The 144,179-nt window shown below is 36.9% G+C and overlaps 4 protein-coding genes and 1 long non-coding RNA gene across 16 annotated transcripts; 2 read left to right on the top strand and 3 right to left on the bottom strand.

Annotated features, from left to right (window-relative positions):
* The first annotated feature begins 416 nt into the window (after positions 1–416).
* LOC5574646 (zinc finger protein ubi-d4) lies at positions 417–4,493 on the top strand. Its single transcript, XM_001661515.2, has 2 exons — positions 417–1,782; positions 4,247–4,493. Exon 1 carries the CDS (start codon positions 468–470, stop codon positions 1,767–1,769), a length of 1,302 nt encoding a protein of 433 aa, XP_001661565.1. The 5' UTR covers positions 417–467; the 3' UTR covers positions 1,770–1,782; positions 4,247–4,493.
* A 5,108-nt stretch (positions 4,494–9,601) lies between these two features.
* LOC110675550 lies at positions 9,602–10,426 on the bottom strand. Its single transcript, XR_002499589.1, has 2 exons — positions 9,975–10,426; positions 9,602–9,916 (listed from the first exon to the last, which is right to left on the bottom strand). It is a non-coding gene; the product is annotated as an uncharacterized LOC110675550 (long non-coding RNA).
* Positions 10,427–29,678: 19,252 nt separating this feature from the next.
* On the bottom strand, positions 29,679–43,848 carry LOC5574645 (apolipoprotein D). Of its 3 annotated transcripts, none has more exons than XM_021844217.1 (6): positions 43,611–43,848; positions 43,261–43,419; positions 31,486–31,634; positions 31,348–31,420; positions 31,156–31,285; positions 29,679–29,885 (listed from the first exon to the last, which is right to left on the bottom strand). In XM_021844217.1, the coding sequence occupies exons 2-6, from the start codon at positions 43,387–43,389 to the stop codon at positions 29,746–29,748; spliced, it is 621 nt and encodes a 206-aa protein (XP_021699909.1). In that variant the 5' UTR covers positions 43,390–43,419; positions 43,611–43,848; the 3' UTR covers positions 29,679–29,745. The 3 variants fall into 3 exon arrangements, with proteins under 3 accessions (XP_021699909.1, XP_021699910.1, XP_001661562.2); XM_021844218.1 differs by having other exon boundaries at positions 29,702–29,885; positions 43,523–43,848; XM_001661512.2 differs by lacking the exon at positions 43,611–43,848 and having other exon boundaries at positions 29,702–29,885; positions 43,261–43,604.
* A 12,785-nt stretch (positions 43,849–56,633) lies between these two features.
* On the bottom strand, positions 56,634–131,565 carry LOC5574644 (cytochrome b561). Of its 10 annotated transcripts, none has more exons than XR_002500358.1 (7): positions 131,260–131,565; positions 124,951–125,206; positions 73,871–74,091; positions 73,582–73,804; positions 73,373–73,522; positions 67,236–67,754; positions 56,634–57,226 (listed from the first exon to the last, which is right to left on the bottom strand). XR_002500358.1 is itself a non-coding variant. In XM_021844209.1 (6 exons), exons 2-6 carry the CDS (start codon positions 125,064–125,066, stop codon positions 67,607–67,609), a joined length of 858 nt encoding a protein of 285 aa, XP_021699901.1. In that variant the 5' UTR covers positions 125,067–125,206; positions 131,260–131,565; the 3' UTR covers positions 66,647–67,606. The 10 variants fall into 10 exon arrangements, 8 of the variants coding, with proteins under 8 accessions (XP_021699901.1, XP_021699902.1, XP_021699904.1 ...); XR_002500357.1 differs by lacking the exon at positions 56,634–57,226 and adding an exon at positions 60,624–61,844; XM_021844209.1 differs by lacking the exon at positions 56,634–57,226 and having other exon boundaries at positions 66,647–67,754.
* Positions 131,566–132,762: 1,197 nt separating this feature from the next.
* LOC110676413 lies at positions 132,763–138,653 on the top strand. The gene is made up of 2 exons (XM_021844208.1): positions 132,763–133,158; positions 137,584–138,653. Exons 1-2 carry the CDS (start codon positions 133,139–133,141, stop codon positions 138,515–138,517), a joined length of 954 nt encoding a protein of 317 aa, XP_021699900.1. The 5' UTR covers positions 132,763–133,138; the 3' UTR covers positions 138,518–138,653.
* Positions 138,654–144,179: the final 5,526 nt, after the last annotated feature.

Below are 144,179 nucleotides of genomic sequence, written 5' to 3'. Positions count from 1 at the left end.
TACATAAAATGACATCCGGACCAACATCCAGTGAATGAATGTTCACCGGATGAACATTGAGTGGATGAATGTGCAGCGATATTGTTCATTTTTTATAAACACGGCCCGCAGTAAAGATTTTCTTCCCGCTGGAAGTTGCGGCGTGACGTCATCGTAAATTAGTTCATTGAGCTCTCGCCGAGTGGTGTCACGAACTCAAGCGCAAATTTGCTGGTTGAAAATACTGCCGTTTGATTTTACTGGGAACAGCTGATCTTTGTTTATATTTTCCACCAGCACTCTTTAAGTAGTGTTGGTGATATGTAACGTGTATGTACACGAGCGCAGAAACCACTATATGCTCATTTTTCTCCGTGTTACGCACACTATCGAAAGATGATGACGAATGGAGTACCTTAATGACCTGACCTTGGTTTGATGCGTTTAAATTTTAAAGTCTGGAAAAGTGCACACAAACGCGAAACGCGATGGCGTCCGTCAACTCGATAAATATTCACGAATTAAACATCCCAAACCTGGAAAAAATCGAAAACTTTTTCAATGACTCCGCGTACAAGGAAGCGATCGAAAACAGTGAAACATTCAACACCCGTTTGTGCATCGAAAGACGACTCCGGATGCCATTTCTGGATCCGCAAACCGGAGTTGCTCAATATCATAGCAGCTTGTTCTTTAGGGCCAGGCAAAGGATTCCAGGGTTGAAGGAAGGACAAATCTACAGTTACCCTTCGGCACGATGGCGAAAGTCTCGGCGGCAGTACTTAATGCAGAAACCTCAGCCACCATTTCCGACCTACACGCACAGACCGTTTGGACATTTGCAAAGTGCGTACGATTCGGAAAACTCCAATCTAGACTCAGCTGCCGTAGCCAGTGTTGAACCGGAAACGAAAGACCACAAAGATGACCCTGGCAAGGATTGGTATTACGACGAGATGGATATGCATGAATTGGAATCTTACGACGATCACGATTTGCCGGATTCGGACTGTGATTTCGAGGAGAGCTACAGCAGCCGAAAGAAGAAAGGAAAAAGCTCCAAGGGCGGGTCCAGTTCTTCAAAAAGCAAAACTAGCAGTATTAATGATCCGAACGCTCAGAAAAAGGGGCGAAATCCGGGAGGAAGAGGTCGTGGTAGAAAATCACAGGGCGTTGGCGATAGTCCGACAACACCCAAGGAAGCAGGCGAAAATTCCAAGAAGAATCGATCTCAGACACTTCCCCATTTGACTCCCCAGACGAGTTCTTCGCCTTTAACCGTACCTCCTGTTGAGGAACCGCCAATGCCGGTTTTGGTGCCCGAAACAAAGGTCCCCGAGGAACCAGAAGAGATTATTCCGATTAAACCGGGAATATCTGTCGGTGGAAGCAATGCATCTTCCAATGCGCCATCGCCTGTTCCCCCAATCGAAAAAGGCCGAGCGATTCCGTCTCCATACTGTGACTTCTGTCTGGGTGATGCTCGGGAAAACAAAAAGACACTCGAACCGGAAGAACTCGTTTCCTGTTCGGATTGTGGCCGCTCGGGGCATCCGACGTGTTTGCAGTTCACTGCCAATATGATAATTTCGGTCCGGAAGTATCGCTGGCAGTGCATAGAATGTAAATATTGTACGATTTGCGGAACTTCGGATAACGACGACCAGCTGCTGTTCTGTGACGATTGCGACCGTGGCTATCATATGTATTGCCTGTCGCCTCCTCTTTTGACCCCACCGGAAGGATCATGGAGCTGTAAACTATGCACAGAAGAGTTCCACAAAAAATAGGCTTTATTCAAGGGTGAGTGTTTTATTTATTTATTATAGCCCTTTAGGGAGGAGTCCTCTAAGCCCGAAATCTTTTTGTTTTATGGTGATATTTCAAAATCTACATTAGTTTTACTGTTTATTTTTGTACAGTCTAAAAATTTTTCAATATTTTAGGTAAAAATAACATGAGAAAATAGAAAAAAAAACATTTACAATTCATTTTTTATGGTGGGTTACATTATGATCATACATAGGTCAGTTCCATAAACTCCCTAATGATCAGCGCCATAGATAGATTCTCCATATCAGTCGTATGTTGCACTAGCGGTTACTCGTATTCAGGTGAAAATGTCTTCGGGAATTCAACGCGTTTTTGTAGTTCTTGACCATTTCTTTGTCAGCTCGAAGGTTTTTTATGTAGTCTTGAAGTGTGCTCTTAGGTACAGTCAACTCTCTCTTACTCGACCTCCGTATCTCAATATCTAGTTAGAGGATCATAGTAAAATTTGGTGTTCATGGCTACCTCGATGGTCCCTTGAATCGCATTTGCACTGAATTAGTGTTCTGTAACTCGATGGTCTCTTCATTATCGAGTTATGGAGAGAGGACTGTACATGATATCTTGTGTCTGCTTCTCGTGCGCTCATTGGCTCAAAAGCACTTACAGCACTTTATAAGGTCTCCAAAGACTAAAAGTTTAGTTATTTATGTTCTATAAAATCGATTATTAGCTTGCAGTAATAGTAAATCGTCACTCAACGAGCAAGAAATAACATTGATACTGAGAAATAGAAATTGAAAATGTGGTGAATAATATTCAAATCTAATTTTCTCAGAGTCAACGATCTGAGAAATGGTTCTTTTGAATTGTTACGCGAGAATTGGGATTTTAGCGAAGGAAGACGCGACCCATATTTGTGACTAATAAAAATTATTTTTATCCACACGAGTTGTACACATTCAAACATGTCGGAGAGTGTTTCTATTCGCCCCATTTTACGGTATAAGGTTAACATTTTCACTGTCTGGTCATAGAGGACAAGAAGTGTCCGGTCATAGAGGACTTGCAATGGTTTCACAGAAAGGTTGCTTTTATTTTGAATTCTACAGTTTCTAATAAATTTTGCATTGTGATTGATGCAAAACTTACTGAAGTCAACGTACGGAGACAATTTAGCTTAAATTATTAGAAACATTTGTGGCTACACTTGTATGAAATTTTCTCGTTTTACATTTTTTCAATAGATCGAATTAGGGTGATACTTTTGACAGTTTCGCTCAAGAAGGCTTTCTTCAAAAAAATGTGAGGTGTCAGATCATCTTCTTGGCACTTTTGATTCACTTCGGCAGGAGGTTTTTTTGTCAATCCGATGATGGCAATCCATAACATGCGGGACATCAATGTTTCAAATTGAGTACTTTCTTGCAAAATGGAGTCAACTACAAGTGCTTCCGAAATGTTCTGGAGACGATTCCGGGACCCTGCTTAGGATTATACTCCCGGCGAAAAACATTGAAGATTGAAATGCTGCATGAAATGGTTCGCAATCATCGGATTAATGTGACACTTGGAGATTGATGTGCCGCTTGATATGAATTGCAATCATCGGATTAATGTCCTCCAGGGTCCGGAATCGGCTCGAGAACATCCCGGAAATACTTGTAATAACCCTATGTTGCAATAAATTACTCAATTTGCATAATATAACATTCCTGGTTAAAAATCTTGAAGATTGATGTGTCACATGATATGGTTTGCAATCATCGGATTGATATCCTTTTCCAGAGTCCCGGAATCGGCTCTGGGATATTCCGGAAGTACTTTTAGATGGGAAGTACAGAAGTACTTCTGTTGTATAATCTTGAAGATCGATGTGTCGCATGATATGGTTTGTGTTGATCAAATTGTGGTACCCAACTGATGCCCCAGGAACCGGAACTGGTCAGAATGGTTCCAAATGAGTTGGAATATACTAATGGTGTAAGATTTAGTAACAAACACTGTAGTTTTGTTTGATCCGTGCAAAATAATTATGGGAATGTCTCAAATGTCCTTCGGACATACGCCACGGAACATTCGTATAAATCTAAAACCAACAGCCCGACAGGAGATCCCAGTACAGATCACGCAACTTGTGTCGAAATTTTTGCGGAATTGGCTGAACATTATGGAAATTATAACCAAAAAATCACAAAAATTTGATTGTATAAATAGGTCAGGGACCTTCATAAGTCGATGTTCCATGACTCGATATCAACTTATGGAACCATATTAGAAAACAAATTTAATGGTTACTATGATGGTCCTTTTAAAAAGCTTTCCAAAGGATTACTGTTCCATGACTCGATATTTCTATGAGTCGATGGTCCCTTCAAAATCGACTCATGGAGGTTTCACTGTAGAACTATTTCAATATTCTCCTATAATCATGTAAAGGTTTGACTGCTTTCAACATTTCGTACTAATATTCTTGCATTTTATTTTCAATTCACAGAACTTCGGCAGCATGACATGTTTAGAATCTAGGAATGAAATAATTTCTTCTCCTGCAATGGACGAAAATATTCGATAATTGTGAAGGTATTAGTACTCAGTAAGTAAGATATGCTATTAATCTTATAAAGACTAAAGACCAGTATATGGCAGATAGTAATTGCTTCATATTGTGTGATGCTATTATAGTTCGATGTAAAATTTATAAACCTAAACATTCAGAATAAACCATGAAAAATCTATAATAACTTTTTCCGTTTATATCACAGCATGATTTTTTGACTTCTTAGACTAGCTTTATTACGTGATATAATGAGATTGTTAAACAGATCGTTCCGAGTATAAATTACACAAAAAAATGGTTGTTTTTAAATGTCAATAGGGCGGAAAGGCACAAACGGAACACATTCGTATCATTAGAAAGATAATCTTTTTTCTGTTTATGGTGAAAAAAAACTGTGACGATATTTTATTTTTGAAGAAATTGAAAATATTTTGAAAAACAACAGGAACGCGTGCATTGCTAGGCAACAGTCGTGATATAGTACCGCGCCCAAAGATTTATTTATTACTTAGTGTATTTTTCAACAATAAATTGCGAAATTAAGTGTCGTAAGTGTGACGTGTTCAAGTTTACGGAGCGTAATGAAAAATCGATTTCACAAGTGATCTAGCCATGAGAAAAGTGAATAAGAAATGTCTCGTGTGAATTTGAAAGCATTCGACCATATTTGTTGGTTCCAATTTTGCTGAGCAGTGTGTTTTGTGTGTATGAGTGAAGCTGCAGAAAAGTCGACGATGGCCTTCTAGTGAGGAAAAAGTGCGATTGTATGCACGTTCCGGATCGTTCGGTTGTTTAAACGAAAATTCTAAACATAACCTCGAAATTCGACGCGACATCACCCGGGTTCGGTTCGGCGTGATTGTTTCAATAATGTCCGCCTTGGTTGTTACACTGATAAAAATCCACACGCTCGATCTGTGTGTTTAAAATTATGGATCGATTCATGAACGTCCATATCGATTTGCTATGATTTTCTTGCAAACTTCGTGTGTGTTACACATTAAATTCCTTTGTTTTGCTTCATGGATTGATTCATCAACCGACAACAGGGATTCCATATATTTTCCACATAAGTTCCCGAAGCTTTCTCTTCAGATTCGTATGTGTCAACCTATGGACGCATAGATCATCACTCCAACACGGATTCAGTGTGTTTTGCTTATGGTTATCTTGTGTCATACTCATCATGTTCAAGTTGGTCGATTCATTGATATGCGCAATGAGATTGTTATGATGAAATCCATGAGCTATGCTATCGATTTCCATGTTCAAAGCTTCTAAATTGTTTGTGATCAACCCATGGGATGCATAGTGAACTGAATTGCGGTTGGACCTCGTGTCGAACGACAGTCATCATCATGCTTCCAAAGAGAAGAAGCAAATTTTGAAGCTGAAAGTGTTAGATGAAAATTTGTGGATTCGATTTTTCTTTCATTAGTGAAGTTGACCGATATACGAGAATTCTAACTTTCTATAAGAAAACATTGATTATTATGTATAGTTTAGTAGAAAAATCGAATTCCACTAACAGATTTTCCTGGCTTTCAGTTTCGAAAAAAAAAAATGAAATATGCTTATCCCTGGCTTCCCAAATTATGGATTTGCGGCGCCCCGCTTATTGCTGGCTCACGGGTTTGAAAAAAAATCAAGAGAGCTTGCGACAAGTAGAGGAGCCTCGGATCCATATTTTGGGGAGCAAAAGTTCTTCTACCAAATTTCTTCTTTCAGTCCCATGACATTTATGTTCTATCACACATGACTATCTAAAGCTACTACATTTCGAATTCAATAAGCAAATCAGTTGGTTTTCATGATTTAATATTTGGAAATTCATGTTTGTTTCACATGACAACCTAATGTTGATACACATGTTATTATACCGTGAAATCAATGATGAAATCCATATGGCTACCACACTCAAATCATGTGGTTTTCCTCATTGCGCAAATCTATAAGTAAAACACACGACCTTGACGTGTAGATTTTTCTCAGTGTACACTGAGAAAAATCTACACGTCAAGGTCGTGTGTTTTACTTATAGATTTGCGCAATGAGGAAAACCACATGATTTGAGTGTGGTAGCCATATGGATTTCATCATTGATTTCACGGTATAATAACATGTGTATCAACATTAGGTTGTCATGTGAAACAAACATGAATTTCCAAATATTAAATCATGAAAACCAACTGATTTGCTTATTGAATTCGAAATGTAGTAGCTTTAGATAGTCATGTGTGATAGAACATAAATGTCATGGGACTGAAAGAAGAAATTTGGTAGAAGAACTTTTGCTCCCCAAAATATGGATCCGAGGCTCCTCTACTTGTCGCAAGCTCTCTTGATTTTTTTTCAAACCCGTGAGCCAGCAATAAGCGGGGCGCCGCAAATCCATAATTTGGGAAGCCAGGGATAAGCATATTTCATTTTTTTTTTCGAAACTGAAAGCCAGGAAAATCTGTTAGTGGAATTCGATTTTTCTACTAAACTATACATAATAATCAATGTTTTCTTATAGAAAGTTAGAATTCTCGTATATCGGTCAACTTCACTAATGAAAGAAAAATCGAATCCACAAATTTTCATCTAACACTTTCAGCTTCAAAATTTGCTTCTTCTCTTTGGAAGCATGATGATGACTGTCGTTCGACACGAGGTCCAACCGCAATTCAGTTCACTATGCATCCCATGGGTTGATCACAAACAATTTAGAAGCTTTGAACATGGAAATCGATAGCATAGCTCATGGATTTCATCATAACAATCTCATTGCGCATATCAATGAATCGACCAACTTGAACATGATGAGTATGACACAAGATAACCATAAGCAAAACACACTGAATCCGTGTTGGAGTGATGATCTATGCGTCCATAGGTTGACACATACGAATCTGAAGAGAAAGCTTCGGGAACTTATGTGGAAAATATATGGAATCCCTGTTGTCGGTTGATGAATCAATCCATGAAGCAAAACAAAGGAATTTAATGTGTAACACACACGAAGTTTGCAAGAAAATCATAGCAAATCGATATGGACGTTCATGAATCGATCCATAATTTTAAACACACAGATCGAGCGTGTGGATTTTTATCAGTGTAGTAGAATACGAGAGGGATTCGCGATAAGGGCATGTCTGAAAAATCAATAACAATGAGATAATAATACTTTCCACTATAATTCACATTTCATAAACCTAGTTTTAAAACATCATGAATACCACACATATCTTGTACAATTTATCTTGCTTTTTCGTCCTCCATGTTATATGGTTTCGCGAATCTTTCTAGAGTTTATAAACAAAAGGTCAAGAAGTTGTGGTTCTTGTTTTTGTCCTCGAAAATTATTCGACAATAATAATATTAAATGTTAGTATTTTGAATAGGTAGACAGTTTGATTCATTTTGTAGATTGAGTTTCTTTCATATGAAAAATGAAACTTACTGTTTAGAAATCAATTAAATAAATATCAAGAAAAGTTTAAAATGTTGATGGTTTTACATTATAGTTGTTGATTTTTAACAATGTGGCATGATAGTCGATTCTGGGACGGTGGAGTATGAGGTTTACCAAGTCCGAACAGTGTTTTATGTGTTATTGTGGAGCTCTGTTGTTATGTTATGTTCTATTAACCCTTCAGTCGTCGCACGGTTTGCCATTGTCAGATCCACCATGCTGGTGCTGTGTACTATAAGCGAGGTTTTTTTTTCACCACTGTTGTACATAATGCAACAGTGCGACAACTGAAGTATTAAATTCGATTATATTATATTGTATTGTTTTATATTATATTCTATTATATTATATTTTGCCATATTATATTGTATTATATTATATTATGTAATATAATATAATATTATGTTATATTATATTATATTATATTACATTGTATTATATTATATTATATTATATTATATTATATTATATTATATTGTATACACAATATAATAGTGTTGTATTATGATATGTTATGTAGTATTATATTATTTTATGTTACATTAAATTACATTATATTACCGATTCAGTTATAGAAATGTTTGGTGTACTGATTTTAAACATGAAATTGTGCATGTATTCAATAATGAAACATCGACTGCTGAAGGTTTTACTGTGTATTATACTTCATGATACAGCACCCGATTGATTTTGGTACGGTTTGTTACTGCCACTGTTTAATTTTGGAAACATGAAACCAATTGATTCTAGCAACACACCTAAAATCTAGTTTGGCGCCATTCTTAAATCAAATAATCCAACTGTTTCTACAACTGAGTTGAAGTTAATATTGTAGAATTACTTCTTTACACAATTTAGTGAAGTTTGTAATATTTTGGGCAAAAAAAATGTCGATATGGATTGTTTTTGAAAATATAAAATTTTTGGTTGCGGTAACAAAATTGAACGAAACCTGTCTTCATTTCATATAACTTTATATTATTTTAGTAAATTCAACTTAGTCATCATGCCTACAGTGCTTCAAGTCGGAAAAATCGCTTTAAATTGTCTGTGATCGCATAGGCATAATCATTTCAATACAAATAGTATACAATATTCCTTTTTTATATAGGTATTACTAGTATCCAAGCATGCTATCATTTGTCTGTATTTATAATCATAAAATAAATGTTAAGATAAACAAGTATGTATAATTTTAGCCGCGATTAACTGATGGAGATACTGGTAAGAATACATATTCGTCTTTTTTAGAGCAATGAACAGTAAATTATACATCTATTGCAGTTTAACCTGATGGAACTACAGAGTATACTGACCTTTACATAACATAACATTCTATTGGCACTAGTATGTGGAATTCCAAATTCCAATAAATTAAATTTCAATTTTTTTAAATTTATAGAGAACAAAGTAGGAACAATCGGTGGATCGATGTTGGAGCTGCAAACAGACTAAAGCTACATATTGCACACGGCCCTCGATTAAGTTATATATCATAACTTCTTCTCTCTATATATAAAAAAATGTAGGGGCGGCAGCAGGAAGGTGTGAGCATTTAAATAGTGTTAAAATTGAAGCTGCGTTTTTCTCTTAGGTACGACAAGAGTTAAAAAACAAAACGTACACGGTTAAATATAAAAATACTAAAACGCTTATAAACCATACTAAAACCACATTCGATCTATTCACCCTTTACAAGGCATATCCCTGCATTATTGCGTCAAATAATAAACGGCTTTTAATCGTTGCAATGCTTAAAACGATCAAATTCCCGTAGTGGCTTTCAAGCTTTTATTTACTTTCCTCCGGGTATTATAATAACAGAAAAAATCAAATAAAAATGAAACTAATCAATGGATTATTTTTATTTTGCTAATTCTTTAAATAATTGTACATCACAAACTGAATTGAACAGAGATTAGTGCAGATAATCATTTCGGTCGGTACCAGATCAAGATCCTACTGCAGTTTGGTTCGCGTATGCCGGTAGTTGTTTGGCCGACGAGTTTTGTGTCGGTTTTTATTGCACCCGCTTCCATTGCTGCTCCGTCTTCCAAGTTAAGATTCACTCCAGAGAATTATCAGATTTCGTATGCCAGGTCCGGGTTCCTGGGCACTCCTGAGCTTCCTTGCGACCAACGATGAAACCCCTGCGATATTCCGTGATTAGTGAACAACACAGAGAAAGACAAATATCATGTAACTTACCATCACGTCCCCTTCATGCCTTCTCAGGAACATTCTTGTTGAAACAGCTTCTGCAGTCAGCTTCTTTTATGTCCATAGTCTCCATGCGGCATACGCCCTGCGTTTTTTCGAGGCTTTTGTACGTATCAAAGTGATTGAAACACCGACTCTTTGTTAATCAGGACTGACTTCAATACTTCGAACTTTCTGTTGATAAATTAAACTGAAACCCGCACTAGATCGCGTTTTTTCGTGTTTGTTTAAACCGCATTGCAGTAATTTATGTCGGTTCGGGAGCCGGAAAATATCACTAAGTGCCAAGTATAGCGTTAAGTGTCTCATATGCACGAGGAAAAATAAATCTCAAAAATACATTACAATGATTAAAATATATTAAGCTTGTGCATATTTTATATGATTTGTAAAATATAAAGATGATAAAATTCAATATGTATTAAACAATAATCTAAATAGAGTTTTCGTTTTTCTCCGTGTAGGATGTACAGAGTATCATGATTATATTGTAGTTCATTGTACGAGATCTTTAGAACAATAATTCACCAAATTGGGAAATTCGGATATGAAGTGATGTTGCACGAAAGTAACATCAGTAACAACAGTGTTGTCGTTTCATACAAGGGACTAGTTTGTAATATTATTTTATTTAATATTGTGTAGCGTTGTACAATATTTACTGTTCATAGGTAATAAATAGGTTTACAAATATTTTCTTTGGCTCATAAAATAACAGATAATTTTAATTCCTTATAGCTACTAGTCCAGTGGAGGTGCACGAACTACTTATTTAAAATTGGTTTGTTATACTAATTCATTGTCATAATTTCCAGAAGCATCATGCAGTCATCGGAGATACTAAAATAATCACTGCTATTAATATTTCAGCATGTCGTTCTATTCCGGAAATTGTAATTCGTCCTTATTTTGGAGACTACCTAATAAGGTTATATTTATCACATTTAAAGAATGGAAATTCTGAAACATCTGTATTCATATCATATACAATTATAAATTCCATTTTATATATTTTATTATAATTATTTCATTTATTATATGCTGGGTTTTGAGAGGGTGCATTAGGACATCAGAGAAGTCACATATGGACGATGTAGTAGGGTGTCAGCCGGAGTCTAGGGGAATGTGCCGTAACATCCTTGCACTACATGCTGCTACTTAAAAATGACTTTAATGTAATTGTCCTTGTTTACTACAGTAGGCTACAGCGAATGAAACGAAGCGTTGGATGTAATATTATTTTGTTTGTCCTCCCTAAACATATGGAAGCTGGAATTTTGCTTTTGATGAAACTGGAAACTTTATTAACGAATCGCTGATTTTTTATTTTTATTCAAATTATTAGTTTATTTTTATCATTCTTCCCTCAACCAGCATAATATCATCAGTAGGACAAATATTCAAAAGAAAATTATATGTCGGCCGATATAATACTGCATGCATTCAGATGCTGTTTCACTGCGTCATATTTTATTGCTACTACCAGTTTATTTTCATTTTATTCTATATATTATAATCTGCTCTACTATATAACATATCACTATAATTGAATTTATCATGTTTTGGGGAGGGAGGGAGCATCAGGGCATCATTGAATTTACAACTGGACAATGAAGTGGAGTGCCAATCGGAGTCAGGAGGAAAAGTGTTAGTCGTTCGCGTCTAGTACTTTTCTCTCCAACAGTTGTAAAAGATTTGACGCGCCCTTCTTATAACAAACCTTTCCGTGGAAAGCTTGACAAGTATTGCAAATTCTAATACTCAATCTGTTGGATCATATGGCTGGAAGGAGATTCTCTATTTCCCGCGGGTTTCGCGTAAGTGTTTCTACTTACGGGTCCGCCACCCCCCTTTTGGCCCTTCATACAGCGATATGTTGAATGCAGATTGGTAATAAAATTTGACCTTACTGTTGAGTGGAGCCAAAGACAAATTAAAGACCTCCATGTCCCTTGCAGTTGCCCAAAATTTTATGGCTCAAAAGGTAATCTAGAATGCCGTGAAAAGTGTACTGCGATCTGTCAAACTTGGGTACCTTTTGCACTACCGAGGGACCGAATGCAGTACTAGAAGTGGTACCCAATCTGAGCCCGAGTGCGACGGACCTGGTGGAGCCGCATGCAGAGCAAGACTCAAGCAAGGATTGGTGGCTACCTACATACATACATACATAATTGAAAATATTTTGAAAATTATATGTTTTTAAACGAAAATCGCCAATAACTTGAAAAATAATCGCGATAGCTCTTTGGTACCCTCAGCAAAAATGTGCAACATTGAAAGTTCTAAAAGTGTTTCATACAAAGTACAGTCGACTCTCCACATCTCGATGTTCTACATCTCGATATCTCTTCCTATGTCGATGATTGCTTCGGTCCCTTCATTCTGCATACGATTTTGCTCTCCATATCTCGATATCCTCCCTATCTCGATATCTCGATGTATTCCTGTTGATTTTTCGTTCCCAATTTTCTCTCCATATGTCGATATGAACATTATCAAAGGTTACTAGACCAGTTTAAAATGATTCAGAACAATTTGGAAACTCGAAATGAATTTTGTTTGTTTATTATTTTCCTAGTAACGGAGTGATTTTCAATCTAGTGTTCATTGAATGTATGTTCCTTGTCTCCATCTCTCCCTATCTCGATGGTCCCTTCGATATCGAGATGTGGAGAGGCGACTGTATTCAAAAAAAAAATCAACGCTTAAAAATATATTTACCATAAACCGAAATTTTTATGGTAAAGACAGCGAAACAACATATATTTGCTAGAACAGCAGAAATAACTGTTTGTAAAGTCATTTAAAATTGAATACACATGTATTGATATTGGATCGAACATAGTAAGCGGAATCTAAGGAGTTGAAAGAATTAAAATTATTTACATAAACAGTTTTTAAGTGTTGAAAGCCCACCTTCTGGTTCGTTACCTTAGACAGACATTTGGGTCTTATATCTGGCTCTTGTTCAAGATTCATGCATGAATAATTCGTTGTGGCAGATTAAATGGATTCAATTGAATTGGATGGGATAAGTTGGATGCCCAGATAGAATAATTGCAGATACAGTAATGACTCGATTTATTACGTTTACTACCTCCGATTTAAGCACCCTTTTTGACCCGATTTTGTCTACCCCCGATTTTAGCATCCTTTGTCCCCGATTTTGTCAGCCTAAAATTTATACTTTTTTTTAATTAGACCAAACACTTCTATACCGGCAATATGACCTAGGCCACGTCTATACAATCATCTAAAGATCGAATTTTTAAAATTTGAAATTTTTAATAATTATCCAAGAAACTTATCATCACTTAACATAGAAAATGGAAGTAAAAAAAACATGTTTATATTTGCAAAATCATAAAACTAAGTCCTTAAGTTAAAATTAAACTTGAAACCAGTCGAAAAATTTTATCCCGATTTTAGTTTTTTTCCAATTTTGTCAACCCTAAATGCGACATGGGGCTGACAAAATCTGAACATTTCTGTACTTATATATTTCTATGAGAGGATATCACGGGGAGTAAAATTTGGCTAATTTGAAGGAATTCGTCAAAGTATACGTTTTGTTATCATTTAGGGTTGATAATATAAGAAACGGGACCGGTATTGTACGCATGACCTTCTGCTTAGTAAGCCGAAGCGGTAGCAATTTTTAACCGACCACGTCGTACTGGACAAACTTTATTTTGCGTGAAGTAGCAAGACTTCGTTTATGTATTAATGTTCCATGGATCACTGTTAGCACTGCTTCAGCAAATAATTTTCCTATCCCTAACTTCTTAGATTCCGCTTACTGCGATCGATCTAATATCAATATATGTATATTCAATTTTAAATGACTTTACATACAGTTATTTCGGTTGGTGTTTCGCTTTCTTTAGCATATAAATTTCGGTTTATGGTGAAAATATCTTGAAGCGTTGATTTTTTATGAAGACTTTATTTGAAACACTTTCAGAACTTTCAATTTTGCACATTTTTGCTGAAGGCGCCAAATAGCTAGCTCGAATATTTTTAAGTTATAGACGATTTTCGTTTAAAAACATATTTTCAAAATTTTGTTGATCTTTTCAAGCAAAAACTGTCCTCACAGTTTTTCAACATAAACAGAGAAATGGATAATCTTGCTTATGGCGACAAAAGATTGAGAATCCGTTTGCACCTTTCAGAGATACCGTGATTTGAAAACATTAGCAAAAAGTTGCGCAATCAAAAGTTGTAAAAGTGCTCGTAACAAAGTTTTTGTGAGAAATTATCGTATAATAAGTTATCAATAAAAAACAATTTTTTCAGTACCACCCTAACTTATTTGTTTCAAAAAATCATAACTCGTAAACCGTAAGAGATAGAAATTTGCGTTCTTCGGCAAAGTTGCTCCATATTGATTGTTCTAAAACATTGCAGAACACTGGATAGGCCTACACTGCCATATTTGTAACATTCGACATTTTTGACATTTTCGAGTTAATACCGGGGATAGTCATCAAATGATGAATACTTTCGATCAACTCACTGAAATCTGTGAGTTTGTTCTAGAAAATCCGAAAAAAAAATACCAAGTTGTTTTGTCACATTGGTAATTGTAACCGCATAACAGTCACATTGAGATTATACATGAGTCCCGTAATGAAGTAGCGATGAAATATCTACCAGAATTATTTTCTGACTATTCATCCAGTATGTGATATGAGTTGTACAAAATTTCAGCCTCAAATAAGCACTTTTGAGTTCTTAGTAATTTTTAGAAATTTTAATTTCATCCCATACTGCCATAAAATTTACACTTCGTATTCCATTTACTCAATGCCTACTTTTGTCGAATATTACAAATATGCAGATATGGACAGTATACTGCCCCTCTTTGCACAACAGACCCATGTTGAAAAACGACAAACTAAGAAAAAGACGATTGAAATGTGCAAACAATTTCGCTCCATTTTGAGTCTATGAGCTTGAGCTTGAGCTTGATTGGCCGCCCGTGGATGCTACTCCAGTATCGCCAGATCAGCTGCACTTACACAAGGAACCAACCGAATGACTGCTTGGGACTAACAGGCATCCTCAGTGTATAAGTGCTGGTGATTCTCTATTTTTAGCGACAATGGTGCCTGCCACGTCAGAATGCAGACCAATGAGGGGAAGGGGGAGGAATTGATGATGCATTGAACTGGCTCCCACGTAGACCGTATATTCCACTGCATCCACGCCAGTTCATGCGGGAGTGTATGGATTGGGGGAAAGGCATGGCAGAGAGGTTTGCTTTTGTGGTTAAGCAGACTGCCTATGTATCAGGCGTAAGAAAGGCGTGCGTGTGGAAGTAGGAAGCGTTAGGGAAACGGTTTCTTGTCCGTCTCTGGTTCTAGCGTTTGCTATGAACGAATAGTTTGAGTGTGATATATTTAGAATGGAAGATAGAAGCAAGTGAGAGATATACAACTACAAAGTACGAGGAAAGGGACGGGCCTGGGATTGAACCCATGACCTTCTGCATATGAAGCAGAAGCGGTAGCAATCAGACCACCAACCCCGTCTCATTTCGCTCCATTTTTAGTCTATGTGGCCTAAACTGTGTTATATATCTACATATCACTATTTGTTGAGTACACGGACAAACCTAATAAATTTCTTTTAAATTCAAGTTGAAAATTTGCCTAAAAATGCACAAAAATTGTAGCGAGACTGTTATGCGGATATATACAACATAATATACCAATATATTTGCATGTCAGTCCCATTATGTTCGTCGGCTCGTTCGACAGCTAATAAAACACTGGTTGTTCCATATCCTATTTATGTTCTTTGGCCGTAAAAAATAGTTATTATAGTACAGTCAACTCTCCGTAACTTGATATTAAGACTATCGACTTAGAGAAAAAGCGTGTTAATGAACACAAAATCAGGGCAACTTTGGGACCATCGAAGTATCCATGAAAACCCACATTTACTACACATAACTCTATAACTGGGCCTTCCTTAGCCGTGTGGTTAGAGTCCGCGGCTACAAAGCAAAGCCATGCTGAAGGTGTCTGGGTTCAATTCCCGGTCGGTCCAGGATCTTTTCGTAATGGAAATTTCCTTGACTGCCCTGGGTATAGTGTATCATCGTACCTGCCACACGATATACGAATGCGAAAATGGCAACATTGGCAAAGAACGCTCTCAGTTAATAACTGTGGAAGTGCTCATTAGAACACTAAGCTGAGTAGCCGGCTCTGTCCCAGTGGTGACGTTAATGCCAAGAAGAAGAAGAACTCTATAACTGTACAACTCGATATCAAGATACGGATAGTTTACTGTATGTCCATGTATGAATCACCATAGATAAAAAAAAATCTTCGGGTTTAATGATTTCTCAAAACACACGTCATGATGTGGAATGCACTTACAGTCATGAGTCGCAGTCATGAGAGACCTAGAAGATCATCTTTTGGATAATGCGGAAATGGAATCCGATGGAAATGATTCAATGTTTCAGAACAACTGATTCAGGACGAAACATCCTAATCTGTGATATGGGAGATCCACAATGACGAAACATTTTTTTCAGGCAGCTTCTGTAAGCCTCGGCCGTAGATCTAAAATACAGTGGCTCGTGGGATGATGCCGAGCCAAAGTCTTTCTGTATTTTACCAATAAGCAGATGAAGAAGACGATAACCGTAGATGGTTTTTATATGGAAATCTTGCTTTCGCTTTGAAAAGTTTGTATTTTCCACACTCCCAAGTACCCCGTGAGGCAATTTTACCATTTACCGAAAAACGCAAAATAAGTTTTAGTTCAATATTCCTGAGCCCATGCAAGTAGGTAGGTATACGAAATTTGAATACAAATTTGTAGAATTTTATTTATTTTTTTAATTTTTTTTTGTTCCTTATTTATTTCCCCCCCTAGTTCCACCCAAATGGTTACGGATATAACAGAAGGCATAGACCATCGACTCATGGAGGTTTCACTGTATATTTGATTTCTCTTTACTACGCTTCACGTCAGTGAATAACTATTAGTACCGAGAGATTGAATGTAGTACTAGAAGTGGTTCCCATTCTGAGCCCGACCAACTAAGTCTTTTTACGGACTTAGATGTGACTGTTATGCGATTATTTTCAGGATGAGACAACACAAGTGGGGTTGGTTTTGTACAAGTTAAGAACAAAGGCTACTTTTTTAGCAGTTTTTATCGAGCTTCTAACCATGTTGAGTTGATTTATGCAAAAAACGCAAATCGGTCAAAAGTCGACATGGGACTGTTATGCAATTATGGGCAGTATATGCGTCAGCGAAAAAGTTTATATTTTTATGATTTTTGATATGATAAAATAATTCGATTCAATCTCCTGTAATCCCATTCTGTAGGCAGGCCGACCATAAAAAGTTCAAAAAGGAATTTCGATTTCTAGATGCTAAACGTCATGTTTTGGTTGATTGCAGTTGTCTTTAACTATTTCGTGTATAAACAAGCCAATACGTCGATTGGCAGTGTCGGTTCTGCGGCTTATTCAATGAAATTAGTATAAATGGCACTACACAACTATAGGAGCACCCACAACTAATGTAACATTAGAGGGGCTGGGGGCAAGAAGGACACCTTAAGATCATGGTTGATTAGCACAATTTTTGAAGATTATTCCAGTGTAGGGTTAAGCTCACCTCTTGTTCTAAATGATGTTATCGATAGATTTCAAAAATATAAGAAACACATGATGATTTTAGATTTTTGAAAATGTCCCTTCTTATGAGGTTTTTAAACGAGGCACGGGGCAAGAGTGCCACTCGTATGGGGCAAGAAGACCACCAGAGCAAAATTCCACAAATTTTGGGTATTATTATTTCCCCGCCTAAACGATAAATTCTAGTTAAAGATAAAAACTGAGGGATAAAAGTTGACTTATAGTTAAAAAGTAATTTTACGAAATTAATGTAGTTCTAATCTTATTTGACTAACAATAATAGTAAAAAATTTCAGAAACAATTTTGAATGTCCAAAATGGTTTATTTTGATTTTACTTAGTAGGAAACATTGATTTTATGCAATATTAAATAAGAAAAATAAAAGTTCATTTGATTTTATATGAGAAAATTGCGGTGTCCCTCTTACTCCATAAGACATACTGTTTTTATATATGTTAAACTTAATATCAAAAGGACTTTTTCGAAAACAAAATCCTCACAGCTATATTAAACAATTGAAAATCATCAATACTGTGCGAAAAAATATGTTTTGTATTTATTGGGAGTCAAACCTTGTTTTCCAGCCTTACATTCTTATAATATTTCGCATTTTCGCGTTGGTGAGTTAAAGACATTTTTCTAATTTTTTGTACTAAACATTTTTAACTGTAATATTTACACAACCCTCAATTAGTACTCAATTTATTCTTATCCTGAGTTTAACATAAAACAATTGATTTGAACTACGTGAAATTAGCGGGTGTCGCTCTTGCCCCATGCCCCCCTACAGGAAAATTAAACGCAGACAAAATAAGCAAGTTCATCAAAGCATCAACTTTAACTGCTTGTTGTTGTAGTTCTCATATATCCTGATTTCAACATAACTGATAACATCAGATTCTAACGTCGATTGATTGTATGTAATAACAGCGAGCCGATTATATAAGATTCATGTATGAATATCGAAAGGCACACGATGACATAAGGTTTTTCATCAACTGCAAACGTCATGCCATTGTAAAAAAAAGGTTTGATCAACACAGTCGTTTTAATGAAGTTTTGTTTCGATTGAAATTGATGCAATAATTGTACGATGAAGGAACACATTCATATTATATTACGGTTATTGATGTCATTTTAAATCTTTATTTTCGTGTATTCAAACTCATCCCACTAGTTCTTCGCTCATTGATGACAAAATGTTTAATATGCTTACTGCTTATCTGAAAGTTTAAAAGAAATTTATTCAATTTCAATATACAGTTTTCCACACATCTCATTATACCTTCAGGTATCAGAAGGTCGGCTCCAGAGCCAGATATAGATTTGACCCCACTCTACCTTACTTCTACAGTTCAGTACCCAACTAACATTCACTTGTTTAACAAACATCATTATGGCAGTTTTAATCAGCATCATGTTTGATAACATTTTAATTATTTTCATGACCAACCTTTGTTCAGGCGTTCGTTATTCACACAAATATATAGAAACTTTGAAGCATGTCATTGCCTTGTCATCTGCGCCATCCTAGAATTGATAAATAAACCGTCCAGTGCCAAATATACTACACTAATAAAAATCCATACGTTTGATCTGTGTGTTTAAAATAATGGATCGATCCATAAACGTTCATATCAATTTGCTGTGATTTTCTTGCAAGCTTCTTGAATGTTACACATTCAATTCTTTAATTTTACTTTATGGATTGATTCAACAACCAACCACAAAGATTCCATAATGTTTCCATATAAGTTTCAGAAGCTATCCCGTTCAGATTTGTGAGTGCATAGATCATCACCCAACAGGGATTCAGAGTGTTTTACTTATGGTTATCTTGTGTCATGATCATCATGTTCAAGTTGGTTGATTCATTGATTTGCGCAAATAGTTTGTTATGATGATGTTGGCATGTCATGTTTAGATTTTGTAACATTTTACCAATAGCTGCGAGCTATCCATTAGATCAGCGAACATCAAATTTTGCTATGGCTCAGAAGTCCCAGGAACAAAATTTTGATATTGCCTTCAGATCTTTTATCTCTTATGTCAATAAAGTCTATATCACGTTTTGTATGTCTCATTTTCTGAACAGCTATTTAAAAAGTTTTGAGAAAGCATCAGTCATGATTCTATCTGATAACTTTTTTATACTAGTAATTTGAACTTTGAAATGCATTCGGAACTCACCACGAATTTCGAAAATTTTGTCCATTTTCCGAAAATTTAGCTATAGTGTGACCTCTTTTGCAAGGATAATTTATTGCTGAACAATGTGTTTATTAATCGTGGTTATTCAACTTTTGTTCATTCCAATGCATAACGCTGAACATTGACTTAAGTTTGTTTTTTTTTTTTTTTTTTTTTTTTTTTTTTTTTTTTTTTTTTTTATTAGTATCCTTCCAAACATTACAATCATTTCTTATATCTAGGTGTTCTGTGTTATTTGACAACACTATCATCCTAATTTGGTAAAACAAATTTAAGATTTAATTAACATTTTGTTAACAGCATATTACATTTCATTTGCCGCAGCAGTTCAGTTTTTTACAGGTGAGTTGATTTCACCTGCTTATAAGAGAAAAAAAACGTTTTTAATATACTTAACCTAACTTAACCTAAACATATAACGCATTAATCGTGGCAATAGAAGATTGTAACGATTTTTGCCTGAAATTATTAATGATTGTATTTGACATTTGTTCCAATGGTTCAACATTGGATATTCTATGTAACTCATTGGTACTTACCAGGGAGGAAGCCTCAGAATCATTTTCAAAATTTTATTTTGAATTCTCTGCAGAGCTTTCTTCCTGGTATTACAACAGCTAGTCCATATTGGTACAGCATACAACATGGCTGGCCTGAAAATTTGTTTGAATATCAACAGCTTGTTCTTAAGACAAAGTTTTGATTTTCTATTAATAAGGGGATAGAGACATTTTACATATTTATTACATTTGGCTTGAATGCCCTCAATGTGATTTTTGAAAGTTAAATTCTTATCTAGCATGAGCCCTAGATACTTAACTTCATCTGACCAATTTATTGGAACCCCTCTCATCGTGACAACATGTCTACTTGAAGGTTTCAAATAAAGAGCTTTTGGTTTATGTGGGAATATTATTAGTTGAGTTTTGGAAGCATTAGGAGAAATCTTCCATTTTTGTAAGTATGAAGAAAATATATCCAAACTTTTTTGCAATCGACTACAGATGACACGCAGGCTTCGTCCTTTGGCGGAGAGGCCTGTGTCATCGGCAAATAAAGATTTTTGACATCCCTGAGGTAACTCAGGTAAGTCAGATGTGAAAATATTGTATAATATTGGTCCCAAAATGCTGCCTTGAGGAACACCAGCTCTTACAGGAAGTCTTTCAGATCTGGAGTTTTGATAATTAACCTGAAGTGTACGATTTGACAGATAACTTTGAATTATTCTAACAATGTATGTTGGAAAATTAAAGTTTTTTAATTTTACAATCAAACCTTCATGCCAAACACTGTCGAATGCTTTTTCTATGTCTAGAAGAGCAAGACCAGTAGAATAGCCTTCAGATTTGTTGGAACGGATCAAATTTGTTACACGTAAAAGTTGATGAGTGGTCGAATGTCCATGGCGGAATCCGAACTGTTCATTGGCAAAAATTGAATTTTCGTTGATGTGGGCCATCATTCTGTTCAAAATAACCTTTTCAAAAAGTTTACTGATGGAGGAAAGCAAACTGATTGGACGATAGCTAGAAGCTTCTGCAGGATTTTTGTCTGGTTTTAAAATTGGAACAACCTTAGCATTTTTCCATTTGTCAGGAAAATATGCTAATTGAAAACATTTGTTAAATATATCAACTAAAAATGATAAGCTACTTTCTGGAAGTTTCTTGATGAGGATGTAGAAAATTCCATCATCTCCAGGAGCTTTCATGTTTTTGAATTTTTTAATAATAGTTCTCACTTCTTCCAAATCAGTCTCCCAGGCATTTTCGAAAACGTTCTCTTGATTGAGAATATTTTCGAACTCCTGAGTAACTTCATTTTCAATTGGACTAGTAAGTCCTAAATTAAAATTGTGCGCACTTTCAAACTGCATAGCAAGTTTTTGAGCTTTTTCACAATTTGTTAGTAATAATTTGTTTTCCTCCTTCAATGCCGGTATTGGCTTCTGAGGTTTTTTCAAGATTTTAGATAATTTCCAAAAGGGCTTAGAGCCAGGGTCCAATTGAGAAATTTTATTTTCAAAATTTCTGTTTCTTAATTGAGCAAAACGTTTCTTGATTTCTTTCTGCAAATCCTGCCATATAATTTTCATAACAGGATCGCGAGTGCGTTGAAATTGCCTTCTCCTCACGTTTTTAAGACGGATCAAGAGTTTAAGATCATCGTCTATAATCACGGATTCAAATTTTACTTCACATTTTGGAATTGCAATGCTCCGGGCTTCAACAATGGAATTTGTTAAAGTTTCAAGAGCATTGTCAATATCAAGTTTAGTTTCTAAAGAAATGTTAACATCAAGATTGGAGTCAACATACGTTTTATATATATTCCAGTCGGCTCGTAAATAATTGAAAGTGGAGCTGATAGGATTGAGAATCGCTTCTTGGGATATTTGAAATGTAACAGGGACATGATCAGAATCAAAATCAGCATGAGTAATCATTTGGCTACAAAGATGACTAGAGTCGGTTAAGACCAAATCAATCGTAGATGGATTTCTAGAAGAGGAAAAACATGTAGGGCTATCAGGGTATTGAATTGAGAAATATCCTGAAGAGCACTCATCAAATAAAATTCTGCCGTTGGAATTACTATGAGAATTATTCCATGACCGATGTTTGGCATTAAAGTCACCAATGACAAAAAAATTTGACTTATTGCGAGTCAATTTTCGCAAGTCAGTTTGGAGCAAATTAACTTGCTGTCCAGAGCATTGAAAAGGCAAATAGGCAGCTATGAAAGTATATTTACCAAACTGTGTTTCAACAGAAACACCTAAAGTTTCAAAAACTTTAGTTTCAAATGATGAAAACAGTTGATGTTTTATACGCCTATGAATGATGATTGCAACTCCCCCACATGCCCCATCAAGTCGATCATTACGATAAACAAAAAAGTTAGGATCTCTTTTGAGTTTAGATCCAGGTTTTAAATACGTTTCGGTAATAACTGCTATATGCACGTTATTAACCGTAAGAAAATTAAACAGCTCGTCCTCTTTACCATTCAGAGAACGAGCATTCCAATTTAAAATATTTAAATTATTATTTGGATCCATTAGAAAAACGTAATCCAATAACAATTTGATTTGTAAATTTTACACCTACTTGGACTGCTTCAGTCATAGTGGTGGCTTTGAACATTGCATCAATCATTAGATTCAATTGTTCAGTTAGAAAATTAAAATCAGAGGCAGACATGTCATGTGATTTCCCATTGGAATTTCCGGTAGACGAAGAAGCGGAGTTACCTGTGGCGGTAGGGTTTTTTCCATTTGATTTGAAACAAGTAGAATGGGTACCCATGGATCGAACATGGGAGGAGTTCGAATTTCCTGCTACGATATCGGCAAAGGATTTACCGTGGGTAGATACATTCGAAATAGAAAGATTCGAACGGCTACCCGACGGAATAAAATTAGTTTGTGAATGAGCATGATTATGATCTTCCTGATGGGTATGATTCATGATCAAGCGATCGTTAACTGAAAAATGAGCATTGTTCGATACTCTACCAGGCAAATACCGGAAACGACCGTTATCGTAACGGATATTATCTTTCATCTGCCTGGCACGAGCCTCAATGACCTTTTTGCGTGAAGGACAATTCCAAAAATTGGACTTATGGTTAGCCCCGCAATTACAACATATGAATTTGGTGGTATCTTCCTTCACTGGACAGACGTCTTTGGCGTGAGAAGAACCTCCGCAAATCATGCATTTAGCATCCATGCGACAATTTTTTGTACCATGATCCCACTTTTGGCACCGACGGCACTGAGTGGGGTTCTGGTAATTTCCTCCAGGTTTCTGGAAATGTTCCCATGTCACACGGACATCGAACATAAGTTTTGCTTTTTCTAAAGCTTTAATATTATTGAGTTCTTTTTTGTTAAAGTGAACTAAATAAAATTCTTGAGAAAGCCCTTTCCGAACAATGCCAGATTGGGTTCTCTTTTTCATAATGATTACTTGGACTGGGGAAAATCCAAGTAAATCATTTATTCCATTTTTGATCTCTTCAGGTGATTTATAGTCACTTGAGAGACCTTTCAAGACAACTTTGAACAAATGTTCAGTTTTGTCGTCATAAGTAAAAAATTTGTGCTTCTTCTCTTCAAGATGTTTGAGAAGAAGTTCACGATCTTTAAGAGTTTCCGGCAAAACGCGACAGTCTCCTTTCTTTGCGATTTGGAAGGAAACCTTGATTCCCCTAATGGAGTTCAAGATCTCCTGCCTAAATCCCGCAAATTCGGAACAACTGACCACGATAGGCGGCACTCTTTGCTTCCTCACTTGAATCAAAGAGCCTGGGCTAGAGGCTGCTTCGATTTGGTGTTCGGAAAATTTGTCTAGAGCAACTGATTGCTCATTTCGATACAATTATTCATTTCACCCTTGGAAGAAAGTTCGCATTCCGGGGAAACGTCCTTTCTTCCATTCTTGCCACTGTTTTAAAACCCACTTTTTTGGAAGGAAGTAGTGAATTCAGAGATTCACCCTTCCTTTTGTTAGTTGTTGATACCATGTTTAATTAATAAACGAAAGAAGACGTGACCTTCGAAAGGTTTTTTTTCCCAAGACGGTGTCCAAGAAGGATTACCACCGCTAGCTTTCGCCAACGGGTCCAACGAAAAATCGAAGGCACGGGTCCAAACAAGGATCGTAAAGGGATCAATAGTAGAAAAAATAGTACTGAAAAGTACTGTTTTAGTAGCACTGAAAAGTACCGTTTTTAATTTTAGCACTGAAAAGTACTGTTTTTGTAGCATTGAAAAGTACTGTTTTATTGCTTTAGGTAGTTTTTAAGAAAACTTCCAAGAGCAGAGAGAATTCGTGTACGCACAGCACGAAGGTACGATGCGCACTGACTTAAGTTTGTTTTTAAAGAGCATCTTCTCAGCTCCTAAAAGGGCAAAATTTTTATTCAGCTGTTATTACCATTCCCTAGCTGTCATTACCATTCCCTTCCCTCGCCAAGATCACAGGGTTTGACGGTGCCAAATTAGAAGGTGCACCATTATAATACCCGTCTGTGAAACATATCACACAGTGACCATTTGAGCAACATTGCTTAGGAACGTCTGTGTGATGAACGTAATAGAGGCCTATAAAAGCAAATGCTAGGAAGGATCTTAGGGCAGATTATAAGTGCCTATCGCTACTGACAAAAAATATTCAGCTGTCATTACCATTATTAAACAATAATGAAACATGCATGCTTATTTGTGGCTCTGAATTGTTAGTCGGGTAGTATTCTCTTTTTTTCATTATGTTCCTCTTTTACTGTATATTTTTAAGTATCCATCTTAAAGTAGCTCATTGTTTTAGGCAATATAAATTTTACTTGTCAGATCGCTAAACCAATTAAAGAAAAAAAATATTTATAATTTGATTGATTAATCAATTTATGTTTTATATTTGTAGATATGGACATATAATGTTGTTATTTCAAAATACATTATTATTTATTTTTATTTATTTATTTAGTTGGTGTTACATCAATGATTTGATAAAACCTCGTTAACGATGTTACGCCAATTTACTCGGTCCATGGCTGTGTCTCTCCAACTTCGATCTTGGCCCACGTTCTCCAGATCTTGTGCACCTGATCAAGCCACCTCGCTCGCTGTGCTCCCCGCCTTCTTGTGCCAACCGGATTCGACGCGAACACCATCTTTGCAGGATTGTTGTCCGGTAGTCTTGCAACATGTCCTGCCCAGCGCACCCTTCCGGCTTTCGCAACCTTCTGGATACTTGGTTCGCCGTAGAGCCTAGCGAGCTCGTGGTTCATTCTCCGCCGCCACACACCGTTCTCCTGCACTCCGCCAAAGATCGTCCTAAGCACCCTTCGTTCGAACACTCCAAGTGCTTGCAAGTCCTCTTCCAGCATGGTCCATGCTTCATGTCCGTAGAGGACCACCCAGACAACCAAAATGTACGTATAACGAAATCACCTGGAGGCTCTATATGTGCAAAATTTCACTTATAAGATGTTGCGAAACGGCCTTCTACGTACAAAAGTGGAGGCGATATGCGTGCATATATTATGTGATGAATAATAACATACAATGCGAGTGTTTAAATATTCTACCGAACTAACCTGCAATATTATGCGACTTAACTTGTGATAACAAATGATGATTTGACAGCTGCTACGGATTGATCCGACTTACTTTGTACGTGTGTACGGGACGAAACAAAATGTACAAATGAACTCAGAAAAGAAGTGTTTTATGCGAGGAAGCTCATCAATCTGACGAGTTTATCCACGGTGTTTAGCGAGTTTGATGTAATTAGTATGAATAAACGAGTTGTAACGTGAACTTTCATGCGATTTCTGGTTGTCTGGGCACCGGTCTAATAAGCGTTTTGTACATGGTACATTTGGTGCGGGGATGAATCTTTCTCGACCGCAGCTTCTTCTGGAGCCCATAGTAGGCGCGACTTCCACTGATGATGCGTCTCCGTATTTCACGACTAACGTTGTTGTCAACCGTTAACAAGGATCCGAGGTAGACGAACTCATCAACCACCTCAAAAATATCCCCGTCTATCGTAACACTGCTTCCTAGGCGGGCTCTGTCGCGCTCGGTTCCGCCTATCATCATGTACTTTGTTTTTGACGCATTCACCACCAGGCCGACTTTTGTCGCTTCACGTTTCAGGCGGGTGTACAGGTCTGCCACCGTTCCAAATGTTCTGCCGACAATATCCATATCATCCGCGAAGCAAACAAATTGGCTGGATCTTGTGAAAATCGTACCTCGGTTATTGAACCCGGCTCTCCGCATGACACCTTCTAGCGCGATGTTGAACAGCAGGCACGAAAGTCCATCACCCTGTCGAAGTCCCCGGCGGGATTCGAACGAACTGGAATGTTCGCCCGAAATCTTCACGCTATTCTGCACACCGTCCCTTGTTGCTCTTATTAGTCTTGTGAGCTTCCCGGGAAAGCTGTACTCGTCCATGATTTTACATAGCTCTTCGCGGTCGATGCTATCATAAGCCGCTTTGAAATCGATGAACAGGTGATGCGTTGGGACTTGGTATTCACGGCATTTCTGGAGGATTTGCCGTACAGTAAAGATTTGGTCCGTTGTCGAGCGGCCGTTGATGAAACCAACTTGATAACTTCCCACAAACTCATTTGTTTTTGGTGATAGACGACGGAAGATAATCTGGGATAGCACTTTGTAGGCGGCATTCAGGATAGTGATCGCATGATAGTTTTCACATTCCAGTTTGTCGCCCTTCTTGTAGATGGGGCATATAACCCCTTGCTTCCACTCCTCCGACAGCTATTCCGTTTCCCAGATTCTGACAATCAGCAGGTGCAGACACGTGGCTAACCTCTCCGGGCCCATTTTGATGAGTTCAGCTCCAATACCATCCTTACCAGCGGCCTTGTTATTTTTGAGCTGGTTGATGGCATCCTTAACTTCCCTCAATGTGGGAGCAGGTTGGTTTCCTTCATCCGCCGTAACTACGTCATACTTCCTCCGCTGTCGTGACCCTCGGCGCCTGTGTTCTCCGTGCCATTCAGGTGTTCATCGTAGTGCTGCTTCCACCTTTCAATCACCTCACGTCCGTCCGTCAAGATGCTTCCGTCCTTATCCCTACACATTTCGGCTCGCGGCACAAAGCCTTTTCGGGATGCGTTAAGCTTCTCGTAGAACTTTCGCGTTTCTTGTGAACGATGCAGCTTTTTGTCCCGGAATAGGCGGGTTTGCTGCTTTCGTTTTCTTTTATATCGCTCCACGTTTTGTCGCGTTCCTTGCTGCAGCATTGCAGCCCGCGCTGCATCCTTCTCCTCCAAAACCTGCCTGCATTCTTCGTCGAACCAATCGTTACATGTCCTCCTTTCCACGTACCCGACGATGCTCTCGGCTGCGTTGTTGATGGCTGCTTTTATGTTGCTCCAGCAGTCCTCAAGAGGGGCTTCGTCAAGCTCGCCCTCTTCCGGCAACGCTTCCTCGAGATGCTGCGCATATGCGGCAGCGACGTTCGGTTGAGCCAGTCGCGCTAGGTTATACCGAGGCGGGCGTCGATACCGTACATTGTTGATAACGGATAGTTTTTGGCGCAGTTTCACCATCACTAGATAGTGATCAGAGTCGATGTTAGCGCCACGATAGGTTCTGACGTCGGTAATATCGGAGAAGTGCCGTCCATCGATCAAAACGTGGTCGATTTGTGATTCCGTCTGCAGTGGTGATCTCCAGGTGAATCGATGTGCTGGAAGTAGGTGCTGCGAATGGCCATGTTCTTGGAGGCGGCAAAATCTATCAGTCGTAGGCCGTTCTCGTTCGTCTGCCGGTGGGCGCTGAACTTTCCAATCGTCGGTCTGAACTCCTCCTCCTGGCCAACCTGAGCGTTCAAATCACCTATGATGATCTTGACGTCGTGGCTTGGGCAGCGGTCGTACTCGCGTTCGAGCTGCGCGTAAAATGCGTCCTTGTCATCATCAGTGCTTCCGGAGTGAGGGCTATGCACGTTTATGATGCTGAAGTTGAAGAACCGGCCTTTGAGCCTCAACTTGCACATTCTTTCGTTGATCGGCCACCACCCGATCACGCGCCTTTGCATATCACCCATCACTATAAAAGCTGTTCCCAGCTCACGTGTGTTGCCGCAGCTCTGGTAGATGGTATGATTACCTCTAAACGTTCGCACCATCGAACCTGTCCAGCACACCTCCTGCAGCGCTACGATGTCGAAACCGCGGATCTTCAGTACATCGGAGAGTATGCGTGTGCTTCCGATGAAGTTGAGAGATTTGCAATTCCACGTACCGAGTTTCCAATCGCTAGTCCATTTTCGTCGCTGTGGTCTTTGCCGATTGTTCCGGTCCGTATTCTCTCGTTGACGTTCCTGTGCTGATGTGTTTTTACGGTTGGCTTGCAGGGCCTGACATCAACCCCCTAGATTTCCGGAGGACCATTCCCCCTAAATGTTCGGAGGGCCATAGTGCGCAGTTTAGCTTAGAGTCCTTCTCTGGCACTCGGACGATGATCAGCCGCCCCTGACATGGGGAACAGACGCTGTTGTGAGCCGCTCCTAACATGGAGTACAGACGCTCCAGGTTTGCAGAAGCAAAAGCAAAAGCAAACCCCCCCTTCCCTGTCAGCATACGACCAAAGTTCCCACCGGGGGTTGGTTACCCGATCTTCCCTGAGGTTACTCGTACCCCGGCCAGTACCGCGAGGAGGTAGGGATAGGAGTTGCTGGGCAAGAGGCTAAGGACCGAACAGAGGGGTCTATTTTATTCCTTCAGGTACGCGAGGTACCAATGGTACGCCATGCCCAGCCATTTACCAACCTTCAAAATACATAAATAGAGTCCTATTTTTTTTAATATATCCTTGTTTTTTTTTTCTTAACACGATACAGCATGATCTTGCTAAGGCAAAGCTCAAATAACGGCTAAATCACATTTAAATTTTAATTTTTAATATGGATCCTTGACATGTTTGCTTAGTCGACAAAAACACCACAGAAGAGAGGACATGTAATACAAAATACATCCAAATTAAGAGTTTAAACCAAAGGGTGTGTCAAAATCTCATAAAAAAACCTAAATAGTTGGACCAAAACGTTTGAAACTTTAGTATGTTTTGGCCTTAACTTAAGCGTTTTATTCTAAAATTAGAACAGGGCTTTACTGTACATAAACGCATGTCAGTCCCATGTTTGCTGGATTTCCTATTCACATGGGACAATTATGCGTTTATGGGCAGTTTATGACCCTATTACGAATAAATACAATAAAAAAAAGAAAATAGAAAAACACCAATCATACTTTTCAACAGTCTTACATAATTATTATAAGGAATGTTTTGTCGCATTTATTACATAAGCAGTCTTTACAATGTGTTTGGACAGTTTGTATTTTTGGAAATAAACAACCTCTCCGGGTCAAGGCTTAGTTGTTTGAGGGCGCTGTAGATTTTCTTCCTTATCTCCGCTGAGTAATCCCTTTCTCGTCCAAGTAACCACATTTGATCTAAAAAAGAAACAAAATTCAATCCGCTTAATAAAAGGCAAATTTCCAATTTTAGCATTACGTAATTAATGGATGCTGCCTAAATCTTTCGATTCAAGGATTTCAAACAAAGTACATATGCAAGATAGCTGAAGCGGTAATCGCGCAGCTGTTCAGCAAGACCAAGCTGAGGGTCGTGGATCCGTAGAGGATTTCGTAAAGGAAATTTTATCGACTTCCGAGGGCATAGAGTATTCTCGTACTTGCCTCACGATATACAAAAAAGTTTTTAGTTTATTATTATGATTATGGTGTTCTTTATTCTACCTCATTATGTTGATACCTTTTATCGGATTACACCTACTTGAGTTCATTGCATTATTTGCAGGATAACTGTATGTAAGTGCGTATAAGAACACTAAGCTGAAATGCAGGCTCTGTCCTAGTGGGGACATTATGCCAGAAATTAGAAGAATACGTACGTATCGCCAAAATCGTTGAATGGGTCAAAACTTGTCAAAATAGGGTTCGAATTCTGAATGCCCTTCCAAAATGAACTCATTCACTGCATTCGTGTCGAATTAAATTATTGTATAACCTAATTTAATAACAATTTCTGTTTCATTTCCCTTCTCCGCTTTCTACCATTCTAAAATTTTTCCTATCATTATATTCTAGATCCTTAAGGATAAGAGCTACGCTAATACTGTTTGATGTATATATTTATATATTTCATTTTTCATTTAGCGACAATACCATTTCCAAATCGAGCATCTTCCTATCAAAGTTTTCTGCTACAGCAAAAAGCTAAAAATAAAAAAAAAAAAAAACAATTTCAGCCACCATTTTTTTCTTGAATTCCGAACACTCAACTTTTAACAGCGATTTTTTAGGAAAACCGTTCAAATTACTTGACATGAAGATCAATCCTTTTATGATTTACATTTGCACCTTATTAGACTTTTGTGCAGAAAATCTTTGCACAGTGAACAATGTTCATTGAACATTTGTACACCTCACACATACTCACATTACAATTTTTCAGCGTGCTTCGATACTAACCTTTTTCGTTTTTTTTCTTTTTGTGCGAACGATTAGCATAAGTAGATTTTGTGCGAATGGTTAGCAAATTAAGTCACGCTAAATTTTAGCTTTTTCGACTATTATCCAAATCTAACAATTATGTCAATTATGATGAAACTTATTCTCCCAAAATTTGAAGTGATTTGGTTGAGCACACGCCATTTGAAGTTTGCATTGCCTATGTTCCTAGGAACATTCGCTTACTTACCAGCATGTACTGCTACGAAACTCGAACATGACCACAGTATGGCAAAGTCATCGTAATTTGTATATAACACTTGATATTTCCCAGAACCTGGTAAAAATCTAGCTACAGCAGTTGGCAGTCTAGATTTCAGCTGAAAAGAGAATAGACAATTGTTGTTCAAACATCAAGCAACATATGGATCATTCGACAAACCTGCACTGACATAATTGATGATTTTTCGTTTTCTGTAATGGCTTCTCCTATGCTAATCGATGGGTTTCCAGTCCTGTGGAATAAATGTTTTTGATGGCATTATTTTACTGTTGATAGTTTCACTTGACTGTTTCTTACCATCTATTGACTGTTTTAATGGCAATTTCTAATTGCGGTCTTCCATCAGAGTCTCGGATTGTAGTGTCCTCAAAAGTTAGTGTTGTGCATCCGGAAGCTATTTCTGGCAAATAAAACGATCTTTCCACTTCATACCATTTACCTAGAAACTGAAAATGATTTAATGTTTTAAATATATTTATCCTATGTATTTTGTGTTGAAAATAATTTCTCCATGTCATCATAGTTCTCACAATCCTTTTCATTTAATTAGGTTGCATATATAGTGAAACATAATTCGGCACCAACATTTCATAAGAGCGTAATTGCTTTGTTTACAACGCTTTTCCTTTAACCTGAAGAGCGCTTTTGATTCCTTCCGCTTAATCCAACCCAATTATCGGAAAGAGGATGATTTTCGCTTTCTAATAGAACCCCAGTAATAAGCAGTAACAAGGTGTTGCTAACAAAAGCAGATACACCTTTTTAAAATTTTGGTGCCGAATTGTTTAACAACTTAGGCTAAACATACGGGATGTGTAGATTGAATAAAAAAGCCTTGTTTCATTATTGGTAACATTCTTAATTAAATAGTTATTATTTTCTTTTTGAAAGCTAAATTTGTGTTAAACTTTGAAAAAGAACCACTGGATAGCTCATAGTGGAAATTAAGGGTGATTTAGGAGTGAAATGAACTTTCTACGTTAATATTTTTACGAGTAAGAAACGTATTAAATAACAAAACAACACGTCATCTCAAGTAGCTACATGTTTGTCATTTAATAAAATTATTCATGTCATTGATAAATATAAATTGCGCTTCAAAATGACACTGACCTGTCTTGCCATCTAGCCTCCTCTTACCCTATCAATAATTATAGTACTAATAATCATTTCCTATAAAGACTACTTTTGTATAGCAATTTGACAAAGAATCCATCTAACTTCACATTCTCTACCGCTAACATTGCGGTTTGAAAATTGACACTTGATTCTCAACCTCTCTCACCCTGCAATTGGTGGATGTACCTATAGGTGTTAGTTGGTGTAGCAAGCACTGCATCAATTACTGTAAGCACTTGGAATCACCCACCAGTAACGGAAAAAATGAACTGTTTCAATGGGCTCGCAACAGCATACCACGCATCACGTGTGCTGTCGCAAGTCACCTTGCAACGCTTTGCTAAGCAGTAATTTATATAACAGTTTACAGTTTGTATGATTGATTTCAGTGGACTAACTAAACATAATAAATTCAGACCCTTTAGTTGGTTTACCGCACATACTAGAAGATATTTTTATGCTGGCAATTTAGTCTGCTTTTAGGGGAAATCACATTTTACAATACCTAAACGGTCACCAAACTTTAATGAAAAGTAATCACTTCAATAGTAAAGGTATGTCCTTCTAAGAACTTTCGAACTTACACTACCCACCTCTAATATGGAATCGCTCCTTCGAGTATTGGGACACCCGTTTCAAATATTACAAGGTACACCCTAGAAATTTAAATATCAACGAAAAACCTAATTTGCTGTTATAGTGTTTCCAAACTTTTCGGGGGTGCTGCAATACTCGGTGAAGCGATTTTATACTTTGGACGGGTAGTGTAAGTAATCTATTGTATAATCTAAACAATCCAAAACTTTGAAAATCAGACAAACAACAAATGACAAATAGACACGAAATTGGCAGTTTAGAAAATTATGTCTAAAAGCCAATACCGCAAACATTGATCAGCGGGGTAATATTGATCGGTATGACCCTTCGCGTTAAAAGTTCGTGTCCTTCTTACATCCATAAGCTAAAAAAACGGAGGTTTTTGCTTTAAATGCGTTTCGTTCATGCGTCAACTGCGTTGTCAACTTTTTGAATCAATGATTTTTATCTATGGATGACACTACCGACGATTCATGTCTCACATGTATTCTGCAAATAGTAATGCAAGGAAAATGCGGTTGTAACTAAAAATGTTTTCTCAAAAACGATTCTGTTGTAAAATCTTTCATAAGTCAATTATGCAACATTAACGAACTACTATTCTGCCCATACTCGCATAACAGTCCTATTTATATAGGAAATTCCATATAATATGGGTTTCTTATGCGAGTATGGGCAGTATTAAGACTGCAGAATTTCCTTATGAAATGTCTGCCTTTAGGTGTATTCCACGGTTCGAAGTGTTTTTATTTTTGTAGAGAGAAGCCCTCTATTCCCGGACACTTTTTGTTTTTTGGTAATATTTCAAAATCTGCATTAGTTTTACCGTTAATTTTTGTACAGTATAAATAATTCACATTAGGCTGATGCAAATATTAATTTTCTTTTATGTCAAAAATCCGAAAATTTTGAAGGGGAGAAAAAAAAAAGATTCATCATTTTTTTGACATCAATAATGATGCAGATGACGATTGAAAAAAGTTTAACAACTATCGTCAAAAATAAAAATTCGAAAAAATATTTTTTTTTTTCATATTTATTTTTATCGTACCTTCCAAGTGGTCTCGGACATAAAAGAAAATTAATATTTGTATCAGCCTTATTTTAAGTAAACATTCACATGGGAACAAAAATAAACCATTACAATTCATTTTTATGGTGGATTACATTATGTACCTAAAATGGTGTGCACTGAAATGTATCCTCTATGGCCGGACACTATGTCCTCTATGCTCGGACACTATGATTTTCACCATCAAAGTTTACACCAAACCCACATAAAGCCCAAGGGGTGCTTCGTATGTCAGCACATGCTTTTTGGGTTCAATCTTTGCGTGATGTACATCATATGAAGCATATTAGCGAGATTATAGGTCAGTTCCATAAACTCCTTCTTGATCAGCGTCATAGATCGATTCGCCATATCAGTCTATGTCGCATTAGCGGATGCTCGTACAGTACACCTCCGTTGATCTGAACGGTACCTCATGCAAATCATTGGGGTTCATTTTTAATTTGAACATCTAGTCATCCTAGAAACGTGTTTCTGGTAACCTCTTCCACTGTTTTGATTTGATTCTGCGTTCCGTTCTACAGCGTTTCATTCCACTTTACTCCGTTCCATGAGCTAAATGACGTTTGAATCATTTTTAATCTGAACGATGTGCAAATTAGCGGGGTACAAATTAAAAAGTGTTCAGATTAAATGTGGCCAAACCAACGGGGGTACACGATATTCAGATTAAAATGTCTTCGGGAATTCAACGCGTTTATAGTTCTTCATAATTTCTTTGTCAGCTCGAAGGTTGAGGTACAGTCAACTCTCCCTTACTTGGCCCGTATCTCGATATCTAGTTAGAGAACCATAGTAAAATTTGGTGTTCATGGCTACCCCGCTGGTCTCTTGAATCGCATATTTGCACTGATTTAGTATTCTGTAACACGATATCTCCCTAACTCGATGGTCCCTTCACTATCGAATTATGGAGAGATGACTGTAAATCATATCTTGTGACTGCTTCTCGTGCGCTCATTTGCCTTAAAAGCATTATGTTTACAGCACTTTATAAGGCCTCCAAGGACCGCAAGTTTTGTTGTTCATGCTTTATTTTTGTTGCTGTTTGTTTTTTGTACCCTACAGTTATGAAAAAGCGAATTATAAATTAGATCCCAGTTATTAGGTTAACATTTTCATTGTCCGGTCATACAGGACAAGAGGTGTCCGGCCATAGAGGACTTGCAATGATTTACAAAAAAGGTTGCTTTTCTTTGAAATTCTACATTTTCTATCAAATTTTGCATTGTGATTGATGCAAAACTTACTGAAGTCAACGTACGGAGACAATTCAGCTTAAATTATAAGAAACATTTGTGGCTACACTTGTATGAAGTTTTATCGTTTCATTTTTATTGGTAGATTGTATAAGAATGATACTTTTAACAGCTACTGTTTGTTTACGTTTGGACATGAAAACGTCATAGTTTGTATATACTGAAAACATGTGTTTTGGTATAATTCTGGTATAGTAAAATCTTAATATCATCATTCGTTTTTGGAAAATTGAAACTGTCCGGGCACAGAGGCTGTCCGGCCATAGAGGACTTCCCCCTAATAACTCAAAAAATAAATAACTTGTAAGAGTTTCATATTCGGCTTCAGGGGCCATGATTTAAGGCGCAAGAAAAAATGGCACAAAAGTCAAAACTGAAAAAACAGTTTTCTCCTTTCAAAACAACAAATTGATGAAAATAAAAACACACAGCCTTTTTATTTGGCAAATAAAAGAGCTGTGTGTTTTTATTTTCTTCGATTTGTCTATTTAACAAGAGAAAACTGGTTTTCCAGTTTTGACATTTGCACCATTTTTACTTGGGCCTTAAGTAAGCAACAACATTTTCAATATAATCGATCGTTTTTTACATGGATGATCAATGTTACCCCATATCAGTTAAATAAAAAAACTCACTTAAAACATTTATTCACACATACTTAAATCTTTCGGAAACCAAAATACGGTATATGGTCACGAGCGGTGAATGCCAGTTCTTGTTTTACGGTGATTACGGTACCGCTTATTGTAATAGTATTGTGACACCTTTGAGTTTTTACTTTTAAAACTATGCATTGCTTTCGAATGGCTATGCAATTACTATTTACTATTTATTTATTTATTTATTTATTTATTGATTTACTATTGTAGTGAAATGGGACAAAGATAATTATTTTTTTTAGAGTTTCAGAAATTAAAATAGGTAAAACACCCTGGCCACGATCACAGGGTTTGACGGTGCCAAAGTAGAAGGTGCACCATAATAATACCCGTCTGTACCTCCAACGGTTCATGATTTATCATGAAACGGCTGCTTCCAGGATTTGTTAATATGTTTCGGCGTATTTTCAGGTTCTCTTCGAACGGAGGGACCGCCAGGGCTCAGTAGTTGCTTATAAATCAGTGCTGGTTGTTGATATTTCAGTTCGTTAACACGAGCTGTAGCATCCTTTGTACTAATCAGTAATGGTGGTTAAGTTTCAAAGCCAACGTGTGATCAATCGTTTTATAATGCAGCATAAGAAATGGTGTTTGGTGGAACTGTGCGTTACACTCGTCGTTATTAAAATTAGTAATTGTGAGGGTGCTAATAGTGATTCTATAATAAAATCTATGGTGAAGAAAATTGGAAATGATTGTGATAGTTTTGTGAAAAATACATGTAAATAATAATGACTAATAATTTAATAATGGTGAAAATACATTTCTCGAAAACTTATTCATACAGACTCAAGTCAAAAAAGTATACAAACTTACTTTATCGATCCTATGTGTTAAGCAGGCGGAATTCTACACGTACCGCTCTGTACCAACTCAACTTTTCACTTTTAGAACGTTTAATTTCCGGATTTACAAAACGACGAAAGTAACATTTTCAACTTTCGCAACCTAACCACTACTTTCGCCGCCCCGCTGTATGGAGAGACAAAGTGACTTAACCACGAATCAAAACAAAACACTACTTGAGCCGATTTTACACTGGTAGAAAAACGTCGAAAGTAACTGAATGAAACGGATTATCATTTTCTTATAATTATTTTTGTGGGAAATAATAGAAACTACCTAGTTTTTGAACGTGAGCTGAGTGTATGCAAAATTTGAGCGAAGTACACGGCAAAAAAAATGTTAAAAAGGTGATTCATTTTAAAACAGTTTTAGAAGATAGATTGTGATTTTTCCTAATTAATTTTCTCAAACCCGTATAAAAGTTACTTACGTCGATTTGAAAAAGTAATCGAGATTTTACAATCATTTCTCTGAATATAAACATTATTGCCTAGTAATCCTTTATAAGAGAGATTCGCGGAAGCTGACATTTCTGTCAAAGTGTGAGCCAATCGAGCAGCGAGAGCTGTCAAAGTGTGAGCCAAACGAACATGCGTTATGTTTGTTTTGAACTTTTCTTGAAGAGTAATGTAATCCGCTTGAAATTATTTCGGTAAAAGTAATTTTGCATGAAGCAAAAAAATTAAATATTTTTCGTTTTTAAATTTTTGTCAATGCGATTTTTAATTGTTGATTTTTTCGGCTGTTTATTAGTTTGAATATGTAGCTCACAGATCTATAACAAAACAAAATACACCTTTTAGCAATGAGGAAGTCATGTCCGTGTTACAATATTATTCTCGACGCCGAGCAAAATCAACTCTGCTGGTCTGTTGCCAAATCATTCCATTTTACTTCCGCTTATCTCTCTATAAAGGATCACTACTATTGCCTAGTTCTTCACACATGCATGATATGATAGTGTTTATGATGACAGCGAGTGCAGAAGAATGGTTCGAAGTGATTTTTTACTGTAATATTCTTGACCGTAGTGCTAAATCGTAGTTTGAATAGTAATGACTCTACAGCAACAAAAATAATGAAAAAAATTGAATATCTTTTAATTACTTAGTAATGATAACAGATGGCAATAACAATGAATTTATATGAAAATGGTGTAATGTAATTTTGATGAAAATTTGTAGCTGTGATAGTGAAAAGTGATATAATGGAAAGTATATTTGAAGTGTATTACGAAAGTTGTTGAGTGGTTTAAGCCAGTAACGACATTTCCAATATTACCGAACGTTGTTTACATGGGTGATCAATGTTACCCCATATTAGCTAAATCAAAAAATCACTTAAAACATTTATTTACACATACTTAAACCTTTTGAAAACCAAAATACGGTATATAGTCACGAGCGCTGGGTGCCAATACTTGTTTCAAAAATATAAAACTTGCGACATTTGCATTTTCAAATGAAAAATTTAAGAAATATCTCAAAAACTGATCAATGTTACCCCGGATTACGGTATTGAAAAAGTTGTGTAAAATCTATTGGTTTAAAAGTAACAGATAGGTTGAATTTTGACATAAAAAACTGCAGTTAAGACCAAAATTAGTGAAATTTTAGCGAATCAGAACGCCATGGAAGTGAACAACATCGAGCAGATCTGCTTCTCGTGCACTCGTGATTTGCAGGATGCTGACGCTATTGCCTGTAATGGTTTCTGTAAGTCTTCGTTCCATCTGTTGTGTGTCAACCAGACATCTACTACACGGGACATGATCAACAATTCTTCCCAACTGTTTTGGATGTGTAAAGGATGCACCAAAATGATGTCAATAGGGTAACGACTGTTTATTTCGTTCATAACCACTAACAGTTGGCGCCAGCGGCAAAAATTGCAGACAACAACCTTTCGAACATTCAGTTTCTCTTACCGGCCGTCGAGCGGCGACACCGATGTTTGTATTCCTCTCACTGATCGCGCTACGCTGGATTCTCAAATTTCTCAAACTTTCAACACAAGCGCATGGAAGAATGGTAGTCGGAGAGCTGTCAAAACGTATGGAAAATAATGAAAATTGTACATTGCTCGCAATTAGGAAACTGAATCAAAAAAGTAGTGATTAGAAATCAAGTGTAAAGTGAAAACATAACTTTTTGTGTTTAGTTCATCTTCCGTGGTGCTTTCTTTGCTTCAGGATTTCGTTTTTACTACCATCGAAAAAGAGCCATCTATTGCCTTTTCAGTTTTGAATATCGCCCTATTGCTAATTTCCGACAAACCATCTCGAATACCAACACGGCAATGCAACTTATCGGCGAGGAACATGACAAAATTCTACAAGAACTCAGGAAAGGAATTCAGCAGAACACAGATAAAATTAACTCGCTCCTTCAATACAACTGTTCCTCTGATGCACAATCACACAATCAGATTACCGCGCCGCAGATCACACGAAAACGACGTCGTTTGCATGAAGATGTGGACAACATTCCATTGAACGAATCACCGGTTGTGAGTAAAATTGAGGGAACGAAAGACATCGATGTCGATGTTATCATTCCATTGGCAGTTCCACAACGCGAGAAAAAATTCTTCTTGTATTTGTCTGGATTTGCTCCTCAGGCAACAGAGAATGAAATCGCTGACCTTGTGATGAAAAACCTGAACACCAATGAGACTGTAGATGTTGCGAAGCTGGTTCCGAAAGGTAAAAATCTTTGTGAACTCACCTTTGTTTCATTTAAAGTCGGAATTGGTCTGCAGCTGAAGGATCTGGCTCTTCAAAGTTCGTCGTGGCAGAAAGGAATAATTTTCCGCGAATTCGACTCCAAGCAATCATCAAAACACTCCAACTTTCGACCATACACCAGCTCGCCAAGTAACTCACACCAGTAACGTCTCTTCGTCGAACATACATTTACCCGAGCAAACTCGCAACCTCGAACCGATCATAGCTAACTGCCCTACATCTGTATCTGCTACACTACATTCATTGACTATTTACTACCAAAATGTGAGAGGATTACGGACCAAAACAAATGCACTGCACGTAGCTCTCATTTCGTGCGATTATGACGTCATAGTCTTTACAGAGACTTGGCTAAAAAGCGATATTCTTGACTCGGAGCTAACTACAAGCTACAAACTGTATCGATGTGATCGCAATCCCAACACAAGCCAACATCGCCGAGGAGGTGGTGTTTTGATCGGTGTTAAAACTGAATTGAAAAGCTCGGCTGTTATCTGTTCAGGTGGCGATGCACTGGAGCTAACAGCAGTTCGCATTGAACTCGAGGATGGAAATGTTTATGTATGTGCTGTATATCTCCCTCCTAACTCTGATCCTGCGCTTTATGAGATGCATTCTACCTGCATGCAACAGCTAAATATGATGACTGAGGAGCGTGATAAGATTCTAGTTTTGGGTGACTATAATCTACCAAACTTACGCTGGCAATTCGACAACGATTTGAACTGTTTCCTACCTACGAACGCGTCAACTGAGTCTGAACTATTGTTGGTTGAATCATTATTAGCCACTGGACTGCAGCAGCAGAATCATTTCGTCAATGACAATAACAGATTACTTGACTTGGTATTTGCTAATAGTATAGCATATGCAGACGTTTTTGAACCACCTATCCCGTTGATGAATGTTAACAGGCATCACAAACCGATTTGTTTAAAGCTGGATGTTGAGCAAAGATTCATTGAAGAGGAATTTGAACGGTTTGATTTTCAACGATGTGATTTGAGAGTGTTGAATGAGCGACTTCTTCAGGCTGATTGGAGTCGATTATCGATCGCAGATTCAGTTGATGAGGCAGTTGAGCGGTTCTACGATGAACTATTTGGTGTCATTCGAGCATATGTACCGATGAGAAGATGCAAATGGAATTCTCACAAAAGGCAGCCGTGGTGGAATGCAGATTTACGAAATCTTCGCAACCGTCTACGCAGATCTAGGAAGCGCTATTTCAAACGGAAGAATGTGACACGATTTACTGAAATGCGGGAAATAGAGGCCCAATATAACTCTTTGAACGCAAGATGTTTTCGTGACTACATCCATCGCATCGAAGATAATGTTAAAGCTGATCCGAAATCATTCTGGACTTACGTTAATGACCGAAAGTCGACGAACGGAATACCTCCGAACATGCGCTACCGTGGAGTGACTGCTAACTCACCGCTGGAGTCTGCGAATATGTTCTCGTCTTTCTTTCAAAGTGTGTCAAGTAACAACTCACCACCTTTGTCAGAAATGTACTTGAGCAGTATTCAGCAACATGACGTGAATGTGCCCCGGATGATTTTCTCAACACACGATGTCCTGGTCAAGCTGCAATCCATCGACACGACGAAAGGCCCTGGCCCTGATCAACTACCGCCCTTTCTCGTCAAACACTGTGCAAATTCGCTCGCCTTACCTGCGAGCATTTTGTTCAACCGCTCAATTGAAGAGAAACATTTTCCCAGCGTTTGGAAATCAGCATCGATAACACCGATTCATAAATCAGGCTCTCGCAACGATGTGGAGAATTATCGTGGGATCTATATTCTCAATTGTTTACCGAAAATCTTCGAAAGCCTGGTACATGATGTATTGTATCAGTCCGTCAAAAATATCATATCTGCTGATCAACACGGTTTTATGAAGAAGCGATCAACTACGACCAACATGTTGAATTATGTTTCAACTCTTGTGGAAAAAATGGAGAAAAGACAGCAAGTCGACGCTGTGTATGTTGACTTTGCTAAAGCTTTCGATAAAGTACCACACGTTGTTGCAGTTGAAAAACTCTAAAGAATGGGACTTCCAGACTGGTTAACGAAATGGATTTTTTCTTATCTCACTGGACGCAGTTCTTCTGTTAAATTTGGTGAGACACTCTCAGCTCCGTTCCAGATTGGATCCGGAATACCTCAAGGCAGTATCCTAGGACCCTTGCTGTTTGTGCTATTCGTCAACGATCTTTGCACGATGCTTAAATCTCAAAAATTTTTGTATGCTGATGATCTGAAGTTTTACCGGGTAATCACTACGTTAGTAGATTGCTGTGCGCTACAAACCGACATTGACATTCTTCTGAAATGGTGCGATTCTAATGGGATGGAAGTCAACTTCAATAAATGCTGTGTGATTTCATTTTCTCGATCACGCACACCGGTAACTTTCGATTACAGGATAGCAACAACAAGCTTGAACCGTGCACACACGGTCAAGGACTTGGGGATTCTGATCGACAGCAAGTTAAGGTTCACAGAACATATATCTGCAGTAACGACTAAGGCGTACGCTATGTTGGGGTTTCTGAAACGCAACTCGAAAGAGTTCAGAGATGTTTACAGTCTAAAGACGCTATATTGCTCGCTTGTGCGTAGTGTTTTGGAATATGGCGTACAAGTGTGGGCCCCATACCATGAAGTACACATCCAGCGATTAGAACGGATTCAAAGGCATTTTGTGCGGTACGCTTTAAGAGGTCTGAATTGGAGAGATAGGGCCAACTTGCCACCTTACGAAAATCGATGCTTACTGATAAATTTGCCCACCTTATCAAGCAGACGAATCTTTCTCCAGCGCATGCTCGTGTTCGATATCTTGACTGATCGCATTGATTGTGCCGATTTGCTATGTAAACTCCGTTTCAACGCCCCTCTAAGATCAATTCGTGAACCTGAATTCTTTCGCCGACCTTTCCACCGTACTGCATATGGAATGAACAATCCTCTAGAGGTTTGCTGTACCCGTTTCAACGAAGTAGCTGATATTTTTGATTTTGAAATGTCCAAAAATGTGTTCAAGTTAAGGATTAGTTCATAAGTTACTTTTGTATGTGCGATGTTTTTTTATATCGAAGATAAATAAATAAATAAAATAAAAAAAAAATAAAAAATGCACCAGACGTCGTATCCTTTCAGTGTCTTCAGCGCATCACTCAATGAACAAATGCACTAAATACACCAAAATGCTGCGACGTGTAGTTTTTCTGTTACATCACTTTGTGTGCATTTTTTATGTCAAATTTCAACCTATCTTTAACTTTTGAATCAATAGTTTTCACACAACTTTTACAATAGTTTTCAAAAATTGAAGAAATTTGTAGTTCGTCACAGAAAAAATGAAAAGAATCGGTTGAGAAACTGTGGAGATATAGCTATCTGAAATTGACCATTTTGTATGGGAAAACGGCTTTGGTGCATTTTATATGTCCAATACTGTATATCCTTATATCAGAAAAAGGTCCTGATCTTACTGCACCATAATTGATATTTCAAATAGCATAGAAGTTAACAGTAGGTAATGGAAAGTTGCTTCGAAAAGGCGTTGAAAATACTTGAATGTTGAATAGTTATACGTTTCAAGCCACCAGTTGGGACTTTATGTAACAGGAACATTTGCGAAACAATTTCGCTCACCTTCAGCCATCGAGAAGTCGAAGGTTAATCGAAAGCTACATATTTGTAGTCTGTTTGAACAGTTTTGTTTTGCATTATTCTTTTCTTACAGCTAACTTACCCTCGTCATATTGAATTTAGGCATAGTTGGATAGTTGGGACACTTTCCGAATCCGGATGAATGGACCATCTTTAGATGTTGTACGATGAGTAGAACGGTACATATTAGAATTGTTGGCAGCAATTTCATTTCAAATCACTTTGACACTCTATTTTGCAGCTACGTTGAAAGAGAAACAAATATAAGATACAAATCACTTGCTCTTTTGAACCGTTCAGAAAGCTTGGTTGAAGGTGTTCTTCCAATGCTGCTTGTGTATCACCTAATGCACGTGGTGATCGCTCAGCTCATTCCATTACCCAATGCTTTCGAAAATGAAACAGCAATACAAATATCCGTCATCGACTTACTTAAAAAGGTCACTGCTTTAATACGTTTCGATCGTTCTACTCTGTACCAAATATTTATGAATCAAGTGTCTACTATCACTGTCTCTACGTGTGTTATATTGTTACTGTATACTGTTTAGAGATCTATACATGGAACTGCATTTCAGGATTGATTTCACTGTCTCAAAGCCACCTTCGAAGCAGGTGCGAACGGTGGTGTGCTAACAACATGACGACCAGTATGCGACTAGTTTTAGCAAGATCGGTATCGTGTGTTTTGCCGATTAGTTTTCATGGTATTTTATTTGTTTATTTTGGTTTGGGGTAGTATTTGTTACAGCCATAACAGCGTATAGGAAGGTGTATTTAGGGATGATTAGTATAGAGACAAGGGGTATTTTTTTGGCAATAAATATTATTAACAGGTAAAATGTGTAGGTACACTGAAGCAAATGTACGAATTTGAAATATAAGATAGATTTTAATTCCCATAATGACAATGAATGTCAAACAACACTTAATCAAGGACATGACATCACAGTTCAAAATTCTCCTACATTAATGACGACCAATCAATGAAATAAATTTGATAACTTCGACCTCTTATTCATTTATCTTATACTACTTTGGGTCTTAAGGTGATTATAGAACGAAGCCACACCTTAAATTTTCAAGAGCACAAGACTTGAGAACCAAACAGCGCTCCGCGTTGAAAATTTATTCCATTGGTCACCAGCAAACAAGCAATTTGATTGGTTTTCAACGCGAACTGTTGTCAGTTTCTCCACTCTTTTGCACTTGAAAATTCAAATTTTGGCTTCGTTTTATAAATGTGTTATTAAGTGTCTACCTACAAAAGTATTTGATCTCATGATTTGATTTTGTCAAATTCATAAAGTGGGATCAGTGCAAACTTCTTGACCTCAATATGAGATATGTGCATCTTTCGGTGTATTTACCACATGATGAACCATCCCCAACGGAGAGTAGAGTGATTCCAAACAACAGCACTAAAATTTGATAAATTTTTTGATTCATTTTTTTCTATTGAGCTGAAACTTTACACAGTTTTCCAGTTCCATCTAAATCGTCATTTTCCGATATCAAATCTTCAAGTTGAGTCACGACTAACTTTTCAAAAGGGTGTATGTGAAAATGGTTCAAAAATATTCAAAAAGCTGCACAGCAAAAACGGTTCGTTCGATTGTTAGACAACTAAAGAAACAAAGTTAGACAACTAAATAAAGATTCAAAAAAAAAATACACACAGTAAAAAAAAAATTTTTTTGCATTAAAAAACATCATTTTTGTCACAAAAACTCAAATATCTCAAAACCCTATCGGAATACCAACGTAATTTTTTGAGGGAAAACGGTCCATTATATTAGCTATCTACCATAAAAAGCCAATAAACAAAAAAGTTATTACATTTCAAATATTTCACAAATTTGACACTTAGTGAAATTTTTTTATTTTTTCGTATAAATTAAAATGAATTAACAGATTACACGAAAATAATTTTTTTTTTTACCAGGATATTTTTTTTTAGAGTATGATCGATGAGTTTCTAAATGTTATATATAAACTTTAAAAGTTTTGGATTTGGGTATGCGTTATGAGATCATGAAAACATTTTATTAATACTTATTTATTTATTTATTGTTATTCAATTTTTTTTACAATATCGAACACTTTTGCATCATTATCAGTACAGTTCGAGTATAGTTTTGCTTTAATTTTATTTTCTGACAATGGAATGAAACAGTGAAATTTTTGGGTTCCTTGGATCGTTTTCGCGTTATTATATTGCTCGCTGAGCTCTGATGCCGTTAATTCGTACTCTTCAGTAGTAGCAGGTCCGTCGCACTCGGGCTCAGATTAGGTACCACTTCTAGTACTGCATTTGGTCCCTCGGTAGTGCAAAAGGTACCCAAGTTTGACAGATCGCAGTACACTTTGAACGGCATTCTAGATCACCTTATGAGCCATAAAATTTTGAGCAACTGCAAGGGACATGGGGGTTTTTAATTTGTCTTTGGTTGTAGTAAAACAAAATGATAATTTTGTTAAATCTTCTTCTTTTCTGCGATTCGCCCAATCAAATAGTTCTTTTGCAGTTTTAATTGGATGCTCACGTTCTTTGGCTAAACTTGCTCTTGTGGCCATGCGCTTTATGGTTCCTCCAATAGCATCACAAGGACCTTTGCCATGTGACGTAGCAAAGAAATGCCATTCTGCATCAATTCCGTACTTTGATTTAAATTGACATAGGCTCGAAAAATTCTTACGGTTTTTGTACTGCGATGCTGCTCCATCAGACATGAAATATATCTTTCTGATTTCTTTATCCTTATCAACGCGTAAAAAGTTAATCATTTTGGAAATGAACAAATTTACAGATACTGAGTCGTGTCTTAAATCTTCGGAAATTACAATAAAACTAAAATGTTCAATTTGCGTACTTCCATTGAAATAAATAACGAATGGATGAATTGTAGCTTGTTGTACGTTCCAGTGATGGGACTGCACTTCATCTTGCAATACAAAGCTATAGTTTTCAGAAAAATCACAAATGACTTAAAATTCACCATCTTGTAATGTATTTTTCGTATTTTTTAAAAAGCGGGATTGCTCTGTTTTAATAAAGTCGTGAGGAATTAAACTTTCTAATTTCAAGCAAAAAAATGACACAAACTCATCTACAGGTTTTGCAATAGTTTCTAGGTCACACCTATCCGTGGTCACCCATTGCTCAAATGATAACTGATCAATATAATTTTCTTCAAACTCAGCGAATAAAGTATTTTCCAATGATGAAGAATCTGGACAATCCGAACAAGATCGTAGATAGCAATTTGATGTTGTATTTTCACACAAAAGACTACCAGTTAACATTTTAATATCCTTTGATAAATTGATTCTTTTCAAACTATGTAAGATTAGGTTAATATTTTCGTGTGTTGTGCACACACAAACATTATGTGTGCCTGAATTGGATAGAAGCTTGCATTGCCTTGGACGAAGGCTTGCAAATGAGGAAAAACCTACCTTAATATTTTCGTTAATTTCCTTGAAGCGTGTATACGCTTCTTTCAAAGTAGTCATCATTAATCGTTTTTGGATTGCTTGACGCTTTCCATCTTTTTTTACAGATACATAATCTTTTTGGCCAGGCATAGCTCTACTTACTTCATCGTCTTCAAAATATTGAATTATTTTTTCTTTTGTCTCATCTGTTAATGAAGTACTCGACCTAGCATTTTTGGTTGCAAGACAGTTATTTTTGAATTGTTTTGCCTCTTTTGCTGTATTTCTATTGGTTTTGAACTCATCAATGGCGTCTTGAATAGACCACGAGCTTGGCAGCATCGACAAAATCAATAATTTTTCTTTCCTTGTCGTGGCTAGATTCGAGAACCTTTCCTTCATATTCATAATTACCTCATCGTAGTCTGTATTTTCCACATCCTCAGGTCCTAATTTGAAGAGGTTTCTTCGTACAGCTTCGTTGATTTCACGGTATTTTTTCTCGGGATAATTGACGTAACCCATCTTCGTCCATTTAATCGGAGTCACTTTTATTCCAGCTATCCCTTCGTTGAAGCGTTCGATGTTGACCTTCTGGATGCACTCATCTTCTGATTGATTTGTTGAAACAGATGTCGCTGATGGTACCGTGGGAAGACTATCTGCACTTGGTACTTCTGGTAACTCCTCAGTTGTTGTCGGTGCATCTAGTAATTCCTCAGTTGTTGTTGTTTTCGAACTTCCTGCAACCTGATCCACCGATGATGTACAGATTGCCCGTTTGTCAACGTTTAAACGGCAGGACGTACAAATGCGTAAATTTGTATTCAATGTAGCTAGACATTGGAGCATAACCAGCCGCTTTCAGTTTATCTATGGTGCTTTCGGTGAGATTTCGTAACTCTTTCGAACGCTTTTTTTCTGCAAACGGCCTGCAACAGTTGAGAAAGCGACTACTCATGTTGCTCGTTAGATTTTAATAAACAAAATCATTTTTAAGTTTTTACTGACTAGTTTGGTGTCGTTTGCTTGACTGAAGAAACATTTTACAATTAAATCTTTAATAACCATAGTAGTAGTATATTTTTAGCTTTTTCGTGAGTATGTTCATGGTATGTACCTATCATGTTTTTGATGTTGTTGAAGTTACTCGCTTTCTCCCAAATATGATTAACAAAGTCTATTCTCTACCAAGGCGGGTCTATACCCAGGTGTAATCAGATTTTAACTTTGTGGAGAAAACCAGCGCCGAGAAAACCGACCTGCTTTACGTATACTAGATCACCTGGGTATAGACCCGGCTTGTTCTCTACGAGGTAAACTTTTTGCAGGTAAACTAGTCGTATACCTGTATAGAAAACTTTTTTTGTAGCTTTTGTCTTCAATATTAGATTTCTTATAGGTTTCTTTTATCAAAAGGTTTCAACACTATTGAGAGAATTTTTCTTCAGTTACGTACAATAAAAAATATGACACTATCAAGACTTTAGATCACAACACTGGATCGCGTCTAACTTCCTAATAGATGCTATAATAGTTATGAATAATTAAATAAAATATCATGAAAACAACTTGTTAACCTCATGTGGTACCCTTAACAAAAAATTCAGCAACAAACTACGGTCCTAAAAAAAAATAACAATGAAAAAAAAAATCACTAAGTGTCAAATTTGTGAAATATTGGAAATGTCATAACTTTTTTGTTTATTGGCTTACCATCACCAAATTTTTATGGTAGATAGCTAATATAATGGACCGTTTTCCCTCAAAAAATTACGTTGGTATTCCGATAGTGTTTTGAGATGTTTGAGTTTTTGTGACAAAAATGATGTTCTTTAATGCAAATTTTTTGGAATGTTTATTTAGTTGTCTAACTTTGTTTCTTTAGTTGTCTAACAATCGAACGAACCGTTTTTGCTGTGCAGCTTTTTGAATATTTTTGAACCATTTTCACATACACCCTTTTGAAAAGTTAGTCGTGACTCAACTTGAAGATTTGATATCGGAAAATGACGATTTAGATGGAACTGAAAAACTGTGCAAAGCTTCAGATATTTTTGAAATGGTCGATCAGAATCGACTTGCATGCCTCCGTGGAATCCCTCAGTAGTGTTTGATCCTTCGACCTTGACGCTTGCTCCTGCGGGGGGCGGGCGATTAGGATCAAACATGTCGCGCGTCGTGTTCACGTTGTAGTGAAAAAATACCACGATCGATTATATTGGAGTAAATCGGTAACGCAGTGTGCTGATGACTTTGGAGACCGATTGTCTTAGTTTTCTTAAGGCCTTTTGGTGCGTCATCACAAAATGGCTTCTTTCAAAAACATTAACATAATGTTATGATAGTATTGGTATTTGCATCATCAATAAAATATAACGGCTCATCGCTTGATTATATGGATGTTTTATTCGAAGAAAAATGCTTCAGATGGTACTCGAATATTTAATCATAAATTTCAGATACACAATTGTCAATTTAGTGATAATATACTTGAGATTTATATTCCCATAGAAAATCTCCAAACGTATGCCGCATTTCATTGCCTCACACAACTACACTTGTAAATAGAAGGTGCTTACCTTTTCCGTTGTAATTCTGCATTAAAAATGAGTGTATTGTATTTTATATTGCGTTCACAACACTTTCACTAAACAAATCTTTCATTTACTTTCCTTAAAGGAACACATTTCAAACGGGAACTGAAAATTTTTATAGTTTTATCAACCGCAACAATCAAATATGATGGCGGCGTTTTTCACTTGTAGCAAATCGACGACGACGACGACACCACCGTACGTGCACAATCATCGCGATCGTGAAGCGCAGTGATGCCAAGGATGCCTTCCATAAATTCATTGCAATTAATGAGAATTGATCACAAAACTCGTAGAAATTTCATTACATCAGTTATCTTGTGATAAAAAACTTTTTGAAGAATTATAAGGTTTCATAATATGCGGCAAATGTTCTGAAAACGAACATATTACAATTCGTAGAAAAATCTGTCACCTACCACCTGGCAACACTGTCATATCCTGCAAACATAAACAGCGCCGATGCATAACAAGAATATGCGATGAATTCAACATCAAACAGAGAAATTCCGTTGCTCGTCAATAAATCATAATGTGTTCTTTTGATATGTATGATTAAACAGCAGATTTTGATTTTCAATACTCGTCAAATTACTGAATTTCCCGTGTGTTTACATTAAAATATGCTAAACAAAAATTATATATTTTTTGTTTGTTTGTTTTGAAAATGTACATGGAAAGGTGGCACTACTACTATTACATCAATGATGATTCTAATGATTCTTTGACTTACACGCCGCTTCACCTTAAATAAACAACGGTGCAATTTTTTTCATTCCTGTGCAAGCCTCCACTCAAGCTAGTTAATAAAATTCCTTTCTGCTGCTAAAACTTTGTGTTTTGGTTATTTCTAACCATCAAGAGATTAGTAGTGTTTGATCCTTCGACCTTGACGCTTGCTCCGGGGGGGCGGGCGATGAGGGCAGGATCATACATGTCGTGCGTCGTGTTTGCGTTGTAGTGAAAAATTGCCATGATTCTTTAGCAGTGTTTGATCTATTGATTGCATCGCTTACTCGTGCGGGAGCTGGTGACGAACACTTGTTCGGCGTACAATGCGATTATCGAATCATATATCGAATCCGGTTAAGCGTGAATATATCATGGATCGCATCACCAACCAGTGATAACTCCCGGATCCTTACCTTATCCCACTAACCCACTATCGTTTCCACGACAACTGTGGAGATGTAGAAGATTCTTCGGTCTCTAGTAACAATGGTTGTCTAACCATTGTTACTAGAGACCGAAGAATCTTCTACATCTCCACAGTTGTCGTGGAAAGGATCCTTCCCTTCCCCGATGACCGTAACGACGTAGCCGGCGCCGTATTTGTTATACTCTACAAACTGGGAATTGGTTGTGAATTTCATGGATTCCCTCCGTCCACTGACAATTCTAGTGATTTGCATGTTTCCACTTCTGGTGACTTGGATAAAATTGGTCGGTGTTTAGACAGACTGGACCAAGTGCTTTTTAATGGTTTTAGGGACACGTACCCCAGGCTTTAGAAATGTCAAATTACTTGCATTATTTGCTGTAATTAAGGAACTTATCTATTTGATGGTACATCTGTATCAAAATAGCATCGGAAAAATAAAAATTAATGAAGTCCTCATCATATCTTTAGGACACCAAAATATCGTCTAGTCTGGTCTGTCTGAACACCGACCAATTGTCCTTACTCCAAGTGATCTCACAAATGCTTGTCACTTTCCTTATACGAAATTTACCGCACAACTCCCTTCGTGGAAAGAGTGGACGTCTGGGTATTTGTAAAGAAGTATGTCAGGTAGTAAGGCTGCTATGAAAACTCTTGCTTCGGTCAACTAAAGGTCTAGGCTTGTTATCGCATGTCGAACTCAAATTAAAGAACTGAATTCAGTCAACTCTGTAACCTTGTATGGGTACCTGGCTACTCTCCCATCGCTGGGAATGAATTAACTAATGGTTTAACTAGCAATGAAGTATCGCATGACCTTATTGACTCTAAACCAGCCATTCCATTTTCGAAGCGCTGTGTGAAGTTTCAGAAACTCTTGGGCGGCAATTCAGCACGTGCAAGATTGGAATAATTTGGAGTCATTTCGTCAAACAAAATTGTACTTTACTGAGCCATCCTCAAAGGTGGTAAAGTATATTTAACAAATCCGTCAAAGCAGAATTGCAGTCTCTTGGTCAGAGTGTTGACTGGCCACTGTCGACTCAACTATCACATGGCAAGTGTCCAGCGTGCTGACTCATTTGTTCGTGATTCCGATTATCTCCGGAACTTCGTATCATCTGATATGTAACTGTCTAGTTTTCGCGGAACTGCTATTCCGATTACTTGGCAAACATGTATTAAGTGAAACTGATTTCATAAACCTGAATCTTCAGGACATTCTGTTATTCTTAACTCGTTGTGGTAATGCGCTGTAGTGCCCATAACTGCATATTTGTGACATTCGACATTTTAGACAATTTCGAGTTAATACCGGGAGTGTCATCAAATGATAAATAGTTTCGATCAACTTACAGAAATGTATGAGTTCGTTCTAGAAAATTCGAAAAAAAAAATACCAAGTTGTTTTGTCACATTGCTAAATATAACCGCATAACAGTCACATTGAGATTAAACCTGAGCCTCATAATGTAGTAGCAATGAAATTTGTATCAGAATTGTTTTCTGACTATTCACCCAGTATGCGATATGAGTTGTACAAAATTCCAGTCTCAAATAAGCACTTTTGAGTTCCTGGTAATTTTTAAAAATTTTAGTGTCTTCCCATTATGGAAAATAACTTGTATATTTTAGTGGAAATATGAGTTTACTTTACAAACTCATGCGTAAACCATCGAGGTCATTCAGAACATAACGACAGACAATTATACCATAATTAAGCGAAAGATTGTTTTTGCAATTTCTCATCGTAATAGGCTGATTTTCATCACGCCAATCTGTCATGAAACGGCCTACTTTCCTGTACTGAAGTATGCAGTGCGGGAATAGTCATTACGCAACTGAAACCAGTGCTGTAATGATTCATTACGCAACTGTTTTGAGTTAACACAACGATTTTTCAGAAATTGTAAAATGATGGTGAATGCATTCTGATATAATTTCCGATACCCTCAAGTAGTCTTCTACGAAATTGCAAAAAATGTTGTACGTAACTCGTTGCAGAACTCGATTTTTACAGCACTCGTCGTAATTATCCTACTCGGCAAGCCTCGTACGATAAATTTACAACTCGTGCTGTAAAAATCATCATTCTGCAACTTGTTCCGTAAACTACTATTAAATGTCATGAACTGCCGTGAATCGCAAGTCAGTTCCATCTGTAAAAAGTAGGCATTGGGAAAATGGCCCGTGAAGTTTCCAAACTCGTTGTCCATACAAATATTCAAAAAATTCCAGCGGATTGGAACATGGTCAAATCGTAATGAAACTTTCACAATTTGCTTTTCACTACTATATCTTTCCAAGAAAATTTATTTTCTGTGTTATCTTCTTCTTCTTCTTCTTGGCATTACGTCCTCACTGGGACAGAGCCTGCTTCTCAGCTTAGTGTTCTTATGCGCACTTCCACAGTTATTAACTGAGAGCTTTCTTTGCCAAAGTGCCATTTTCACATTCGTATATCATGTGGCAGGCACGACGATACTCTATGCCCAGGGTAGTCAAGGAAATTTCCTTCACGAAAAGATCCTGGACCGACCGGGAATCGAACCCAGACACCTTCAGCATGGCTTTGCTTTGTAGTCGCGGACACTAACCACTCGACTAAGGAAGGCCTGTGTTATACGGTGCGGAAATATGCGGTTACTTTTCATTATGGGACACTGATTTTGTTTTTGGTAAATTTATCAAAAAAAAATGTGTACTATACAATGCTAGGTAATAAGGAGCTACTCTGAAATAATCATACAAATCGGTTCAGTATTCTTGGAGAAATCTGAAAATTACGATATAAGGTTTTTAAGAGTTTTCAAGATCTTTATTTGTCCAGCGTAGTACCAGAAACATAAATGCTAATAACTCAAAGACAGCTGCACCAAATTGCTTTATTTTTTGAGCTTGAGCTTGATTGGCCGCCCGTGGATGCTACTCCAGTATTGCCAGATCAGCTGCACTTACACAAGGAAGCAACCGAAAAACTGCTTGGCACTAACAGGCATCCTCAGTGTATAAGTGATCTTCTATTTTTAGGCGACAATGGTGCCTGCCACGTCAGAATACAGACCAATGTGGGGAAGGGGGAGGAATTGATGATGCATTATACTGGCTCCCACGTATACCTATATACCACTGTATCTACGCCAGTTCATGCGGGAGTGTATGGATTGGGGGAAAGGCCTTGGCAGAGAGGTTTGCTTTTGTGGTTAGCAGACTGCCTATGAATCAGGCGTAAGGAAAGGCATGCGCGTGGAAGAATGGAAGCGTTAGGGAAACGGTTTCTTGTCCGTCTCTGGTTCTAGCGTTTGCTATGAACGAATAGTTTGAGTGTGATAGATTGAGAATGGAAGATAGAAGCAAGTGAGAGACATACAACTACAAAGTACGAGAAAAGGGACGGGCCTGGGATTGAACCCATGACCTTCTGCTTATGAAGCAGAAGCGGTAGCCATCAGACCACCAACCCCGTTCAAACCCCAAATTGCTTTATTTTTTCACAACATACTCGCATTAAGGTGAAACAGCTTGGAATCAGAATTCAATAATGTACCAAAACATTGAAGGCACAAATCTCGCGAAAGAAGCATCAAACTACAGTGCAATTTCTATTTCAGCTTTGTGCACTGGCAGAAAGCTTAAAATAAGAAGATTGACTTTGTACGTTCATTATTTTAGCAGATTAGTGCCTTTGAAATCGTGAGTAGGGGCACAAGCTGGCCATTGTGTCTTCCATGTTATGATTCCGAGATGTGTCACCTTAATGTATTATTTCGAGGAGTGAATATCCGAATACGAGAAAAATTCTGTAGCCTGAAATATTTTCGTGGGTTATGGGTGCGCATCGGTCCCCCAAGGAATTTTGGAATGTCTCTGGATCTAGATGAACAATTAACGATATCGACTCATGTTCTAAAACTAGAAAAGATTTTTGAGAGCTCGTGAAAAAATAGTGCAAAAATATCGAAAAACATAAAAGTTATCACGATTTGAATATTTTTAGCGGTAAAAATGAAGCTGCCGGTAGAGGAGTTAAAGAAGGTGCAATGACACGTCCTTAATCTTTATGGGAAGGTTTCTTTTTTGTTCTAGGTATGTAAAATTATAAAAAAAAATCACTACAATATTGTTTATTAAACTATGCTTGACATCTAATACTATAGCGTATGTATCTGCCGATCTACCTTTCAAAGGAAAAGAAATCTTTAGTTACGCCTTTGTAATGATTGCAATATTCCATACGTTTCTTATTCGGTTTCTTGTTGATTCGATTAATGGACTGCTACAAAATTGAGCTGATGACAAATTTCTTTAAAATGTACTTATGGTTAGGTGGGAATTTTATTAAGTTTTTTATATAAAATTTTCCATGTTTACTTTTACAAAAGCTCCACAGAATGCGAACATCTATGTCAGGTGTTGACTTCTAGATTTTCCATTGATCGAAACAAAACTATTGAATTTGTGGAATAATGTTGTTTTGATTTATTATTTTTGATTACTTTCTTCAATTTTGCGACTTACGTTTGATGTTGAAGTGTTTAGAAAAGCAACTACAATTTGGTTTTACATATGCTCCGTCTTTCCATTACTCAATGATTTAAATGGGATAGCCTAATTTTTCTTGTTTAAAAACATAATTAGTATATTTGCAATCGAGACAAGTTCTTATTGCTGTAATACGGTTACGACATTTTTACCTTTTATTTGGATTATAGATTTAGGATTGACTTATTGAATTATCCATTCAATATAATATCTATCAAATAATCTGCTTGTGTGAAAACTGCTCACCGAACATTCCGTGTAAAATTTGGTGGGATTCCGCTTCGGAATTTTCTTGTATTTTTCAAAAGCCAAATATTTTCAATTCTCGCACATGAACACATTTACTCTGATTCATGATTCCATGTGTGAGATGGCTACCATTTCCATTTACCAGTATATTTGCTTAGATTGATTTTATTTATCAAATGGCGTTTAATTCTTTGTATAGGAGAACATAATTATAATATTGGAAAAAATGGCAGTCCAACAGTAATATGAAAGTATGACGAAGTAGAGTTTGGTTCTGCTATAATGTGAACTGAAATGTTAATTTTGAATTATGAAACAATGGAAACCATTGATGGTTTTCAGTAACTGATACTAAAGACGTCTGATGTTAGAATGTTAGATTTTGATGTTATATTGGACAATACAATTTTGTTGATTGAATCGATTCGACTTGATTTGTTTTAATCACTTATTTATATATGTACGGTATGATAGCTGGAGCTTATAAACATACATCGTTTTGAATATCATGTTTTATGTTTAGATTTTTATACATGAATTTTGTTTTATTCATTATGGTTTACATCTCATTATTTAATGTTCAATTTCGCATTTTGTAAATATTTTTTTTCAAATTCAAATTACCAACGTACATAAAAACAACTTGAACTATCAATTAAAATATTTGGCACGTAATAATGGATGCTCTGTTTTTAATATTTTAATTTTCTCTTATATATGCTAGAATATATGAGCCTGGATTTTCGATTGAGACACATATGTTTATTCGTTCTTATGAGCGCCACACTACGTTTTTTGTTTTGGTGGAATAATGTAATGACGACAATATTTCGACTTTTTAGATGTATTCGTAAAAATTTTCTATTACACGATCAATAATGCAAGTGTTTTTTTTCAGCTAGAACGCTTTGAAATCTACAATATTTGTGGTATGGTCGGTTGTGTAGTTGATATATCAATATAAATACATAACAAAAATTTGTGCTACTCTTTCCCAAATGCTTCATCACCCAAAACGTCATCTCCTATGGACCAATGCACGAGTTCACTATTTGACGTTTAAGCGGTACCGTGTTATTCAAGTGGCCATGGAAACCAGTGAAATTTTGACACCGCTCAAACGTCAAATTAGTGAACTCGTGCATCGTTCAATGGACCAATGCACGGGTTCATGATTTTGACGTTTGAGTGGTGCCGAATTCACTCGTTTCTATGGTCACATAAATAACACGGCACCGCTCAAACGTCAATTAGTGAACTCGTGCATTAATCCATTGTTCCATTGGGAAATTTTAGAACAACGATGCTAGTACCTGTCAAAGTTGTCAGGTACAGGCGCCGTTGTTTTCAAGTTTTGTTGAAGAACGAAAGAGAGAGAATTTCGCCGTGAAATGAACTATTACGTTCTATTAATACTAAAAGGACCTTCAAATATTTCCACATAGTGGTTTATGATTACTTTATTTCGAATTACATTTGTATATAGCGTAACAAGTCAGAAAATGATTGCATTTAAAGTACCATTAACTCACTAATGATTAAAACGGAACGACAACGGATGCGAAAGTTCGGCCATCATAAATTGCGACATGCTTGTTCACTTGTAAATTATCCTTTATATGAGAGATAAGCGGAAGTAAAATTGAATGATTTGGCAACGGACCAGCAGTGCTGAGTTTGCTCGGCATCGAGAATAATATTGTAACACGGACATGACTTCCTCATTGCTAAAAAGTGTGTTGTGTTTCGTTATCGATCATTGAGCTACATTTCCAAACTAATAAGCAGCAAACAAAATCAACAACTGAATATCTCATTGACAAACATTAAAAAAAGAGAAATACTTCATACTTTTTGCTCTGTGCAAAGCAACTTTCACCGAAATTATTTCAAGCGGATTACATTACTTCTCAAGAAAAGTTCAAAACAAACATAACGCATGTTCGTTTGGCTCACGCTTTGACAACTCTTGCTGCTCGATTGGCTCACAGAAATGTCAGCTTACGCGTATCTCTCTTATAAACGATCACTAGTTTAAATCAGCCAGTAGCCGGATGAACCTAGTGATCCTTTATAGAGAGATAACCGGAAGTAAAATGGAATGATTTGGCAACAGACCAGCAGTGTTGATTTTGCTCGGCGTCGAGAATAATATTGTAACACAGACATGACTTCCTCATTGCTAAAAGGTGTATTTTGTTTCGTTATAGATCTGTGAGCTACATATTCAAACTAATAAACAGCCGAAAAAATCAACAATTAAAAATCGCATTGACAAAAATTTAAAAAACGAAAAATATTTAATTTTTTTGCTTCATGCAAAATTACTTTTACCGAAATAATTTCAAGCGGATTACATTACTCTTCAAGAAAAGTTCAAAATTTACAACTCGTGCTGTAAAAATCATCATTCTGCAACTTGTTCCGTAAACTACTATTAAATGTCATGAACTGCCGTGAATCGCAAGTCAGTCCCATCTGTAAAAAGTAGGCATTGGGAAAATGGCCCGTGAAGTTTCCAAACTCGTTGTCCATACAAATATTCAAAAAATTCCAGCGGATTGGAACATGGTCAAATCGTAATGAAACTTTCACAATTTGCTTTTCACTACTATATCTTTCCAAGAAAATTTATTTTCTGTGTTATCTTCTTCTTCTTCTTCTTCTTGGCATTACGTCCTCACTGGGACAGAGCCTGCTTCTCAGCTTAGTGTTCTTATGCGCACTTCCACAGTTATTAACTGAGAGCTTTCTTTGCCAAAGTGCCATTTTCACATTCGTATATCATGTGGCAGGCACGACGATACTCTATGCCCAGGGTAGTCAAGGAAATTTCCTTCACGAAAAGATCCTGGACCGACCGGGAATCGAGCCCAGACACCTTCAGCATGGCTTTGCTTTGTAGTCGCGGACACTAACCACTCGACTAAGGAAGGCCTGTGTTATACGGTGCGGAAATATGCGGTTACTTTTCATTATGGGACACTGATTTTGTTTTTGGTAAATTTATCAAAAAAAAAATGTGTACTATACAATGCTAGGTAATAAGGAGCTACTCTGAAATAATCATACAAATCGGTTCAGTATTCTTGGAGAAATCTGAAAATTACGATATAAGGTTTTTAAGAGTTTTCAAGATCTTTATTTGTCCAGCGTAGTACCAGAAACATAAATGCTAATAACTCAAAGACAGCTGCACCAAATTGCTTTATTTTTTGAGCTTGAGCTTGATTGGCCGCCCGTGGATGCTACTCCAGTATTGCCAGATCAGCTGCACTTACACAAGGAAGCAACCGAAAAACTGCTTGGCACTAACAGGCATCCTCAGTGTATAAGTGATCTTCTATTTTTAGGCGACAATGGTGCCTGCCACGTCAGAATACAGACCAATGTGGGGAAGGGGGAGGAATTGATGATGCATTATACTGGCTCCCACGTAGACCTATATACCACTGTATCTACGCCAGTTCATGCGGGAGTGTATGGATTGGGGGAAAGGCCTTGGCAGAGAGGTTTGCTTTTGTGGTTAGCAGACTGCCTATGAATCAGGCGTAAGGAAAGGCATGCGCGTGGAAGAATGGAAGCGTTAGGGAAACGGTTTCTTGTCCGTCTCTGGTTCTAGCGTTTGCTATGAACGAATAGTTTGAGTGTGATAGATTGAGAATGGAAGATAGAAGCAAGTGAGAGACATACAACTACAAAGTACGAGAAAAGGGACGGGCCTGGGATTGAACCCATGACCTTCTGCTTATGAAGCAGAAGCGGTAGCCATCAGACCACCAACCCCGTTCAAACCCCAAATTGCTTTATTTTTTCACAACATACTCGCATTAAGGTGAAACAGCTTGGAATCAGAATTCAATAATGTACCAAAACATTGAAGGCACAAATCTCGCGAAAGAAGCATCAAACTACAGTGCAATTTCTATTTCAGCTTTGTGCACTGACAGAAAGCTTAAAATAAGAAGATTGACTTTGTACGTTCATTATTTTAGCAGATTAGTGCCTTTGAAATCGTGAGTAGGGGCATAAGCTGGCCATTGTGTCTTCCATGTTATGATTCCGAGATGTGTCACCTTAATGTATTATTTCGAGGAGTGAATATCCGAATACGATAAAAATTCTGTATCCTGAAATATTTTCGTGGGTTATGGGTGCGCATCGGCCCCCCAAGGAATTTTGGAATGTCTCTGGATCTAGATGAACAATTAACGATATCGACTCATGTTCTAAAACTAGAAAAGATTTTTGAGAGCTCGTGAAAAAATAGTGCAAAAATATCGAAAAACATAAAAGTTATCACGATTTGAATATTTTTAGCGGTAAAAATGAAGCTGCCGGTAGAGGAGTTAAAGAAGGTGCAATGACACGTCCTTAATCTTTATGGGAAGGTTTCTTTTTTGTTCTAGGTATGTAAAATTATAAAAAAAAATTCACTACAATATTGTTTATTAAACTATGCTTGACATCTAATACTATAGCGTATGTATCTGCCGATCTACCTTTCAAAGGAAAAGAAATCTTTAGTTACGCCTTTGTAATGATTGCAATATTCCATACGTTTCTTATTCGGTTTCTCGTTGATTCGATTAATGGACTGCTACAAAATTGAGCTGATGACAAATTTCTTTAAAATGTACTTATGGTTAGGTGGGAATTTTATTAAGTTTTTTATATAAAATTTTCCATGTTTACTTTTACAAAAGCTCCACAGAATGCGACCATCTATGTCAGGTGTTGACTTCTAGATTTTCCATTGATCGAAACAAAACTATTGAATTTGTGGAATAATGTTGTTTTGATTTATTATTTTTGATTACTTTCTTCAATTTTGCGACTTACGTTTGATGTTGAAGTGTTTAGAAAAGCAACTACAATTTGGTTTTACATATGCTCCGTCTTTCCATTACTCAATGATTTAAATGGGATAGCCTAATTTTTCTTGTTTAAAAACATAATTAGTATATTTGCAATCGAGACAAGTTCTTATTGCTGTAATACGGTTACGACATTTTTACCTTTTATTTGGATTATAGATTTAGGATTGACTTATTGAATTATCCATTCAATATAATATCTATCAAATAATCTGCTTGTGTGAAAACTGCTCACCGAACATTCCGTGTAAAATTTGGTGGGATTCCGCTTCGGAATTTTCTTGTATTTTTCAAAAGCCAAATATTTTCAATTCTCGCACATGAACACATTTACTCTGATTCATGATTCCATGTGTGAGATGGCTACCATTTCCATTTACCAGTATATTTGCTTAGATTGATTTTATTTATCAAATGGCGTTTAATTCTTTGTATAGGAGAACATAATTATAATATTGGAAAAAATGGCAGTCCAACAGTAATATGAAAGTATGACGAAGTAGAGTTGAACTATCAATTAAAATATTTGGCACGTAATAATGGATGCTCTGTTTTTAATATTTTAATTTTCTCTTATATATGCTAGAATATATGAGCCTGGATTTTCGATTGAGACACATATGTTTATTCGTTCTTATGAGCGCCACACTACGTTTTTTGTTTTGGTGGAATAATGTAATGACGACAATATTTCGACTTTTTAGATGTATTCGTAAAAATTTTCTATTACACGATCAATAGTGCAAGTGTTTTTTTTTCAGCTAGAACGCTTTGAAATCTACAATATTTGTGGTATGGTCGGTTGTGTAGTTGATATATCAATATAAATACATAACAAAAATTTGTGCTACTCTTTCCCAAATGCTTCATCACCCAAAACGTCATCTCCTATGGACCAATGCACGAGTTCACTATTTGACGTTTAAGCGGTACCGTGTTATTCAAGTGGCCATGGAAACCAGTGAAATTTTGACACCGCTCAAACGTCAAATTAGTGAACTCGTGCATCGTTCAATTGTTCCATTGGGAAATTTTAGAACAACGATGCTAGTACCTGTCAAAGTTGTCAGGTACAGGCGCCGTTGTTTTCAAGTTTTGTTGAAGAACGAAAGAGAGAGAATTTCGCCGTGAAATGAACTATTACGTTCTATTAATACTAAAAGGACCTTCAAATATTTCCACATAGTGGTTTATGATTACTTTATTTCGAATTACATTTGTATATAGCGTAACAAGTCAGAAAATGATTGCATTTAAAGTACCATTAACTCACTAATGATTAAAACGGAACGACAACGGATGCGAAAGTTCGGCCATCATAAATTGCGACATGCTTGTTCACTTGTAAATTATCCTTTATATGAGAGATAAGCGGAAGTAAAATTGAATGATTTGGCAACGGACCAGCAGTGCTGAGTTTGCTCGGCATCGAGAATAATATTGTAACACGGACATGACTTCCTCATTGCTAAAAAGTGTGTTGTGTTTCGTTATCGATCATTGAGCTACATTTCCAAACTAATAAGCAGCAAACAAAATCAACAACTGAATATCTCATTGACAAACATTAAAAAAAGAGAAATACTTCATACTTTTTGCTCTGTGCAAAGCAACTTTCACCGAAATTATTTCAAGCGGATTACATTACTTCTCAAGAAAAGTTCAAAACAAACATAACGCATGTTCGTTTGGCTCACGCTTTGACAACTCTTGCTGCTCGATTGGCTCACAGAAATGTTAGCTTACGCGTATCTCTCTTATAAACGATCACTAGTTTAAATCAGCCAGTAGCCGGATGAACCTAGTGATCCTTTATAGAGAGATAAGCGGAAGTAAAATGGAATGATTTGGCAACAGACCAGCAGTGTTGATTTTGCTCGGCGTCGAGAATAATATTGTAACACAGACATGACTTCCTCATTGCTAAAAGGTGTATTTTGTTTCGTTATAGATCTGTGAGCTACATATTCAAACTAATAAACAGCCGAAAAAATCAACAATTAAAAATCGCATTGACAAAAATTTAAAAAACGAAAAATATTTAATTTTTTTGCTTCATGCAAAATTACTTTTACCGAAATAATTTCAAGCGGATTACATTACTCTTCAAGAAAAGTTCAAAATTTACAACTCGTGCTGTAAAAATCATCATTCTGCAAATTGTTCCGTAAACTACTATTAAATGTCATGAACTGCCGTGAATCGCAAGTCAGTCCCATCTGTAAAAAGTAGGCATTGGGAAAATGGCCCGTGAAGTTTCCAAACTCGTTGTCCATACAAATATTCAAAAAATTCCAGCGGATTGGAACATGGTCAAATCGTAATGAAACTTTCACAATTTGCTTTTCACTACTATATCTTTCCAAGAAAATTTATTTTCTGTGTTATCTTCTTCTTCTTCTTCTTGGCATTACGTCCTCACTGGGACAGAGCCTGCTTCTCAGCTTAGTGTTCTTATGCGCACTTCCACAGTTATTAACTGAGAGCTTTCTTTGCCAAAGTGCCATTTTCACATTCGTATATCATGTGGCAGGCACGACGATACTCTATGCCCAGGGTAGTCAAGGAAATTTCCTTCACGAAAAGATCCTGGACCGACCGGGAATCGAACCCAGACACCTTCAGCATGGCTTTGCTTTGTAGTCGCGGACACTAACCACTCGACTAAGGAAGGCCTGTGTTATACGGTGCGGAAATATGCGGTTACTTTTCATTATGGGACACTGATTTTGTTTTTGGTAAATTTATCAAAAAAAAAATGTGTGCTATACAATGCTAGGTAATAAGGAGCTACTCTGAAATAATCATACAAATCGGTTCAGTATTCTTGGAGAAATCTGAAAATTACGATATAAGGTTTTTAAGAGTTTTCAAGATCTTTATTTGTCCAGCGTAGTACCAGAAACATAAATGCTAATAACTCAAAGACAGCTGCACCAAATTGCTTTATTTTTTGAGCTTGAGCTTGATTGGCCGCCCGTGGATGCTACTCCAGTATTGCCAGATCAGCTGCACTTACACAAGGAAGCAACCGAAAAACTGCTTGGCACTAACAGGCATCCTCAGTGTATAAGTCTCGCGGAACATTACTAATGGACCTATGTACAAATGAGAGATTCTCTCCTCTCTCGTTCTCTTTCGATTATAACAGTGGAACACTAAAGATTTTGGGAAGTTTTTCACTATAGATCGAAAGTCAATTTCCTCGACTAGCGTTTCATACAAAAAACGCAACAGAAGAGATTAATGTGACTCAGTTATTAATGAAAGAGAAAGTAAACAAAGAGAGCCTCTCAATGTTAGATAGGTCCTTTAGTAATGTTACGCGAGAAGTGATCTTCTATTTTTAGGCGACAATGGTGCCTGCCACGTCAGAATACAGACCAATGTGGGGAAGGGGGAGGAATTGATGATGCATTATACTGGCTCCCACGTAGACCTATATACCACTGTATCTACGCCAGTTCATGCGGGAGTGTATGGATTGGGGGAAAGGCCTTGGCAGAGAGGTTTGCTTTTGTGGTTAGCAGACTGCCTATGAATCAGGCGTAAGGAAAGGCATGCGCGTGGAAGAATGGAAGCGTTAGGGAAACGGTTTCTTGTCCGTCTCTGGTTCTAGCGTTTGCTATGAACGAATAGTTTGAGTGTGATAGATTGAGAATGGAAGATAGAAGCAAGTGAGAGACATACAACTACAAAGTACGAGAAAAGGGACGGGCCTGGGATTGAACCCATGACCTTCTGCTTATGAAGCAGAAGCGGTAGCCATCAGACCACCAACCCCGTTCAAACCCCAAATTGCTTTATTTTTTCACAACATACTCGCATTAAGGTGAAACAGCTTGGAATCAGAATTCAATAATGTACCAAAACATTGAAGGCACAAATCTCGCGAAAGAAGCATCAAACTACAGTGCAATTTCTATTTCAGCTTTGTGCACTGACAGAAAGCTTAAAATAAGAAGATTGACTTTGTACGTTCATTATTTTAGCAGATTAGTGCCTTTGAAATCGTGAGTAGGGGCACAAGCTGGCCATTGTGTCTTCCATGTTATGATTCCGAGATGTGTCACCTTAATGTATTATTTCGAGGAGTGAATATCCGAATACGATAAAAATTCTGTAGCCTGAAATATTTTCGTGGGTTATGGGTGCGCATCGGTCCCCCAAGGAATTTTGGAATGTCTCTGGATCTAGATGAACAATTAACGATATCGACTCATGTTCTAAAACTAGAAAAGATTTTTGAGAGCTCGTGAAAAAATAGTGCAAAAATATCGAAAAACATAAAAGTTATCACGATTTGAATATTTTTAGCGGTAAAAATGAAGCTGCCGGTAGAGGAGTTAAAGAAGGTGCAATGACACGTCCTTAATCTTTATGAGAAGGTTTCTTTTTTGTTCTAGGTATGTAAAATTATAAAAAAAAATTCACTACAATATTGTTTATTAAACTATGCTTGACATCTAATACTATAGCGTATGTATCTGCCGATCTACCTTTCAAAGGAAAAGAAATCTTTAGTTACGCCTTTGTAATGATTGCAATATTCCATACGTTTCTTATTCGGTTTCTCGTTGATTCGATTAATGGACTGCTACAAAATTGAGCTGATGACAAATTTCTTTAAAATGTACTTATGGTTAGGTGGGAATTTTATTAAGTTTTTTATATAAAATTTTCCATGTTTACTTTTACAAAAGCTCCACAGAATGCGAACATCTATGTCAGGTGTTGACTTCTAGATTTTCCATTGATCGAAACAAAACTATTGAATTTGTGGAATAATGTTGTTTTGATTTATTATTTTTGATTACTTTCTTCAATTTTGCAACTTACGTTTGATGTTGAAGTGTTTAGAAAAGCAACTACAATTTGGTTTTACATATGCTCCGTCTTTCCATTACTCAATGATTTAAATGGGATAGCCTAATTTTTCTTGTTTAAAAACATAATTAGTATATTTGCAATCGAGACAAGTTCTTATTGCTGTAATACGGTTACGACATTTTTACCTTTTATTTGGATTATAGATTTAGGATTGACTTATTGAATTATCCATTCAATATAATATCTATCAAATAATCTGCTTGTGTGAAAACTGCTCACCGAACATTCCGTGTAAAATTTGGTGGGATTCCGCTTCGGAATTTTCTTGTATTTTTCAAAAGCCAAATATTTTCAATTCTCGCACATGAACACATTTACTCTGATTCATGATTCCATGTGTGAGATGGCTACCATTTCCATTTACCAGTATATTTGCTTAGATTGATTTTATTTATCAAATGGCGTTTAATTCTTTGTATAGGAGAACATAATTATAATATTGGAAAAAATGGCAGTCCAACAGTAATATGAAAGTATGACGAAGTAGAGTTTGGTTCTGCTATAATGTGAACTGAAATGTTAATTTTGAATTATGAAACAATGGAAACCATTGATGGTTTTCAGTAACTGATACTAAAGACGTCTGATGTTAGAATGTTAGATTTTGATGTTATATTGGACAATACAATTTTGTTGATTGAATCGATTCGACTTGATTTGTTTTAATCACTTATTTATATATGTACGGTATGATAGCTGGAGCTTATAAACATACATCGTTTTGAATATCATGTTTTATGTTTAGATTTTTATACGTGAATTTTGTTTTATTCATTATGGTTTACATCTCATTATTTAATGTTCAATTTCGCATTTTGTAAATATTTTTTTTCAAATTCAAATTACCAACGTACATAAAAACAACTTGAACTATCAATTAAAATATTTGGCACGTAATAATGGATGCTCTGTTTTTAATATTTTAATTTTCTCTTATATATGCTAGAATATATGAGCCTGGATTTTCGATTGAGACACATATGTTTATTCGTTCTTATGAGCGCCACACTACGTTTTTTGTTTTGGTGGAATAATGTAATGACGACAATATTTCGACTTTTTAGATGTATTCGTAAAAATTTTCTATTACACGATCAATAATGCAAGTGTTTTTTTTTTCAGCTAGAACGCTTTGAAATCTACAATATTTGTGGTATGGTCGGTTGTGTAGTTGATATATCAATATAAATACATAACAAAAATTTGTGCTACTCTTTCCCAAATGCTTCATCACCCAAAACGTCATCTCCTATGGACCAATGCACGAGTTCACTATTTGACGTTTAAGCGGTACCGTGTTATTCAAGTGGCCATGGAAACCAGTGAAATTTTGGCACCGCTCAAACGTCAAATTAGTGAACTCGTGCATCGTTCAATTGTTCCATGGTCTTATCCACTGGTGTACTAAACTGACTCGGTCGAAGAATTTTGACACTAGAGCGGGTCCAGATCACGTGGGGATCATACGGGAGCGTGCCCCGCTCAAGTGTCAAAATTCTTCGACCGAGTGAATTTAGTACACCGGTGGATTAGACCATTGGGAAATTTTAGAACAACGATGCTAGTACCTGTCAAAGTTGTCAGGTACAGGCGCCGTTGTTTTCAAGTTTTGTTGAAGAACGAAAGAGAGAGAATTTCGCCGTGAAATGAACTATTACGTTCTATTAATACTAAAAGGACCTTCAAATATTTCCACATAGTGGTTTATGATTACTTTATTTCGAATTACATTTGTATATAGCGTAACAAGTCAGAAAATGATTGCATTTAAAGTACCATTAACTCACTAATGATTAAAACGGAACGACAACGGATGCGAAAGTTCGGCCATCATAAGTTGCGACATGCTTGTTCACTTGTAAATTATCCTTTATATGAGAGATAAGCGGAAGTAAAATTGAATGATTTGGCAACGGACCAGCAGTGCTGAGTTTGCTCGGCATCGAGAATAATATTGTAACACGGACATGACTTCCTCATTGCTAAAAAGTGTGTTGTGTTTCGTTATCGATCATTGAGCTACATTTCCAAACTAATAAGCAGCAAACAAAATCAACAACTGAATATCTCATTGACAAACATTAAAAAAAGAGAAATACTTCATACTTTTTGCTCTGTGCAAAGCAACTTTCACCGAAATTATTTCAAGCGGATTACATTACTTCTCAAGAAAAGTTCAAAACAAACATAACGCATGTTCGTTTGGCTCACGCTTTGACAACTCTTGCTGCTCGATTGGCTCACACTTTGATAGAAATGTCAGCTTCCGCGAATCTCTCTTATAAAGGATTACTAGATGAACCTGTTTTGTTTACGCCGCCGTTCCGCAATCATTGCGTTTGGACCTTAAAGACAAAATGCTAAATGGAAGAATTATGAGCAAAGAAAGATACATTTGTCCATTTTTTTAATTATTAAACATTATAAGCTATCCAACAAAATAAATTAGAGTTCATAGCATATATTTCAAGTAAATGGGCTGCTTGGGATATGTCATTTGAGGAAAGGTAGCACTACCTTGAAAACAATGATTTATAAATGGAACAAAACAGCTTCTAAACATATGCCTTACATTTAAATTTATCTTATTATTTAAATAACACTCATACCTAACAAAATGAATTTCTTATATTGCAAGTAATCTTTGATGTAAAGATCGATTCATATGCGTGCTTATATGCGTTCGGTGACATAAACCTTGCAGTTGGCTGGAGAATTTGAACGTCTTACGGCGAATGGAATGATTATACCAAGACCTGTTAGAACCACTCCGATCGAGTTTATGATGATTCCCTCTTCGATGGTTTGTTGGTAACTTTCCCTATTGAAAAAATATATCATTGAAAAATAGAAAAAAATATTAGTCTTATGTGTTGTTATATGGGATTTTAAACATCTACTTTTGAGATAGTCTTGAAGTTATTTCATAATTTCGCACTACATAGAAAAAAAATCAAACGAACATAAGAAAAATCACTTAAACATTTAAAAAAAATCGAAAATAGAAGATTTTTTTAGTATACTAAGCTTAAAGCAATGGACTACAACAAAGCTTACACACTTTTGCTTTCAGGTCCTTATCTGCGAGTTTCATATTGAACATGACGAATTGTAAACATTTGTAAATATATTCAGCTGTGCTCAAAATTGACTCATGGAGGTATTATTTTCATATTATTTGCTCATCGTAAATCGTAGACTGAATATGATTTGCAATCATACAATTTATGGCCATCTCCAGGGTTTAGAAACAAACTTGAGGGCATCTCGTTCAAGTTTAAAAAAAAAGACGTTAAAACATTGTTTGGGCTTATAGGGCAATTGTACGGTAAATATAGGTAATGTCATTTGTAAAATAGCCCTATATTAGCACGCAGGGCGAGTTAGATTTGGTTACTTTGGTCATAAGAACTTCTTCTACAAATTCTTAGAATATACTTGAGGATTCCTGACAAGGTGAGATACTTGATAGTTTTTATTATAACTTTTATTATAACTCATGAACATTTTTTAATGAGATCTTTGCAGGAATCCTAGCCGGGATCGAGACGATAATTGACCGGTTATTTGAAAGATCTCTGAAACGGTTGTTAGTAGATTGCCAGTGGATTTTATAAAAATCATTGGCTGATATTTCTGATATTCCTAATAGACTAGCAGAGGTTAGTAAAAAGCTGATCTTATCCAAAAAAAATATTTGACAATTTTTTTTGTGAGATGAAAGTGGTTTCCGGGGCCCAGATAGCCGTAGCGGTAAACGCGCAGCTATTCAGCTAGACCAAGCTGAGGGTCGTGGGTACGAATCCCACCAGTCGAGGATCTTTTCGGGTTGGAAACATTCTCGACTCCCAGGGCATAGAGTATCATCGTTCCTGCCACACGATATACAAATGCAAAAATGGTCAATTGGCAAAGAAAGCTCTCAGTTAAAAACTGTGGAAGTGCTCATAAGAACACTAAGCTGAGAAGCAGGCTTTGTCCCAGTGGGGACGTAACGCCAGAAAGAAGAAAAAGTGGTTTCCAGGACAGATTCATTGAGAATTTTGTTCGTGGTTTTCTGGAGTTACTGATTATACTGATTCTTGATAAAGCAAACTATATTAAAAATTTGACTAGTTGTTGATCTGTGAAAAAATCCTAATGAGACCCCTGAAGAGATTTCTTAAGGATTTCTGCAGGTTTACGGTGATATTGGAAGAATTCCCATTCCATCCCCCCATTCCCAACAAATTTCTTGTGAATTCTTGATGTATCGAATAAATGTTGATGTCTTTCATGTTCAGTTCTTGACTATAAATTTGGCAACATCTTTGATGAAAGGAAGACGTTTTTTTATAGCTACGTCAAATATATTAGCCAGCTTTATTGGAGAACAATTTAATGTTTGTGGCTACATATCGTTTCGATAACAATTGAAAAAGTTGTGTGAAACCATTGATTTAAAAGTTATTTATTTATTTTAACTTACGAATTTTGAAAGAGGGAAAAACCCCTTTGAGTGATATTCTAATGAAATCTTTTTCAAAAATGCACAAAACCTCTTTATCTTTTCGAATAACGTTATAATATAATATATATTAAATAAAGGCTCTCCCGGAATCCATTTAAAAGTTATAAACAGGTTGAAATTTGCTTTTTTTTTGTTAAAATTTAACCTTTTTGTAACTTATGGTTTAATAGTTCCAACACATTTATTTCAAAAGGCTTAAAAAATTGAGGTAATTTATATTTCGTCATAGAAAAAGAAACTCGATTGAGAAACGACGAAAATGCAATTTTCTATAGAAAACGGCTTTGGTGCATTTTATATATCCGATACTGTAGGTAATCCCGGAATCTTCCATAACTTTCTATAAATTCTAGGAAGAGGTATGATTGTATGATATTCAAAAAAGTTGCTTTTCTGCCCGCAGTAAATCTCGAATAACTCCAAAACGCATAAAACTAGCGTTATGATGTCTTCATTTTTTCCTTTCAAAATTTCCCATATTTTAGTAAGTAAAAAATAATTATAGCGTTAAGTTGGATACCCACTTTTTATGATATAAAATAAATATGTTCTGAAAAAATAATGATTTTCGAACATTCAACAAATCAGTGTACAACATTTTCGAGAAAATATACAGTAAATGATTTTCTCAGATAGCTTGGACCACAAATGATTTACAAAAAAAATATAAAAACTTTGAGTTTCACGAAATTTTGCTGAGTTCGAAGTATTTGTTTGACATAACTCACGAAAATCGGACTTTTTTCAAAAAATTCCTACGGGGCAACCTCTAACCGTCATTTCTCAGAGTTTCTCATATACAAACATTTAATTGTAACATTCTTAGCTACCATTTGAAGGTTGAGCCCTTAAGTTTTCTGACAAGATGAAATTTTGGGACATTCTAATGTCAGTAATTTGTAACTACACTCTACTGCTTCGACAAGATTTACGCATTTTTCCGCAGTTGAAAGCTGCTTTGGGCACGTTCTTCTGGGACCTGGGAAATTGATAATGACCTGTACATTCTGTCCAGGGCTGGAAAGCGTCAATATAAATAGAGGGTGTCATCGGACGGCGAGATTTTCTCCTAATTCTCTTTCATTTTTCCGTCGCTGACGCCTGTGGCGGAGACTCAAACTTGACTATTTTTAGTTCATTATCTCGCGCTCAACGTTTCAAAAGGACATATCTAACATTGAGAGGCTCTCTCAATTATACTCAGCGAGATCTGGTATAATTGTCAGGGTGACGGTCATATTTTGGACCCCTTAAGGAAACGATTTTGGGTTTTCGTCCCATATCATTTATTGCACTGCATAACCAAGTCAATGAATATGCCAAAATGTAGAGAATAGTTTCTTCTTTGAGATAAAAATAATCACATGGTAATGTACAGTAGGTAGTGTTACGGTCCATACAAAAAATTTGAATTTTTCATACAAAAGCTGTTACGTGAGGGAGGGAAGGTTGAGACCCCTTGGCAATTTTTACGTCACGTAATATTTGAATCATCTCAAAGAAAACAAACTTCTATGTTGATTATCGACGCGCGCAGAACAATTTGTAACTAGTGGCTTTTCGTACTCCTGTTGCGTACACTAGAGCAGCGAGCACGGGGGTCATCTACACCGAATACCTTTAGGGTCGTTGGGGGACCACTTAGCGTCCACGTACGGACTTCAAATTTTTACCTGATTTTTTTCTTACCAAAACGAGCACTTTACAATGACGAACTTATAACATTTCGCATTTTCGAAAAATAAGGGACGACCTAATGTACAGTCCAAAATACGTCAACAATGATGGAATTGTACAGCACTGTTTTTCATTATTTTGGACACCCCAATGCATATTGGACCTACAAAGTATATATATCGGACCTTTGGTGTTCACACTCGGTTGGAGACATAGCCTAAAATACTGTATGAGCCGATTGAATTTAATTAATTTTAGTCATAATAAAAACATTTTCCATGCGCGAACGGTTGATGGAAGCGTGCTACAGTCCTATCTACCAAAATAAAATGCAGATTGAGTTGCTCTTTTGATTTAAACGGGGTAATTTGTTGAAAATGACCCAGAGGATCCAAAATGGATAGAGGTCCAAATATATTGTTTACCCTATTTATACCGCTGGAACAGGCATTGCAGAATTCGCTCTCATTTGAGTATGAAGCACGATCAAAGCAAGCAAAGAAAAACATCCCATCTGTTGCGGTCCACGATCGTCATTGTATCGCAAGGTGTAACAAGTCTGATAAATGGAAGCAGTGAGCGAGAGCCCCAAAGAGAGAGCGATGATAAAATCAATTTTTCTCGCTTGTTTACCGTTGGGGATAGGGGTTTTTCTTTACTGGCACGATAAACAATCCACGAACTTCCAATAGCAATAGTGTCCCCAGGTTTGTAGCATGTTTAGAGGGGTTTTATCATGCACTACTATCCCCCAATCTGATCGAAGTTGTAGCAGTATACGATAAACAGTCTCTCATAATGTGCAGCATGTTATGATAGTTACAGAGAGCGATACGCGAGAGATTCTCTCAATTTTCCCAGGATTCAATCCCTGCGCTGGAATCATGAAATGATATTCACTGAAAGTATCAAACACATTTACTTCCCGAAATTCTACAAAATCAGATACAAACTCTAATAGCAAAACAACATTAAAATTGCTCTCGTGAGAGCTTCGTCATTGCGACTTGACGAAGTGAGCACATGAAATATAGCATCGACTAGTGACAGTGAAAAGACTCGTTTCGTCAGTGTCGCAAGCCGTTCATGTTATTTAATGTCCCTGATTCTGTCACATGCATCGAGGAGGTTGGGCTATGGTCGTGTGAAAGAAGCGACCATAAGATTGATGAATTACTACCTAGTAGTTAAAATGGTTTTGCATGTGTCGTAGGTGATCCCAAACTACATCATACTAAGTGGTAACCCCAAATTTTTGACGAAAAATGAAATTGTTTGGTTGAATTTCAATAATTTTCAGATTTATTCGCCAAAATTTTTCTAATGCTTTTTACGCATTTAGAGTCGCATTGATTGAAGATTTTGGTTGATCTGAGAAAGTAAACCATATTTTTTTCAGTGTAATTTTTGGAAAATGTCACAAAATTCACCACAAATGGTTTCGTAACGCATTTTGTACGAATATTTTGCGAATTTTGTATCAACTGTAACAATTTGAGGGCCCCACCCGGCCCCTTTAGCGCTATGAAATTTGTGAATGGGCTCTAAGTAATCATTTAGTAAACAAAATTTGAAAAACATATGTTTGTCAAAATACCTACGAAGTGTGATAAATTGCCTTGCGAATGTATTTTGAATTAGGCATACAAAGTTTTAATTAGATATGTAATCACAGAGATATGAACAAAACACTTTTGTATATTTTATAAGGTGGCCCCAAACTTTTATACGGGAGTAATCCAGTTATTGACCAAACGTCTAAAAAGCTAACAAGTTTGATAATATTATGGTTAAAGAAAAAGAGAACAACAATTTTACTTATTTCCGCACAGTATAGTCAGAAAGATTGCTGTTAGAATGAGGATTAACAATCATCTTGAAAATTGTTTTCAAAAATTCATATAAAAAGTTGTGTGATAGAATAACGACTTTGTAATTCCATTTAAATCTGTTCATCAAATAATAAGAACGTTCCGTATGTTGAAAGGAGCGTAAATATCAATATATTATTTTTTTTTCACTGAGAAAAATCTTGATAAGTTGAAACAAGATGGTAAATTATTATCGATTACAACTGTTATTGTATGAAAAAAAAAATTACCAGCTTCTAAATTGACAAAAGGAGTACAATTTAATTTCACAACCCATTCAAATTTGCGTTTTACCACCACATTTTTTTCAACACGCTTAGCAGCGGAAGCTTTCGTACTGTCCCTCGCTTCTCTGCTTTTAGAAAGTATGGAAAAACTTACCCTAACTCGAAATGTGCCTTTTGTGTCAAACCAGTAACTGCTGTGGCAACGGCCAACATGAATGTGGCTACTCCAAAACTTGCATGGATCGGTACCATAGTCGATCGGAACTTATAAGTTGCGTTCTCACAACACAGTAGAATGAGAAAACTGAAATTTTGTATTGAAAAGTTAGGATACTGAAATTTTTCATTTAAAATACTAAATACCTGAAAAATCCCAGGACAAACTGTAGAGCAAACAATCCCATTGTGATGCAACCGAGCCATGAATGCAATGAATAAAAGTTGGGTGTTTGAGTCTGGTTGTGAGAGTCCCAAACGGCAAGGAATCCGATAACGATGCACGGAATGGAGCAAGCATGGAAAAATGTGTGACACAATTTTACGATCAAATGTGAACAGCAACGGCAAATGCGGTATAGTAAAATGGCTGTAATTAGAGAGATGGAACATTAGCGAGAAAAGAACTGAGTTGCAATGATCAGATGGAGTTTACAAAATCCGGAAAGTGTGATGTAACCGCCAACCATCAAAACGGGATGTAGATTAAATTGTAGCTTTGGATCGTCCATGTTGAAGCCTCTTCGATAGTATATCACCCAGAAAATGGTCAGTACAGATGCGGCGATGAGCAGTATCGAAGATACTACAACTACTAGAATATATTCGAACCATGCTCCACAGTCCCATACTCGATCGTCGTCGTCGTCATAGCGTCTGTAAAATTAAAACAATTTCAAAGTTAGATAGTTTTTCATTATTGATATTAAAGTGTAAAGTCTTGTGCAGTGTTTTAGATTACTATTGCTACTCAGGGTGTCTAACCTGGATCCATCAGGGAATTTAATTCAAAATGAAAAAAAAAAACAGGAATTCTCAGGGAACTTCAGACACAAGCAGGGTAATTATTTTGAATCTGTAATACATGACGAATAATTCTACCCCATTACCCCAATGCCATATGCCATGACTATTAATTCCATTTTCCCGAATGTACCATTTCTCCGAATTCACAGCATTTTTACTGATTGTTTACACCCTCCTCAATTTATTTTTTAAATTTTTAATTGGTATCATTCCAAACATCACATTTATTTCTTATATCTAGGTGTTCTGTGTTAAGCAACACTATCATCCTAAATTTGGTAAATTAAGCATTTATTAACATTTTGTTAACAACATATTACATTTTATTTGCCGTAGCAGTTCAGAATTTTTACAGGTTGTAGCATTAATTAAAAGGGGACTTTAATTACTGAGTGCACAATCCTAGCCTGGCCTACTTTACAGAAGTTGATCAATTTTAGCCTACTACATCTCTCCTTTTCTTTTAATTGATTAAATTATATTTTGTTGTGTGGAACCTTAAGCATTAATCTATTTATTTTCAGAATAAATTACAAATCACATTCTCCTGAGTTTCATAAATTGTATCTGAGTTTCATAAATTGTATCTGAGTTTCATACATTGTTCATGAACTAAAATTCTTTTTTTTAAATTACCGATCGAATTTCTATTTCCATTTTCTTTCTTCATTTTTTATTCTTGTTGTTGCTAGGCACATTCAACTATATCCATGATACAATTCATCTTCAAATCCAGAACTAAAAATAATACAGTAGAAGTTCGTTAGGGGCTTTCCTTAGCCGAGTGGTTAGAGTCCGTGGCTACAAAGCAAAGCCATACTGAAGGTGTCTGGGTTCGATTCCCGGTCAGTCCAGGATCTTTTCGTATTGGAAATTTCCTTGACTTCCCTGGGCATATCCCGGGTAGAGGAAAATAGCAAAAGAATAACAAAATTTACCATTAAAATAGAATGTTTGAATAGCAAAATTTGTTCTTTGTTTGTTTGAAATAAGAGATAAAATAACAAAAATAATAACTGAGTTTGTATTGTAATTGTAATTTGTAATTGCTCAATCCACACCCTGGCAGACAATTATCCGCCCATCTAGACACGGGCTGGGTGAGGACCTACCAAGCCTCCCCCGTTAACATGTCCTATACCGTTTAGCACACCGGGATCTTCCACAAGCAGGCGCCGGAATTAAAGCGGTCCCACAAGCTTCAGATACATTAAATAGATATAGTCCCTCTGGCACTAAACCGAATGGCGCCCTCCGCTTCACCACTAGTACTGCTTCCCCACACGCCAAGCACAATATCGAAAGTAGCGCGTTGTATAGCAAATACAGTACACCACCTCCGACACTATGCCAAATGTACAGGAAAAATAGCACCAGTAAGAAAGCGGAAGGCGCACCACTCGGTTCAGTGCCAGAAGGACTATAAGTATAACGAAGAAGAAATGAAAAGATAGTAGAGTTGGTTAGGTTATTTGATTGCTGAAACGAAAAAAACAGAAAAAAAAAAAAAAAAAAAAAGAAACAAAGTGTTAACATTAAAACGGGGTTTTATAATTGATAAATGTATCGATAGTTTCTCATCTGTTACGTTTCCTTATCGTAGCGCTGTCGATTTTTTCCATCTCCAGGGTGTTCGTCTCCGCTCGAGCAATGAGGACCATGATGAAATGAGAATATAAAAATGTGAGCATTAGTGTTGATCTAGTAATAGATTAATTTAAACTGCTTTTCATGTGCTAAGTAACTTGTAAACTCCTACTCAATTATGTTTTGTTGGCCTACACGTTTTATTTAGACACAATTTTTATTTAGAAAACTATTTGGATCCGAGATTTTAGGTGCAGATTGAGCATGTTTGATAAAACAAGCATCCTGTTTTCAGTTAAAGAATGTTCAAGAAGTTGATAATTCTGTTATTTATACTGACTACATACAAGAATTCACTATTGATGTAATATATGGATATTGAAAGTTCCAACGCGCGATTATAATACTTCAGTTTTCGTGCTGTTGTATTGGTGTAAGTAGTGGGAAACCAATCAGTTTGGTGATTCTAACGGTAACAAATAACAAGACGAAAGGAAAGTTGATAATCTATCATCATTATGATTTCAGTCCTAATTTCATGATCCGTTTAACAAATTCCGTGTATGATTCGGCAATTTTAACAATTTATACATGTGTATTCGAAGAAAACAGACTACGAGCATTTATTACCTGTTGCAAGGTTCCTAAGTGATCAGATATTTATCATTTTCTACAGCCTAATTTAATAATACCTACATTGGGTTGTAACAAAAATTTGATCTTGGGATGTTGATTTGCCTCCTAATCATAGTTTCGACAATAGTCACATGCTTACTATCCCTTATGGCAGTGTTGTTGATTCTATTGTCTATCGCTCATCAGTTTCGCGCCACCCGGCAGGGACTTGGTCCTATGTACCCAATACTCTGCTGTGTCTTAACTTCACGCAATACATTCTGTAGATGTGTGATACAGTTTGCGGAATATTATGATTTATCACTTCGTTCAGATGGAAAATTCTGTTATGGTACCATATTCACATATCAGATAACTCCCACCTGGAACGATGTAATACATCGGAGACATGTAGATTCAGATGTATGTATACGATCTATGCCTAGTTCGGCTCTGATCGACAGGCAATCAGTGTATTCAGTTTTTCAACTAGCTTGAAGCGATGAACGTTTCAAGACAAGCTCTCCACTATATCTGCTAGCAATCACCGGTCGTCGATAGACATTTCGGTTCTTTTCTGCTAAAGATAGATCCGATAGTATGCCAAAGACTATGGCTCATGCTTTTCAATACAGCTGGAAAAACAAGAACTACACCCAGCACCAAATAGTACGTAACTATGAGGCGGACCGGAAGGTTTGATGAGCAATCCCCACCAACAAAAATAATAACTGAGTTTGTATGTCATAAAAACTAAATCATAACATATTTTGCCATTGTAATAACAAAATAATAGCAAAAATATAGGCAACCGTAAATAACAACATATGTTATTATTTTGATATTGATAACAAAATAATAACTAAATAAGCTATTCACGAGTAGATCAAAATAACGGTTATTTTAGTTCTTTGACTTTATTACGGTTGTTAGGAAAATTTTCCAGTTTGCGGTAGCCGCAGAGTTCTACCGCAGCTGTCAAAGTTCTACCGCAGGCTTCGAAATCATCCCATCATTGAAGCAAAAATTCAATCATAGTATGCTTGAAAGAGAAAACGCTATGAAAAATAGCAACAAACAACAATCATCAAGACGGTATCCAAGGTATCATTGAAGCCTACTGATGATTTACCAGTGCAAATCAGTGATGTGACAGCTGCGGTAGCTTTTCGTTGAACCGTAAAACGGAAAGTTTTCCCTAAAATTGCAATAATATCTAAATTTAGCATGATTAAAAAATAAACTTTTAGCTTTCCTGCTAAAAAAACTTGCTTTTTGAATCTAAAATACAAATACTAAAATGAGCTATTATGGCAAAATTTGATATTGGTTTGTTCTCATGAATAATCTGAATAAAGTTTTCAAATATAAAAATGATTACATATTTTACTATGATGGCGATGTTTGTTATTCTTTAAATATTTATTGTTTTTAGTATTTTTGCAAGAAGAAGCTCGTTTAACGACAACTTTTATAACGACAAAAGCTCTCTATAGCGACATTTTTCTGTTCCTTGAAAACTAACTATTCTGTGTAACGACTTTTCTCTGTTGCAATGGTCCCTTGCAATGTCATTATAACAAGCTTCACTGTATCTATAAAATATAGAAATACAATTTGAATTCATATTACATAAAATTATACATAAGTGCGTCCCTTTACCACTAGATGAAAAAGTTCTATTGTTCTATGAATCAGTCATCGATCGATAGAACCGTTTGCGACGCATATCCACCTATTTATTACCATCATTTGCAAAAATCTTCTATTCGAAATTTTACCCGGAAAGGTATAGGAAGCGAAATTTCAAATGCTCATATAAAATTAACTACAGTAGTTATTTAAAATCTTTTCAGTATATGTTGATATACTTTTAATGGGCTACATTATAGGCATATAATTTTGAGTTATATATTTTTTTTTCTCAATATGCTGCTGATTCTATAGTTGATCAATAGACTAACCCCGTACACTTAACAGAATTTAATTAAAAAGTGTTTTGAAATTTTTAGAAGCATTTGAAAATTGACTTCCTATGCTTTGCCATGTAAAATAATCGGAGCTTCACGCATAGGGTCAACTGTGGTAATTACCTTCGTAGACGCGAATAGACAGGAAAATTTCTGAATCTCATTGATTTCATTTTATGCGCGCCGCGTTACGTTCGTTTTTCAACTGGGTTCTGCAAATGGTGTCGCGTTACGCAAAAATCTTTTTTTTTTATTGGCAAAATCGGTAATGTTGCTTTCAGGTTTACGAAAAAAAGTATATCTAGTATTGTTTTTTGTTTAATACATTCGACATTTTGCCTCACAGTGGAGTAATTTGACCCGATACTGGCCAAAATTAATTATCGGTTTTGTGAAGCATTTTGAGGACGTTGTGATTAGTAAAAGTATAGATGGCAATTGGGGTCACCATAGAAATTTGACTTAATTACTATTTAGCAGTTTCTGTGATTTTTTGAGAATGTTTCCGGTACAGTACCTTCGAATAGCGGGGCGAATAATCTTGAATTTTGACACAATTTTGATTGAATTTGATTGTAAAATAAAATTATACAAACTTTCCAACGATGTACCGTTTTGATTCATATTACGGACACTTAAGGCCTCAGTGAAGTATAACCTGGCTTGGACCATACAAAATAAATCATTCTGTATGATTTTTTAGCGTTATCGTTCGTCGGAAGCCCTTAACTTTTGGATGGTGGGTAAAGAATACGCGTCCGCAACTTGAATAATTTTAAATAAATCAAAATGTGTGGCCTTTTCATGATTCTTATTCCGGACGCTCCCTCACTTTTGCCTCATATTCCGGACGCTTTGATTCGAATTACGGACAGCTCATGATAATCATTAATGGAACAGTCAAATCAACAATTGAAATCGTTCAACCACTTAAGAGACGTCTAAGGTAGTTGGGCATTACAAAATTTGCAATGATATTTATGGAAAAAAACCTAATAAAACGAGCCTCGAAAATGAGAACTTTAGGACGGCGAGAATTGAAACATTTCGTGTGAAATGTTTCCCATACAAACGAGAGTGTCCGGAATTTGAAGCTGTCCGTAATATGAATCAAAACGGTACTTTGAAAAGTATGCTTTCGGCGAAATAGACAAGCAGACGTTTATGGTTGTCAGAACTTGCTGAAATTTAATAACACAGTGGAGTTAATGAATTGGATAAATGGGCAAAATTATTCGAAACTTTCAATGAAGTATTTTGAGAATCTTGTTTCAGAAATTTGTAGAAGACCATAATAGGTTACGAATGGTGGACTTAAAATCTGTAGAGCTACGGTACTTAGTTTTTGGGTTAAATTTGTATACTATGATCTTTTTGAAGATTATGTTTCCTACTACGTTATGGAGGACATTTAGAGTTGCGTTTAGGGTGTATGTGTTTAGGATTTACTAACGATGGTCTGAAGGAAACGGAATTTTGTCGCACAGGGATGTTATTGAACCTGATATTAGGCCAATAACATTTCAACGTATACATACAGTATTTTGAGGATCATGTTGTAGCAAAATTGTAAAGGACGTTTATGGTCTCAAAATAGTGATCTCAATATCATGGAATTCTGTCACACATATGAGTTATTAGATCAGATTGTTAGGCAAAACTGAGCCCCATAAAATGTCAGGACAAATCTACAATTTTCAAAATGCTAATTCCCAGCAATTATCCAACCGATGCTATAAACTTTTATTGAAGGGAAATAGTTGTACCAGCTTTAAGCGTTGGCGCAATTCCTCTGAAACCTTACGTGTTCTTATGAGACACAAACATATATTTTTTTAACAAAGCTGATCAAATAGCTCTAATTTTAGAAGTGACCAAAATCTTATCACATATGTTGGGCTTGGCTCCAATGCTGAACAACCTGGTTCACTGGAAAATCCGCAATATCCATAAAAATGGTCAATTCATAAAAACCATCCTAGACTGCTGCAGTTTCTTACAAACTCATCATAACTCTTTATTATATAACGTAATAGATTATTAGAATTGTCCATGGACATATGTAATCACTACAGTTACCTCCGAATGATCCGCAAAATTGGTCGTAAAAAACCGTAATATCTTGGCGTAGATGTGCGTGGAATGTGTCTATAGACTCCCTTTACCTTTGAGTCGCATGACTGCTATACTATATAGCAAAGCTATAGACATAACAAATAATATAAAAACAATCACGGTCGATTCTCCTATGTATTAGAATCAAGTTGTTTAAGGTTGGGGGCCTTCCTTAGCCGAGTGGTTAGTGTCCGCGGCTAGAAAGCAAAGCCTAAGTTGCCTTGGTTCGATTCCTGGTCGGTCCAGGATATTTTCGTAATGGAAATTTCCTTGACTTCCCTGAACATAGAAGTATAATCGTACATGCCACACGATATACAAATGCGAAAATGGAAACTTTGGTAAAGAAACCTCTCAGTTAATAACTGTGCAAGTGCTCATTGCACACTAAGCTGAGAAGCAGGTTCTGTCCCAAGGAGGACGTTAATGCCAAGAAGAAGAAGTAGAAGTTTAAGGTTGCATTATCAGAAAATATGAAACTTATCACTTTTATGTAAAACATAATACACCTGAATGGCTCGATACCGTATTAGTCTCTGAGAGTTACCGCCCTTGAACGCTCTCTCGCCACTTGTCAAACGAGAGAGTGAATAGCAACAAACATAGTGCTCTCCGATTGAGATGTGTCACAAACTGTTATGGTTCACGAACTGTTACACTCTCTGAATATGGTTCGATCGGCTTATTCGGATCAAAATCCAAACATTGTAGTGCTCTTATGAGCACTTCCACAATTTATTACCTGAAGATTTTCTTTGCAAATTTACCATTTTTGTATGTGTATATCGTGAGGCAAGCAAGAAGATGCATACAGTATCGAAGTCGAGGAAACTTCCTTCACGAAAAGTCCATCAAGACGTTTACGCCATCGAGAACTATTTACAATCAACTATCACCGTACTAATTATGCAAAATTCGGGCCAATGAACCAAATGATGACTATTTATAATAAACATTATGATTTAATTGACTTAATTTCCAAAGCGAATCTAAAACAATACTTCCGCACATTATCTTAAGTAGGAAAATTGAATGTATTAGTGAAACTAGCACATTAGAAATTCTATGTAACGGTCTACAAACATGATTGACGACAATAAATAAATGTTCAGACAGACTGGACCAAGTGCTTTTAAGACGCATTTGTTGGTTTCAAGAAAATTTATTCCAAACTTTCGAAACATGGAAATATTCGCAATATTTGCCGTATTAATGGGACTTATCTATTTGAGGATACATCTGTATCAAAATGGCATCGGAAAATAAAGAAATGATACGAGTCCTTAAAGTAAATGTAGAACACCAAAATATAATCTAGTCCGGTCTGTCTGAACACCGACCATTTCACTTAAAAATTTTGGTTGACTGCATCAATTTTTTTCTGATTTTTTTCGCGAAGTTCTGTGAAAGTCTAAGAATCAATTTTGGTTTCATAATAGCTTCTAAGACAGATTTTGATTATAAGTTATAGGACTATAACAAAACCTGAAATGTTGCTTAAGAAGTTTCCCATACTAATGTCCTAACCGTTTCAAATATGATAAAACATACAGGAGGCTTACCCGACCGCGTCTAAACTTTAGCCAGTTGTTTGGAACTCTAAATAAAAGCGAAAAAAAAAACATTGATCTGGAAAACCAATCACAATGACCCACTCGAGTGGTCATTCATCCCACTCTTTTGCAAGATCACAGATGATAGCATCATTATGTGCTTACGACGCTAACGAAATTGCCTTAATTGACCTCAACGCATCAAAGGTTAGACGTTTGCTATTTTAAGTCCATGTACATCAAAAATCTTAATTATTTATTTCATGGCAGGTTATGAGAAAAAAAAACACTTGTTTTCAACACATAGGCTTGAACAGTATGCATTACAATAAATGCAAGCCAGTCGTGTTCCTGGTGCTTCTGGAGAAATGTTTCACTCAGCGAGCACAGCCGTTGAATATTATTTAATTAAGGCAATTAATAAATTTCCTGTGTCCTATTGTTGTCACTCTCCATAACTGAAAGTAAGTTTCATCATAGTGTAGGAGACGCATTTGTTGGTGTACACTTATTCTGATTAAGTAATGAGTCATACACCCATCACTTGAGGATGATGTACAATAGCTACCCTTAAAATCCATCAAATGATGGTACCGTAATCCAGGGTAACATTGATCAGCGGGGTAAAATTGATCGCAATGACCCTCTTCGTGAAAAGCTCGAATCAATGAAATATTTTCTATGCATGAACGGTGATTCTCTTTCTTCTGTTCATGAGCTAATAAACAATAAGGTTTTTGAGAAAATTAGTTGTGTTCATGCGTGAATTTTTCAACTTTTGTAAACAATGATTTTCATGATTATGGATGACACCATGAAAGAATCATGTCTCACATGAGTTCTGAAAACGATATGAGCAAGAGAAATGCGGTTGTTACTAAAAATGACATCGCCGAAAACGATTCCGTTGTCAAAACTTTCATAAATATGTTCAATAAAACATAATTCACAAATTATTATAAAGTGTGAAGAATTTCCTTAGGAAATTGCCTACCTTTGGCGTATTCCACAATCCAAGGTGTTTTTAATTTTAAAATAACTCAAAAAGTAAATGACTTGTAAGAGTTTGGCCTTTATATTCGGCTTCAGGGACCATGATTTTAGTAAGTAATGATATTTTCAATATTACTGAACGATGTTTTCATGGTGTGATCAATGTTACCCCATATTAGCTAAACCAAAAACTCACTTAAAACATTTTTTTAAACATGCTTTAAACTTTCAGAAAACAAAATACAGTACATAGACACGAGCAGTGGGTGGCAGTACTTGTTTTAAAAATATAAAATTTGCAACACATGCATTTTCAAATCAAATGTTTAAGAAATATTCAAAAAAATGATCAATGTTACCCCGGATTACGGTATCTATGCATCTAGACTAGACTGTCAAATGATTATATTGTAAGTTCGGTCAATCGTTAGAAAATGCGTTTCGCCGAAAATGGATTTTCTCGGTTTCTATGCAATATATGTACCCTACTTCGGAAGTAGGGCGCATTAGAGCGCATCCGGATGTGAATTGAATGCATCACTTCCGAAGTTAGGTGAATCGCAGATTCTGAGAATAATCCAACTTCGGCAATTCTAACTTTTTACCGCGCTGACAATAATGAGGATTCAGATTCTTTCACATGCAACACAAGTATATGGTTCGTTACTTTGATAAAAGAAAAACCCTATAAAAATAGCAAATGATTGGTTTGCAAATTGTATGTATGGAACTATTTTGGAAAGTATCGTTTTTATCTCAAGTTGTGAACATGCCTTATCAAGGCGCCGTAAACAAATTACGTAACGACTCATACAAAGTTTAGTTTTTTTATACAAAAAGCACAGCAAAAAGTGTTACAGGGGGAGAGGTGTTCGAAAATTTCACACAATTTACGTAACGCTCTAGGGGGAGGGGGGAGTAGGCTCAAGCGTTACGGCTCATACAAAAATTTTGAACTTTTCATACAAAAAGCGTTACGGAGGGGGGGGGAGAGGGTCAAACATTTTCAATTTTTGGCCACATCTGGATACCCCGGAATCGGTTCCGGCAGGGCTTCAGAGGGACACTTTTGTAATCTCATTCACTCATATCGTCTGACGGCTCAAAATTCATGATTGTTTTTATCCTGAACATCATAGATATAATGCTAATGACCAATATGAGGTTCTGGCCACATCCGGATACCCCGGAATCGGTTCCGGCAAGACCTCAGAGGGACACTTTTGTAATCTTATTCACTAATATCATGCGACGGCTCAAAGTTCATGATTTTTCATCCTGAACATCATAGATATAATGCCAAGGATTAATATGAGGTTCTGGCCACATCCGGATACCCCGGAATCGGTTCCGGTAGGGCCTCAGTGGGTCACTTTTGTAATCTTACTCACTCATATCGTGCGACGGCTCAAAATTCATGATTTTTTATCCTGAATATACACCCGATTCTGTTTTTGCACGGGGGATGCGTACCGTGCAAAAAAAGTTTTCAGTTCAAAATTTCAAGAACTGAGCAAAAAAAAGTAATACAGGTCGGACTTGATTATCTGGAGTATCGATTTTTTTTTCACTCCGGATAATCGAATCCTCCGGATAATCGCTAAATCATTAAAAGAAAAAATAAAATCTGCAAAAAAAAACTTAAATATTTTCTTCATTCGTTGTTTTATTTATATAATGTAGTGGCGTAGCCAGAAATTTTTTCTAGGAAAATTGGGGGCCTTGAGAAGAAAAAAAAGTTTGACCAACAGTACACAAAAAATCCCTTCATCCAACCACCCTTCCTTACCTACGTCCAAAACTGCTAAACCATTCATATTGTATATTGCAATAAAGAGGCGAATGAACTCTTCTGGTTTAAAGCCTCTCTAATAAACGCAAAAAAAAATATTGCAATACTGAATTTTCTCAAATGTATGCATAAAAACTGAAAAACAAGAATATAAAAAAAAAACATACTCCGGATAATCGAGTCTAAAATTCCGGATAATCGAGTCCGATCTGTACTATTTATCGACGTTTCATGCAAAAAATGGTTCTGGCGGAAACAAATGTATGGAAACTTTTTTTTTGCCGTGTAAAAAAAATCCGTGCAAAAACAAAATCGGGTGTAATGCCAAAGACCAGTACGAGGTTCTGGCCACATCCGGATATCCCGGAATCGGTTCCAGCAGGGCCTCAGTGGCACAGTTTTGTAATCCTTCTCGTTCATATCGGCTCAAAATTCATGATTTCTTATACTGCACATATTTCCTAATGGATCAATATAAGGACTGGTAACATGCGATTACTTCAGAAATGGAGGTTTCACTATGGAAACCATCTTTGTAGAATCCATTGAAATAGCTTTGGACCCATATCGATAAATCAAAGAGACACTTCTGGCTAATAAATAATGAAGAAATTGTAAGAAGTATTTGTGAAAGATTTTTATAAAGAATACTATGAGAAAGAAGAAAAATCATCTCAGTAGATTTTCGTATAGAAATTCACCAACACATTTTTATGTGAACTTTGTTTCGGGTAACAATCCAAAAATGATTGAAAATTTTGCCTCAAATTGTTGTAATTCTGCTACAATTTGCTCCAGCATTTATATTCAAATTATATGAATAATTACGCGCAGCTATTCAGCAAGACCAAGCTGAGGGTCGTGGGTTCGAATCCCGCTGGTCGAGGATCTTTTCGTAAAGGAAATTTTCTCGATTCCCTGGGCATAGAGTATCTTCGTACCTACCACACGATATACACATGCATAAATGGTCAATCGGCAAAGAAAGCTCTCAGTTAATAACTGTGGAAGTGCTCATAAGAACACTAATCTGAGAAGCAGGCTTTGTCTCAGTTGGGACGTAATGCCACAAAGAAGAAGAAGATGAATAATTACTAAACTTAACATCCCTGAGGTACTAACAGGAACCTCATTACAATCTTACATAAATAAAACCTGTTATTGCACTTCAAATGCATGTGAAGAATACTATAAACAACTTATTGCTTCCTCTAAAAAATATTTGGAATTTCCATCCAATTGTTTTCAAAATCCTCTGATATTCTACTTAAAAAGAAACAAATCAATTATTTCACTGATTCCTTTATAAAGTCTGACAGATATTCCCTTCAGCATCCCATCCTGAAGTATTTATCGAAAATGTCTATAAGAAATGTTGAAAAAAATAAAATATTTAGAGAAATTTCTAAAACATGTTCACTACAAGTTCTCTCGACTGTTTCATCCTACATTTCCTTTGTGCAGTTTTCAGGAATTCGTTCGCCATGCCAAATATACTCTTATACAATTTTTTTGTTCACCTAGATGCAATTGACCAGAGCTAAGTATAATTTTATTTTTAGTATTGGCAGAAGTCCATCAAATTTAAATAATAAAGAAATTTTAAAATGTTTTTCAAAGTCATATGTTGAACTTCTATCATTTGTCAACATTTGGTGCTGGTTTATAAAATAAAACCGAATAAAAATATTTTTCAGAAATTTAATGTTGTAATCATACGTTTTGAAAATGTCAAACGAAATTTTTAATAAAGGATTTAAAGTTAACAATTCCAAAACAATATCAGAAGTAAAACAGTTGTGCTTTTGAATGAAGGTAATCACCAATAATGGCAGAGGGATTTGCGTTAAATTATTGTATCGTGAATTTGTAGGACCATTAACTACACACAATAAAACATAATTTTTTATAGAGTTTTTTTTTGTCAAAAAACCACCAATATTTTTTGCATAATTTATGATCTCACTTTACAAGCCATTGGTAACCAAGTGTGTAGCTTGTTTTAACTGAGAATGCTAATGTGTTTTCATATTATTTAACAATTCTAAGATTGAGAGAAGATCCTCCTCTATCCCATGTGGTTTATATTTTATTGTTAGTATAAATAGGGATAAACTTGGAATCATAAATTGGCCAAAATATTCACATATTATATTCTTAGCTTGAATTCGTCCTCAAAATTAAGGTATTTCTTTACATCTTGTATCCCTTATAATAGCTGCTGATAACAGTATTGAAATTAGTTGCCAAGCTTTTCCGTGAGCTCCTCACAAACCACTTCACCTAGCATCAATTTCTCCAGACTACCAAGTTCCTTCCAACACTGTTGACCACTGCCTTAGATAAGTCAGCATCCGCTTCTCACTAAATTTATTCGAACCGTATTGACCTTCAAATCTTAATTCCTCGTCCATGCTACCTCTTCCTCCAGACTACACCTCAGCCTCCAGGCTATATCTCCACGAAGAGGTTCTGCTTCCACGTCCAGGCTCTGTATTCTAGTCCAGGTTCTGTTTCCTTATGGTAACACTTCGAACCAGCCTTAGCATTTCGTTTAGACTTCAAGAGTACCCATTTCAAGTATCTGGACAGAACCTTTATATTGTTGTATGGCGTGATGCTGTTGTATAAACAATATGTATTTCTTACAGTGCGCATCGTACCTTCGTGCTGTGCGTACACGAATTCTCTCTGCTCTTGGAAGTTTTCCTCAAAACTACCTAAAGCAATAAAACAGTACTTTTCAGTGCTACAAAAACAGTACTTTTCAGTGCTAAAATTCAAAACGGTACTTTTCAGTGCTACTAAAACAGTACTTTTCAGTACTATTTTTTCTACTATTGATCCCTTTACGATCCTTGTTTGGACCCGTGCCTTCGATTTTTCGTTGGACCCGTTGGCGAAAGCTAGCGGTGGTAATCCTTCTTGGACACCGTCTTGGGAAAAAACCTTTCGAAGGTCACGTCTTCTTTCGTTTATTAATTAAACATGGTATCAACAACTAACAAAAGGAAGGGTGAATCTCTGAATTCACTACTTCCTTCCAAAAAAGTGGGTTTTAAAACTGTCACTACACGTGGCAAGAATGGAAGAAAGGACGTTTCCCCGGAATGCGAACTTTCTTCCAAGGGTGAAATGAATAATTGTATCGAAATGAGCAATCAGTTCGATGCTCTAGACAAATTTTCCGAACACCAAATCGAAGCAGCCTCTAGCCCAGGCTCTTTGATTCAAGTGAGGAAGCAAAGAGTGCCGCCTATCGTGGTCAGTTGTTCCAAATTTGCGGGATTTAGGCAGGAGATCTTGAACTCCATTAGGGGAATCAAGGTTTCCTTCCAAATCGCAAAGAAAGGAGACTGTCGCGTTTTGCCGGAAACTCTTAAAGATCGTGAGCTTCTTCTCAAACATCTTGAAGAGAAGAAGCACAAATTTTTTACTTATGACGACAAAACTGAACGTTTGTTCAAAGTTATCTTGAAAGGTCTCTCAAGTGACTATAAATCACCTGAAGAGATCAAAAATGGAATAAATGATTTACTTGGATTTTCCCCAGTCCAAGTAATCATTATGAAAAAGAGAACCCAATCTGGCATTGTTCGGAAAGGGCTTTCTCAAGAATTTTATTTAGTTCACTTTAACAAAAAAGAACTAAATAATATTAAAGCTTTAGAAAAAGCAAAACTTATGTTTGATGTCCGTGTGACATGGGAACATTTCCAGAAACCTGGAGGAAATTACCAGAACCCCACTCAGTGCCGTCGGTGCCAAAAGTGGGGTCATGGTACAAAAAATTGTCGCATGGATGCTAAATGCATGATTTGCGGAGGTTCTTCTCACGCCAAAGACGTCTGTCCAGTGAAGGAAGATACCACCAAATTCATATGTTGTAATTGCGGGGCTAACCATAAGTCCAATTTTTGGAATTGTCCTTCACGCAAAAAGGTCATTGAGGCTCGTGCCAGGCAGATGAAAGATAATATCCGTTACGATAACGGTCGTTTCCGGAATTTGCCTGGTAGAGTATCGAACAATGCTCATTTTTCAGTTAACGATCGCTTGATCATGAATCATACCCATCATCATAATCATGCTCATTCACAAACTAATTTTATTCCGTCGGGTAGCCGTTCGAATCTTTCTATTTCGAATGTATCTACCCACGGTAAATCCTTTGCCGATATCGTAGCAGGAAATTCGAACTCCTCCCCTGTTCGATCCATGGGTACCCATTCTACTTGTTTCAAATCAAATGGGAAAAACCCTACCGCCACAGGTAACTCCGTTTCTTCGTCTGCCGGAAATTCCAATGGGAAATCACATGACATGTCTGCCTCTGATTTTAATTTTCTAACTGAACAATTGAATCTAATGATTGATGCAATGTTCAAAGCCACCACTATGACTGAAGCAGTCCAAGTAGGTGTAAAATTTACAAATCAAATTGTTATTGGATTACGTTTTTCTAATGGATCCAAATAATAATTTAAATATTTTAAATTGGAATGCTCGTTCTCTGAATGGTAAAGAGGACGAGCTGTTTAATTTTCTTACGGTTAATAACGTGCATATAGCAGTTATTACCGAAACGTATTTAAAACCTGGATCTAAACTCAAAAGAGATCCTAACTTTTTTGTTTATCGTAATGATCGACTTGATGGGGCATGTGGGGGAGTTGCAATCATCATTCATAGGCGTATAAAACATCAACTGTTTTCTTCATTTGAAACTAAAGTTTTTGAAACTTTAGGTGTTTCTGTTGAAACACAACTTGGTAAATATACTTTCATAGCTGCCTATTTGCCTTTTCAATGCTCTGGGCAGCAAGTTAATTTGCTCCAAACTGACTTGCGTAAATTGACTCGCAATAAGTCAAAATTTTTTGTCATTGGTGACTTTAATGCCAAACATCGGTCATGGAATAATTCTCAAAGTAATTCCAACGGCAGAATTTTATTTGATGAGTGCTCTTCAGGATATTTCTCAATTCAATACCCTGATAGCCCCACATGTTTTTCCTCTTCTAGAAATCCATCTACGATTGATTTGGTCTTAACCGACTCTAGTCATCTTTGTAGCCAAATGATTACTCATGCTGATTTTGATTCTGATCATGTCCCTGTTACATTTCAAATATCCCAAGAAGCGATCCTCAATCCTATCAGCTCCACTTTCAATTATTTACGAGCCGACTGGAATATATATAAAACGTATGTTGACTCCAATCTTGATGTTAACATTTCTTTAGAAACTAAACTTGATATTGACAATGCTCTTGAAACTTTAACAAATTCCATTGTTGAAGCCCGGAGCATTGCAATTCCAAAATGTGAAGTAAAATTTGAATCCGTGATTATAGACGATGATCTTAAACTCTTGATCCGTCTCAAAAACGTGAGGAGAAGGCAATTTCAACGCACTCGCGATCCTGCCATGAAAATTATATGGCAGGATTTGCAGAAAGAAATCAAGAAACGTTTTGCTCAATTAAGAAACAAAAATTTTGAAAATAAAATTTCTCAATTGGACCCTGGCTCTAAGCCCTTTTGGAAATTATCGAAAATCTTGAAAAAACCTCAGAAGCCAATACCGGCATTGAAAGAGGAAAACAAATTATTACTAACTAATTGCGAAAAAGCTCAAAAACTTGCTATGCAGTTTGAAAGTGCGCACAATTTTAATTTAGGACTTACTAGTCCAATTGAAAATGAAGTTACTCAGGAGTTCGAAAATATTCTCAATCAAGAGAACGTTTTCGAAAATGCATGGGAGACTGATTTGGAAGAAGTGAGAACCACAGACAAACAGACGTAACACTTAGAACAAATTTCGATGAAAATCATAGTCACGAGAACATATACGCCCAATGCTAAAATCGGTGTGTTTGGCCGATCGGCCAACAGGTGGCGGTAATGTGTAACGTCAAACACGAACAAAAACGACGTGAGCGCTGCGGGTGGTAAGTTGGCCACCTACCATTTATTCAAATCGACCGTTTAAAAGGTGGTCGACGGACATCGATGAGAGTGTGACGTCTGTTTGTCTGTGTGAGAACTATTATTAAAAAATTCAAAAACGTGAAAGCTCCTGGCGATGATGGAATTTTCTACATCCTCATCAAGAAACTTCCAGAAAGTAGCTTATCATTTTTAGTTGATATATTTAACAAATGTTTTCAATTAGCATATTTTCCTGACAAATGGAAAAATGCTAAGGTTGTTCCAATTTTAAAACCAGACAAAAATCCTGCAGAAGCTTCTAGCTATCGTCCAATCAGTTTGCTTTCCTCCATCAGTAAACTTTTTGAAAAGGTTATTTTGAACAGAATGATGGCCCACATCAACGAAAGTTCAATTTTTGCCAATGAACAGTTCGGATTCCGCCATGGACATTCGACCACTCATCAACTTTTACGTGTAACAAATTTGATCCGTTCCAACAAATCTGAAGGCTATTCTACTGGTCTTGCTCTTCTAGACATAGAAAAAGCATTCGACAGTGTTTGGCATGAAGGCTTGATTGTAAAATTAAAAAACTTTAATTTTCCAACATACATTGTTAGAATAATTCAAAGTTATCTGTCAAATCGTACACTTCAGGTTAATTATCAGAACTCCAGATCTGAAAGACTTCCTGTAAGAGCTGGTGTTCCACAAGGCAGCATTTTGGGACCAATATTATACAATATTTTCACATCTGACTTACCTGAGTTACCTCAGGGATGTCAAAAATCTTTATTTGCGGATGACACAGGCCTCTCCGCCAAAGGACGAAGCCTGCGTGTCATCTGTAGTCGATTGCAAAAAAGTTTGGATATTTTTTCTTCATACTTGCAAAAATGGAAGATTTCTCCTAATGCTTCCAAAACTCAACTAATAATATTCCCACATAAACCAAAAGCTCTTTATTTGAAACCTTCAAGTAGACATGTTGTCACGATGAGAGGGGTTCCAATGAATTGGTCAGATGAAGTTAAGTATCTAGGGCTCATGCTAGATAAGAATTTAACTTTCAAAAATCACATTGAGGGCATTCAAGCCAAATGTAATAAATATGTAAAATGTCTCTATCCCCTTATTAATAGAAAATCAAAACTTTGTTTTAAGAACAAGCTGTTGATATTCAAACAAATTTTCAGGCCAGCCATGTTGTATGCTGTACCAATATGGACTAGCTGTTGTAATACCAGGAAGAAAGCTCTGCAGAGAATTCAAAATAAAATTTTGAAAATGATTCTGAGGCTTCCTCCCTGGTATAGTACCAATGAGTTACATAGAATATCCAATGTTGAAACATTGGAACAAATGTCAAATACAATCATTAATAATTTCAGGCAAAAATCGTTACAATCTTCTATTGCCACGATTAATGCGTTATATGTTTAGGTTAAGTTAGGTTAAGTATATTGAAAACGTTTTTTTTTCTCTTATAAGCAGGTGAAATCAACTCACCTGTAAAAAAACTGAACTGCTACGGCAAATGAAATGTAATATGTTGTTAACAAAATGTTAATTAAATCTTAAATTTGTTTTACCAAATTAGGATGATAGTGTTGTCAAATAACACAGAACACCTAGATATAAGAAATGAATGTAATGTTTGGAATGATACTAATAAAGAAAAAAAAAAAAAAAAAAAAATGTATTTCTTACTATACACCCGTATGTGACTAGCACCTCATATTGGTCCATAGCTTTATAACTGAGGCATCCAGAAAAAAATAATCATGAATTTTGATCCGTCGCACGATATAAGTGAAAAGATTACAAAAGTGTCCCGCAGGCCCTACCTGAACCGATTTTGGGGTATCCGGATGTGACCAGAACCTCATATTGATCCACGGCATTATAGGTAGGACGTTCAGGATGAAAATTCATAAATGTTGAGCCGTCGCACGATATGAATGAATAGAATTACAAAAGCGTCCCTCTGAGGCCTTGCCGGAACCAATTCCGGGTGATTCGGATGTGTCCAGAACCTCATATTGGTCATTGGTATTATAGCTATGATGTTCAGGATAAAAAATCATGAACTTTGAGCCGCCGCACGATATGAGTGAATAAGATTACAAAAGTGTCCCTCTGAGGCCTTGCCGGAACCGATTCCGGGGTATCCGGATGTGGCCAGAGCCTCATATTGGTCATTGACATTATAGCTTTGGTGATCAGGATAAAAAATCATGAATTTTGAGCCGTCGCATGATATGAGTGAATAAGATTACAAAAGTGTTCCTCTGAGGCCTTGCCGGAACCGATTCCGGGATATCGGGATGTGGCCAGAACCTCATATTGGTCCTTGGCATTATATCTATGATGTTCAAGTAAAACATCATGAATTTTGAGCCGATGCACGGTACTATTCTTTAAGTTTCAGAAAATGTCTTCTTTGGGTACATTCAGGAACCGGTGCCATGGACCCTACGTGCAGAGGATCAACGCGCCCTTGGTGTTTTCGAACGGAAGGTGTTGCGGACCATCTACGGCGGAGTGCAGATGGAAGACGGAACGTGGAGAAGGCGGATGAACCATGAATTGCACCAGCTGCTGGGAGAACCAACCATTGTCCACTTCGCAAAAATTGGGAGGCTGCGGTGGGCCGGGCATGTCACCAGAATGTCGGATACCAACCCGGTGAAAATGGTTCTCGAAAACAATCCGACCGGCACAAGACGACGTGGTGCGCAGCGAGCAAGATGGGTCGATCAAGTTGAGGACGATCTGCGGACCCTTCGCAGAATGCGTGGCTGGCAACGGGCAGCCATGGACCGAGTCGAATGGAGACGTCTCCTACGTACAGCAGAGGCCACCCAGGCCTTAGCCTGACTGGTAAGGTAAGTAAGGAACCGGTGCCAAGTGACCGGGTATCCGAAATGGCCAGAATCAATGAGAACCAATGTCATTCGACCTTCTGGCATCCTTTTATTCTTAGAAAACACACAATGAATAATTTTCTCACCGCTAATCTTGAAAAAAAACTAAGTGACCCATCACTTCCGGAACTAATATACCCCATTTGAATCTGGAATAACCCCGGAACCAAGTGGCCAATCCCATTTCTTCCGGATCATAATAAATCTTGAAGAGTATGCGATTCGTTTGAGATCAAAAGATCCAAAATCGATCCATTACTGGCTAAGCTATGATATTTTAAAGTTCATTTTTTATGAAAAGCCAGACGTTGGGGGTTTGAGTAGATCAGAACTTTAACCCTTTGGGTCAGAGTTGGGAATGGTAATAGTAGTAGGCTTGAGTTTTTGCGAAAATCACGTGGCTCTTCTAATACAGTAGTTCAAAATTGTGAATCTCACCAAGTAGCCTATGTTGGGTACATGAATTTTCTAAATCAGTAGTGTCATTGAAGGCTATAAATGCGGGAAATGCAGCGGGATATAGAACATTTTTATACAGTAGTTTTGGGTTGCCCTTAGCAACGGGTGTTTCCCTATTATCAAGGCATTTTGCCTACAGCAGCAAGGGGGTCTGCACTGCTTTGATTTTGCATGGGATTTTGACGTTTACTGGCCTTGTTGTTTACAAATTTTGTGAAGGGATGAAAGAGAGAGAATGATTTTTGTGCAAAGCCCCATTGGGCTCGATCTCTTTCACTCTTCCGTGAAATTAGTAAACAACAAGGCCAGTAAATGTCAAAATCCCATACAAAATCAAAACAGTGCAGAAGCTTATAGGCGTGCGTTTCACTGGCTCCGCTGACTGGGATTTGCTGCGCTTGCCTACTGTAGTGTGAATTTCAGAACTTTTCCCAACTCTGCTTTGGGTATCAAATTTTATTTTCTATCCAAGTACAGTCGAATTTCGTTCGTTGCACTATCTCTAGGTGGGCTTCGTTTTAATTGGGCTCCCGCTAGTTGGGCTATAGCCCACCTAAAACGAAGGCAAACGCCATTTTCTGACATACGACGCAATTTATCAATGTTGGTAGCCCTGATTTTCTTTAGTTCTATGCTATTTGACAGATCGAAACTCAGCCCAATTAGTGAAAGTCTTTCACTAAGTGGGCTACAGGTTTAGTGCAACGAACGAAAGTTGACTGTATTAATTTTCGCTAGCTAAAATCGATCAAAACACGTTTTGGACAATGATTTATTTTTATTCGCAAATTTTATAAATCTTGTTTTTAGATTTCTCCAATTTTTATTTTTGAGCATCCCTATCTTTTTTCATTTTTTCTTGAAGCCTCTTCTGGGGATTTTTAACGATAATACAAATTTGTTTTTTTTTAAGTTTTAAAAATATATCTTTATAACTAAATAAATTGATAAATTGATTGTAGAAAAATATAAAATGTACAATTTTTTGTAGTACACTTTAAATTTCAAAGTTAAAAAATAATACAATTTTTCAAAAAATACAAAAATGTTTGTAACAGTCGTATAAAAATTTCCTAATATGCGTATTATGGCCCAGGGCTTAAGCTAAAAATAAAAATATTAAAAAATCGGAACTCCGTCTAAAGGCGGAGTTGGGTATTAGAGGGTTAATCATGGAAGTGAGTGGGGTTTTGTTCAAGGGACTGTCAGATTGTGATGCTTCCGTAGCCAACATCAAAACTATGCAACACTGCATTGAGGTTGACTGTCAGCTTGGCTTCTAAATTATAATGATTATCATGTTTTAGCATTAATTGATCCGTAGCTTGAGGTGATAGTATAATAAATATTCCTAGACAAACGCTCGAAGAAATCTTTGCACAAATCACTGGAAATATTCATAAAGTAATTACCATGCGGTGTAACCCAAATTCATCCAGAAATTCATAAAGTCTTAAGTCTTAATCCATTGTGATTTATTTTGGAAATTGCCAAATTTTGTTTGACGTATTTTATGGGCTCCATCCCGAAACGAACCCCGAACGCCATTACCCCGAACGCCACTACCCCGAACGCCACTACCCCGAATGGGTCACTACCCCGAAAGCCATTACCCCGAATGGGTCATTACCCCGAACGCCACTACCCCGAATGAGCCATTACCCCGAATAGTATGAGATACAGTACAGTATCTTGATTTGCGTGCAAAAATGCGTCTCTAATGGAGGCTGGTAATTAATGGCACGTAAAATTCGTCGGTAAAATGTTCATCATATATTTATTCTTTCGAAATATCTTGATGGCATCTATATTCTTCTCATTCTTTCTGAGACAGTGCCTGTTCATCAGCTCAGTGGGCACCTTCGCAATTCAAGGGTTCATTCACAAATTTAATTTCGTCAACAATTGCCATTTTTAACACCTACCCACCCCCTCGTACTTTTTTTGTATGGAAATTCTACATATTGTGAATGGTCTGTAACATTTTGAGGACAACCACCCACAAACTTTTTTGCTCCCTGCAGCGTTACGAAATATGTGAATGGGCTTTAATAAAATAAGCCTTTTATTGACCGAAAGGAATTCGAATCCATAACCCTCAATATGGTGTTGCTTAATAAATGCGTAATCACCGGTATTTGGACTTCTTGGTGGTGTTCATATTTCAATTTTGTTTTTGAACAAATATTTTTCTTTCTTATGAATATAGGTTGTGTCATAGAATCACGTTGTTACAGTGATCATTCACGTCATAGCTGCAAACATTTCACCAGAAATTTGCCCTTCTTTTTTAAATAGGCTGTTCTTTCACGTTTTTGTTGGATAAGCTAGTCACTAATATTTCCATATAGAACAGCTTTTTATAAAGGAATATATCTTGAAGGCATTCACTAAAGTGATTCCTGCTATAATTCTAATAGGAAATTTTCCCTTTATTTTATCTTCTTGTATTAAAACAGACAGGTCTCTTATGGATTTACCACCACTTCATTATCTTGAATCAAAAAAATATTTTTTTTTGTGGTTATCTCACAAAAATGTAAATTAATGATCCCAAAAATCAACAAAAGTTCTTACTGTAGCGTCACTCAGAGGCCGCCGATTTTTCTAACATGTACAAGTGTACAAGTGTGATAGCGGAACGGTCGTCTATTAGGTTGTTTTTTAAGCGGGTTCCAAAGAACAACTTTTGCAGCAACTGTCTCAGGATGAACTTCCATTACCATCGCTTACGAAACAAAATCTTTAAGAAGATCTTAATCTTAATGCCCGACACCTATAAAATGAGTAAAGGAAGTGGCTACCGACGTCCAATAGGAGACTTTACTACATCCTAATTTTGTACATATTATAGCTATCCTTCTCATAATAAATTCACCCTTTTTTCGAAATAGGCTGTTCTTCAGAGCATTGCAATGTGGCTGTGTGAATCTTCCCAAAATTAGAGGACAAAACTTAGTGTGTAAAAATTAGTTTCTGAACAACTAGCTGCTTTTTTATCTTCTAATATTTGAAAAATACATTTTTGAGCCAAACTCGTGGAATACTCAAAAGGAATCGTACAATTATCTCCCCAGTCTCTAACTAGAATATGTCTCAAAATGTTATCCATTCGGGGTAATGGCGTTCGGGGTAGTGACCCATTCGGGGTAGTGGCGTTCGGGGTAATGACCCATTCGGAGTATTGGCTTTCGGGGTAGTGGCATTCGGGGTAGTGGCGTTCGGGGTAGTGTCATAGAATCATTTTATGTACGCTCCCTTATCGCACAGGTATTTTAATGCTTACATTCTTAATTGTTAGTGATATGCCTTTATGGGCACTTTATCATGTCACAGCTGGTGACTATCTTTGAAAAATTCTTTTCAAATCTTAACATTGGTAGCACCATTCAAAAATTTTGAAATTTCTATAGAGAAAGCAATAGTGGTTACAATACCATGTTTTTTTTTAAATTTGCAATCTTGTTTGTCTTAAAATAATTTGTTATATCAATTACAAAAAAAAAAATGGAGAAAACCAAAAAAATAGAAAATAGTAATTTTAATATTGTTTTACAATCCTGACATATTAATTCACATATTACGTGCACGTGGGTAAAAAAGCAATTGCTTGAGGTAGAGTCATTGACATCTGTGGATAAGCTATGTTCAACTAAGTAAAACATAGTGGCGGACCAATAATCGCTGTCTACAGCGTTTGCTGGTGCAGATTTTCCCAGTTGTTTAAATACACGCAAACGGTTCGATAGACGTGCGCATAAGATGAAATACATAAAAAACAATTACTATCCGTGGTCGGGAATAAGCGATTTTACTTTCACTTGTACACTTTCAATGCCTCACATAGCGCTCAGGCTGACTTACGTTATCAAACTGGTTAGTCCAGACGCAAAACTTAGGTGAGGTTAGGCATTTTAAAAGTATATATAGGTACTGCCACACGGAAGAAAGTCGAAAGGAGATGGAAAACCAAACAGTAAAAGTAACATAATAATTCGGAATGTGAAGGTTACAGTTATTATGTTTATACCTGTGATGCAATATTTTTTGTTGATACTATTTTGTTCAAGTAAACACTCATTGAGTATGTATTGTTTCCTAGTCGACTAATTTAATGTAGCACCGTCCACAAATTACATAACTCTTCTGAAGGGAGAAAATTGTCTGCCAATACATTATGCTGGAGTAGAATTTCTAAGAAAGGCGTTTCGAATGGTGTATGGTCTTAAAACTCAATATTAGTACCAATCAGACTACACACTCAATGAGCGTAATTTAAAAAAAATGCTTCAAAATTCTTTGAAAAACTTACGCTTTCTTGTTTGTGTATTCGATACATTTGTTCTTTTTTTTGCAAATCAATACCGTATGTAAAAGTTTTATGAAATTTGTTTTCCGTATAAGCCTCATACACCATACTTGCTTGGTATTAAAACGATTACTACCGTCGATGGAAATTACAATAGGTCTAAGGGGTGAGAATGGTTCAAAACATAATTTAACATATCTCAGCAAATTAAATATTGATGTGCAATTTTCACGGTTCTTCCAGATGTGAAATATCAGCAAATTAGATCTCTATTCTTCTTCTTCTTCTTGGCATTTCGTCCTCACTGGGACAGAGCCTGCTTCTCAGTTGTTCAATGAGCACGTTCACAGTTATTAACTGAGAGCTTTCTATGCCAAAGATGCCATTTTCGCATTCGTATATCGTGTGGCAGGTACAATGATACTCTATGCCCAGAGTAGTCAAGGAAATTTCCATACGAAACGATCTTGGACCGACCTGGAATCGAACCCAGGCACCTTCAGCATGGCTTTGCTTTGAAGCCGCGGACTCTAAACACTCGGCTACGGAAGGCCCCCATCTCTATGACAAATTCACTACACTAGAAAAAAAATTACAGGCAAATTTTAATGATTATTAACACTTTAGCCCTCTCAGGGTCTATCCGGGAGAATCGTTCAGAGGCGGACCCTCAAGCATTACAATGATTAGACAGCTAATCATGTGCTTTGTTTCGAATGTGGACCAATTCAAGTTCGTTTGACCCAATGAGAATGGTTAAATTTTCACACATTTATAAGATCAGTGAAAAATAAACGAATTCCAAATATATTTTCAACATATGTAAATGCATTAACCATGAACGTATTTCGATAATTGAAAGAATGTCTCAATTTACATTTCTAGAGTTATTTTCAAATTAACTTGGACATACGCGTTTTGACCAGATGAAGGTAACTTATATTTGTCTGTAATTTTGTTTAGAACAATTATGTGAATAGGATTGTATGATACAGTAGTTTCTCGATTTTATCACTGCTCGTTTTAATATCGGTTCATTATATCACTCTCGATTTTAGCACGGTTTTCTGTTCAATTTTATCACGCCACAATAATGGTATCAAATTCATACATTCTTCATTGAAAAATAACGCTAAACAATTATCATATATCTATTTGACCCATCTCTTACGTGCTTTCCATTTCATTTGGTCTATTTTTGCAATACAAATCTCAAATTTTGATGAAAATTATATAACCAAAAAATATTCATTTTATCACGCTTAGGTAAAAAATTTTGGATCAGTGATATAATCGAGAAATTACTGTAATTGGTTAATCATTAATTATTTTCGCCCTCAGCCACCAGTTCAAAGGCAAAATATGAAGCATGACCTGGCGTTCGAACTGAAATTTGTGATGCTGCATATATTGTCTGTACGTCTGACCTATATAGAGCACCTCTGCATGTCTAATGTAAAATGAATACGGAGAGCATCTTTATGCGTAGAACAACAGAAAAGCAAGCTCCCGAGGCGAGCCTATTGTAGCGGATTTGTTGAATTTATATGGGGCAACGGCTTTATGGATAGTAGCATTGGTTCGCCAATACATATCGAAAATATGAACCATCCTCCATTTCGCCAAATCAGAATAGTAGTTCATTTATAGAGCATTTCATATGAAAATTCCACAGTTCATAATAACAGCGTTTTTGTTACACATGGTTACATAATTGGACATACTTTTGAGTCATGGAATACCGCGGTCTTTTTCAACCAGCGGTCTTTTTTCAACAGTTTTGCGGATGGTCGAAAATGGTTTAAGTAAGGGAATTAGTAGCATAAAAAAAAACCTAATGCAAATTTGTTATAATCAGTTTGATAATAAATCAATCAATCCATCCAAAGCTGACATTATTGCATGAAAAAAGCAGGTTGTAAATTTATTGGCTAACATTTTAGGCCTAATACACCAAGCTTTTGGCTCAGAATGGCAATAAGCAAGAACATGAGTATAGATGCCCGTACAATTCGTAGTTGCTATTCCGTGGTTGACCAGAGCAATCTAAGTTGCGCAGAGATTTAATAAATATGGCTTGGAATTAGCTTACCATTCTCGAAGTGCACAAATTGAGAGCACGAATTTTAAAGATCAGTAACGGCGCCTCATAGTCATTGGGGAAGGAAAGGGATATTAGTTAGATAACCATTGTTACTAGAGATCGAAGAATCTTTTACATCTCCACAGTTGTCATGAAAAGTATATGGGGTTAGTGGGATAAGGTAAAGATGGCCTATGGTTGGTGATGCGATATAACTGGAATCGCGATATAATTCGTTAAGGGTTTATTCAAAAAATTCATAACGCCGAAAATGACCATATTTGACACCCACCCACCCCTTCGTAACGCATTTTGTATGGATACTCTACAAATTTTGTATGAGCTGTAACATCATGAAGACACCCATCCACCCCCTTCACCGTTATGAAATTTGTGAATAGGCCCTAACCGCATTGTACACCGAACAAAAGTTTGTCGCCCACACTCGCAGGAGCAAGCGATGCAATCAAAAGACCAAACACTACTCTTTTGCTTCAGAATGGCAATAAGCTCCTTCTTAGTCTGCATAAATATTGCTATCGATCTCTTGAATAACCGCATGTCGGAAAACGTTCATTTAAGTCGATTGTTCGAAAAATCGGAAAATTACAAATTACCAATACTGACTGATGTCATAAAGTTACAACTCTTAAAATGTCTATATTAGATTTTTTTTTCAAAATTACGATTTTTGATTCCCTTTTATAAACATTTAGGGGCCTTCCTTAGCCGAGTGGTTAGAGTCCGCGGCTACAAAGCAAAGCCATATTGAAGGTGTCTTGGTTCGATTCCCGGTCGGTCCAGGATCTTTTCGTAATGGAAATTTCCTTCACTTTCCTGGGCATAGAGTGTTGTCGTACTTGCCACACGATATACGAATGCGAAAATGGCATCTTTGACAAAGAAAGCTCTCAGTTCATAACTGTGGAAGTGCTTAAAAGAACACTAAGCTGAAAAGCAGGCTCTGTCCCAGTGAGGACAAAAATGCCATGAAGAAATTATAAAAAAAAAATATAAAATGCCGGGAAAAACGGGAATTTGATTTCAGCTTTTCACTGGCCACCCTGATTGTAGGTAGCCCATGTTTTTGTGCAGCTTCCAATGGCATCGAAAGTATCCAAAAATCCTGCAATTGTCGGCCTTGGAATCGAGTTCATATTTTTTATTAAGTCATATTTATTATTAAGTCAAGCATAAGTAGACTACATACAATAATTCCAATAAATTCTTACATGCTATGGATTACTTCTATTGCCCTTTAGTCATGTTATTGGCGATCTAACGCAAAGCTAAAATGCGTTGATGGCGCTCTACTAGAATAGGGATTAGTGCATCTTAATCAAAATTTCTAGTGATAACTTTGGAAGAAAAATCACCACAATCATTCAATTGACAAGATATTTGTAATAAAACCACAAGACCTTGTGAGCGGCTACTTGATCAGTAGTTATTTCGGTGTGTTCCAATTACCGCTCAGGCCAAAAATTTAACAATATTTTAAAAAGTTGTAGATTTTAGTATACAGCCTTCCTTATTTCTATTTTTAGTTATCGTTTGACCATAAAAATAACAGGATAAATAAAAATAAAAAATAATCAAAATAATACATTTTCAGTATATTCGTCATGCAATCTGTATATCTTGAGCGGAAATAGAAACACTTAGATGCAGAAACAAATGCGGTTGAATATATTTTATGAAAGTTTTCCAAATTTACTTTATTTTGCCGCTGATTACTTATACTTGAAGTTACATTGTGACATAAAAATAGTATTGATCGACTCAATAGTTATTGTATAATAAACATTTGAACACATAACTTCCCTCAAATCCTGATGGATCAGTGCACCAGTATCCGCTCATGCCCCTATTTCCGCTCAATAGTGTAAAAATTGATTTTGCGTGTCAAAAACCAACATTTTCGCACGGATATATTCCAGCAATATTAACAACGTTCAAATGAAGTCGTCTGACATTATTTTCATTTGATAAAATAATTCTTTATGTTGAAAACACAATACCTCGTGAGCGGTTATTGGGTCACTAGGTATTTTTGTGTGTTCCAATAACCGCTCATGCCAAAAAATAAACCAAATTTTACAGAAACGTCGATTTTAGTGTACAGCCTTCTTTATTGCAGTAGTTGCTATGGTTTGACTATAAAAATATCAGGATAAATAACAAAATTCGAAATAATGCATTTTTTCGTAAGTTCGTCACGAAATCTGTTTACCGTGAGCGGAAATAGGAACACTTAGATGCATTAACGAATGCAACTAAATATTTTTTTTTTTTATAGTTTTTCAATTTCTTTTTATTTTGCCGCTGATTACCTATACTTGGAGCTACATTGTGACATAAAAATAGTATTGATCGACACAATAGTTATTTTATAATAAATATTTGAACACATAACTTCCCTTAAATGAGCGGAATCTGGATCACTGATGGTATAACGGTCTAGAAAATCATTGCTGAACCTCTTACAAAAGTGAGTTTTGAGTCTAAGATAATTCCCAAATCCCTTACAATTTTACACTTTTGCACAAATTGATTTCCTAAAAATATTTCAGTTGAAGGTGTTACATGTTTTCAACTATTTGAATTGCTTTTTTTACATTGTGCTGGAGTAGACTGTTTTGAACGAAGTGAATTTTGTGATTCCTCTGCTTCGCTAGAGTTACTTACTTCCTTGTCGTCTGCATATATAAGACATTTTTTTTTTTAAGTATAAAATAAATGTTGTTTACATACAAAATAAATAGAAGTTGACCTAAGTGAGAGCCCTGGGGTACTCTAGAGGTTACTGAAATGAGTGCTGAGAATTTATTTTGAAAGCGCACTCTTTGTTTCCGATGCGATAGATACGACTGGATCCAATTCAAGAGTCCTGGTTTCATTCCTATTTTCTGCAATTTGAATCCATATTCTAGCACCACGAAAATGTGACGGATCAGAGAAATATCAGCTATTTAAAAACCAATTCATGCTGATCACGCGGAAATCATAAGTGCGAGGATTAAGAGGAAAATAACCATCATCGTTTTACAAATTTTCAAAACATTTTTTTTTCTCAAAATTGAAACAATGTTTAAGAAAATCTATCATTGCATTGCACTTGCTATCTGTTATGCAGTGATAAATCAACATGAGGATTTCTTTATAATTCAAAAATAAAACTTGTTTTAATTTTTGATGATTGCTGATGATTGATTCATGGATTTTTGAGCCTTAAGGCTAAGTAGCCCCCGTCATTCGTTTTGGCAAAAATGATGACTTTTCAGCTTGCATTTCAAAGTGATAAAACTCAGGTTTGATAGTTTATATTGACTTGAAAAAGTAGCACTGTACGCGCTTACTTGCATAAAGTATTCTGATACCTTTTCAGCTGTGTCAGTGCAAAACCAACTGATTTTCTTTGATTCGAAATCGTGAGATGAATTAGCAACAATCGTCAACGACGTGTACAAATTTCAATGACGGCCTACCTCGCCTTAAGTTAGTGTTTTTCGGATTCGGAATTCTACCGAGCATAAGGGTTCTTTCAAATATTACGTAACGCAAAATTTGCCAATTTTAGACCCCCTCCCTCCCCCACGTAATAGCTTTTGTATGGAAAAATTTAAATTTTTGTATGGACCGTAACATTTTGCTAGACTGCCTCCCTCCCCCTGTTGCGTTACGTAATATTTGAACGATCCCTAATAACGCCAGGCGAAATCCAGTGGTTGCCTACTAGATAGCTACGACCCGCGCTACATAGTTCATTACTTACACAAAATTTCTGTTTATTTTGGGTGCCTATCATTGAAAAGGATGATGCTAGAGCAAGATATGGAATGTTTCGTGACATAATGTTTGTGGACTACACTGTAGCATTAAGCAAAACATCGATGTTACTGAATCGATTAATATTTGACCTGTAGAAAGAATTCACCAAATTAAACGAATCATTTGAATCGATGTTTCAAATCTTAAATCGATTGGATTGTCAAATTTGTTTTACAGGTGTTAAAAATAAGGCCAAATTTGTTTGCATTATGTTTTCAATACCTTTCAATTAAATTACTTTTGAAATTCAATAGAACGGATCAAACACTTCAAGGCCCGTTTGAAAATGATGCATTTTCATCAACTCATTAGGAAATCCTTATCGATAATGATCAATGATGATCATAATGAATCGGACTGAAAAATCGAAGAAGAAAAACGATACTCTCGATTACATATCTTAACATAGTTTCAGAAAATTCAAACCAAGATTAATCGGAATGAATACATCGATTTTCTAAACATGGACTCAAAATTGCCCAACGTTCCTACACTGACAAAATTATCTCATTTTGCATTCAAGGTTGAATCAAACTCTGACATGATTATTATCATGATTCACAAATAATAGACACTGTTTAACTTAAAAGTGATAATGTCCGTCGAATCTCACACGATAAAAGTTTTCTTGAGATCTTGGTCTCTTGGTTCACAGTGATGTATTATTAATCGCGATCGTCGCCACAGATGATTGAAAAAAATCAATTACAGTTCTACTTTTGAAGAAATTACGTGAATTTAGGCATTGGTTAGATGATAATAACTTTATATTTGCAACTTACAAGGGAAGGTCACGATGGTGTTACACGGGGTTTACAACAGGACTATTTTTGTTAGATTCTACATGTCGAAATATGAAAAACCCCAAAGCCTTTCGGGTGATGGACCAGTGGTGTAGCCAGGAGGGGCTCAGAAATGGTCGATTTTGTACGAATATAATATTATTGAGTCAATTGAAAATTTGTCAAAAAGATTTTTCTCAGTATTTATTACGATAGTAATGAACAAAATTGACGCTAATGTATGTTTGTAATGTATTTTTATGCCATTGGCGTAACTTACATGGAATATGGACACCAAAACAAATTTGGTTTTATTGAAATAGTATACCAACAAGAAACCCATCCCGATTGCGCCCATGGCATGGAAAAAATACATTTTAAACATACATCAATGTCAATTCTGTTCTCTACCATCACAATAATAACTAAAAAAATATTTTTGTCATATTTCCAATTAGCCTAATAATATAACATACGTACAAAATTGCCCCTTTTAGAGCCCCTCCTGGTTACACCACTGGTCCATCACCCGAAAGGCTTTGGGGTTTTTCATATTTCGACATGTAGAATCTAAAAAAAATAGTCCAGTTGAAAACCCCGTGTAACACCATCGTGACCTTCCCTTGTTAGATTTATACAAACAGTCGAGCTGATAATTGATCAATTTTAACGTTGATGTATTTTGTTAAACACAGTTCGGAAAACTAAGTGGCTAAGTGTGCGATCAAGTTTGCATACTTTGCTGTCATCTGCAATCGTTTAATCGAATCAATTCCAACATAGATTTGAACATTTAAACGACATTGAGTTTATGTGACAATTGTAAAACATATGGCGTTCAGTTATGTTACGCATGTAATTGATTCCCCACTGAGCATCCAATTTTCAAATATTGAATAGACAAAACTCAATTGAGAGTATAGGTACTTGCATCTTAGATAATACAGCTATGCGCTATTAGAAAGTTTTCAAGAGCATCTTGAAAAATCGTTATTGAAAACAATGCTACTAGCTCTACACTACACGGTGAAGTATCTCCAATATGGTACAGATAAAACCATTTTTTTCATTCGGATGTATATGCTTTGCATTCGAGTTTTCTTTTAAAGATACTTGATGACACATGATGTATTAAAGTCAACTTATATAATGATGACAATTGATCAATTTGCATGTAAGGCGTAGATAATTCATATGCACCCGTAGCACCATATCAACGCCCATTCAAAATTGTTTTTGCTAGCTGTTAGTTCTATAGCTTACGTTGTTGTTGTTGTTGTATTCCTAGGCATTTTACGTTGCCTTCTCTTCACAGCTTCTTGGTAATCCAGTGTTGTGAATTAAATTGTTTAAAAAGCCAATGTTTTGTTTCACGTTTTTCTATACCATATAACACTGAGTTTCAAGCACACATAATCAGATCACCAACATCAATCTATGTGCGAATTTCCCGCTCGCATGGATTTATAGACAGCACATTGATGTATAAATAATAATAAATCATTAATTAACACGATTCGATTGAAATGAGCAAAATAAAATAACACAGCACAGACTACAACGGACGCGTCTAAAATATAGTTTCGAATTCGACCAACATCTCGCGAAGACTAAATTGAATCTCGCAAGTTTTATCACGACTGGCTTCTCTCTGGCTTGAAATGAGCTGTTAAAGAATAAGCAATAAACATACCACTACACTAATAGAGCAGCCGGTTGGGGCTGTATTATCCACTTTTCTCTACGCATATGATTGCTTGTATGATTGTGAATCGTGAGGCAGAAGTCTGTATATGCTCTTAAAATCTCTCAAGAAGCTCGAAACAGTACCGTTCGGTGGAGAACCTAGTGACTTTGTACTACTTTGATTTTTTTCGTGTATATTATTTTAAACGTTTGTTTTATTCTTTAACTAATCTTATGTTCTAATTAGACAAACTGGAAATATTAACGTTAGAAAACGATAAAATGTTCACTTTTTATTATCTAATAGAATAACATGTTTTACATGGAATTTCTAGAATTAAACAGTACAGCAAATTTCTAATTAGAACACTATAGCTTACACTTTACAAACTAACAAAAATAAATTGTTGAAAAAGTTATGTAGCTTCTCTCTGAGACAGTTTGCATTATACGAAGTTGATCGTATTTTTTCAAATTCATATCTTGTTGCTGAAGCTTTCACGGAAAAAATGAATTCATAAATTTTTCATCAAACATAGTAAAATCTTAATTCTTAAAAATTTCTTTTACAGGGTTTCCACTCATTTACAGAAATTAAATTCCCTGATATTTCTAGGTTATACAAAATAATTCGAGGTTCAAGAAATTCTCTAAAGTACATAAATGATTGATGATTTTTTCATTTTAAATGACTATATTTTTTTTTTCGAAGATAGGAGTTCAGCTGCAAACAAACAAATAAATATCTAATGATAAATTCCGAAGTATTTTCCACTTCAATTAAACAAATCTGTTTGTATTAAATGTGAAAACAAGGTAAGAAAAAAAAATTCACGAAAATCGAATATCAAATAATATTAAAGTGTCTTTAATAATCTTTAATCATCTTTAATCGTAGCTAAGGTTTTACCATTGGTTTTACCATTCTTCAATGTGCACAAATCGAGAGCTCAAATTTTAAAAGTCAATATCGGCGCCGGCCACGTCCTTACGGTCATCGGAGAAGGGAAGGAATGTTAGTTAGACAACAGTTGTTACTAGAGACCGAGTATACCTCTGCACCTCCACAGTTGTCATGGATAGGATATTGGGTTAGTGGGATAAGGTAAAGATCTTGGAGTCACCAATAGTTGGTGATGCGATCCATGATATAATCACGCCTAATCGGATTCACGATATAATTCGATAATCGCATTGTATGCCGAACAAGTGTTCATCACTCGCCCACGCAAGAGCAAGTGACGTGATCAATAAATCAAACACCACTAACGAACCGCGGCGCTTTTTCATTTCACTACGCGAACAACGCACGACATGTTTGATCCTGCCCTCATCACCCGCCCCCGCAAGGGCAAGCGTCAAGGTCGAAGATCAAACACAACTAACTTTCGCGGCACTTTTTTTAATACTGATCGACCGACGCGCGACATGTTTGATCCTGCTCTCATCACCCGCCCCCGCAAGAGTAAGTGTCAAGGTCGAAGGATCAAACACAACTCCATTTGCAACTTTTTCGACTCTTCATACAAAATTACCAACTTTGGTAAGCTAGATCTCAGTTACTTATGGACCGATTCGAATGAAATTTTCAAAGAACATCAGATATAACTTGAATTTCATCATATATTTTCCGTTCATCTTTCCAATCACGAGTTTATAAGTAATAACGGTTTAACTAAAGTGTAATTTTCGACGAAAAATTCAAAACTATTTATCTCAAAATCTGATAGCCCTACACAAAAACTGTCCTCAGCAAACTTGTTCATATCGTTAAAATCTACAATTTTGCTGATGATACCATGAAGCTATTCGTTTAATATGATTAGTTATGTCATTTATAAAAAATCGTCAAAAAATTCACTTTAGTTAAACCGTTACTGCTTTTGAACTTGTGATTGGAAAAATCTATCAAAAATATATGTTAAAATTCAAGTTATGTCTGATGTTCTGCCAAAATGTCATTCAAAGCGGTCTATAAATAACCGAGATATAGCTTTCCAAAGTTGGTCATTTTGTATGGAAAATCGAAAAAGTTGCAAATGTTTTGTCCAATACTGTATAAGTAAATGAAAAAACCGAATTTAGTACTATACCATTTAATTCCACTAGAGTTTGTATTCTTTGACAGATACGCGTATTTCGACCTCAACTGAAGGCCGTCTTCAGTGTCGTGTACTAGACTCGACTTATATGAAAAAAACTTTCGATTGAAAATAGTTTGTGTCGAAAAAAGGACTTATTCTATCATGTATTGCGTATTTCTTTCCACTCGCAGAAGTTTTTAAAAGTGCGGAAACGCCAATAAAAATCGAGTTGGTTTCTTCTGGGGACTTATTTTATGCAAATCAAAGAATAAGTGCTCTCAAGACACCAACATGATTCGATGCAATTCCGCACTTTTATTCACTTTTTCGCACTTCACTGGACTGGTGAAAGAACTACACAATATAACTAAATCAAAATGATTTCCCTGATTGTGGCGGAAATTCCCTGAGAATTCCAAGTTTTTTCCAGGTTGAATAAAATTCCCTGATAATTCCAGGTTTTTACAGGTAGTAGACACCCTGTTATAAATCTTTAAAAGTTTTTATCTAATTTCAATCATATTCATATTAATATTTCATCATGTACCATATTCCCTGGTCACGATCACAGGGTTTGACGGTGCCAAAGTAGAAGGTGCACCATAATAATACCCGTCTGTGAAACATATCACCTTCCCAATACTTTGGCACACCTCTAACGGTTCATGATTTATCATGAAACGGCTGCATTCAGGCGGAGGATCTGTTAATATGTTTCGGCATATTATCAGGTCCTCTTCGAACGGAGGGACCGCCAGGGCTCATTAGTTACTTATAAACCAGTGCTGGTTGTTGATGGTTCAGTTCGTTTACCACGAGCTGTAGCATCCTTTGTACTAATCAGTAATGGTTGTTAAGTTTCGAAGCTAACGTGTGATCAATCGTTTTATAATGCAACATAAGAATGGGTGTTTGGTGGAACTGCGTGTAACACTTGTTGGCCATAATACATTTTGCAATCTTTCTCTGAATATAAACATTATTGCCTAGTTCTTCAAACATGCATGATAAAAGTGTTAATAATGACAGCGAGTGCAGAAGAATGGATCGAAGTGATTTGGTTTTACTGTAACTTTGTTGATAGTGCTAAATTGTAGTTTGAATAATAATGACTTTACATCAACAAAAATAAAATAATGAAACATTTAAATTGAATATCTTTTAATTGCTTAGTAATGCTAACAGATGGTAAATACTAATAACAATGAATTTATATGAAAATGGTGTGATGTGAAAGGTGATATAATGGAAAGTATATCTGAAGTGTATTACGAAAGTTTGATGAGAGATAATCGGTGATAAACGTGATAGTGTCGAAAATAAAAGTGACGATAGTGAGTGATGAAATGAAATGGGGAATGAGGACCTTTTAATAAAACTATTTCGTTCTTCACTTTAACCACTCTAGTAGCACTTCATGTCTTATCATAGTTTGATAGTAGTCTAAAGTACTAGACTGCAAAATTACGGTAAGGGTCGATTGCTGCTAGGGTACACAGTGACCATATGAGCAACATTGCTTAGGAACGTCTGTGTGATGAACGCAATAGAGGCTTATAAAAGCAAATGCTGGGAAGGAGCTTAGGGCAGATTAAGAGTGCCAGTACTACCCCTATCGCTACCGACGAAAAAAAAAAAAAATATTTCATCATGTACCATATTTTCTTTATTTTTTTTAGCATTTCAATAATAAAACTGTGTTACTAAAAACAATAACTTTAGTCCTATTTCATATTTTGATCATTTGGGGAAGAAGTAATGGACTATTTTGTAAGCCATTTTGTTAAGAAAGATGCTTATATATAAACTATAATGTAAAACATTTATGTTTAGGTAAAAGAATATACAATCTGGGGTGACGAATACCGGTGGATCTACCCTATCATTAACTTTTACCAAACAATATTTTTTTTAATACGACATCAATTTCACAATAAAGTTTACTAAGATGTGATTGCTTCAGCACGTTTTTTTCGTTTCAAATAATTTTAGAGTAATGTTGGGCAAAGGCTCGCAGAAGATATCTATTGAACTAAAATTATTATATTGTCCGTTGAATAGGGTTAACTTACAGTATGTGCAGCTAAATGGCTGAAGATGGTGTTCGTGTATTTTAATATTCTACTATTATAGTCATTTTCAGAGTAACATTTGTTTTTCAAGAAATATAAAATTAAGTAGAAAAAGTTAAATGCGAACCTTTACCCCATCGTGGGGACAATGTTCTTCTTCTTCTTCTTCTTTCTGGCGTTACGTCCCAACTGGGACAAAGCCTGCTTCTCAGATTAGTGTTCTTATGAGCACTTCCACAGTTATTAACTGAGAGCTTTCTTTGCCGATTGACCATTTTTTGCATGTGTATATCGTGTGGCAGGTACGAAGATACTCTATGCCTGGGAATCGAGAAAATTTCCTTTACGAAAAGATCCTCGACCAGCGGGATTCGAACCCACGACCCTCAGCATGGTCATGCTGAATAGCTGCGCGTTTACCGCTACAGCTATCTGGGCCCAATGTTATGACGTGAAAATATTTTATGGCGGCTCTTTTCACACTCACCTACTTTCCTTAGGCACAACAAGAAGACTTTCCTGGCATTACGTTCCAATAAGGCACATATCGTTTTGTTCTATGGGCTATTCCACAGATACCTATAGAGTTTTTTTTGACAAGGTAAAGTGTTGCATTCGTATACTGTAACTTCTTAAGGAGAAGTTTAATGTATTTTTATTGTTTTACCCTAAAAAGCTGGCGTGACCATATGCTCATGATGGCTGCAAACTTTTTCCCTAAAGCCGACTTAGCAACAAAACTATATTCTTCTAAAAACACTTATTTTTTTACATCAAACCAAATACTTTGAGTTCATTAATAACTTCGTAGTACTTGCATGAAATAATTTGTATGTAATTGTTATCTGTTAACGGTTGGGTGACTAAACATCGAAAGATAAAACGAAAGGACAGACTAGGAAAAAAAACTAGAATTATTTGGAAGAATGATTCTCTTTTGAAAGAATGAACAACTCGCTATATGGTTATTCAAAGCATATTTAATCGACCACAATGTGAAAAAAGATATTTGTAAAACAATTCCATATTGGTGTTGAAAAATTACTACTTTCGACGTTCTGTCTCTAAACTCTGTAAACATCTGACCTTTTTTTACTATAGAAGTAAGAGTATGACTATCTAATGAAATTCAATTAATTACTACGGCAGAAATGATAGCGCCTAAAAATGTAACTTATTGTGTCGTTCGTTAGCCTATACCATTTACCATCCTTATTTTTGGGACCATCATGTACGTATCGCATTATGATACAAAGCATTGTTTTGACTAATATTCCGAGCATTTAAGACCCACAGATACTTTAATGGTATCTGGTAGACTCAATTCAGCTGATATACGTAAAATAAAACTTATTTGGCCAGCTAAAAAATAAGGATGCATTAATTAATTAAGTAACGCTAAAATTAGATATTTTGATCCCCTTCAGTTTTCAGTATTTTGTATGAGTCGTAAAAAGCGTTACGTAATTTGTGGACGGCGCCTAATTTAAATAATAATTATCCATAATTAATGAAGTTCAAATTTAAGTCGATACGTCAACTTTTTATCGGTTTTCAAACATCTCTGTTTCTTAGGCTGATCATAAGCTAATCGGATGAAAACGGGAGCAAAGAAGAACAAAAACGTTAACATCTTATAAGATGAAGATAATGCTCTCCTAGAGAAATCTTTACGCGATTTATAAAAAAACTGTGGAAACTGCCTAGGAATGTACTCAATGATTTCTGGGGATTATTTATCTTTTAAAGCTTAACTTAGAAACTCGTTACAATTTTTTAATGCGAAAATTTTGATTCTGGATTAGTAGAATTTGATCTTGAGAAAAGTTAGATGAAAATGTTTTCGTTAGGCTGATCAAATCATAAACGTGAGTTGTTCTAATACGTTATGATTTAACTTAAAAAAATACACTCTTTTCAAATCAAATAAAAAAATAGATAGATTTGAAAACTCCCTGGCAATTTATTCAATGATTTCTGAGCAAAATCGATCTCTCAAAATTTCAATCTTGAAAGTTTAAATTGTATAGTTCATCCGTTTTTTCGCTTATAGGTATTCCACAAAACAGCCCAAAGAATTATTATCCTAAACGTACGTTATAATTTTAACTAAAAAAAATTATTTTAGGTTAGAAGAATTTTCCCTTAGGAAAAGTAAGCCGAAAATGTTTTCGTTATGATGATATCAAATAACGTTTAATGATTTTTCTTAAAATTTAGGTTTTTTTTAAACTCAATCTTTTCCAAATATAATCTAATCAATTTCGTATCAACAGTAAAGATAGAACTGTTGTTCAATATAATTTTACAATTTTTGATAGATAGTTGTCAAAGACGAAATAAAGACCTTGGGGCATGCACAAATTACGTCACGCTCCAAGGGGGAGGGGGTCAAGCCAAGCGTGACAAGCCTTACAAACTTTTCGAAGGACTCATACAAAAAACGTGACAAAGGGGAGGGGAGGGGTTCGAAAAAGTCAAAATTTAGCGTGACATAATTTGTGTACCATCCCCTTCATGTTCCTTATACAGTTGCTCCAAATTTTATGGCACATGAGTTAAAAGGACATAATCTAGAATTTATTATTATTATTATTATCTTTATTAAAGAGACTTTCAGAACCGTAATCTAGAATGCCGTGGAAAGTGTACTGCGATCTGTCATACTTGAGTACCGTTTGCAGTACCAAGGGACCAAATGAAGTACCCAATCTGAATCCGAGTAGGACGGACCATTTGTCAGGAAAATATGCCAACTAAAAACATTTGTTAAATATATCAACTAAGAATGATAAGCTACTTTTTCAAAGTTTCTTGATGAGGATGTGGGCTTCGTGGCCTTGCGGTTAGCGGCGTCAGTCGTTTAGGCGTATTGTGCCACGAAGTGTGGGTTCGATTCCCGCTCCAGTCGGTGGAAACTTTTCGTCAAACGAAAAATCCATCACTGGACTACTGGGTGTTTCGTGTTGTCCGTTGCCTAATGTTAGTGATCGTTCAGTCTGTGCAGCCTATGTGCTGAAGACGGTGTAAATTGTCTTTATTATTTTCATCATTCTTGATATTTTTAATAATGGTTCTGACTTCTTCCAAATCAAATTTTAAGACGGATCAAGAGTTAAAGATCGTCGTCTATATCATGGACTCGAACTTTACTTCACATTTTGGTATTGCAATGCCTCTTGCTTCAACAATGGAATCAGTAAAATTAATTAAAAGTTTATTAAATTAAATAGAAGTTGGTTTTCATGGCTAAATCGATGGTCCCTTGGATCGCAATTGCACTGGTTTTATGTTCTATAACCCGACTCGATACTTCTCTACATAACCCGATGGTCGCTACAAGATCGAGTTATGTAGATTTGACAAAATTCTCAATACATAAAAATTTCAAAAATTGACAAACATATCGCCCTTTGATAGTAAAGCAGTTCCTTGTTTGAACATATAAAATTCTGACTTCAACATTATGTTCATGATCTTTTCAAACATGTAGTTATTTTTTTGTAGAAACTGCAAAGATATATGAATTTGAGAATCTTAACAGTTAGTAACTTACAAATAGCTTAAGATAAAGTTCGTTTTGTGTAATTCATATTGATAATTTCATCTGCACATGACCGACAATCTTGAACCGCTTAAAATGTAAGTGGACTGTATTATTATCAATTGAATTTATTATAGTCACGCATCGCTGGTAACATCTTTTATCAGAAAGGCAACTCTGTGGCATAACATCAGATAAGGATGTTGCTAATTTAAGTGGCGAGAGCAAACACAACGTGATGCTGCAGTACGTCGAGTGATAAAAGACGTCGTCGTGGCTTATGATTTGTGTGATCAAGTACCGATTTCATGTGTAGGTGTCACAAAGTTCAAACAAACCTTCATTAGTAAACGTAGCATGAAGTGGATCAAACCTATAAGAATTTTGTTCTTATTACTTATTGTGAGTTAGGGGTAGGCTGGGAGTGTCTAAGCAATTTGAAGAGTTTATTGATGAACTTCACATAAAATCGATCATTTTTTGATACCCTCCGCTACTTTTTCGAAAGCTACTGAGCTCATATTGTGCTTTGTATTGAATTGCTTCTGATTGCAAAATTTCAGACAATTCGGTCAAGAAAAAAACCCCTCATGCCAAATTGAATCATGGAAGTGCCCAAGTAGCTCTTCACCATATTATGGATATATCATGGATCGTATCACCAACCTAAGGTGACTCCAAGATCCTTATATTATCCTACTTAACCAATATCCTTTCCATGACAAACGTCGAGATGGGTAGCTGGTAGCGAGTCACTTTTTAGTGACTAGGTCACTATTTTTGACCTGGTAAATTAAAAGTCACTAGTCTGCATTAAGCTGGTTCCCACAATAGACCGGATATACCCATGCATCTACTCCAGTTTATGCGGGAAGCTGAAGGGGTGGTAAATTTATGGCATAGAGGCTTGCTGTTTGGTTAGAAGACTGCCTATGTATCAGGCGCGCCTTGGATGGAAGAACGGAAGCGTAGGGAAACGTTTTTTTTTGTCAGTTTCTGGTTCTAGCAATTGCTATGAACTGTGATAGATCAACTGTGATATATTAAGAGTGGAAGATAGAAGCAAGTGAAAGATACAACTACAAAGTACGAGAAAAAGGACGGGCGTAGGATTGAATAATATTAATTCTTTAGAAAAAGCAAGACCTATGTTGGATGGTCAATGTATGATTGGAGGATATTCTTCTCACGCTAAGGACGTCTGTCATGTGATAGAAGATACCAAAAAGTTTGATGAACGGCAACGTTTTTCGTGGCCGGAATTCCTCAAGCAAAATCTGTAACAATTTTCAGTTAACGATCGCTTAATTAATAAGCATATACATCAGCTAAATAATAATCATGCTCATTCACAAGCTAATTTTCTTCTGTTGGGTAACCGTTCGAATCTTTCCGATTTGAAGGGAAATACCAGAGATAATTCATATACCAATGTTGTCGCAAGTAATTTCAGTTTCTCCTTTTTTCTTCCTACGGGTATTTGTTCGAATTGTTTCAAATCAAAAGACAATACACATGCTTTTATTCCGTCGCTTCATCAACGGAAAATCTTCAGAAAAAGTACCTACTTCTAGCAACATGACTCCATCTTATTTTAATTTTCTAATCGAACAATTGAATCAAATGATTGATGCATTGTTCAAACCCACCACTATGGCTGAAGTAGTCCATGTTGGTGTCAAATTTACTAATAAAATTGTTATTGAATTACGTTTCTCTAATGAATCCAAATAACTTTTTAATTTTTTGAATTGGAATGCTCGTTCTTTGCATGGTAAAAAGGACAAGCTGTTTTATTTGACTTTAATGCAAAACATCGCTCATGCAATAATCCACAGAGCAATTCTAACGGCAGAATTTTATTTGATGAGTGCTCTTCAGAATATTTCTCAATTCAATATCCTCGTGGCCCTATTTTTTTTCTTCTTCTAGAAATCCTTTTATGATTGTCTTGGTCCGACTCTAGTCAGCTTTGTAGCCAACTGGTAACTCACGCTGATTTTAATTCTGATCATGTCCCTCTTACATTCCAAATACCCCATGAAGCGTAACTCAATTCTATCAGCTCCACTTTCAATTATATACGAGCTGACTGAACATATATCGATAGTAATCTTGATGTTATCATTTTTTTGCAAACAAAACTTAATATTGACAACGCTCTCAAAACTTTAACAAATACCATTGTTGAAGCAATACCAAAATGTCAAGTAAAATTCGAATGCGTAGTTATGATGATGATCTTGATCCGTCTAAAAAACGTGAGGAGAAGGTAATTTCAACGCACTCGCGATCCTGATATGGAAATTATATGGCAGGATCTGGGAAAAAGAAAAAAAAACATTTTACTCAGTTAACCCTTTACCCCCTTACCGCTAAAAAAAATTTCAAATCGCGATAACTTTTTTGTTTCTCGATATTGTTGCACCATTTTTTCACAATCCCTCACAAGATATTGAAAATTGGTCATCTGGACCCGGAGTAATTTCAAAATTGCTTGGGGGACCGACATTCTCCATATAAAATGTCTTTGGCGGCCATTTTGTTTTTGGTCAATTTAACAAAAAAAAAATGTATACTATACAATGCCAGGTAATAAGAAGCTACTGTGAAAAAAAATCATACAAGTCGGTTCAGTATTCTTTGAAAATTACGATATAAGGTTTTTTAGATCTTTATTTGTCCAGCGTGGTAGGGGAATTAGGGGCATAATGGACACATCAAGCAAATGCTTTTTTAAGACCATACAATGATTTTTTTCCAGTTTACGCCCGGCTAGTTTTCAAGTTTGATATTAGTACGACATGCTACATTCATTCGTAGTAATAAAAATGTCAGAAAAGTGAGATAGAAAATTAGGTCCAAAACAAGGCTGGTAATAAGGTATCTGGGCAAAATGAACACTTGAATGAAATTTAATGATTTCAAAATATTTAATGCCTGTCAGTCGTACTGATATGTAAAAGGGCTCTCCCTCTATCACAAGAGCTGAAAAGAACCGTGCTGGGTACGTTATTTGCTCCAAAAATTAGATTCTCCCACCGGCTTGCTTGTATGCCAATTTGAAGCAAAGAAAAACCTAAAGTCAAATTTCAAAGAACAATTAGCATAGCATAGCATAGCATAGACTGACTGTACATGTCAATGGTTGCTACTCCGTGATTGATCGGAACTGGTAAGAATTGCATTACGATCCAAATGAATAAGGGATGGGAATTTCCGCTTACTCTCGAAGTGCAATTTTAGCAGATCTAATATTATTGATCAATAACGAAGCCGGCCAAGTCCTTACAGTCAGTTGGGATGGGGAAGGAATGTTAGGGTGTAATGATTGTTGCTTCTAGAGACCGAGAATACCTCTGCATCTCCACAATCACCACGGGAAGGGTGTTTATTAGTGAGGGAGGAAAAGATCTGGGAGTCACCTCTGGTCGGTGATGCGATCCATGGACAAGGGGGAAATATACGACTTATATTTAAAGCTAGTTTTGTATTTTTGTCTCGAGAAGTTTTTGGTAGAAGATTTAAAAAAAAAAATACGTCAACATCTATAATGTCGAACAATTCAAAATAAGTTTTTATTAATGGCGAAAACTGAAAATTACATGTATATATTTTATATTATATGAACAGGAATAATGCCGACACTTGTAGTGACGAACCATACAAAGTTTGTTTGAAAATTACATATGAGTATTACTGTGCTTTTTGTCTCGATATGGTAGAAGTTTTAAAAAATACGTCAACATTCACAATGTCGAACAATTCAAAGGTTATTTTTTAATAATGTCAAAAAGAGAAAAATATATGTATATTGAAATTGTATAAAAAGCACAATGCCGACACTTATAATGACGAACCATACAGAGTTTGTTTTAATATTACATAAAAGATACGCTTTCAAAAAAAAAAAAAAAAAAAAATGTTATCATAAGCATGAAACGAACTCACCAGTTGGTAATCCATCCTCGACTGAACACAAAACTGATTCTGACAGCAAAACTTCTTGACGTCCCGAAAACAAACCGTCTTGCTTGGGCCTTCTCAAATACCTACCCAGGGGCCCAGATAGCCGTAGCGGTAAACGCGCAGCTATTCAGCATGACCATGCTGAGGGTGGGTTGGGTTCGAATCCCACTGGTCGAGGATCTTTTCGTAAAGGAAATTTTCTCGATTCCCAGGGCATAGAGTATCTTCGAACCTGCCACACGATATACATATGCAAAAATGGTCAATCTGCAAAGAAAGCTCTCAGTTAATAACTGCGGAAGTGCTCATAAGAACACTAATCTGAGAAGCAGGCTTTGTCCCAGTAGGGACGTAACGCCAGAAAGCAGAAGAAGAAGAAGAAGAAATACCTACCCAGCAAGACGCTCCGAAACAGGAAAAAAAAGAGTTCTCCGGCGACGAAAAAACGCGCGAAACCGTCAGCAAAACCGAACTGTCCTGCTTGGGCTTCACGAAGCACTACCCAGCAAGACGCTCCGAAACAGGAAAAAAAAAGAGTTCTCCGGCGACGAGAAAATGCGCGAAACCGTCAGCAAAACTAATCCGACGACGCAAAACCGAACTGTCCTGCTTGGGCTTCACGAAGCACTACTCAGCAAGACGCTCCGAAACAGGAAAAAAAAAGTTCTCCGGCGACGAGAAAATGCGCGAAACCGTCAGCAAAACCGAACTGTCCTGCTTGGGCTTCTCGAAGCACTACCCAGCAAGACGCTCCGAAACAGGAAAAAAAAAGAGTTCTCCGGCGACGAGAAAACGCGCGAAACCGTCAGCAAAACCGAACTTAAAAGTCAAATTTCAAAGAACAATTGAAGCAAAACATAAACTTTTTTACCGTCAAACATTAATGCAATACAGTTTTCATACAGTGTTTGAACTTTTGATGAAGTATGCATATTCTCAGAAATTGAGGGGGTGTCCAACGCCCCCCTGCTCATTACTCAAAGACGGCTGCACCAAATTGCTTCATTTTTTTTCACAACATACTCGCATTTGGTTGGTAAATGGCTGGGCATGGCGTACCATTGGTACCTCGCGTACCTGAAGGAATAAAATAGACCCCTCTGTGCGGTCCTTAGCCTCTTGCCCAGCAACTCCTATCCCTACCTCCTCGCGGTACTGGCCGGGGTACGAGTAACCTTAGGGAAGATCGGGTAACCAACCCCCGGTGGGAACTTTGGTCGTATGCTGACAGGGAAGGGGGGGTTTGCTTTTGCTTTTTGCTTCTGCAAACCTTGAGCGTCTGTACTCCATGTTAGGAGCGGCTCACAACAGCGTCTGTTCCCCATGTCAGGGGCGGCTGATCATCGTCTGAGTGCCAGAGAAGGACTCTAAGCTAAACTGTGCACTATGGTCCTCCGAACATTTAGGGGGAATGGTCCTCCGGAAATCAAGGGGGTTGGTGTCAGGCCCTGCAAGCCAGCCGTAAAAAACATCAAGCAACGAATAATCAACGAGAGAATACGAACCGGGACAATCGGCGAAGATCACAGCGACGTAAAGGGACTAGCGAGTGGAAGCTCGGTACGTGGAACTGCAAATCTCTCAACTTCATAGGGAGCACACGCATACTCGCCGACGTGCTGAAGGACCGCGGATTCGGCATCGTAGCGTTGCAGGAAGTGTTTTGGAAGGGATCAATGGTGCGAACGTTTAGAGGTAACCATACCATCTACCAGAGCTGCGGCAACACACACGAGCTGGGAACAGCTTTTATAGTGATGGGTGATATGCAGAGGCGCGTGATCGGGTGGTGGCCGATCAATGAGAGAATGTGCAAGTTGAGGATCAAAGGCCGGTTCTTCAACTTCAGCATAATAAACGTGCACAGCCCTCACTCCGGAAGCACTGATGATGATAAAGACGCTTTTTACGCGCAGCTCGAACGCGAGTACGACAGCTGCCCAAGCCACGACGTCAAAATCATCATAGGAGATCTAAACGCTCAGGTTGGCCAGGAGGAGGAATTCAGACCGACGATTGGAAAGTTCAGCGCCCACCGGCTGACGAACCAAAACGGCCTACGACTAATTGATTTCGCCGCCTCCAAGAATATGGCCATTCGTAGCACCTACTTCCAGCACAGCCTTCCATACCGATACACCTGGAGATCACCACAGCAGACAGAATCGCAAATCGACCACGTTCTGATTGATGGTCGGCACTTCTCCGACATTATCGACGTCAGGACCTATCGTGGCGCTAACATCGACTCCGACCACTATCTGGTGATGGTCAAACTGCCCCCAAAACTCTCCGTCGTTAACAACGTACGGTACCGACGGCCGCCCCGGTATGACCTAGAGCGGCTCAAGCAACCGGATGTCGCAGCGGCATACGCGCAGCACCTCGAGGCTGCATTACCAGAAGAGGGTGAGCTGGACGAAGCCCCTCTTGAGGACTGCTGGAGAACAGTAAAAGCAGCCATCAACGATGCAGCTGAGAGCAACATCGGGTACGTGGGACGGAGTCGACGGAACGATTGGTTCGACGAGGAGTGCCAGGAGGTTTTGGAGGAGAAGAATGCAGCGCGGGCGGTCATGCTACAGCAAGGGACCCGGCAGAACGTGGAACGCTATAAACAGAAACGGCAACAGCAGACCCGCCTCTTTTTGGAGAAAAAACGCCGCCTGGAGGAGACGGAGTGCGAGGAGATGGAGCAGCTGTGCCGGTCTCAAGAAACGCGTAAGTTTTATCAGAAGCTCAACGCATCCCGCAACGGCTTCGTGCCGCGAGCCGAGATGTGCAAGGATAAGGATGGGAGCATTCTGACGGACGAGCGTGAGGTGATCGAAAGGTGGAAGCAGCACTTCGACGAGCACCTGAATGGCGCTGAGAGCACAGGCAATGACGGACGGGACAAAGGAAGAAATGCCTTCGTCAGTACTGCGGAAGATGGAAACCAACCAGCCCCTACTTTGAGGGAGGTTAAGGATGCCATTCACCAGCTCAAGAACAATAAAGCTGCTGGTAAGGATGGTATCGGAGCTGAACTCATAAAGATGGGTCCGGAGAGGCTGGCCATTTGTCTGCATCAGCTGATAGGCACAATCTGGGAAACAGAACAGCTACCGGAGGAGTGGAAGGAAGGGGTAATATGTCCCATCTACAAGAAAGGCGACAAGTTAGATTGTGAGAACTTTCGAGCGATCACCATTCTAAATGCGGCCTACAAAGTATTATCCCAGATCATCTTCCGTCGTCTGTCACCTGTAGTAAACGAGTTCGTGGGAAGTTATCAAGCCTTCTTTGTTGACGGCCGATCGACAACGGACCAGATCTTTACTGTACGGCAAATCCTCCAAAAATGCCGTGAATACCAGGTCCCATCACCTTTTCATCGCACGCATCACCTTTTCATCGATTTCAAGGCGGCATACGACAGTATCGACCGCGTAGAGCTATGGAAAATCATGGACGAAAACAGCTTTCCCGGGAAGCTCACGACACTGATAAGAGCGACGATGGAAGGTGTGCAAAATTGTGTGAAGGTTTCAGGCGAACACTCCAGTTCGTTTGGATCCCACCGGGGACTACGACAAGGTGATGGACTTTCGTGCCTGTTGTTCAACATTGCGCTAGAAGGTGTTATGCGGAGAGCCGGGCTTAACAGCCGGGGTACGATTTTTACGAGATCCAGTCAATTTGTTTGCTTCGCGGATGATATGGACATCGTCGGCCGAACATTTGAAAAGGTGGCAGACCTGTACACCCGCCTGAAACGCGAGGCAGCAAAAGTTGGACTGGTGGTGAATGCGGCCAAGACAAAGTACATGCTAGCTGGTGGGGCCGAGTGCGACAGGGCTCGCCTAGGTAGCAGTGTTACGATAGACGGGGATACTTTCGAGGTGGTCGACGAGTTCGTCTACCTTGGATCCTTGCTGACGGCTGACAATAACGTTAGCCGTGAAATACGGAGGCGCATCATCAGTGGAAGTCGGGCCTACTATGGCCTCCAGAAGAAGCTGCGGTCGAAAAAGATTCACGCCCGCACCAAATGTACCATGTACAAAACACTCATAAGGCCGGTAGTCCTCTACGGGCATGAAACGTGGACGATGCTCGAGGAGGACCTGCAAGCACTTGGAGTCTTCGAACGTCGGGTGCTTAGGACGATCTTCGGCGGTGTGCAGGAGAAAGGTGTGTGGCGGCGAAGGATGAACCACGAGCTCGCCCAACTCTACGGCGAACCCAGTATCCAGAAGGTGGCCAAAGCTGGAAGGATACGATGGCCAGGGCATGTTGCAAGAATGCCGGACAGCAACCCTGCAAAGATGGTGTTCGCCTCGGATCCGGTTGGTACAAGAAGGCGTGGAGCGCAGCGAGCTAGGTGGGCGGATCAAGTGCGTATCGATTTGGCGAGCGTGGGGCAGAACCGAGGATGGAGAGATGCGGCCACGAACCGAGTATTGTGGCGTGAAATTGTTGATTCAGTGTTATCTGTGTAGATGTTAACTAAATAAATGAATGAAATACTCGCATTAATGTATCATTCCGAGGAGTGAATATCCAAATACTATAAACATTCTGTAGCCTGAGATAATTACGTGGGTTATGACAATGTAATGGGTTATGGCAAATGTAACAAATATATAAAATGTCTTTATCCATTCATTAACATAAAATCAAAACTTTGTGTCAAGAACAAACAAATTTTCATGCAAGGCATATTTTATGCTGTACCAATATAAACTAGCTGTTCTAATACCAGAAAGAAAGCTCTGCAGAGGATTCAAAATAAATGATTCTGGTAAAGTACTAATGAGTTAGTTAGTACTATACCAGTTAATTGAAAGTGTTTTTTTTTTCTCTTATAATCAGGTGAAATCAACTCTCCTATAAAAATTATGAACTGCAACGGCAAATTAAATGTAATATGTTGTTAATAAAATGTTAATAAAAGCTTAATTTAGGTATACCAAGTTAGGATTATAGCGTTGTCTAACACAGAACTCCTAGATATAAGAAATGAATGTAATGTTTGAAATAATACTAATAAAAGAATTAAAAACAAATAATGAAATCTACGAACATGCAGCAGGTGCCGTTAATTTGAAGATGACGTTGAAAGAATTACTGTGAAAAATCCATGCCTGTTGGGTGGATCCCCAAGTTATTCATAGAGGAATCCCAGAGCATTATCACCTGATACATGATATAAATCATATAAACGATCATCGCGGAAAATCGATGACCAGTGAGATTGGTGTCTTGAACATCACGAAAAATTTATTGAAAATTCTTGCCAGCGTTCCTGTAGAAATCACACCAGAAGTGCTTTAGAGATTTCCGAAGATATTCTTGGAGGAATCCCTGACTTCTTAAGATAAACTGTGGACAATCTGTTAAGACATTCTTTCGGAACAACAAAATTCAAGCACAGCAAAATTATTATTTTATTGTTCAAATTTTTAAAATTTATATAGACATTTCTTGTTGGTGTTACTTGAAGGTTGCGCTTTGTGCAACCATCTATTTAGAAGGTGCTGATAAGGAATGTCATGCTTCAAACAGATTTTAATGCCTTTCGTATCTCTGGTTCAAGAAATTCAAAATTATTTCATGGTCAATGAAAATTTTATTAATGTTACGTCTGTTTGCCCGTGCATTAGATAAGTAAAAGCTAAGCATGTTGCTGTGATGTAAGGTGTGGCCCACTTAGAATTGGAACAAACATGTTTGGTTCTTACAACGACTCTATTGGTAGAAGCTGAATCGTTTATGTGAGCTCTATAACAATAATAACATAACTTTTGCAGCTTAATTCGAAGGCATTTCTGAGAAATTCAATGTGGAAGAAGAGAGAAGGGAAATAATTGCACGCAAAAATTTGGAAAACCCATCTTGATCAGGAGTAGAAATTACCAAAGTGTTATGTCAAGAAATAATGTGTGGCTTGTACTGAATAAGTACGAAGAAACTATTCCGAAGGATCGCAAGGCACAAATCATGCATCGGGCAGTTACTGTGCACCATCAGCTACGGATTAAAGTCAGGACCATTCAGTCAAATCCAAATATTACCACAAATTCAGCCCAATGGCACCAATTCATCGCAATTTAGAGATTTTGCGCTATTATGAAGCGGAAACTAAGAGCGAAACTGTAAACTGTAGTAAACTGTAAACTAAATAGGATAAACTTGTTAGAAATATGGATGAAAATACAGTGCATAAGTATTCCGGGAAAAGTCTTGGTCTTGTAAAAGGGGATGATTTTTTTTTATTATTTTTACCTTGAAGCTTACATACAATGCAACATTTGAGTTAAAACAAAATTTATTTTTGTTGAATTATATCCAAATTATTCAAATTTGTGTATGTTCATTTCTATATGGGTAACACCTTAAAAAGTGATACTTACTTCTCATCCGGAGGCGGTGGCATGTCATGATTACTGGGACTTCTTGGGGGCGTCTTTTCGATCTCCATCATCGCTAACGGAGCCTCTGGCATTGGGCTCACAGTGGCACCATCCATTTTTAGCTTTATTTTGGCGGCTGTTGCACTTGACACAGTGTTCGCAAACAAGATTTTACTGTCTGTTATACTTGGATAAGTTTTTAGTTAGTACTGCCCGATATTCACTTGTTAACACCTGGCTGTTAAACGTCCGAATCCTGTTGTGAGAATATCTTATAGTTTCTCTTACTGCTATCAACCACCCGTTGATAAGTGACTCATTTGCATTTATTTTACTCCCTTATCTTTTGTCTCGTCAAGATAAATTAAATCATTGCAATCTTATTATGATGCACACCAATCTAAAAATGTATAGCATGATTATCTCAAAAAGATGAAGCCAATTTCAAATTACCGAATTTTCTAAATATAATGTAAATTTAATCTTCTATAAATACAATCTTTTCGTCTAGCTACATTAATAGCGTTCCATTGATGCCGTTTGATATTATTTGACATTTATTATTTGACATTTGTTTGAATAATTCTTCATATTGAAACCACAAGACCTTATGAGCGGCTATTGGTTCAGTAGGTATTTTGGTGTGTTCCAATTACCGCTCTGACCAAACATTTAAAAATATTTTAAAAAGTTGTAGATTTTAGTATACAGTCTTCTTTATTTCTATTTTACATATGTTTTGATATAGTTTTTAGTATGTTCGTCAAGAAGTTTGTTTACCGTGAGCGGAAATAGGAATACTTAGATGCAGAAACAAATTATTGCATCAAATACAGGCTGGTTTTGGTGGGTCATCGTGTGTACGGCATCCCCACACTTCCTGAGTTACCTTCTCAGGGGTTTTTAGCAAATTTTCCTCTTGTAAAAAAGAAAATAAGAAAAAAACCACGATTTGAATTTGAAGATGATATAGATCTGGCCCTGAACTGAAAAATCCTATTTGGTCGTGTTTCTAATGAGAAAAAAAACTTGATTTCAAGAACATTTTGTCTGTCGGTCGACCTCAGTTTTGCGATCACTGGTAACAAAACCCTTTTTAAAATGATAAAGAATGATAATTGTAAAGCTTCATTATTCCAGAACCATGTGCATTAAGTCTTCCTGGATGATTCAGCCCACTACCGCTAGTACCCTACCGCCAATTGTATGAAATCGCTTCATCGAGTATTGCAGTACTCATTTTGTATATTGCAATTCTCTCAAAAAAAATTCCGAGGGTGTTGTAATATTCAAAGCGAAACTTTTGATGGATAGTGTACAGTTGTAACAGTAGCGTTTTTCACTATACACAGTTGTTGTCAATGCTCAATCACGGTAGTTGAATTTTCAGAGTTTCAATAGCAGCCATTCAATGAAAAACCGATCTAGTGGGTTACCGAAATCCGTGAAAATTTACTATTTTGTTCCTTTTATTAGGGTGACCATTTCCAAAATAGGGTGACCAGAAAAATCACGATTTTGCAAATTTTTTATTTATTTTTTAAATCATAACTTTTGAACCGGTTGACCGATTTTCAATTTTCTTGGACGGCATGAAAGCTAAAGATTTTGACTTTTCAAGAAAAATGTAAAATTTCACAAAAATTGTTATTTTTACATAAAAAAAATCAATAATTTCGTGTTTTGTTGGCCTCAGGACCAAAGGGGCTATTGCTGTTCTCATTTTTTCTTGAAAGTTCAGTAAATTTTACGTTTACTGTAAAATTTTCAGCGATGTATGTTTTTTATTTTTTGAGATTTTTTTTTTAAATAAAAAATCAGTCATTTTCAGGGTGATGCGAAATCTACCATTTTTCGCACGGAAGGAGAATGCTTTTTTCGCTTCCTCACGTGAACATCTTTTATCGCTCACTCTAATTTTCCCTGGAGCAACGATGGAGGATATTCGAAAATATATATTTTCGCTCACCAACTGCTCCCGAGAATTATCACTATGTGGATAAACAAAAACTAGTGCCGGCGACGAGATTCGAACCTAGAACATTGCTAAAAACAACCCGCGATGCTTGCACGCTAACCATGCTACTACACCAACTTGACGGAAGGAGTGGTTAATTTGGTACATAAAAGCAACTGCTGCTCGTGGCGATGGATACAGGAAAAGTTCTCCATGGATCGGAGAAAGAGAAAACAAACTTCTCACAGCTGCGGAATTGTGCAATTATCTATTTTCGCTTTGTTTTGTGGACGGATAAAATCGCAAGGCAGCTTTTCGCTGAAAATTGTTGTGAGGGATAAATCCATTATCGTGAGAGTGAGTGAGAATTCGGAAGCCTGGTCATTTTTCATCGGCACACACTGTGGTCTCGGAATAGATTTTTAATTTTTACAAAAATCATAACTTTTGAAGAGCTCAACCGATTTCCAATCTTTTTTTATGGAATAAAAGCTTAACATTTCAACTTTTCAAAAAAAAAACTCTGAAAAAAAAATTACATAAAAGTATATAAAACATTCTAGTCTTTTAGGAAATTTTTATATTTTCATGTAAAACTTTTTTTTTTCAAAGTTTTATATTTTTTTCTGAAAAATTGAAATCTTAAGCTTTTATTCCATAAAAAAAGATTGGAAAACGGTTGAGCTGTTCAAAAGTTATGATTAAAAAAATTAATCTTTTCCGCTGAGACCAATAGTGTTAGCCGATAAAAAATGACTTATATTTTATTTGCAAAATAATATAACTCAAACATAAAAACCATACATCGCTGAAAATTTGACAGTAAACGTAAAATTTACTGAACTTTCAAGAAAAAAAAATAGAACAGCAACCCCCTTTGGTCCCGCGGCCTTCAAAACACAAAAAACGGAAATTATTGATTTTATGTAAAAAAAAAAAAAGTTTTTGTTAAATTTTATATTTTTCTTGAAAAGTCAAAATCTTTAACTTTCCAAGAAAATTGAAAATCGTTCAATCGGTTCTAAAGTTTCGATCTGAAAGAAAAAAAATTTGCTAGATCGCGATTTTTCAGGTCACCCTATTTTGGAAATGGTCACCCTAATAAAAAATCCAAAAACACATGTATCCTTATTTCGGATAAGGAACAAAATAGCAAATTTTCACGAAATTCGGTGACCCACTAGATCGGTTTTTCATGGCAGATATTTTCAGATAGTTGTATATTACGCAAACTGTCCTGGAACTCAGTACAGGCCGATTCTGTTTTGCACGGATTTTTTTTTACACGGCCGTGCAAAAAAAGTTTTCATACATTTTTTTTTTCGCCAAAACCTTATTTTTGCATGAAACGTCGAGAAATGGTGTTACTTTTTTTGCACGGGTTTTGAAATTTTGAACTGAAAACTTTTTTTGCACGGTACGCATCCCCCGTGCAAAAACAGAATCGGGTGTACATCTCTCAAAAAAGAACGATGTCGAAGTGAATTTAAACAGGGTTGTTAACGTTAATCAACGGTTAACGCCGTTAACGTTAATTTTGTTGTGAGTCAACGTCAACGCCGTTGCGTTAATTTTCTAGGTTGTTAACGTCAACGTTAACGGGTTGCGTTAAATTAACGTCAACGGACATCGCTAACCTAGTCGTTGATTAGGTATTTGAGCTGCTTTGAAAATTTTGTTTGACCGATAAACAAGTTGTATCTACGCAAACGCCGTATCCAAGGAACATGAAAAAATAGTTCGCAAGAAAAGGTTGTCATTTTGATCAACTATTACCATTCGTCATCAAAGGAGCGGCACGTATGGACGGTCTTCAAGTTTCCATCTATTCAAGCCTGTTTGCTGATCCATTGGAAATTGAAAATTGATTTCAAGACACGACATTTCCATTGAAGTCAACGAGATCTACGGTTCTATCTCGAAATCTACGTCAAGAGGAAGGAACCAAAAACATGAAAGCGGTGCAGTATATGGTGCCTGAAGCTCACAAATTTCACGAATGCATGGGATGGCAAACCGGTATGGAGATTCCATGACTCGGAAGGGATACACCAAAATAAAGAACTTTCTCCAGCTGTGGGTCCTAGGTCTGAACATGAAAAATCAATGTCTCAGGACGAACCCAGCGCTGGCCCTAATGGATAGTACTTCAGAGATGCGAACGTGATCCCTATAAAGGTGTTGACTACAGTTTTAAGGCTTAGTTCGTAAATTTACCTGGACAAGTGGTAACTGGGAGCAATCAATGTCGCAATCATGACACCAGACAGGCATTTCCCACGCAAAAACACTGTTGATTTTTATTCAAATACAATTAATAAACGTTTAAAACTTATACTAGTCTTACCGGTTCAAAGGGCAAAAATTCTACATCATTTGACAATTTTGGTTCACGCTTATTTGTTCCATTGTGTTTTGTTAAGTTGAGCAAACTATTCCTACTTATTTACTTACCGGTCCAAAGGGCAAAAATTCTACATCATTTGACAATTTTGGTTCACGCTTATTTGTTCCATTGTGTTTTGTTAAGTTGAGCAAACTATTCCTACTTATTTACATTTTCTAGGGTGCTAATCTAAAAACTAATCGCACCACAAACCACATAACGAAGGAAAGGGTATGCTCAAATGCTATGGCTCATACAAACAAAATTGAAGTTTTCATAGAAAAAGCGTCACGAAAGTAATAAATAATAAATAATAAATAATAAGTAATTAATTGTTCACTTGTTATCATTATGTAGACTGAATCATTTTCTGTTCTTTTTTTATAATTACTTATTAATAAATCTATCGAATAAGACAAGCAGTTATTTTTTTAAATATTAGAATTTCCAAATCGTTAACGTAAGAAATAACGAAATCGTTGACGTTAAATCAACGATGTACGTTAAAGTTATCGTTAAATCGTAATTCAACGCAATCAACGTAAGTTTCGGTAACCGCTACAGGTTAACGTTAACGAATTAACGAAACGGCGTTAATCGTTGATTAACGTTAACAACCCTGAATTTAAAGTGTCAATAATAAGATCTGGCTCCCTACTGTGGCATTACTTCTCATATTTGATTTTAACTTAGTCCGTTTCAGGAATACAAAAAAAAACTTCTCTACTTCACCACAGCAAAGAAACACTTCAGAAGTGCTATATTAAATCTTCCTTGATCAATATCGGAAGAAGGCAGATATTATGGAAATATATAAAATCTTTAATAAAGAATTTACTTGCTAAAACACAATGTTTGTAAATTGAATTTGTGAGAATCAAAGATATTTAACATAATCAGCAAAGCAAACATTTTTAGATTCTGAACGAAAATTTTCAGTTCAAATAAAATTATTGTTAATACAATAATATATTTTTTATTTGCATCTACAAATGATTTTTTGAAACAACAATATTGTTTGCTAAATTTATATTCCATTTTTGAATTCAACAAATAAAATTGTTAGCCGGGAACAATATTTTTTGTTGTTGTTTTCAATACAGAATATTACCAAAATAAAAAAAAAAATGCGGATATTTAAATTGTTATGGATCCGATTTGGCTCATTTTACTGCACATAAACGTTCAATTGTTCCATATGCATATGTAATCCAACAAATTGGAACCGAGGAACTGATTATGAACAGTTTACAGTATCCTAATTAGAGTTTCATCCTTTTGTAAACGTAGGGTAGGTCGCCAATTGTTGAACGGTTCAATTTCTCGCCAATTGATGAACACTCCATAAGAAAAGCACGGGCTGTTCAACATTAGGCGAAAAAATAACGAGTCTTAAAAATGGTTTGAAAGTTTGAACTGCTTTACGCATACATAACTTATGTTAAAATTACGCATTGAGTGGATTTCACGCATCGCAATGTTGCAATGCATTCACACTAATCCCATCGAAATTTGTGTATCCCCATAATTATAAAAATGAATGCGTACTGCTACTGCGAACGCATCCAAATGTAATCAAATTAGAAAATTTTCCAGTAATAGTTTACGCACACAATGGTTCGAACATGTTTTGTTGAATCCCCAGTACACAATCTCAGCTCATTCATGAGGTTGAAAACGAAATCGTAGTTGGGCGATGCTATCCTTGAGAGAAGAAAATCGCAGCATCCCAATCCTTGCTCTCTCGCAAACATTCATTGAAAAATGCATTCCCTAGATGGGAGAGGAAGGAAAGAGACAATGTGGCATAAATATATGGCGCGTTTTCCCTTGGTCTGAGAAAATTTGGCAAAAAAGACATTGCCCTGGTGAAGGAGCGGCCTAAATTGGTTAAAAAAAATGCAAATTATCAATATATGTATATCTGATCCACTCTTCGGGAAAATTGGCAGTAATATTGAGATACACTTAATTTTCCTATTCCAACAGATGCACTTTTGGGTGGGTCAACCAGTTCTGCTAGATATTCTCTCCATTCACAGATATCAATATATTATGCTCCGTACGATGGATGTCCGGCAATATACACGATTTCGAATTATCTGCCTATAACCGATTCACCAAACCACAAATAGAGCAGGTGTAGTTCCTGACCAACCAAATCATCAATAGTTAACTAACACCGAACTAATGGAAGGTTCAATTAATTTTGAACGTTCAACGTGAAGCAATGGACACTGCTGTTAGCTACCTCCGAGGCGCACATCGAATGCTGTGTGGCCTTTTTGTTCACTCTTTAGTATCCTTGTGCGTTTCCCCGAAGAATGAGAAGTAGAAACTGGATACGCGAGAAAACCTCGTGAGAGAGCTTACTACATCAAACGTCGAGTAGCGTGCACAGTGTGTTGAAGGGTGGTTTATTCCTGAAATAAGATTGCGTTTTCAAACAACATTATACTTATGCTGGAATAAATGATAACATCATCAACAATTCTCATTTTCAGTTACCGATCGCTTGCTCAATAATCATGTCTATCAGGTAAATTATAATCATGCTCACTAGAGTGATGCAAATTTTGAAATTTTAGCTCCCCTATGCTCAAACGATTTTTATTACGGTAACTAGCATCCTCCCAAAGTTTAAAGTGATTCGAAAAAAATTTGACTGTGCACACGCTATTTGAAGTTTATATGGAGATTTCTATGGAAAACGCCAACCTTTTGTGATCAGCCCTCTATCTCGTAGTCATTATATTTTATGAAAAAATGAACAAACTCTACTCATATGAAATACTTTCAGCTACAACTTTGCCGAAGACCACATTTAGATTGGACGTCAGGATAAATTGCTATTCATAATCATAAAGTGGGTTTGCATTTTGCATGCTTCACCAATTGCTCGGCAGGCAACAGTGGTGCTCCTGGCGGGTAGAATAGATCAAAGTAATCCATGCTGCTATGTTCTACAGCAAACCCCATTAAACATTTGACAGTTCAACAGCCGACTAAATTGGTTGAAAAATCGGTCGATTGTTGCACCGACGCTTATGGAAGATTAACACAGGGATCAGCCGAATATCACCCGATTTAATACGGTGGGCCGACGCAATCCTACTAAATAGGTGGATAAATCAGTGTTTTAAGTAAAATCCAATCAAGTTGACCTACTAAACATCAGATTTCCTCGGTCACCTGATTTAATCTAGCGATTAGTCAGTTGATCGCTGTGTTAAACTTCCATAAGCGTCGGTGCAACAATCGACCAATTTTTGAACCATTTTGAACCAAATTTTATTCGGCTGTTGAACTGTCAAATGTTTAATGGGGAAGAAGCAGTGTTGCTCTGAAAGTATTGCTGTGTGCGTTTGAAATGCAAATATCAAATGCGGGAACACCAAATGCGGTAAGATTTTCAACAAGGAAGGCGACGTTAGGGCTCACTGCTAGGTAGATTAAGCCAATCAGAACAGTCGGCATATGTCACGCCACGTGTGAAGGTGTAGAGTAAGCAGTTTTAGTGTAATAAATAGGAACGGCACACGAGGTTCAGATCTCTTTCATCGTTCAGTGTGCGTTGCAGTCAGTTTTGTCATTTTTTAAAAAGAACCCCCGACTAGATAACTCGTTAAGTGGCGCAGCCGGTAGGATTATCGCGAAGTGGTGTTTAAAAAAGTGCTACGGACGACATGAACTGATTCATCATCAGCAGCGGCGACATCCAACATAATCACGCTCAGGATAAGACTGGATCATCATTCAGCAGGCAGCGACATTACAGAGGATCACGTTACACATAAGACTGGTGGAATCAACCAACCGATCTGAAGCACGCCACGGCGATCTCCATGGCCATCATCATTTTCGGGTGAGTGAACTATAAAAAAAAACATATATCACAGTTTAAGTGCTTTACTATAGTGTTTTAAAGGTGTTCCTGTTAGAAATTGTGTTATATCTTGAAAAATTAGTTTTGTTCACTCATCTTTCAAATTTCTTCTCAACATACCTGAAACGCGACAGAGCGAGATTGAGCAGCTCAAGTCTCAGCTAGATGAGCTTAGGTTGCAAATGCTCCAACAGGGCAATCAGGTAAATCCCTTTGTGATTCCTGACCCCATCAAAAACATGTCAGAATTTACTGGCAACCGGAGAGAACTCTCCGCGTGGCTCGAAGAGCTTGATGAAATTTACGATGACTACGTAATCAAAGGACAGAATGGTGCACCAGACACCTTCGACGGCCACTATATTAGGGCCATAAAAAATAAAATCAAAGGAGAAGCCCGCACGATACTTTGTGCTAACAGCAATCCAAAAACTATTGTAGGTATCAAGAGGATACTTACTGAAAATTACGGAGATCAGAAGGATCTCACCACCAACCTGTCAATTCTTTTCCACCTCAAGAAAGGCGACAAAACTAACCTAAAATTCTTTAACGACATTAAAGAATTAAACACAAAATTAAAATCAAACTTACAATCAAATCCCCTTTCCATAAACCAATTGCTAGACGTGATAACGATAGCAAAATATTTAGATAATATCGGCGAACCTTTAGGCTCTATAATTCGCCAATCAAATCCCCAAAGCCTGGAGGCGGCATATCAATCTGTCTGCATAAATCAGAATGCAGAAACCCGATACCGCCCTTCTAAAAGTTTCGACAAAGCTAAATCCACTAGCTACAATGCTCATAATAAAGTTTATACAAAGCCTCCGACAAATGAAAAACCAGCGCAGGGCAAACCCCCATACCGGAGAATAAAAACTGACAATAACGTCACCGAGTTGCATGAAGTAGATGACTCCGATGACAATAACCAATTTGCTGAAGTAGACGATACACCAACAACGACGACAGCGCTGACGTCGGATGATGATGATCGCGGCGAAGCGAGTGAGGTAAATTTTCAGAGGGTCAGAAAGGTAAAAAGGAGGACTTGAATTTCATTCCCTACATAAAATTGCTTACGTCTAAAGGTACGTTGAACTTCCTTATAGACACGGGCGCTAATAAGTCGTACATAAATCCCTCTCATGTTGAAGCTTTCCAGAAAACTTCAAACCCCGCTATTATCACGAATAAGAATGGAAAATTCGTTGTTAATAAATTTGTGAGAACAAATTTATTTCCAGAATGTTCCAAATCGGGAAAATTAACCTACTACGTTTTTAAATTTCACAAATTTTTTGACGGCCTAATTGGATATGAGAATTTGGCTAAAATGGGTGCCAAAATTGACACCAGAAGTAATTGTTTGATTATTGAAGATAAAACATTTCCCATGTCAAAATATTCATTATCCGCCTTAAATTTCAATGCGTGTGTTGAAAATGTATGCAGCATAGTCACCACAAGCAATGGAGATTTCTTGGTAGAGAATGAAATAAATCTGACACCAGAAGTGAGTATCAAGCCAGGCATGTACCACGCTGCTAATAACTCAGCTTTGGTACATCTGGGCACTAGTAAACCCGATAAGATCCACATGGTAGAACCATTGATTAATGATGGTATGCTATTAGACCAACAAAAACGTAGTTTCAATTTTAATGTTCCTTCTGACCACATGAATAAAGAAGAGAAGCAACTTCGCTTTAAGACTCTTAAACAATTTCAAAGAATTTTCCTGCAAGAAAATCAAAAACTTTCATTCACGCATGAAGTCAAACATGCGATCAAAACTGATGACGATATTCCAATCCATCAAAAAGCTTATAAATATCCCTATCACCTCCGCGAAGAAGTGCAAAAGGAAATTGATAAACTTTTGGATAACGGTAATGATTCCGGGAATCATCATCCCAGTGGACATCACCCATCTGGGTTGTCCCAAAAAAGGTCGACAACTCTAGTAAAAAGAAGTACCGGATTGTTATCGACTACAGAAAACTGAATGCCAAAACCCCTGCTGATAGGTTAGTGAGATACTTGACAGGCTTGGAAAAGCACAGTATTTCAGCGTAATTGATCTGGCTAGTGGTTTCCACCAAATAGAAGTGGACCCAGCAGAAATTCCTAAAACTGCGTTCAACGTAGACCATGGGAAATACGAATTTGTTCGTATGCCCTTTGGCCTTAAAAACGCACCAGCCACATTCCAGAGGCTGATGGATTCCGTCTTACGAAAGCATTTAGGAATCCGTTGTTTCGTTTACATGGATGATATCATCATCTACTCAACTAATCTAGAAACACATCTCCAGGATATTTCTAAAGTCCTTACAACTTTACAAGACGCCAATCTTTAAATTCAATGTGATAAATGCGAATTTTTAAGAAAGGAAGTCGAGTTCCTTGGTCACATGGTAACTACTGAGGGTGTTCGACCAAATTCTCGTAAAGTAGAAGCCGTGAAAAACTGGCCAATTCCCAAAACACCGAAAGAGCTGAAGTCATTCCTCGGCACCGTAAGCTACTACCGAAGATTTATTCCTAGGTTCGCTCACATTGCCAAACCCATGACGGAGCAGCTACGCGGTAAACATAAGGATATCAATTTATCCACAAATTATAAATCAGCGTTCGAAAAGTTAAAAGAGATCATGACCACAGACCTTCTGCTGGCATATCCGAACTATGACGAACCTTTTATCCTGACGACAGACGCATCCAATGTGGCCATTGGAGCTGTGCTGAGTCAGATGTTCGAAGGAAAAGAAAGGCCTATTGCCTATCTTTCAAGAACCCTTTCGAGGGCAGAGGAAAATTACTCCGCTACCGCAAAGGAATTATTGGCAATTTACTTTGCTGCGAAAACCTTTCGACCGTATCTATATGGTAAACGTTTTACCATTTACACGGATCACGAGCCCCTTACAAAAGAGCTTAAATTAACAGATTCAACAGGAAGGGTTACACGACAACGTCTTTACCTAGAGCAATTCGATTTTTCCATTGTTTACAAGAAAGGGAAGCAGAACGTCGTGGCAGACGGACTGTCTAGGATACCGAGGATGGAGGCCAACAACTACGAAAGTGAGGTTTACCCACAGGACAAGATCTATGGAATTCACCCAGTCAACAGGTTTAAAAATCAAATTTTTCTAAAAGTTACGGATAACAAACGTAAAAGCCCTTATTTACTGATTCAAATTTTTCCAGGTTACACCCGACATATCTATCATCAACCAAATTATAATGAAGAAAGCCTTGTTCGGATCCTCAAGGAACAAGTAAACCCAACTGCAACTAACGGAATATTCGCACCACTGGAGGTGGCGAGGGAATGCAGAAAGGTTGCAGCGAAACATTTTCAAGATAAACTGAAAATCGAATATTGCAACCTCAAACTACCCGACATTATTGACCAACGGAAACAAGATGAATTCATAAGAAAAAGTCACAACTTCAACCACCGAAGTTGCAAAATTGTTTTTGACGATATTAGTAAATCCGTCTTTTTCCCCGGGTTATTCAAAAAACTACAAGATTTCTTCAAAAACTGCGAGGATTGCAGGCTCGCAAAGTATGAGAGACATCCTTTCAAAATTCCGATTACCCGTCGAATGTATGACCGACCTTTCGATACAGTTTACATGGATGTCTTTGTTAAAGAAACAGAAAAATTTCTGACGATAGTAGATGCGTTTTCAAAGTTTGCTCAATTATACAAAATTGAGAACGAACAAACCGATACGATTATTGAAACATTAACAAGATACTTCTCTACCTTTGGAATTCCAAAGCAAATAATTTGTGATCAAGCAACTAGCTTCCGGAACCCCGCAATGTCAAAATTCTTAAGCGATCTCAATATATCTTTGCATTTTGCCAGCTGTAGCAACAGCAATGGAGTAGTAGAAAGGTTTCATAGTACACTGATAGAAATGTATCAAGCGAATCGAGATAAAACTAGTAGTTTATTCTTATATGATGGTTTGAAATTAGTTGTTGCCTTATACAATGAATCAAAGCATTCTGTTACAAAGATGGCGCCAAGAGACATAATTTACGGCACATCAAATTCTTTGGATAAAATTAAGATAGCATCAGAAACAGCTAGGAAACTTCAAACAGCCCTAGACAATATTGAATTACATGTAAAACACAAAAATTCCAAAATTCTCTGCTTAGACGAGGAAGAGTATAAAGCGATTCAAAATAAAAATGTTTACGCCAAGTGCAAAGCAAAACCATCACTCTTAAACCATCGCTACAAAGTTGCAGAAATTGTTGATCAATCAGAAAAAACAATAACTGACAGAAACCATGTAAAAACCCATAAAAAACACTTAAAACGAATTTTGTATTTTTTCGTAATCATTGTACTCTATTTTTTCACAGACTGCTCCTGCTGACGTTAGGAAACGCAGAAATTTATATTCATGACATCAGGCAGAACCCCATCATTATACTCCCTATCGGCACAGCAAAAATTTGTAACAGCTATTTAAGAATTGTGCATTCTATAGAACTAGGTCCTATAAAACAAGTTATTGATTATTTATATTCAGAAGCACAGAAAAAAATTATCTATGACAAATTATTAAGTCCAATTATAAAAACAAAAATTGAAAAACTGTCCCTTACATTTAGAAAAATTCAATCATCAGACAAAAGAGTAAAAAGATGGGATAGCTTAGGGAAAGGTTGGAAGTACATATCAGGAAGTCCTGATGCCGATGATATTAGACTAATTAATGCAACTATAAATTCAATGATAGACCAGGAAAACAACCAGATCAGGATTAATTCCGGGTTGGATAGCAGGATTAGGAACATAACATACAGTATAAACGTCCTTATCTCCAAGTTCAGTAGCCTGTCAACAGAGTTTAACGAAGGATTTTCTTCGGTCAACCTACTCTTCAATATAGATGAGCTGATCCAACAAGTCGAGACAATTGGCGAAGCCATAACCTTAGCACGAGTAAACATCCCGAGCAGCAGACTTATCAGCCTCACCGAGTTGGCTGTAGCACAACAGTTTTTGAAGGATCAAGGACTCGACGTAGCCACAGCGGAAAGTGTACTTGAAATTGCTCGAGCATACGTGGTAACTACCAGGGAATCCATAAAGTATATATTAAGGGTACCGAAGGTAACAAACGAAATTTACACTCTCTACCAAGTTGAACCAGTAATATCTAACGGAACTAGAGTTCAACTTGACGCCAACTTCTACCTGAATGGAACAACTCCGTATTGTTCAAAGTCAATCTGCGATCAATATGCAAACCACTTTATTTGTCAATCTTCGCAGCTTGAGTCTCCATAAAAATGCATCCAGAAATTGATGAGCGGCTCCTCAGCGCACTGCCCCATGGAGAAAGTCTATGGCCGAAACATTATCAAACGGATCAACGATGCTACAATCATCATTCACGAAGCAGACATCACGCTCAAATCAAACTGCAGCATGCATAATAACAAATTGGAAGGGTCTTATCTTATCCAATTTTCAAAATGCGCAATATCGTTAGATGGTGAGCGGTTCACCAACATCAACGTGGATATCCCAAGCAAGACTTTCATCCCGACCACCGGATTGAAGGTAAATAGCACTAACCTAGTGGATCGCATTCCTCTGGAACATTTACAGATACATGACGCATCGTGACCATATTCAACATCTGAATTTAACTAATGAGAGCATTCAGACAAGGATCCACTTTTTGCACTGGCTATCTTTCGGATCGATATCGGTTACAACCCTTACCCTAATTGGAATCACGCTAGGCTGCATTATCAAGACACTTTTGACAAAAAAGGCAACGGTGATCATTCAACAAGGCCAACGCGAGGTTGAGGATACATCATCAGGCGAATCGACGCAGGACATCAGCATGAACTACACAACGAGGCATCCCAGGTTCATCCCGCAATAGGCGAAAACGGAGAAAGTCGAGGACGACCTTTCTTCTAAAGAGGGAAATCGTTAGGGCTCACTGCTAGGTAGATTAAGCCAATCAGAACAGTCGGCATATGTCACGCCACGTGTGAAAGTGTAGAGTAAGCAGTTTTAGTGTAATAAATAGGAACGGCACACGAGGTTCAGATCTCTTTCATCGTTCAGTGTGCGTTGCAGTCAGTTTTGTCATTTTTTAAAAAGAACCCCCGACTAGATAACTCGTTAAGTCGAAGTCAAAACTTGATTTTCTTTGCTAGGTTGGCGGTGATATGCATCATGGTTGCTAAATATCCTTTGGTTACTTTGTCTTACCGCATTTGAAGCTCAGTTAGACTGGATTTGCACGTCAAACGCAAACAGCTATAATTGAATGATCATCTCAGCATGATTTAGACTTTGTTATCAATGATAACAAATTATCCTTACGTCCAATCAAAATGTGGTCTTCGGCAAAGTTGTAGCTGGGAAGAATTCACATGAGAAGAGTATGTTCACTTTTCCATAGATTATTATTGGGAGCAGTTAGAGGACTGAACACAAAAAGTTTGCCTTTTCCATAGTAATTTCCATATAAATTTTCAATGGCGTGTGCACAACCAAATTTCTTCCAAATCACTTCAAATTTTGGGAGAATGATTTTTATCATAATTGACATCGTTTAAGCATAGGGGAGCAGAAACTTCAAAATTTGCATCAGTCTAATGCTCACTCACATGCTAATTTTCTTTCGTCGGGTAACCGTTCGAATCTTTTCTTTTTTTGGCTAACTGTTCTAATTGTTTCAAATCAAATGGAAATACCCCTGCCGCTGGTAACTTGAATCAATGGAAAATCCCAACAGAAAATGTAACTACTTCTAGTAACATGTCTCCCTCTGATGCTGAAACTTATTTGAAACCTGGATCCAAACTCACACACAAAAAAGTTGAATCTCTTTAGATTCATTGGGTGTATCGTGATCGACTGGATAGATCATGTGGGGGAATGGCAATCATCATTCATAGGCGAACTTTTTCATCATTTGTAGTTTTCGAAATATTGGGTGTTTCTGTTGAAACACAGCTTGGTAAATATACTTGCATAGCTGCCTTTGCCTTTTTCAATGCACTGGGCAGCAAGTTAATTTGCTTCAAACTGACTAGCGGAAATTAACTCGCAATAAGACAAAAATGTTGTCAATGATGACTTTGATGCGAAACATCGCTCATTTAAACGGCAGAATTTTATTTAATGAGTGCTCTTCAAGATATTTCTTAATTCAATACCCTGATAGCCCTTCTTGTTGTTCCTCTTCTAGAAACCCTTCTACGATTGATTTGGTCTTAACGGACTGTAGCCAACTGATTACTCACGCTGATTTTGATTCTGACCATGTCCCTTTTACATTTCAAATATCCCATGTAGCAATTCTCAACCCTATCAGCTTTACTTTCAATTATTTACGAGCCGACTGGAATACATATGAAACATACATCGATAGTAATCTTGATGTTAAAATGTCTTTGAAAACAAAACTTGATATTGACAACGCTCTCGAAACTAACTAATCCCATTGTTTAAGCAATACCAAAATATTTTTTTTTTTTTTATTTTATTGATGTACAAGGGGGTCAGGGGCAGAGATGGTCGGGTTTCACATTTTTCAAACCCGAACCTGACTTATTTTATTTCTTAAAACCCGGACCCGACCCGAACCCGAGACTGTAATTGAAAAGCAAACCCGGACCCGACCCGAACCCGAATAATTTTCCCTGTTCAAACCCGAACCCGATCCGAAACCCGAAAAAGTTTTCTAAGAAAAACCCGAATAGAACCCGAGTTTGGAAAGATGATAAATTCATCGTTTTTGATGCATAGGGAAGCTTTTAGGTTGTTACTCTGTTCACCATTCTCACCAAACCCGATCTAAACCCGACTTGTTTCAAGCCCGAACCCGACCCGTGCCCGATAATTTTGTAACCTTCAAACCCGACCCGAAACCGAACCCGAAAAATTTTAAATTTTCAAACCCGAACCCGTCGGGTTCGGGTTCGGGTCGGGTTTCGGGTTTGAAAACCCGAGACCCGACCATCTCTAGTCAGGGGCCAAGTCTCCAGCATAAGTTTGAAAACTCACATCGTCCATAATACACCGAGGGAATTTTGGAGTTTGGCAAGTAGGCAACGCAACATCTTTGACCAGAAGGTTCTTTAAGTTTTGCTTCTACTCTTGACTTCCAATACACGTATGAATGATGCAAGGTCAAAAGAAAATGAATCAGTCATACATATAGCGGTAGTGAAGTGTTTTGCCGAAGGATATGGGAAATGAGGGATTTTGGGTGGTGTTTTGTACATAGCTCTGTGGAACAAGTTTGTTATAAGTTAAAAATTTAATTAATCTGATTCACCTTGCAATCAGTAATAAGAATATTTATAAAAACATGATACTTATCTTTTCTCGGCCAATATGCTACATGTCTTTCCTCTCCGATGGATTTTTTTCTCGTTGTAATGGCGGGTTAGATATGAAAACAAGGATAAAGAGAGAAGAAATGTTAGTGATTGTTACATGCTTTATTGCTGTATTGGCCTACAATGAAATCATACAAAATTCGCTCTTTGGATTCCCATGATAGCAATCCACATGCAGCTTACGAGAAACTCCATGGCAATAATCACTGTACGCCATGTGCGGCATTTAGGACATCTCAACAATACTGATGACGAACAACAAAAAATTAATCCAAAAGAGCGAAAACCTTAATGTTTCAAAGTAGGACAATTCAGCTTTATTGCATGTGAGAAGTTCTTGGTGATATTCTCACAACGGCCATTCAGAATGGTTCGACGGATGTAGATAAAAGATCATTATGATAAAATTAACGCGACGACATGTTAGTGAGCTCAGAACGATTATTGTATTTGCAATTGTTAATTTAGATAGTTAAACTTAGGGTCGGTTATTGTATATAACTTTAAAGATAAGCAGGAGTAAAGCACGAACGCGAAGTAATGACCTTCCATCCCATCTTCAAGTGCTCCCCACAAGCACAACACTTCATTCTGGCACTTCAGAACGTCCATGTTGTAACTTGTTCACACAAGAAATCTGCCTCGACCGAGTTGGCAGAACGCGCCCATACCCCTTTCTGAACCAAAGGACAGGGGTTTAAGCAATACCAAAATATGAAGTGAAATTCGAAAATCTTGATTTCGATCTTATTCTTGATCCGATGATCTTAAACTCTTGATCCGTCTTAAAAACCTGAGTAGGTAATTTCGCGATCCTGCTCTGAAAATCATATGGCAGGATCTGCATAAAGCAATTTGAAAACGTTTTACTCAATTAAGAAACAAAATTTTGAAATAAAATTATTTCTCAAGTCCTTTTTGAAATTATCTAAAATTTTGAAAAAAAAAAACACGGGACTCCTCCCTATAGCTTTCTTTACTATAGAACTATACTTTAGGTTCAACGAATAAGAAGGATATTGAAATAGATATCGAGTTATGGAGAGAAATTTATCTCTCACGTAACATCGACTAGTGGAGATATCGAGTTATAGAAATATCGACTTATGGAGAGCACGATGTATGGAAATTTGAAGGGACAGCAAAATCCATCGAGTTATAGAGCGTATTGAGTTATGGAGAGTCGACTGTATTTTGAATAAAAACAATAATTTGAATAAAGTGTTTGATCCTTTGATCACGATCCTGCTCTGAAAATCATATGGCAGGATCTGCAAAAAGCAATTTGAAAACGTTTTACTCAATTAAGAAACAAAATTTTGAAATAAAATTATTTCTCAAGTCCTTTTTGAAATTATCTAAAATTTTGAAAAAAAAAACACGGGACTCCTCCCTATAGCTTTCTATACTATAGAACTATACTTTAGGTTCAACGAATAAGAAGGATATTGAAATAGATATCGAGTTATGGAGAGAAATTTATCTCTCACGTAACATCGACTAGTGGAGATATCGAGTTATAGAAATATCGACTTATGGAGAGCACGATGTATGGAAATTTGAAGGGACAGCAAAAAAAGTGTTTGATCCTTTGATCGTGTCGCTTTCTCCTGTGGGAACACAGCAGAAGTATGACGTACAATGCGGTTATAGAGTAATATCGAGAATCTGGTTAGGTGTGAATATATCATGGATCGCATCACCAATCATGGATAACTCCACATCCTTACCTTATGATACTAACCCAATATCCTATCCATGACAAATGTTGAGATGCAAAGGTATAATCGGTCTCTAGTAACAATGGTCGTATAACTAACATTACTTTTCTTCCCCGATGACCGTAAGGACGCTGTTATAGACTTTTGAATTATGAGCTCGCGGTTTGTGCACATTGAGAATGGTAGCATTCAAAATTGTGTAACTGATATTTTTTCGATAGATGCACAATTGTGCTTAATCTGCGCGGCGCGTGAGGTGAGACGAGTCAAATGAGGTGACAATTGTCGATTCGCTCCTATTTGATTAACCTTTGGGCTGTCGCGCTGTTGTACTTTGTACAACAGTTGTGATTTATATGCTATCATTTTGCAACAAAGATATCTATCGACACCAAACCAAAATGTATTCCTCAAGAATCTTCTTAAGAACAATACTCGACAGTTTTTATTTACAGTATGTTCCTTTATAATACGGTAAAATCAATAAACGTACATGGAAGTCGCATAATAATGAACGCACTATATACGGTTCGAGGAAACCACAGTTTGAAATCGTTATATCTCGAAATCCAGATAATATAGAAACTTGGGGTCTTTAGTAAAGTTGTTCTGGAGGTGAAGTGCTATCTGATGGTACCTCATTTAATTCGGAATTTGACCGCTAGGTGGCACTAGTGGGCATGAAAGTTTTACTTTTGTTTTGCAGATTTTTCAGGATCCTGACCATTTGGAAGGATGTTGTCTTTGGCAAAGTTGTTTAGTACGTTAAGGACTATCATTTTTCGAGCTAGTTGATTCAAAATGTTGCCACTAGGCGGCGCTAGTGAGCATGAAACTTTTGTTTGCAGATATCTC

The sequence above is a fragment of the Aedes aegypti genome, chromosome 2 (assembly GCF_002204515.2).
Source record: "Aedes aegypti strain LVP_AGWG chromosome 2, AaegL5.0 Primary Assembly, whole genome shotgun sequence".
Taxonomy (NCBI): Eukaryota; Metazoa; Arthropoda; class Insecta; order Diptera; family Culicidae; genus Aedes; species Aedes aegypti.
Note: the sequence above shows the minus strand (reverse complement) of the source record. Positions and strands in the feature narration are given on the sequence as shown.

Excerpts from the sequence above, each read along its gene's own strand:
- LOC5574646 (XM_001661515.2), top strand. The coding sequence starts at position 468 with ATGGCGTCCGTCAACTCGATAAATATTCACGAATTAAACATCCCAAAC.
- LOC5574645 (XM_021844217.1), bottom strand. The coding sequence starts at position 43,389 with ATGAAATTGCTGCCAACAATTCTAATATGTACCGTTCTACTCATCGTA. Across the intron at positions 31,635-43,260 it reads CTAAATTCAATATGACGAGG|TTTCTAGGTAAATGGTATGA; the intron begins GTAAGTTAGCTG and ends AATCATTTTCAG. Across the intron at positions 31,286-31,347 it reads CATCAATTATGTCAGTGCAG|CTGAAATCTAGACTGCCAAC; the intron begins GTTTGTCGAATG and ends TTCTCTTTTCAG.
- LOC5574644 (XM_021844209.1), bottom strand. The coding sequence starts at position 125,066 with ATGGATGGTGCCACTGTGAGCCCAATGCCAGAGGCTCCGTTAGCGATG. Across the intron at positions 73,805-73,870 it reads CATCACACTTTCCGGATTTT|CCATTTTACTATACCGCATT; the intron begins GTAAACTCCATC and ends CTCTAATTACAG. Across the intron at positions 73,523-73,581 it reads TTTGTCCTGGGATTTTTCAG|TTTTCTCATTCTACTGTGTT; the intron begins GTATTTAGTATT and ends ACAAAATTTCAG.
- LOC110676413 (XM_021844208.1), top strand. The coding sequence starts at position 133,139 with ATGGCCATCATCATTTTCGG. Across the intron at positions 133,159-137,583 it reads ATGGCCATCATCATTTTCGG|ACTGCTCCTGCTGACGTTAG; the intron begins GTGAGTGAACTA and ends ATTTTTTCACAG.